The sequence below is a fragment of the Lathyrus oleraceus genome, chromosome 5 (assembly GCF_024323335.1).
Source record: "Lathyrus oleraceus cultivar Zhongwan6 chromosome 5, CAAS_Psat_ZW6_1.0, whole genome shotgun sequence".
NCBI lineage: Eukaryota > Viridiplantae > Streptophyta > Magnoliopsida > Fabales > Fabaceae > Lathyrus > Lathyrus oleraceus.
This window is the reverse complement of record NC_066583.1, coordinates 316,676,044-316,820,222: the sequence shown is the minus strand read 5'-3', so window position 1 is coordinate 316,820,222 and position 144,179 is coordinate 316,676,044. Positions and strand designations below refer to the sequence as shown.

The following is a 144,179-nucleotide window of genomic DNA, read 5'->3' as shown; positions in this document are numbered from 1 at the left end:
TACCAACATAAAAATGAGGGATCAAAACCTCGTAGTTCGTGATACAAATTTCAAAGTGGATGCATTGATTTTAACAAAATTAGGTTTGAAAGGCATAAAGGCCTAAAATGATTTGAATGAGTTAGTTCTTTTTGGCTTTTTGAAAGTTTAAGTTAAGTATAGTTAAGTCTATTTACAAGTTTGATTTAAGAAAATAAGTTTGAAAATGCAATGGCATAAGGCCAAAGTTTCTATCTTTTTGCAAAAGTGGTCAAAGTTTAGAACAAAAGTAGTTCACACAAAGAAGATTTTGAAAATGGAGGGAGAGATTTTGAAATTAAAGAAATGGGTAGAAGATGAAGAGACTATCCTATGTACAAAAAATTAAAAGTTTAGAGTTGAAAAGATCTGACGAAGTGGGTAGCAATCCAATAGACAAGAATGTCAAATAGAAACCCAGAATTCCCTTAGACTTTTAGAATCAAGCAACACACAAATGCACAATTATATTATCTTGAAGAGCAAGGCATCAAATAAAGATGGCCACATCCAAGCTTATCCATTCCATGATCTTCTCCAAAATAGCCCATGCAACAGATGAATTCCACAAGTCACAGGTTCAAAATAACAGCTTCATAATGATCATGTTGAAGATGAACTTAGAGATGTCTTCAAAGATGTATCAGATGAATTTCAAATTGCAAGCACTTGGTTCTCAACAAATTGGCATTGGCCAAGTCCTTTAGCTTATGAAGGTTGCCTAGATTCTAAGTCCATTTGTCCAAGGTCAAGCCAACAGTCCACTAAAAAGTTTTTTAGGGTTTTTGTTATTATTATGTACATTAATGGTCAAAGACCACACAAACAAGAAAAGTATACACAAACAAAATATATCACACAATATGGTCCAAATGGACAAAGTGAAATTGCATTAACATAAACAATTAGAATGATATGAACAACGGCAAATGAAATAGAGTGCTAAAAGTAAATTGCATTAAAGTAAAGGCTTGAAATTAAAAGTTAGTAGTTAGTAGGTTGGAAGTTTGTTTTGTTTTGCTTTTGATTTCAAGACATTCTTTGGAGAACACTCAACCCACTTATCACAGGCATGGATCCTTGAACCAAAACATCTTCCAAAGGAAGGAAATAAGGCCAAGTTTCCACACAATACCATGAAATAGGGGAGACTTAAAATCTCACTAACTAGAATGCTTATGCCTTTTATGTCACAAATTTAGCGTTATGTTAAGCAATCGTAATTGGACTTATATAAAAGTCACAACTATTTGAGGTCGAGCAATAGAATTTTGGTGTTAATGCATGTTAGAGACATAGTATAATGGACTATGCTTATGAAACATACCACACACAAAAAGAATATGCAAAAGGTGTGGCCTAATCTCATCCATACTCATGTCAATTTTTCAATCAACTAGCATTAGGACTTTGAGATGTCATAGGCCAAATGAAATGAATGAATTAAGAAGAGGAATGAGATGAAGTGGGAAGGGGATGAATGAGATCACAAATTGGTCAAAGGAGGACTTTTATTAAATTAATATCATTCATTCATTTTGGGAGATGGAATGTATATTCCATCAATCCCCTAAATCCAATGATATTAACTTGACAAAGTCAAATCAACCTTGACCAAGGCCCAACAACAATAAGTAAACTCATACAAGTCAATACAAATGGTCAACAAAATTTAATTGACATTTATTCAATTAAAAATAATAAAATAGTGCATTTAAATTAAGTATGGTTTGTCCAATTCCTAAAATCTCATCAAAACACCAAAGAAAATGGTCATGAGATTTATCATAGGTCAAACAAGGTCAAAGGACCTTGGAGAATTTTTTTTATAATTTTTGGACATTTAAAAATATTTTTAAACAATTAAAAACAAATGCAAAATCAATTAATTCATGAAAAATATTAATAATGATCCAAAAAATAATTTTAATTCAGAATATGAAAGAGAAAAATATTTGATTTTTTTTGGTGAAAGTCCCATATTTTTTGGATCAATATTAAATTTAATATGAATTATTGAAGAAAATACAAATAAAATAAAAATTCAAAAAATCAAAAATACGTGGACCATCAGATCTCCCTCATTAATTGAGGTGGCAGATCTAATGGTCCCTAGTGCGCATTACACCATGGTCCTTAGTCAGCGTGTGGCAAATGTGGTATTTAAAACCAATGCACGAGATTAAAACAAAACATATGGATCCTGTGGTTCTCAGCCTTGCTAAGTCATCGCCGGAGCCAGAGCTTCGGTCATCTTCTCTGGTGGACCTCACCGGACTGGTCAACATGAACCATCACCAAAAAGAAAAGCAATGACATGATCCTAAAGAAAAAATGGCACTGAGCTCGAATCTGACCTCCATTCATTCCAACTCCAAGTATATTGAGAGATATGTGGAGTTGAAATTTAAGGTACATGAACTGAGTTGCTTCGATTTGACCTCAAAGCAACTCAATCTTCTTGCCTACATTGGTAGCACTTTAGACAACCAAAGAATCGATAGAATTGAGCAAGAATTTAAGAGAATCGAAGAGTTTAAAATTTCTGAAAATTACCTTCAATGTAGGTCTGGATTTGATGGATCTTGATCTTTCTTATGCTTGGACTCACTCCACTTGCTTGCAGGAGAAGGATTGAGTGGTTTAGAAGCAATGGATTCCTGGAGAATTGAATTCCAAAATAGTGGAGATTCAAGCTCAAATTCAAGAGAATTTATCAGGCTTATCCTTTGAGAATTGAGGGTTTGCAATGGGGGATCAAAGTTGGCGCGATTGTGTGTGAATTTCTGAGCAATTGAAGCTCTATTTATAGCTGGAATGGTTGATAATTGCACACTCACTTTCACTTTCCAATTTTGGCAAATGGTGATGTAATGGTGCATGGGCGCGCATAGGCCCATGAAATGATAGCTAGAGGTCCAAAATTGAAGATCAGATGCTCTGAAGTAGGCTTGGATTGCAAGGCAACTGAACATTGATGCTTGAAGTTTGATCTTTGATAAATGATGTCACCCTGTTTAAGCCATGTGCAGCCTATGTATTTCTCATCCAAAATGAATGAATTTGAGCTATTTGGAAAGGTGAGATCAAGATGGACAACTTTCATGTTCAACACTTTTTCATTTGGAGCTTATAACTTGAATAAATATGAGGTGGAAGTTTGGAAATTTTTGACATATCAAAAGTTTTCTAAGTGTCAAGCCATATGTCTCAATATTCCACCTTGCTTAACTTTTTATAGGAGCTTCAAATGAGAAAAGTGTCTTCATCAAAGTTGTATCTCTCTCAAATACCTTCAAAATGGTAATCAATTTCATGTCATTTGGATTTGAAATGATAGAGTTATGCATTTTTGAAGTTATGAAAAATCACTTGATCAATGGTATAGGTCAAAAGTGACCTATAATGTAGCCTCATATCACATGCTCAAAAAAGTTGAATTAGCTCCCACTCCAAACATCAAAGTTGAAGTAGACACATTTAATTTGATTGTGCAACTTGGAAAGTTTTCATCTCATAAAAATCGAGCAAGTTATGGCCTTGGGAAGTTGACTTTCAAATTAGTGTTTAGACAAAATGACCTATAATGTTTCAATGTAGAAAATGATTTTCCAAGCAAAACTATCTCTAGGTCTCAACACGAAAGTTGTTTGGAATGTATTTAGAGTAAGTTTTCTTTTAGAATCATTTTCATATGGTGAAAATTGTAGGAGATAGGGTCTAGGGAGACCCAGTTTTGATCAAATGAATTCATCTGGCCAACCACCATCAACCAACTTGCTAATTTCCAATTCTCTTGACTTTCTTGGCTCATGGTAGATCATATATGCATAAGATGATGAATTTTGAAGTGTCCCTTGATAAATTTGATCAAATGGAAAGATAGTTTGTTGGGGAAGTTACTCAAGATACCTAGTCAAACTAGGGTTTCCAAGGCAAATCACCCTCAAACTCTTGAAGAAAACTTGATCAATATAACATGTAGAGAACAATGGAACTCATATATGATGATCATAACCATTCTTGAATCAATTCTTGGTTGGGCTCTTTGTTCATGAGGGTCTCAAACCCTAGATGTGAACTTGATGAATCAAATGAGATCAATGCCCTACCTACAACAGAGTTAGGCACATACAAAGACATATTTTTGGTATTTTAGTTAGTAAAATGATAATATACAAGTATGATATAATCACAAAATGCTTGGTGATCTCTCCCAAAACAAACCCAATGAAGGAGGGGTAAGGAGGATGCCAAGGCATGATCCCAATGCCAATGCTTATGATGAAATTGTATGAGGGATCTTAGGGTCAAAATTGGGGTTTTACACTGACCAGAGGTGCCTAGATCATCTGGAACCTGCTGGCTCCGCTCCCTCCGAACGGATGTGGGCTAAGTAACCCTGTCATGCCTCAGTCTGTCATGTATGTCAGCCATTATGCATATAAGTTAAAGTAAGAGATACCATTAGTTCACGCAAACAACACACACAAGCAAGGAATATATATATATATATATATATATATATATATATATATATATATATATATATATATATATATATATATATATATATATATATATATATATATATATATATATATATATATATATATATATATATATATATATATATATATATATATATATAAGTTCTAGAGATGCATCTCCGGAAGCACCAGGTACTAAAACGTTGAAATATTCCGGAGATGCATCTCCAGAAGCACCATGGAATTAATACATTTAAATATTCTGGAGATGCATCTCCGGAATTTCCTACAGTATATGAAACACTGAACAATTCCGGAGATGCATCTCCAAAATGTTCTGCAACTCAGCAGTTGCGTCAATGGCGAATGTACCACATGCAAGTTGAAAAAAATATGTTTTGAGCACCATTTTTAGTTAACAATCAACTTATACACTATGTCTAAACTATGTTACATGTGATTTCTACATATTTCTGACCCTAATAATTTATTTCTACTCATTTATACTAAAATCCAAACATTTGAGCCTTATTTGATGAAATTTGATTTGGTGTATAGTAGTGTATTGAGAGAGTTTGAAGTTGTGGTTGAAGAAATGTGAAATGAGAAAGATGAAGAGTCTGACGCGAGTCTTATGCTCCAAAATGTTATGGAGATGCATCTTCGGAATATTTTAGAGTTACCTTAGATTTGGATGCGTCCAGAGATATATCTTTGGAAATATAGGGCATTTGTGGAAATTTACGTGGTGCGGTAGAAATAGTTAGGGTGCCATAAGAAGCTTTCTAAAATATTGGGATATTACTTTATCCATTCAATGAGATGAGGGTAAACAAACTGAAAATCTAAATTTGTCTTTTCATATTTCAGATATGCATATTCGAACGCACCTAAAATGCACACAACACTTCACATGCGTGTCATCCACCCCATATTTGTCAAAAAATGGTTCTGAGATATATCTCCATAAAGTTTTAGGGATGATTCCGTAGATGCACATCTAGAATAACCCCTAAAAGAATTTGAGAGTTATTAACATTTGGCACCAAGTGTCCCAAATTGATATATTTTAGACCATTTACACTAAGAATGTATTAACATCATGCTAAGTATACTAATGTAATTCAAAAATGTCATATTAAATTCAAAATCCAAACATTAACCAAGTAGTTGAAAACCTTACCACGATACATGATTTATTCAGAAAATACATTTGTTACGAAAATACAAATAAAAGTAAATTACTATGTATTTCTTGTAAGAACAAAGTTGGTTCTACAATATATCTCTAAGATTTTGATGATAACAAAGGATGAAACCAAAAATGGCACTCTAACGAGATTCTTTTTAATGTGCAGGACTCTGAACATTTACGCAGGATTCTGACCATACATCAGATACAAAATCACACCAGATACAAAGTATTAGATTATCAGATGCCACTCAGAAAGGAATACGTCCAGAAGGCTCTGATTCTGATCAATGCAGATGCCAGCGCAACAGTAAGAAGTCAGAAGCTCCGATAAACGAATACTAGAATTAGACTCTGATACTTAAGAAGTCTATAGCACTGAGAAGCTCTGATGAAGTCAGACATAATCAGCCTCCGAAGACAAACTCTGGTATATCAAGACTCTGATGCAGACTCACCAGTCCAGAACGCATAACGGAAAGGAATCTCATTATGGAAAGGAAGTATTTAAAGAAAGAAATAATGAGGCAGACAAAATGGTTTTAGAAAGAAACAACAGAAGTAATGACATTAATTATTCTTCAATGTCCAAGATTCTGTCATCACTCCAACGTCCTTCACAACGACTATTTAAAGGAAGGATTGCTCCTCTAGAGAGATACACCTGAGACACACGGAAATATCATTCATTCTCTCTCTTTTTCACGAGCTGCTGCTCTTACGTGAAAAGCTTTTGCTCTCATATTTTCTGTAATACTTGCTTGTTGTTAGAAGCACTTTACATTACAATTTACTTTTGCTTAAACTATTTCCTCAAGTGACTCTGCGCAGTCTGAACACTTGAGAGGGCTAAGAGATTATTCTCTTAGACGATTGGTTGTGTAATCTTTTAAGATTAGTGGATTAAGTCCTTTTTGAAGGCGAAATCACCTTGGTCGGGTGGACTGGAGTAGCTTTGGTTTTCAAGCGAACAGTATAAATTTTTTTTGTGTTTTTGATTTCCTAAAAATTTTTTATTTCCAAAACAATTCAAACCCCCTTTCTTGTTTTTCTCAACCTTCAGTTGGTATCAAACTTCGGCTCTATTATTGATTTTCTAATCAAACACTTAACAGTGTAGAGAGATCCAGCGTGAGAAAAACTATGGCCAACACCAATGAAAGAGATAGTTACAATGCTAAACCTCCAATCAAGCGAGAAATTTGATTATTGGAAAGACAGAATTGAAAGTTTCTTTCTGGGCTACGACGATGATCTCTGGGATATTGTCACAATTGGCTACACACCACCTGTGACAGACGCTGGAGTTGCTATTCCCAGAAGCAAAATGTCAGATGATCAAAAGCGTGAATTCAAGAACCATCACAAAGCCAGAACGATACTACTCAATGCCATTTCCTATAATGAATATGAAAAGATCACCAACAGGGAAACAACTAAAGAAATACTTGACTCCCTGAGGATGACTCACGAAGGAAATTCTCAAGTCAAAGAAACAAAGGCTCTAGCTCTAATCCAGAACTATGAAGCCTTCAAAATGGAGGACGATGAAGCTGTAGAGGTAATGTTTTCTAGATTTCAAACTTTAATTGTAGGACTCAAAGTGCTAGATAAAGGATATACAACTGCGGATCATGTCAAAAAGATTGTTAGAAGCTTGCCAAAGAAATGGAGACCTATGGTCACAGCGTTAAAGCTATCAAAAGATCTGAACAGTATCAGTCTTGAGGAACTCACCAGTTCACTCAGAAGCCACGAGATAGAACTGGAGGAAGATGAACCTCAAAAGAAGATCAAATCTGTAGCACTAAAGTCCAGATCCGAAAGACGCAAACCAGATAGAAACAAAGCCTTCTAGGCTGAAGAAGAAGACATTGATGACTCTGAAAAGGAAGACTCTGACGACGAAGAAGAATTATCCCTTTTAACCAGAAGAGTAAAACAACTCTGGAGAAAAAGGAATAATAACTTCAGAAGACCAAGACCCAAGGGAGATCGATCAGAATCAACTTCCAGAGGTAAATCTAACAAAGATATAACATGTTATGAATGCAAGGAAATAGGTCATTACAGAAACGAATGTCCCAAGTTGAAGAAAGAAAGCTCTAAAAGAGAAAATTTCAAGAAAAGTTCCTTCAGAACCAAAAAGGGACTGATGACCACCTGGGATGACAGTGGATCTGATTCCTCGGAATCAGACTCTGATGAACAGGCAAATGTTGTACTCATGGCTACCACCTCCAGGAATACATCAGATGGAGAATCTGAATCCGAAGAGGTATTTTCTGATCTTTCTCGCTCTGACCTCGAATCATGCCTTTCTGAAACTCTAAACTCATATCAGAAACTTAAACAAAAATTTAAAGCTATAAAAGAGGTTCTTGAAGAAACCATCGAAGAATGTGGTAAACTTGAGATGGCAGTTTCAGATCTAAAAGATGAAAATCGAATTTTGACATTAGAAAGAGATTCCACAAATAAACAATGTTTAAAACTTGAAGAAGCATTATCTCAAGCTCCACAAACTTCAAACACAGTAATTTATGAATATGAAAAATCTTTTCAAAAGTTTCTGAAGAATGGGATAGAGAGAAGCAGAATGACATCCATGATTTATGGGGTTAGTCAGAATAATAGAAGAGGAATTGGGTATGACCCTAGTGAAGATAAATCTTCCACTGATGACAAACCTAAATCTCCGTTTTCTTCACACTACACACATACATAAGCACAACGTTTTGATAATGCCAGAAAACCCAAAGTTTTAAGAAACTATGGGAAAACTAATCACAAAGGACCCAAAAGATTCTGGGTACCAAAGGATAAGATTTTTTATGTTGCAGGTATCTTATGCGGCAGAGTTAAGACACCAGTCATGGTACCTGGACTTTGGATCCTCGCGACACATGACGGGAAGAAAGTATATGTTCTAAAGCCTGGAACTTAAAGATGCTGGCTTCGTAGGTTTCTGAGGAAATCAGAAAGGAAGGATCAGAGGCTCCGGAACTATTGGTAATGGTACTCTTCCCTCTATATCTGATGTTCTCTATGTAGAAGGATTAATGCATAACCTGTTATCAATAAGTCAATTAAGTGATACCAATCAAAAAACATGTAAAGCAATTAATCAGAACAATGGAACAGTCCTATTCACTAGCAAGAGGTCTACCTAAGTTGAAGTTTTCTTCAGATGCTCTGTGTGAAGCATGTCAGAAAGGAAAATTCTCCAAATCTTCTTTTAAAAAGAAAAATATTGTTTCCACCTTTAAGCCTCTAGAACTTCTTCACATTGATCTGTTTGGTCCTGTTAAAACAGCATCAGTCAATGGAAAGAAATATGGACTAGTTATTGTTGATGATTTTAGTCGTTGGACATCGGTAAAATTCCTAAAACACAAGAGTGAGTCTCACTCTGTATTCACTAGCTTCTGTTCCAAAGTGCAAAACGAATTTGACTCTAAAATCATCAGAGTCAGAAGTAGTCATGGTGGAGAATTTGAAAATAAATTTTTTGAGGAACTATTTGATTCTAATGGAATATCCCATGATTTCTCCTGTCCTAGAACTCCACAACAAAATGGAGTTGTAGAAAGGAAGAATAGGACACTCCAAGAGATGGCCAGAACCATGATTAATGAAACAAATATGGCTAAGCACTTTTGGGCTGAAGTAGTAAATACAGCGTGTTATATTCAGAATAGAATCTCTATAAGACCTATTCTAGAGAAGACTCCCTATGAACCGTGTAAGGGAAGAAAACCCAACATTTCTTAGTTTCATCCTTTTGGATGCTCTTGCTTTATTCTAAATACTAAAGAACATCTGCACAAGTTTGATTCAAAAGCACAAAAAGGTATTATGTTAGGATACTCAGAACGCTCTAAAGGCTACAGAGTATACAACACATAAACCAAAATTATGGAAGAATCAATTCATGTTAGATTTGATGATAAGCTTGACCCTGAAAAGTCAAAGCTAGTTGAGAAACTTGCAGATCTGGAGATTACTCTTGCAGGTTCTGACGAAAAGACCAAAGCACCAAAAGCATATGATAAACAAAGTCCAGAGGCTACTAAAGTCTCTGCTATCCAGAAGAAATCAAGAAGTCGCCCCAACATCTCTGAAGATTTGATTCTGGGAAACAAGGATGAACCTATCCGAACTAGGTCAACATTCAAGGTACCTGAAGAAATTCCTCTAGGACTAGTATCTCTGATTGAGCCTACTTCCTGTGATGAGGCACTTCAAGATGATGACTGGGTTCTAGCCATGCAAGAAGAGCTAGATCAATTCTCAAAGAATGACGTCTGGGATCTTGTTCCTAAGCCCAAAGGCACTCACATTATTGGAACCAGATGGGTGTTCATAAACAAGCTAAATGAAAAAGGAGAAGTTGTCAGAAATAAAGCTCGACTGGTGGCACAAGGTTACAATCAACAAGAAGGCATTGACTACAACGAAACCTTTGCCCCGGTCGCCAGGTTAGAATCTATTCGCTTACTTGTTTCATTTGCTGTAAATCATTCAATCAAACTATATCAAATGGATATCAAGAGTGCATTTCTTAATGACTATATATCAGAAGAAGTGTATGTCAATCAACCTCCAGGTTTTGAAAACTCAAATTGTCCATAACATGTTTTTAAACTTAAGAAATCATTATACGGCTTAAAACAAGCTCCTAGAGCTTGGTATGAAAGACTAAGCAATTTTCTTCTGGAACATGATTTTATTAGAGGAAAAGTTGACTCTACACTCTTCTGTAAAAACATTAATAATGACCTCATGATATGCCAGATATATGTTGATGACATTATTTTTGGTTCAGCTAATCCTTCTATATGTCAAGAATTTTCTGAGCTAATGCAGGCAGAATTTGAAATGAGCTTAATGCAAGAACTAAAGTTCTTTCTAGGAATTCAAATCAATCAAGCTTCAGAAGCCACCTATGTTCATCAAAGTAAATACATTAAAGACATTCTAAAGAAATTCGAAATGGCGGAATGTAAACCTGTTAAGACTCCTATGCATCCAACTTGCATTCTGGAAAAAGAAGAAGTTAGCCAGAAGGTTTATTAGAAGCTCTATCGTGGTATGATAGGCTCTCTTCTCTATCTGACTGCTACATGTCCTGGTATTCTATTTAGTGTATGTCTCTGTGCCAGATTCCTATCAGATCCTAGAGAATCTCATTTAACAGCTGTTAAAAGAATACTCAGGTATCTGAAAGGAACTCCTAACATGGGCCTGATGTATGAGAAAACATTAGAGTATAGACTTTCTGGTTACTCTGATGCAGATTACGCAGGGGACAGAATGGAACGTAAAAGTACATCTGGGAACTATCAGCTCTTAGAAAAGAATCTGATATCCTGGGCCAGCAAAAGACAATCAACCATAGCTCTGTCCACTGCAGAAGCAGAATATATTTTAGCATCACTATGCACGACTCAGATGCTCTGGATGAAGAATCAACTAGAAGATCTTCAAATCTTTGAGAGTAACATTCCTATCTTCTGTGACAATACTGCTGCCATCTGTTTAAGTAAGAATCCTATCTTGCATTCCAGAGCTAAGCACATAGAAATAAAACATCATTTCATTAGAGATTATGTTCAGAAAGGGGTAGTAACTTTAAAATTTATTGATACAGACCATCAATGGGCTGACATTTTTACCAAACCCCTTGCTGAAGATAGATTTTCTTTTATCTTAAAAAATCTAAACATTCAAAATTGTCCTGAATGAAATGTGCTTCTGAGATAGCAAAATAAGACTCTGAAGTAAACAACTGGATTTTGCATCTGACTCTGATGCTACTACCAGTTAGAAGTCATCTGAGTTAGAAATCTCCAGGAACCAACCTTTTGGTATTCTTGAAGATCAGATAAAGTAACACGTGGTACATCATGCGTCTAACCTTGGAACTTCTAGACAGCTGTGTAGTAGTAATCAAGAAACAGACTCTTGATATCTAGCGTGCGTACTTGGGTTATGTGCTATCTGTTAAACTCTCATTTATGTGTCATTTTGCATGCGCCCTAATTTGGGTATATATACTTTTCACATTTCACAATTGCACACTTTTACACTCACGAACTCACCTAACCCTCTCTTTCAGTTCTCTCCTCTCTCAAAGGCTTTTCTGCAGTTTTTACCAAAGTTCTTCAACTTCATCATCATTTCTTCAACCTTCTTCATGGATTCTCAACAAAAGTCAGTATACAACTTCTCTCAACAGATGAACTCAAATGAGTAAGCGCCAAGTTCAAGTCAACAAAACCCTGCAACCACCGGCGTCGTTTCCACTCCTATCTACAAAGAACCTCACATTCTTGATCGTGAGCCTCACATTCATCTTGCAACTCTGTTTGACAAACTGGAAGTTCTTTGTGAAACCTTGGTGGACTTTGACAACATGAAGAGAAATTGCGTCGACCTCACTGATGAACTGAAGAAGCAAGGGTGGGAAAATTATTTTCAACGCCTCTATGGTCCAGTATACACCAATCTGGTGAAGGAGTTCTGGCGATTCGCTGACTCTGATGATCACTACATTGTCTCCTACGTTCTGGGAGTCAAGATAGTTATCACAGAGAAATCGATTGCTCCTCTTCCAAACATGGAGAAGACTGGAGGAAGACGCATATATAACATCAACCATAGGGCAAAGTATCTATCCCAAGAGATAAACTCTACAATATTCCAACAGAATGTTGAAGGCAAGCATTCCAAGAACAAGGAACTGCATCAGAACCTCCGAGTATGGCTGAAGATTATCTTAGGCACCATCCATCACCGTCCAGATTCTAACTCCTCAGACTACATCAATACAGACCAGAAGTGCATCCTCCACTGCATTCACAAGGGTCTGAAGCTCTGCCTACCTGCTCTTCTATTCAAGTATCTCAGAGACTCCGTGAAAGATACCAGAAACAATATGAAGACAAGAAACTACATCCCTCTGGGGAGACTAATATCTGATGTGCTGATTGAGAGTGCCCTCGTGGACCATCTGATTCAGCTCAGACTTATGGAAGACGTCATGATTGACACTGGCAGACCCCTGAATGCTCGCAATCTGAAGAGCATGGGAATCATTGATCAAGTGAGATCCAAGCCAACACTTGATACCTTCTGGGAAGCACTTAAAAATCATAGGGAGATCCCCAACGGACTCTACTTATTCTCTAAGATCGATCCTCCATAGGTAATTGCTTACTATCTAGAGGATCTGTACAAGCAAGGGGTGGACATCACAGAATTCCAAGTGGACTGGCTGCCTGAGTTTCCACCAGACTTCCAGAAGAGGACGCGAGAGCCCTATGAGAAGACCAAGCAAGCGAAGCTGGGAGAAACATTTGGATCAAGACCCCTAGTTCCTCTGGTTGGCTCTCCAAGTAAGTCTGTATCTCTCCCTCCCTCTGTAAAAATAAAACCAATTGCTTCTTCTCTCCATCAAACAAACCCTATATACACAACAGCTAATACTCCTCCCTCAACCACCAGATCCTCTAACCTACCATCCCAAAAATTCAACCTTGCCACCACAACTTTACCTGTTTCAGAAGCAGAAATGCTAAATGAAACCACTTCACCATCTCCATAATCCCCACCTTAGTATGACCTCTCATCTGACACTGAACCTTCTGACCCTCACTCCCTCACTCTGGCTCAGCTCCAAGACCGTGCTCTGGCCTCTCAAAAGCCATCACATTCTAACCCTGAACCTGAAGTCACTTCCCCACCTCTGGAAAATCCAAACACAACCACTTCTGAACCTCCACCATCAGAACCAACTCACTCAGAACCACAACCCTCAGAACCAATCCACTCTGAATCACAACCATATGAACCACCACACTCTGAAATACCACAACCCATCACTTTCGCTGACCCAACAACTCCCACACTTAACCTAAGTGCCCCTACCTCACCCTCCCAAGCCTCTGCCAATGAACCAGAAACCACACTTCTAACCCTTGAAGAAGCAATTGCGGTTTTTGCAGAGTCTTCAATTGAAAAGGTCAAGTCTCTGACCATCAACTCTGGTCTCAATGATGATCCCTCTGCTGTAAGGACTCACTAGAACAGAGTGATAAGTTGGATGACCTATGAAGCCTTCAAGCTGAAAGGCCTCTCTGAACAAGTCTGCAACGACTTCATCAGAGACGTTGAGATCAGACTCCAAGAGCGTCTATCCAGAGAAGATGAGGAAAGGGCAAGACAGGAAGCTGAAGAGAAAGCGCGCCAAGAAGAACTTCAGAGAATCAGAGAAGCTGAAGAAAAGGCTCTTGCTGATGCTGCTGCAGCTGAAGCTGAGGCAAAAGCCAAAGTCGATGCTGAAGAAGCTGCGCGCCTTGCTGAAGAGTCTGCTGCCAAAGCCAGAGCTGCTGAACTGACTCAGGGGGAGTCCTCCAACTCTGGATTCGTCCCTCTGGTCCTGAAAACCCTCGAAGAGCTGCAGAAAGAACAACAGGTAGTTCGAGCCAGACTGGATCAACATGACTCTGTCAATGTAAACATTTAGAACATGTTGTCCCAGCTGCTCCAGAGGATGCCTCCACCTCCAAACCCTTAGGCACCTAGGATATTTATGCTTGTTGCTTTCTATGATTTGCTTGTTGCCTTCCCTGCTTTTCTTGTTGCTTTCTGTGTTTCGATGTCTGTTTCTTGCCTTCTTGCTTTATGCTTTCTAGCTTATGTAAATGCTTATCTATTAATATCAACTCTTTTGCTAAGTCTTTTTGATTCTGACAAAAAGGGGGAGAACTACAATAGCTCTGATGAAAACATATCTAATTCCTTTCAAAGCACTGCAAACATTTTCTCTAAAATCAATGACTTAAGATATGCAGGAAAGTAGATTAAGCACCAAACCATGGAAGGTCCGGTAAGAACTTCTGAACTATCCAAGAACTAACTCAGGGGGAGCCCACTTAATATTTGATCTAAGAGTTTCTTTAAACGTTTCATCTTTAATCTAAACTATTTTTTCATCATCAAAAAGGGGGAGATTGTAAGAACAAAGTTGGTTCTACAATATATCTCTAAGCTTTTGATGATAACAAAGGATGAAACCAAAAATGGCACTCTATCGAGATTCTTTTTAATGTGCAGGACTCTGAACATTTATGCAGGATTCTGACCATACATCGGATATAAAATCACATCAGATACAAAGTATTAGATTATCAGATGCCACTCAGAAAGGAAAATGTCCAGAAGGCTTTGATTCTGATCAACGCAGATACCAGCGCAACAGTAAGAAGTCAAAAGCTCTGACAAAAGAATATTGGAATCAGACTCTGATACTTAAGAAGTCTATAGCACTGAGAAGCTCTGATGAAGTCAGACATAATCAGCCTCCGAAGACAAACTATGGTATATCAAGACTCTGATGCAGACTCACCAGTTCAGAACGCGTAACGGAAAGGAATCTCATTATGGAAAGGAAGTATTTAAAGAAAGAAATAATGAGGCAGACAAAATGGTTTTAGAAAGAAACAACAAAAGTAATGACATTAATTGTTCTTCAATGTCCAAGATTCTGTCATCACTCCAACGTCCTTCACAACAACTATTTAAAGGACGGATTGCTCCTCTAGAGAGATACACCTGAGACACACGGAAATATAATTCATTCTCTCTCTTTTTCACGAGTTGCTGCTCTTACGTGAAAAGCTTTTGCTCTCATATTTTCTGTAATACTTGCTTGTTATTAGAAGCACTTTACATTACAATTTACTTTTGCTTAAACTATTTCCTCAAGTGACTCTACGCAATCTGAATACTTGAGAGGGCTAAGAGATTATTCTCTTAGACGATTGGTTGTGTAATCTTGTAAGATTAGTGGATTAAGTCCTTTTTGAAGGCGAAATCACCTTGGTCGGGTGGACTGGAGTAGCTTTGGTTTTCAAGCGAACCAGTATAAAAATTCTGTGTGTTTTTTATTTCCTAAAAAGTTTTTATTTCCAAAACAATTCAAACCCCCTTTCTTGTTTTTCTCAACCTTCATTTCTAACCCCCTGTTTATCCTTTTGTCTTCGCCTGTACCCCAATGCATTCCATGTCTCGAGTAAGATGGTTTATAATGCGACCATACCATGATTGCCTTCCACAATGCATCCTCTCTCTATGTCATCTCTCGCAATCATCGCAATACGTTGACGTACCAGTAACAGGTCCGTTGTGTGGCCATCCATAGCCCGCTCCACCTCCAATATCTTCTAATGAGTTGGTCTAGATGGTGTTCCCATGGCATCTGATTTCATGTAAGGATGTGACACTTGATAGAACTGATGGATGTAGCCTTATGCATAATACTATGGATTAGGAGTTGGCATACTGTGTGCCTCAACTGTTACCATATAATTATAGAAGTCACCGAGTACGACATTAAGATTTATGCAGTGGATTGTCGAAGGATAAAAATTGGAGGGATGTCTTGAAATAGTATGAATAAACCCAAACTAGTGCAAGACCTACTAAGGCAGTTGTGGATACATCAAGAGATACCCATAAGCCTACCATCCAGAGTAGAAGGTTATATCTTCCAAAGGAGTCGTATAGATAGAAACATATGTCACATGTTATAGTGTCATCAATAAACATATGGAATGACTCTATGGTCTGATTCTCTTTGTACGGGGCAAAAGCGCAAGCACATGGCCATCCTCAGTATAGTACATCTCAGGTTCCCACCCGGATATGTGAGGAAAGTGAGAGATGATGCACAACTAAAAATGGTTCAGATAAAATATTAGTAACAAGTGTAACACAAGCCTTGTGAAAATATTAGTAACAGTAAAGCTTGAAAATAAATTACCATAAATAGTATGCATTTTCCAGTCAAAATAAAGCTTCCAAGTAATTCAGTTTTGATGAATGAAGAACCCACACATAAGGTTCAATCAAGTATCTAGATGATTGAGTCTTGGTTCTTGATTGTTATCAAGAGCTTGATCAATTCTGAATATGTTGATCAACTCATTCTTAAATTCACACAAGAACAACAACTAAATTGCATAAAATAAGATGAAATAAAAAGTATAAATAATCGACATGGGTTCAATATCAAAAGGTTGGTGTTTGGAGAAGAAAGGAGAAGAATGACGTAAATATGAACACACTAAGAAGAGAAGACAAAAAACACAATTTTTGTCTTTATGGATCACCACAGGTTCTCAACAATTGTTACTTTCACCAAAAGAAACAATCATTTAAATAAGTGATGGAAAATTGAATTTTTTTTAAGTTTGATTTGAATCAAGAATGATTTGTGATTTGAATCAATCTGGACAGTGTCAAAAAATAGTGTCAAAAAGGGTGTTTTTGAAGCTAACGATTTGAATCATTATTTTCACTTAATTCGAATCAAATGATGTTGTGATTCAAATCATGTTCAATTTTTTATTTGAATCATTTGATCCATAATGATATTCCAATTTTCAACAGGTGAGTGATTCTAATCAAATATAACACATGATTCGAATCAAATATAATTTCATCAAAATTCAAATATTCTAACTTGTGATTTAAACTACTCATATGGAAATGATAAAATAGTAACATTCATAGGCTCAAAAAAGGAATTTCTAACAAGGATCAAATGAATATATCATGATATATATATAAAGGGTTCTTAGTGGTACAATTAAGTAGTTGAAGCGATTACAATCAAATGGAAAGAATATTACAATCACATAGATGAATTGAAATAACAGACAAATTACAAATAAGAAACAATAATCGAAGTGTAAAACATCAAAATACAATTGATAGTTAAAGCACGTAACCGATACCAAATGATATTATATGCTTTTAAATTCAACTTGAAAGATAGACATAACAACCCTAACCCGATGTTACACTATCAGAGCATTTATTCGTGGAACTAAATAAAAACAGAATTGAAGAAAACGCAGATAGCCATCTCAAACCATCCCGCAGTACGCACCATATTAACACTCTTTTGCCTGATTTTCTACATCATAGGCGCAACACCAACACAAAAAGCAAAAAAGGGTGAGCATACAATTCAAAATATTATAATGGTGCAAAGTACAACAAGGATAAATAGCACACATGTATTCTCAACAACATAAAACTCAATCACACAATAATAAATCACGCAATACGATTTATGTATGCAATGTACTACTCTACTCTACTCCAATGCATATGGTACCAAGTTTTGTAAGTTCAGAGTTATGTTATTAAGGTTATTCACTCATCAAGTCACATCTCTAAACCTAACTACACGTCCAGATCACAACACTAGATCGGACACGTCATGATCACAACACTAGATCACGACTCACATATCTCTAATATACATGATGCATGCAATGCAATAAGACACAGATACACGAAGGTATCACCATCACCCCCAACTTCACAACTCGTAACTAGTTACATCACTAAACCAGTTACTCGAAATTTCTTATGACATTAAACCAATAACATCACTTAAATTGGTTACAACACTAAACCAATAACATTAACATCATTGTTTAAAATATAATGCCATCAAAAATTATAGGTTCCCTCTCTGAACCAACATTATCAATTAAAAAACATCATAATAATGCCAATCATAAGGCTGCATCAGTTATAGTTTCAAATTGAATACACAGACATATCAATCATTAGAACACATTCATAACAATTGATCCCTTTATAAATCATCATTAATCATACACACATTATTAAAATCTTAGGGCATCACCAAAGAATAACAAAAGGTGTTAGCTTTCAAATATTTCAAACCACACCTCAAACGGAGTCATAAAACTCAAGTTATAGCAAAACAATAGGGGGACCAATAGATTATTGACCAATCGATTGGCCTGAGCTTGTTGTCAACTATTTGTTCAATCAGTTTGGTGAACTAATAGATTATTCTAGGGGAACCAATCGATTGTTGTCTAGAATTTTTTTAGAAATCCCACTGTTAACTCGTCTTCTTCATCCTTTATCCACTTCAAACGCTACACAATTATTTTCTAACATGGATTAACATTTTATACGATTAATTTTATCATCAAAACAAGATTGAATGATAGAATTTACACATCACCATTTTTTTCATTAAACTCCAACACTCCTCATTGTCTCACCACTTTTTCTATAATTGTTCATCACAAAACTCACCATTAACACAACACACCAACCATTAACATCAAGATTAGAGTCAATCAAACAAAACTCATCAATTCAACAAAATACATTCGGCAATAACAACATATAATTAAATCACAACAATCACACCATAGGTTAGAGAGGTTTTCTTAACCATCTTTAACCTCAAGCTCCATCAATGGAGAAAGGAAATGGGAAGAAGAAGGCAAGGGACCTTCTTTATCCTTTGCACAAATTAACACCTATACGTGAATTAATCCCCCCTTACCCAAAATTTTAAGCAGCAAATCCTAGCTTTGGCTATGGTTTCTCTCCTTCTCCAACCTTTGACTTTGTCTTTGTCTAATAAATTCTCTTTCTCCTAATTTCTAATTGAACATACTGATAAAAATAGCTTTGGTTATGGCTACTCTCCTTCTCCAACCCTTGACCTTGCTTTCAGAATCCTGCACTTTATGTTATTGGTTACTGTAAAAAGCGATAAATAATAGTTATTTAAAATGTAAATGACCTTAAGTCTTCATGGAGTCGTGTAAGGGTATTTTACTCGGACGTGAGTTGCATTGAGCCGCACGTAAAATGTCGATAGAATGCCGAGGTAATAACGCATGGTTGTGCTCATAATCAGCTTTCACAAAGGAATTGCTTTTGCAGTTTGGAGTTTTCGTATCTCAGACTGGAAATGGTGGAATGTGAGTTCAGCTCTAGGAATTTATGCTCCCAGTTGTACCTATAAGTATTTCATGTTGAAATAGCTAAAAACAGTTAGTCGTGGTGGTGTTTTGAATCATACTTATAGACGAAAGGTGTGAAGCCGGATAGATATGATCATGTTTTGAATTGAACTCTGCTTCACAGAGGATATTACCTGGCCAAAGGTAGATGATCCTCATCCTTTCCCAGAGGCTATGGCTCGGATTGAAGTAGATGTCTCCAAGCTTCACCATGATCTCCTTTGGATTGGCTAGAATCTGAAGGTGGGTGCGCAAACTACGTGTGAAAGCGTGAATTTCTTTGACACGAGGTATTTGAATGTTATAATTCATACGTGTAAATCATATACATAGCACCCCTGGGGGAATTAGTTATTATAGTCGGACATGAAAAGCGTATCTGATATCTCCCCTAGATTTTGAAGGTGCACGAGGTATTATGGGGAATTGATTACTATAGTTGGGCGCTCGAGGCGTATCTGATAGCACCTATGACTTCTGAGGGCGCACAAGGCACTATGGGGAATTGATTGTTGTATTCGTCCACTCGAAGGGTATGTGACAGCACCCCTGACTTCTTAAGACGCACGAGATGTTGTAGGGAATTGATTATTATAGTCGGGCGCTTGAAGCGTATCCGAAAGCACCCCTGACTCCGTGCATGGAAACTTTAGGCGGGTTTTGATTGTTGTGTACGGGCGCTCGAAGTGTATCCAACAGCACCTCCAGATTTCATGGACGAGCATAAATTATATCAGTTGTTCCCTAGTTCGCTGCAACATACATTTAGATTTCTGTACCATAAAAAAGAAGACAAGGCAGATAGCAGAACAATAATATATATAATATATATATCTAGATTGTTGTTCCCTCGTAATATATATATATATATATATATATATATATATATATATATATATATATATATATATATATATATAATTTTATTTCATTACTATATAATTAATTTACAAATACATTAATTAAATCTTGCGGTTATGCGCAAATATATAACATACATTTTTCTTGAAATATGATATCTGAGTGGCTAGGTGCTCAGTTGATCTGGAGGGCCGGGCCTTTTGGTATAGATGGATGTTTGAGCTCATTTATGCGTTTGCAAGTCTTCTTTCCGATGTTGCAATGGTCTGGTATACTTTGGCTCAGTCCTGCTCCTTCGATGCATCTGGGAGCTTGTATTGTCTGAGGCTGAAGGGATTCTGATTGCCAATTGTTAAGTTTGACACCTTTTCTAAAGAACTCATGGCCTTGTAGCATGAAAAATCCTTTGGGTAGTTATTCTCCGGCATGCTCCATCATACGCAGGCCACCTTTCTCCCTGGATCACACTCAGGCGACCTATCTAATTTTTCTTCGGGAACTGGGTAAGGGTGTTGAAGACTTCTCCAATCGATGCAAAGCCATGTGGCTCTTCCTTACTCCACCGGACATGTGTTTTCCCGGACGCATGGTCCCCTGAGTTACCCCATGTTCGGAACAACCCATCATATTACAACTCATGTATCATTCCACGGTCCCAGACTTCTTTTGGCCGTCTGGAACCAAGATCAGGTAGTTGCGATGATAAGACACCCATCGTGAGGCCTTTACCATGATGAGATACTCGACGCTGGATGTCTGAGATGGTGTTGTATTTGTTGTATCTCTTGGAGATGGTTCCTTCTGACCTTGCTCGTGTCCGAGCTGAAATTATCCCCGAATTTGATGAGACTAAAATTGCGATGTGCTTGGCGGGATCAGATTTGTGACATCACTTTGCTGAGAGCGACACCACGCCAGACCAACCATGGATTTGCAAATCCGAACCCGGATTTCAGAGCATGCCCAGTCGGATTCCTTGTAGCCTTCAATGTTAATAACCGCGATCGACCAGGACATCTCCGGGCGAAATCCTGATTTGAGGATTCCATTGACGTTGTTCTGAGGTGGCTTAAAAATCGACACAATTGTTTTCTTTGTGTTGGATCAACATTTGATGGATCCAACAACGTAAATATGAGATTTCGGCTTCGTGAAACTTCAATTTCTTCGCCGAAGATATCTTTGGGGAATTAAATATGGAATCGTGGAAATCGTATGAAACAGAAGTTGATCCCCACAGACGGCGTCGCTATTCCGTTTCGAAAACAGAAATGGTGATGATTGTGGAAACTATAACGAAATAGAGTTTCCGATGCGTTACCTTGTTGTGACGCCGTGGATCAGAGGTTACGATCATAGTGCTTCTTGAACCAGAGGTATCGAAGTTTGTGCGATGTTGTTAACGGTGTTGCCGTCTCCTGCATGGTTAGCACGCCAACCCCCAAGTTAGTTTAGGGTACCTGCATGGTTAACACTTCAACCTCCAAGTCAGTTTAGTGAAAGTCAATATTAGAGGTTATGTACCTGTGAACCTATTACAAAGGTATTTATACCTTTGGCCTGGAGGAGTAGGCTAGACAATGAGTCTCGAGTTATTGGGTTTTTGTATGGCGAGGAGTAATATATTGAGTCTTTGGTCGACGCGAACCAAAGGGTTCCAGATCTCGGCCGACACTGACTGGTGGATCCTAGGTCTTTGTCCGGCACAGAACAAGAACTATGTCATTCTTTGACAACCGTGAATGATAATGTGAATAACCATCACTTAAATGTAAGGAATAAAAAACCTAAATTAGGATACTGGTTTCCACACTCAATTGATTCACAAAACGAATTCTTTAGCTAACAAGAAAATTAAAGTGACAATTGATAAAAATAAATAATTCTAGTAAATATTCTAAAAATGGTAGCCACAAGCTCACTCCTAAACTAATAAAAAAAAGAATAAAGATCTAATATAAAGGATTCTCACCCACTACATTCGCAAACATCTACAAACACAAATCTAGGATCAAGGATCAATTTGAGGTCCTTCTTGAACTTTCATTCTAGGAAGGATACCTTTAAATTCCTCCGCCTCTAAGGTTGTTTCTGGTGAATTGACATTGCAATCATCATGTTGTTATGCAACTGGATCGTCATGTTCTTCAAGCATATATGCATCAATTGAAGGACTTACGGTAAATGTTTGTGTATTGTCCAAAGAAACTTTGAATTTCTCCCACGTCTAATGTTAAAGCCTCGAGCCTTTTATCTACTCTCAAAATTCTGATCCATACCCTTTTTTAAGCCAACAAACACTTCAACTCGTTGCGTAATTTTTACGTTTAACCGTGCAAGTCGATCCTCAATCTATTGGATGCCTTTTGTGTTTACAACTACTAATTTTCTTATTTTCACTACAACAAAAAACACATTTAACCTCGGCCTCAAAAAGGGTTTAACCTCGATTACAGAGGCGTGGCAATAAGGGCGTCATGAAAGCTTGCTACATTATCCCTCGGTTTTTAAATAATCGAGGGATAAAGTGTTCTTCACTGTGCAAAGATGACAACATTCCCACACAATAAATATTGATTATTGTCATATCATCTCACATCTCAAAGTTAATTGACGCTACAACTCATAAGACATTTGTGTACGCCTAAAACGAATAAAGTGTTAGCCTAGATCTTCGAGCATACAAATTTAGGGCTAGCCAATTTTTCTTCAGACAAAGACAAAGCAGAGTCAAAAGAATACAAACACATACGAGCAAAACCTAACATAATCTTTCTTAAGTCTACTAAGGTCTAGCTTAATCGTCAACACCATAAACTTGATCAAAATCACATTAAAAATGGGATAATTGTGTTTTTTTTTCTTCATGTTTCTTATTTGTAATGGCTTTAACCGGAAAAAAAGCGAAAATGATGGAGCAAGAGCTAAAGGAGCTCCACACTTGTGGATGATATCAATGAAACATGTTGGGATCAAGAAGCAACAACCAAGCGTGAGAATCCAAGTCACGCCAGAAAGCAATAATGACATAATACCCACCTAAATAGTAAAATGTCACAATATACATCGTAAACTTAAATGCCTTTATATTTACTTTTATTTTTAAGCATTTCTTAGATTAATGGTTTAAACTTCAAATTCTCACGTTCATAATTATCATTCTTTTGAATAGTTAAGGAAGTCACAATTCATAATCATAGTGCCTCTCTTAGCATAATTGCATGAAGAAAAAGAAAATCACTCTTGAGAATTATATGCACTCATTTTCAACTAACTTTTACAATTTGATAATATGTTGTATATCAAGTCTAACTAATGATTATATAAAATCATACTCTAATTTCCTCTTGAAATTTAGATAAATCTTAACTTAAGCTTAAAAAATGTTGTAAAGTGAAGATTTTCTTCAATTATAGAAACATGATCATGTTTTATCATATCTAATGTGATGGTAGTTCATCAAAAATCTTGTAAGATAAAAACTACTCTATTAATATATCCATTCAAGCAAAATCTCATTCAATATGACAGTCTTAACCTTTGAAACACACAATATATTTATTACATAAAACAATAGAGAGTTGAAATGGGAGCATAAACTCAAAAAGGAGAAAAGCACAAAAAGATGGATTGATGAAAGGGAAAGCATGACATGAGAATGGAGATAATGAGGGAAGAAGAACTTTGTGTTGCATAGGAAAAGGATGAGATAACTTACAAGTGATCCTACCATGCCACGTGGATGCTTTATTTATTTCACGTGGCAAAAGCTGGTCCCACATGGGTCCCTCATTATCAACTTCCATCACCCTTTTTTCATCAACTTACATCATTTTCAGTCATAAACTACACAAAAGAAAAAGTACTTAATTATAAGTAGAAGCTGAAAAAGCTCAAGAGATTGAATATATCAAGTTGGCAACATGCAAAAAGTAATGTGAAAGGGTCAATTAACAGCCGCCAAATTAACTTATATGTTGCCTAAGGAACTTATTTCCTCATGCACGTTAATGAAATATTCTTAATCCAAAAACTATGTGTGAAATGCATCCATGCATGCATGGCAATGTAGAACACACGAAAGAACAAACATGAAGCATAGCATCAATATTCCAATATCAAAGGAGAAGAGATCGAGTTCTATATTTTTAATATACTATATATATATATATACATATATATGTATATATTAATATAAAGTATACTATACTATATAGTAATAATAATCATTAATTCTAACTTGAAACCTAAGATATCAGGAATAATGTAATTGATCAAAAAAACAAATGAAAAGTAGAATTCAAAGTTGAAAAAGAAAAGAAACATAGAGGTGGACACAACATTCAAGTATGCTTTTTTGTTTTTCCAATCTTTCTCTCTTTTTGTTCTCTTTATCAAAACCCCAAGCAACCACAACATTCCACCCTCCCTCTCCTCATTGGCTCTCAACATTCTCTCTCAGTTTTTCTCTCCCAGTTTCTCCCTTAGGATCTTCTTCCACCTTTACTAAGGTCTTCATTTCTTTCCCTCTTTTAAACCATCATACTTAACTAGTTTGCAATGTTTATGTAATCAGGTTTTTTGATTTAGTTTTGGTTTGTTTTTGTGACAGGGTTTGATTGAGGAATTGTTGTCCAGTTTTTTGTGGAAGCTCTAGAGTTTCTTTTTGTAGATATCTTTATACTCTTTGTTATCAATTTATTCAATAAAGAGGGGGTGCATATAGTAATTTGGTGAGCTTTTAAATTATAATGGCACCTGTTTCATTGCCCCCTGGATTTAGGTTTCACCCCACAGATGAAGAACTTGTTTCTTATTACCTTAAAAGAAAGATTAATGGCCGTCGAATCGAATTGGAAATCATCCCTGAAGTTGATCTATACAAGTGTGAACCATGGGACTTACCAGGTATAATCTTACACTCACATATACATATACATATTGTATAATATATTGATGATTATCATACTATGTTTGGATGTATGTGATCTAAAAGAGTTGTTGATTAAAACAGCTTTTTTTTTGTCATTTTGTTTTGATTGGGAGAATCATTATTGGTTAATGTGGTTTGTAATCAGAAGTGCTTTTAACAGTGAAAACAAATTAAAAGAATCTAAAAAAAGTGGAGGCACATTTCTTTAGACACGATTTAGCTTCTTCTGATCTTTATTCAATGATATACGGAAAAAAAACACATGCTTGCTTTATTGGTCAAGTATATTTTTCCACTTTGGTATAGAATATTTAGGGGTGTACTTAACGTTGTAGGGTGAATGGTCCTTCAGTTATAGGGTTACTGTTGTGAACATCAAGGTACATAGGAACAAGGTTTAAAAAAATGTCTGTTATGGAGAAAAACAGTGTTAGAAGATGCCAATATACCTTTCCTGTTATTCATCGGTTTTATGATAAATAATAAATTATAGATAATTCACACAGCAACTACCACAATCAGTGTCGTAACATCTTTATCGGTTGAAATTGTGAAAGTCTTTACGTTACTGTAACGCGACCGTGACAGTTATTTAAAACCTTGCATGGTAATGAGAAAAATAGTTGGATTCCCAAGTCAAAAAACAGTCAACAAATTAAAGATACATATAGTTTTTTTGTCTCTATATATGTGCAATTTTGAGCTTTTCAGCATGCAAAAATATATAACTAGAGGTGTTTCTGAAAAGTATTGTGATTGTTATAGGGAAGTCATTGCTACCAGGAAAAGATTTGGAATGGTATTTTTTCAGTCCACGAGACAGGAAGTATCCAAATGGATCAAGAACAAATAGAGCTACAAAATCTGGATATTGGAAAGCAACCGGGAAAGATCGGAAGGTGAATTCGCAGACTCGTGCTGTTGGAATGAAGAAAACCCTAGTTTACTATAGAGGAAGAGCTCCCCATGGATCTCGCACCGGTTGGGTTATGCATGAGTATCGTCTTGATGAAAGAGAATGCGACAATCCTTCCTCGGGATTGCAGGTTCGAACTCAAAACCTCTGATTATATAACTAACTTTTACGTCGAATTATAGACGATAAAATGTGATTTGATTGTATAAAAATATTGTGATTTCAGGATGCATATGCGCTATGCCGAATATTCAAGAAAAATACAGTGATTGTTCCAAAAGTTGGGGAGCAATATGTTAATAATATAACCAGGCATGCAAATCATATGACAAGTGATCAATCATCAAGCATTGAGTTATATTCTGAAGGAAGAGATGAAGTTTTAGAGAGCTCAAATTATTTGATGCCATGGGATTCAAACTCAACCCTAACCCTAAATGGTGGGACTAACACTTTTAGTAACAATGGTGGAGATACCACAAGGGATAATAATGGGATTTGGACACAGTTTTTATCAGAAGACTTACTCAATCTTCCAACATCTTCTTCATCATTTCCCAATTATGGATCGACACCGAATTACCCTCCATCAAAGGTACTACTAGTTTCTTCTTCAGCATTTCTTTGTATTTTCTCATTACGCGCGAAAACCTTTAGATACTGTGAAACTTTTTACATGTCAATCGATCGAATGGTTACTATAGATTTACATGTCGATACGAATTAAAATAATTTATTTGATTATTTGTAGGTGGATATTGCACTAGAGTGTGCAAGGATGCAACATAGGTTTACCATGCCACCCTTGGAGGTGCAAGACTTCCCTCAAGTTGGCATTTCTGATCTCAAAATGACACAATTCGCCTCGGGTTCCATGTGTGAAACCCGAAATGAAACAGATATCTTGCAGGAAATTCTATCTGTGGCTCAAGCCTCTCAGGAACTGATTAATCAATCAAACTACTCACATGCATTTGGTGGCAATGAAAACTATGGCACTCATGAACATGATAATGATTTTACCTTTATGGTTGGCAACAATAACAGTTACAATCATATGAGTGATCAAATGATGAACTCCATGAGATATGATGACAAAGCATGGGAAGATCCAAACACAAGATCAATAGAGATTGGGAATCTTGATGATGAATTCAAGACAGAAAGGATGGTTGAGAATTTAAGATGGGTTGGAATGTCAAGCAATGATTTAGAAAAGGTATGCTATATTTCTAATATTTAATTTAATAGTCACATATATATTTATAAATTGTTAGGCTAGAACCCTAATGTATATATAATTAATAAATTAACACTTTACTTTATCATATGATTATTTAAATAATTTGACAGAGTTTTATGGAAGAGCATCAAAAGGTTGTTCCAATTGAAGATATTTCAAGCTTCCACACAAACAGAAAAGAGAATGAGGTGCAAGGTAATATGTACTCAATTTTTTTTTCATTTTCAAGACACATCACAATGAACACGACACCGACGCTGAATCATCGATATTATTAAAAAATAATAATAAATTTAATTTAAGTATAGGTGAAGATATCAGTGTGTCTGCACTGACATATCTTTTTTCAAAAGTGTCAGTGCTACTCAGTTTTTTCCAACTTTACATATTTGTTTTCAAGAACGAAAATTACTAACAAAAGCTTTTGTTTTAATTTGCAGTGGAATCTGAGCAACAAAATATGAACAAAGAAATCAATGATACTGACATTGATAATTTCTCAATGGAGTTTATCAATGATAATGATAACCCTAATGAGAATTTTATAGATGATGGTACTAACATTGATTATTCAAATTCTACAAGCTATGAAGTTGTTGAGGAAACAACAAAAGTTAGTCATGGAATGTTTGTTGCTACACGTCAAGTAGCAAACACATTCTTTCACAAGATAACACCTTCAGAAACAATCAAAGTTCAACTCAATCCAATCATGGAAAACAAAAAATTCATAGAGAAAGCAAAGACATTGATGATACCAAAGAAACAAGGTTACTCTCTCTTAAGAAAAATTAAGGCCAATTTGATGGAGTACATGAAGAAACCATCAAAGACAATAGCAAGTGGCATTGTGTTTATATTTGCACTTTTTTTGGTGCTATGTGTTTATTTGAAGGAGCAAGTTGAAGAAATGAAACCAAAATCAGAGTGTGTGAAAAAGAAGTATTGCTATGGAGCTAATAGCATGAAGAAAATCATTTGGAATGAGAAAGAAAAAGCTTGGTTCATTGGTATCAAAAGTGGAAAAGGTTTTGATGTGGTGTTGAAGAAGATAGGAATTTTTCTCACCATATCTTTGGCTATTTGTACTATGTGGGCTAACCATATGATATAGTTTGTTCTTGAATATTTTCTAATTTCATTTTGTTTTTAGTTTCTAACTTAAGGATTTCATATAGAAAAAACAGTTTAAGTTCTCAAATTGAGGTTCTTTAAATTATGTAGGGGATGATTGGTTATGTATCCAAATACTTGTAATTTTTTTTAACTTGGTCACACATATATGTTATTTGATTAAGAATTTATTGAATTTAATACTAGTTATATAAATCCTTTATTAATTATCTTTAATTGTTCTTTCATTTTGTTTGTATTGGGATGTGAATGATAGTCGGTAACATCAACCATAAATAAATTCAATATTCAATATATAAGAAAGACGTCTCATATTTTTCAATGTCCTATTAATATGTCCTAAAAACATGTTCTAGAATATCAACCCCCAACAACGCTGTTAGTCTCAACCTAGCTCTCAGTCTTTCTCAATATGGAATGTCAAAAGGTAGATAGAAGGAGGAAGTCTAGAGTGAATGAGAAACCCAAATGGGATGCTTATTTGGCTAGCAAGAAGCATTAATGGGAGTCTAGAAGCATATCATCCTTCTTTTCCACAGAGTTCCCCAATAACTTCGGTGCAAAAGAGATGTATCTAATTTTCAAGGACTATGGAAAGATTGGCGAATTGTCGATCCCCTCAAAGAGAGACGCCAAAGGGAGGAGATTTCGATTTATAAGGTTTGTTAACGTCCATGAAGAGAATGTTTTTGCTATAAAACTTGATAACATCTTTACAGGGAAAAGGAAGATTCATGCAAATCCTCCAAGCTTTCATAGAGGGGTCACACTGCGGGACTCATCCAGGGACATTTTGAGGAACGGGAATACGGCGGAAGGGATGAAGGCAACATTAGATCAAATCCTTAACTCCTCAAACTCTCAAGTAAAGGAGGTTGCTGGGAAAGATTTTAGGGGAGGTTAGTGATATGCTCAAGTGGTAGTGAAATACGTGAGTGTTTCAAAACATGGTGGGTAATCTGGAAAATGGTCTCAGTCATTTCTTGGGGAGTTCGAGGTGGAGGAAGATTCTTTCATAAGATTCAGAAAAACTCATGTAGGGTTTGTGGAAAATCTGAGAATGTCTTATAACATCTAAGAAGTTTTTGACACTGAAGGTTACTTCTCTATCAAGGTTACTCCATTAGGTGTAAATGTTTGCTTAATGGAAGAAAGAGAACTCACCGAGTTAGATATCTTAGTTGCAGAAGCGAGAAATTGGTTGAGCCAATGGTTCATGGAAATCAGAAAATGGAGTCTCGAGGTAGTGGATAGCGAAAGAGTCACTTGGTTAGGGTGTTATGGGATATCATGTCAAGCTTGGAACCTTAGGTTCTTCGAATTTATGTTAGCCCAATTCGGTGTTTATCTTTGTGCAGACGAGGAAACAATAAATCAGTCCAAGTTCAACGTGGCAAGAATCCTTATTTGTGTTTCATTCAACTAGGTACTCCAAAAGATTCTCAAAGTAAAGATTAATGGGGTTAGCTTCAGTGTGAAGATAATGGAGGATTCCTAGGGACCGTTGCGGATAGTAATGCCATCCTTCAAAAATTCAAACATTTTAAATTCTATTTGTGGGTCCTAAAATCGGGATGCTCTTTCGGGGGAGGATTATCTGGTGACTAGTTCGGTGAGGAAAAGAAGGAGTAAGGATTTCATGAAGGTCCTTTACGGAGTGTTCCCTGAGTGTAGCTCAAATATGAGAATTAGGATGTGATGTGATTGGCTCAAAGGCTAAGGATGTTTCATCTAGTTTCAGAAAGGCTAGACGTGTAGTGAGTTTTGTGAGAAGTCAAAGGATATATAAATTGGTAAAAACATTGTTCAGAGAGATGAAGGTGGCGAGAAACACAAGAAATGAGGGTTTGAATTGGGTTTTCAAGATTAAAAAATTTTCAGCTTAAAAAAATCAAACAGTAAACACGAACAAGAAAAATAACACAGTTATTTTTATATTGGTTCGTTGTTAACTAAGGTACCTCCAGTCCACCGTCAAGGTGATTTTGCCTTATCAACAAGGACTTAATCCACTATAACCGAAACTGATTACAGACATACAAAGACTACCCGTCTTTGTCTTCTCGAGTCTATCTGACTAAACCCTAGCCACTCAAGGAATACAACTCAAACAAATGAGATTACGAGAATGTGTTTACAAGATTGCTTCTATGAAAGAAGAATAACATAAGTTTAGTAAAATGAACTTCTCACACAATGAAGAATAAAAGCTCTATGTGTGTTTCTATTTTCTATACACAATAATATTTAGTTCAGCAAAAGCGTTGTCTAATAGTGTAATGAATAACAGCGTGAATTAGAAGCTTTTCCAATCTTCCAAGTCTTCTTTATATAGGCAATGAAAAGATCTGTTGGAGGGTAGAATTGGAATACCAAAATGCAGTTGTAGCCTAGGATAACTGCATGCATAATGGGAGACAAAATGTTACAATAGTACAATCCTTAGCCCACAAAATTAGCATAGTGGAAGAAATATTTGATCTTGTATTGTGTACTATTTTCCTTATGCAAAATCTTTTGATCTTATCTTCTAATCTTCAAAGGCTTCTGAATAAATGATGTTGACGCATGTTTAGAAGGACCAAAAGACTGGTTGAGAGGATCAAAATACATTATAATTACAATAGAATTCATGGCAAAAATAATAGCACAAAAAATATTATAAAACAATGCAGTATAGCAGTGTATTCTGGCGCATGGGCCCTATATGTAAAGGCCCAATCAAAATTGCAATGCAGTGGAGGCATGTGTTAGCCAAAACATGTGCAGTATAGCAGTTTTGGTCTAAGGCCCACTACAAGGGCCCATCTGAAAATCAGCCATGGAAAATGTACATGAAATAGCAAGTGGATAAGGATATTGATGTGGCCATGAGTCAGCATGGAGTCAGCATGGCAAATGGTCAATGTAGGCATGATAGTGGTCTTAATTGCATGTGGCCTATAATTAAATGGGAATTAACATTTCAGCATTAAAGCACGTGAAGGAAAAGAAACACATAACAAAATAAAGAGTCAACGTATCTCATCTCTCTCTTCTCTCATTCACCTTCTCTGCCGCTCCTGAGGCTCCCTCGGCGGCGGAGATTTTTCAGAAATAAAAAATTCAACCATGAATCCCTTGAAGGTGTGAAAAAACACAAGGAATGGGGGTTTGAATTGGGTTTTATAAGCAAAAGCTTTTTCCAAAACAAAAACACCACTAACAAGTTAAATAATAAAGAGATAACAACACAAAGATTTTTATCCTGGTTAGCTTGAAACTCAAAGCTAATCCAGCCCATCCTCCAAGGTGATTTGCCTTATACACAAGGACTTATTTCACTATAATCAACAAATTACAATAAACACAAAGAATACCCTTCTTTGTCTTCTCAAGGATCCAACTAAACCTTAGTCTCCTCAAGGACTCACAAAGAACAACCTTCTTTGTCTTCTCAAGGATAACCTCTTTAAGGAATCAAACAAATAGTTTGAATAAAATTTTATGTGTTACAAGATGCTTCTACAAAAGCATATTTACACAAATGAATAATAAATACTTAAAGAACACTGTATACAAAAGATGGTAGCTTTTCACAAAGAAAATTAGCTTGTCAAAATACTTGTGTAGATCAGCAATTTCTTCAAGTCTCCAATGCATGCTTATATAGTGTAAGCATGTGACCGTTGGAGGGAAAAATGGGGAAAGCTCCTTGAGCGGTTGTCTATTGTTGGATGAGAAAGGAATGATACCACGTAATTTCCTTTCACCCATATAATCAGTGATAGGTGTGATGAATAATACAGTCATTGCCCATGAAATAAGGTAGTGGAAAAGGTTGTTTGATTTGTACTATGTATTATTTGATCACGTTCACATTTGATCTTATCTTCAGATTCATTGGCTTCTGATTAAAGATGATTGAAGCATGACATGAAGAAGTAGAGAGCTGGATTCAGAAACTTCAAAACCTTGGGTCAGAACCTTGACAGCGTCAGTAGTCTGGCTTGAGTTCTTCAGTGTCTTCAGAATCTTCAGAGTATTCAGAATCCTCGGTCAGAACCTTGATAAATTCAATTGTCTGTCTTGAGATCTTCAAAGTCTTTAGCTACATAACACAACTTCATAAGCTTGCCATTCTTCAGAAGTTTGTTGATCAAAGTCACGTTCAGAAGCAAAAATTGAGAGAACATTGCAACAACAATATAGAGTCTCCTCAGAAGCTTCTTATGAAAGATAACGTAGAAGCAAAATGAACATCGCAGCAGCAATATTGACGCCTTTCAGAACTTCTAATTTCAACGCATAAGCGAATTTGGAACACAAAGTTCAGAAATTGATGATGTTGCACATCATATAATCAGAATCATAATTGTTTGTTAAAGCCACACAATAACAAACCATTAGGGTACCAAAATTTTTATCACACAAATACAACATTATTATCATCAAAACTCAAGGTATAGATGCAGAACCAAATCTTATTCTAATAATCTCCCCCTTTTTGATGATGACAAAACATGTATTTTGATGAACAGTTTTATACGGGGTAATCACATAAGAATACATCTTACAGAAGCACAAAGCTCCCCCTGAGATGTATAGTCCTATAAAGATAAACTCAGAATGAAATAACACTTTCCTGATTTACCTTTTGAAGTACTATAATGAATAAATAGTCAGAATCTGGTTTTAACTTCAATAGTTGATTGATGTTGTCGAGAACACTGGTTGATAACATCATCCTTTTGATAGACCTTCAGAAGAGCTTTCTTCAGAAACTTCTTTGAAGACTTTTCTTCATAAACTTCTTTGAGAATCATTCTTCAGAAGCTTCTTTGTGAATCATTCTGATTCTTGAGAAAGAAGATTAACAAACCATTCTAATTCTTGACATTTAACCCTGCAAAAAACACTTAATAAACTTTTCTTGAAGTATTTGTTAGCATAAACATTTAAACAATGTTTGGGTTTTTTACTTAGGAATTTAGATATCAAGATAAACTCTTGATTCTTCTCCTTTAGAATGTTATGTTTTCTCCCCCTTTGTCACGTATCAACACATTTTAAGTGGAAAATTCCCTTTTGAACATAGTCATGTAAAAAGTGATATTTTATTTCAATATGCTTAGCCCTGGAATGCAAGATATGATTCTTAGATAAACAGATAGCAGAAGTATTATCACATAGAATAGGAATGTTACTCTCAAATATCTGATAATCTTCCAGCTGACTCTTCATCCAGAGTATCTGAGTGCTATATCAAGAAGTTGTGATATGTTCAGCTTCAGCTATTGATAGCGCATTTGTTGATTGTCTCTTACTGGACCATGAGATTAAGTTGTATCCCAGAAATTGGCAACTTCCATAAGTACTTTTTATTTCAATTCTGTCTCCGGCATTGTCAGCGTCATAAAGCCTACTAATTTATATTTACTTGATTTTCTATAAAATAAACCAAGATTAGTAGTACCTTTCAGATACCTAAAGATTCTCTTAACAGTAGTTAAGTGAGTTTCCCTAGGATCTGATTGGAAGCTAGCACAAAAGCATACACTAAATAAGATATCAGGTCTAGGAGTTGTTAGATACATAAGAGAACCTATCATACCTCTGAAAAGCTTCTTATTTACCTTACTACTTACCTCTTCTTTCTCCAGAATACATGTAAGATGCATTGGAGTCTTTGCTAGCTTACATTCTGATAAGTTTAATTTATTTAGAAGTTCCTTTGTATATTTTCTTTGATGAATATACATGCCTTCTGGTCTTTGATCAATTTAAATTCCTAGAAAGAACTTCAGCTCTCCCATCAGACTCATTTTGAATTCTGCCTGCATAGACTTAGCAAAATCCTTGCACAACGACACATTAGCAGAACTAAAAATAATATCATCAACATATATTTGCACAACCAGAATGTCATTCTTGAAGGTTTTTCAAAAGAGAGTTGTGTCCACTTTTCCTCTGGTAAAATTATTTTCCAACAGAAAGTTGCTTAGTCTACCATACCAAGCTCTTGGAGCTTGCTTTAGACCATACAGATACATTTTCAATTTAAAAACAAAGTCAGGGTTTTGAGAACTTCTGAAGCCAGGAGATTGATGCACATAAACTTCTTCAGAGATATAACCATTCAGGAATGCACTTTTAACATCCATCTGATAAATTAATGATGTTATGATTTACTACAAAAGAAATTAAAAGATGAATAAACTCTAACCTGGAAACTGGAGTAAAGGTTTATGTATAGTCTATACCTTCTTGTGCTACCAATCGAGCTTTGTTTCTGACAACTTCGCCTTTCTCATTTAGCTTGTTTCTGAAAACCCATATGGTTCCAATGACATGGAAGCCTTTTGGTTTTTGAACAAGATCTCAAACATCACTTCTGGTGAATTGATTCAGTTCATCTTGCATGGCCAGAATCCATTCATTATCCAGAAGAGATTCACCAATAGAGGTGGGTTCTATCAGAGACACCAAATCTAGAAGAGTTTCTTTAGAGGGTTTGTATGAAGATCTAGTTTTGACTAGAGCATTCTTGTCTCCCAGAATCAGTTCTTCGGAATGAGAAGTTCTTGATCTACTCTTCTTCTGATGATTTGGATCAATGGTTGCTTTTGGTTGAGTCGTTTCTTCAGATTCTTTAATTTTGCTTTCTGAGTCTTTTTCTTCAGACACAATTTCTTTGGATTCTGAAGATCGATCTTCAGATCTCCAAATTTCTAAACTAGCTTTGACTTTTTAGGGTCAAACTTATCATTGAATCTAACATGAATTGATTCCTCAACAATTTGTGTTTATGTATTAAAGATTATGTAGCCTTTAGAGCGTTCAAAATATCCTAACAGTAAACACTTTTGTGTCTTAGAGTCAAACTTGCCAAGATTCTCTTTAGTGTTTAACATAAAGCATTCACATCCAAAAGGATAAAAGTAAGAAATGTTGGGTTTTCTATTTTTCCATAATTCATAAGGAGTCTTACCCAGAATAGGTCGAATAGAAATCATGTTCTGAATATAACACGCTGTGTTAATTGCTTCTGCCCAAAAATACTTAGCCATATTAGTTTCTTAGATCATGATACGGACCATTTCTTGTAAAGTCATATTCTTCCTTTCTACAATTCCATTTTTCTATGGAGTTCTAGGACAAGAGAAATCATGGGAAATACCATTTGAATCAAAAATATTTTCAAAATGTTTATTTTCAAATTCGCCACCATGATCACTTCTGACTTTGACTATTTTGCAATTCATTTCTGTTTACACTAGTGAGTAGAAGGTTGAGAATACAGAGTGAGACTCATCCTCGTGTTTCAAGAACTTTACCCATGTCCAACGACTGTAGTCATCAACAATGACTAATCCATACTTCTTTCCATTGATAGACGCATTTTTCACTAGTCCAAACAAATTGTTGATTCTAAGTGTTGGCAGCAATTTTGGTAAAACAAAGAGTGTTCACAAGATGTTATGTGTGATGTATTAACATGAGATATCCTATGTACCTGCTGAAGTTCAAGAACATGTGCATGCAGGATTGTTTCAGAATGCCACATACAATGTCATGGCTTCTGATATTAGATGTACCTGCTGGAGCTTAAAGAAAAGACATGTTCATGCAGGATTGTTTCAGATGACATACACAAGGTCATGACATCTGATATGGTTGTACCTGCTGGAAGTTATAAAAGGAATTATTGAATTATGCAGGATTTTTCCAGGACGTCAGACCCGATGTCATGACATCCTGTACACAGAACATTCAGTGTGAATGTCTGGTGTTTTGTGATTGCACAATTAATGGCAATCTTTGGATGATTGAAGATATGATTAGCTGGCGCATTCAATCATGGATTACAACCAAATTTACTTATTTTCCAAGGAGATCTAACCAGCTGTTATGAAAAGATTTGATTGGAAAATAGATTTAGGGTTTTCAAGATGTCCAAGCCCAGCTGAAAGCTTCTATATAAAGGGCCTTAGAAAACCTGTTTGAATACACAACCAAGACTGAGCGAAATATAGAGAGAGAGCTAGGGTTTGTGTCTGTTTAGTCGTAAGACTTGTAGGTCATTCAAGTCATCCATTGATGATTGAATTGGACTTATTTGTGGTTGTAATTTGTCACTCTAAAGCTGTTAAGCAAGAGTGTGTGTCTTCTTAATCAAAGCTGTGAAGAAAGATCAAGAGTGTGTCTTCTTGATTGAAAATGTGAAGTAAAATCAAGAGTGTGTAATTGAAAAGTATTTTCTTTTCACAAGGGATTGTTGTTTAAAATCACTGGTGTGTGATTGTAGGGAAGTGAGTGGATTCTCATATCTAAGAGTGCTTAGGTAGAAATTGCACGGGTAGAGATTAGGTGAGAAAGACTGTAACTTGTTGAAGTGTACGGAGAGTCTTTGAACTAATTCTATTTTAGTGAATTTCCTTCCTGGCTTGGTAGCCCCCAGACGTAGGTGAGTTACACCGAACTGGGTTAACAATTGCTTGTGTTATTCGCTTTACCATTCTGTTTTTGTTTATCCATTGTGTATTACAAGATATTAGTGTCGTGACATTACCTTCGACATCTTATATCTGATACCAGAATTTCACAAATCAATGTGCAGAAGTTCTAATGGTCTAGAGGTAGAAACAACAATTTTAGCTTTGAAAGATGTTTTAGAAAACTTGTCTTTCTAACATGCTTCACAAAGAGCATCTGAAGCGAACTTCAGTTTGGGTAGACCTCTGACTAATTCAAGCTTATTTAGATGAGAAATCATCCTCATTAACAGACATTAGACATTTTACATTTTGATCTTCAAGATAAGAAAGACTAATTTTATAAATGTTGTTTTTCCTCTTTCCATTAAAAAGGATTGTGTCGTGTTTCTGACTAACAGCCTTACAATACTTTTGATTAAAGATGATATCATAACCATTATCACTAAGTTGGCTAATGGACAATAGATTATGCATTAGACCATTAACTAAAAGAACATTAGTAATATAAGGAAGTTTACCGTTACCAATGGTTCCATAGCCAATGGTTTTTCCTTTCTAGTTTCCTCCGAAACTAACAAAACCTCCAGGCTTAAGTTCCAAATCTTGGAACATAGACCTTCTGTCTGTCATGTGTCCCGAGCATCCACTGTCCAAGTACCATGATTGGTGTCTCAGCTGAGCTGTTAAGGATGTCTACAACATAAATGATTTTATCCTTAGGTACCCACTTTCTGAGTCCTCTTTTGTTAGTTTTCCCAGAGTTTCTCACAACTTTGGGTATTTTAGCAGAAGGATCATCATGAGAGATTTGTGCATGATACTTAGGTTTCAGAACAAAGTTCCTATCCTTAGTATGCTTCTGTGTTTATGTAGAAATATCAAACTCATTGCCAACAAGCACTAAATGCACATAGAGAGGTTTTGGTTTGACCTTCTGATTTTTGTCAGGTTTTGTAGTTTTTATACAACCCAAACCTTTCCTGCCATTTCTGCTAACTCCATAGATAAAGGAAGCCATTTTGCTTCTATCTATGTTTTTAGCCAGAAAATACCGGAATGCTCTATCATATCTGATGACGCAATCAGTACCAGAAACTTCTGAAGTTATTTCCTCCTCTAGTTTTGAAATTTTGCTTTTCAAAGTAGAGTTATTACTTTCTAAAGAAAAGACTTTTTTGTTTATAGAGGAACTATCATTCTCAAGTTCTCTCTGAGTTTCAAAAGTAGTTACTTGGACTTGTTTAAGGTCATTGTATTTGCTTTAAAGACTCTGTTACTTTTCCAGAATTTCAGAAAGACAAATTTCAATATCAGAACGAGATAGATTAAAGAATATCTCTTCAGAGTCAGAGTCGGATTCTGATTCTAAAAAAAACTTATCTTCTGGTTCCTCAAAGCTTGTGGGATCCTCAGTAGTTGCCATCAGTGCAACATTAGCTTTTTCTTCGTCAGAATCTTCTTCTTTAGATTCTGAGTCATCCTAGGTAGCCTTCAGCCCCTTCTTGACTTTGGAGAAGTTCTTCTTGGGTCTTCTGTCCTTCTTCAGCTTGGAACATTCATTCTTGTAATGGCTTTGCTCCTTGCACTCGAAACATATAACTTCTTTTCCAGAAGTTTGCTTCTTTTGACAAGATGAGAATTCGAAGCGACCAGCAGTCCTTCTGACTCCTTTGAATTTTCCTTGACCATTTGCTTGTATTTCCAGAGTATGTTGACTCTCCTTAAGATTAGAGACATCTCATTATCATCTTCTGAGTCTTCATCAGATCCTTCTGATTCTTCCTCAGCTTGGTATGCTCTAGTCTTCTCAGGCTTGGATTTTAGAGCTACAGATTTACCTCTCTTCTGAAGTTCATCTTCTTCTAGCTCAATCTCATGACTTCTTACAGAACTAACAAGTTCTTTAAGACTGATGTTATTGAGATCCTTATCCAGCTTTAATGTAGTTACCATAGGTCTCCATTTTTTGGGAAGACTTCTGATAATTTTCTTGACATGATCAACTGTAGAATACCTTTTGTCCAGAACCTTAAGTCCTGCAACAAGCATCTGAAACCTTGAGAACATGGTTTCAACATTTTCATCATATTCCATTTTGAAAGACTCATATTTCTGGATAAAGGTCAAGGCCTTTGTTTCCTTTACTTTAGCATTTCCCTCAGGAGTCATTCTCAGAGAGTCAAAAAAGGATTTGGCAGAATCTATGTTTGTTATCTTCTCATACTCCGTATAAGAGATAACATTGAGCAAAATGGTTTTGTCCTTGTGATGATTTTTGAAGTCTTTCTTTTGTTGATCAGACATAACACTTCTTGCTAAAATATTTCCTTCAGCATTTATTGGGTGAACATAGCCATCAACTACGAGATCCCAGAGATCAACATCATAACCAAGAAAGAAACTTTATATTCTGTCTTTCCAGTAGTCACATTTTTCACCATGAAAAATAGGTGGTTTAGCACTGTAATGATCTCTATCGTTATTGTTAGCAGCGTTAGCAGCATCCATTGTTTTTCACACAACTGGATCGGTATTGAACACTGTGAGGTGTTGATAAAAACTTTTTATCACAATCAGAATCGGAGCTCTGATGCCAATTGAAGGTGTGAAGACCACAAGAAATGGGGGTTTGAATTGGGTTTTACAAGCAAAATCTTTTTCCAAAACAAAAACACCACTAACAAGTTAAATAATTAAGAGATAACAATACAAATAATTTTATCTTGGTTCGCTTGAAACTCAAAGCTAATCCAATCCACCCGCCAAGGTGGTTTACCATATTGTCGCATCCACGAAAAACAACCGGCGAGAAAAACAAAACAAACAGAGCCGCCATTGTGTGTTATTTATCCCAAAGGAGGGAAAGGAAACGCTCGAAGTAAACCTGGAAAGGAAATGGTCTTACGACCGGAGATTACAAGGATCGGGAGTCGGTTACGCAAGGGGAAGGTATTAGCACCCCTCACGTCCGTCGTACTCGAAGGGATCCACGCTCAAAAAGGAAAGAATAAGGTTGTTGAATAACTGCTCAAAGAATGCACACACACTAGAATAAACAGGCGGGAAAGGATGGAGGAAGGTGACTCGGCAGGATATCGCATCTTGGGCCTACGTAGTTTGTCAGAAACAAACATCAGAGTCGACGTAGTTCGGGGATAGGGGAAACGGGCTCGCTAGGATATCGCATCCCATGCCTACGTATCTCATCTGGAATGAGAATCAGAGCTACCGTAGTTCGGCTAACGCACGCCGAAATAAAACACAGCACAAAGACGCTGAGACATCAGAGCAAACACACAACTGGAATCGGAATGCCAATCGCTGGTCTTACATCCAACTCCGAACAAAATAAACGAACAAGGAAACCGAATGCCAATCGCTGGACTTACATCAGACTCCAAGCACACACACACAGGAAACCGACTGCCAATCGCTGGACTTACGTCAGACTCCACACAAACAAACAAACAAACAAACGCAGGAAACCGACTGCCAATCGCTGGACTTACGTCAGACTCCACACAAACAAGAGGGTAACAAACAGTCAAGCTAAAAGGGAGTCTGGAACTCGAGCCTAACAACTGTCAAGCAAACACACACAAAAAAGGAAAAGGGTGCCCGGAGAGATCTCGCACGAACTCCTGCCTACGTACCTCATTTGGTATGAGGATCAGGGCAACGTAGTTCCCCTTAACAGGGGAGAAACTTTCTCCTAACCAGAGACCTGGGAATAACAAACTAAAAGGGAGACTGACTCGAGCCTAATAGTTGTCATGCAATCCACAATAGTCCTAGGTTGAGGTATCTGAACGGAACCTAACTCGCACAGGTAGCAAGTCAAGCAAACAGCAAATAAGCAAATGGGTGAACAGGTATCACACACTATATGCAAACAAGAAGGCTCACACAATATGGTTGGGCTTTAGTCAAGGGGTCAAATCAACCTCGACAAACAAGCCAACTGGAAAGGGGTGTTTTGAGCTCTTAACCCTAACATTGAGAGTTAGGGTGAAGCAGATGAAATGGGAAGTGAGGGTAAGACCTCACAGCTCTTATCCCTGGCCTGGGAGAGCTTGAATCAATGAAAGTGTGGGAGTCCAGAATCAGGAACTCTACTCCACATGACTGACACAACAAGATTTTGGGTTCTCATTCAAAGTGCATCAACACATGGTGTGAGCAGGATGAATGACACAACTGAATAGTAGGGGATGGATTGCACATCCCTTCTATCTGCCAATGCCTCTTCACTTAGGAGGTCTTTATATGTACAAGGCACAAAATTAAACAAGCACAAACCTTGCCTCTTAAGGAGGGCTTCAGACAGGTGCCTGCCAAAGTAACATGACAGGTCTTCCAGACTACATGAAGTTAGGGGTCATTACCTAAGTGGTATGCCAACCACAAGCAAAGCAAAGCAAAGTTCAAATGAACTTAAAGCAACTTAGGTACCTGTGGAAACAACTAAACCAATTAGTACATAATTCAGACAAACAGACAACAGTCAATATCAAACAGGCAATCCCAATGCACAACAAATAAACCCTAAGGCAAACTCAAGTGAGTTATCATCAACCTACAAAACAGCAAATGTTAGCAATCAATAGCAAATATCAACATTTAAATGATGAAGCATCATCAACCATGGAGATTAAGTGCTTGATCCTGAAATTCAAAGCTCACATGTAAGTACATACCACTAGGCCAAAGCCTAGGGTCAAAGGTGAAGAAAAAATTCAAAACAGGAGCTGAAATTCAACACAATGCAACTTCAAACACATATTAACATGTCCTAAAAAGGACCAAGTCAAAATCATCTAGAAAGTCCATGTAATAAGCAAGAGAAGTCAAAGATAATTTCAAGGCTCACAAATGGACATTGAGAATGAAAATTCCAAATCAAAACAGAAATGATTCAAATAATTCTGGAAAAATTCATGAGCATCTAACACATCCAGCATGATCATCATACAAAAAATCAGAAGCATTAGAGGTCATTTGATATGGAAATGAAATTGCACAAGTTGATCAACCAAATGTGTGACACAAATTGTCACACCATGCAAACATGTGCATAAAACAGAAATGGTAAATGAGAAAAATACCAAACCAAGCCTAAAACATCTAGCAATGTGTCTAGAATCATCATGCAAAATTTCATGTCCATTGGATTAAAATCAAGCATTTCACAATAGAAAGAGTGGAGCAAGGTCACATATGCATACATGTTCACATGATTCAACACAATTCAAAATCCAGGAAGTGTAAAATCATGAAATCAACATCACACAATTCTATACATTCCAAGGATCATTTTGCAAAAAGAATGGGATTAATTGGATGATTTTCAATTAGTTATGGATTTTTAAAGTTGGAGAAAAAAATGAAATCAAATGATCATTCATGTATTAAATTGGAGGGAAAATGAAAAAATGAAGAAGAATTTGAAATTTATGCTACCACCAGGATTCGAAGCATGTAACTGAAAAAAAGAAAATAAAATTCAAAAACGCTGGAAGCAGGAATCGAATTGAGGAACAAGGATCAAATGTGTTATGGGCGTGTTCTTCATGCTAGAACCCTAGCGAACCAGAGATGAAGATCTTCATCTTCTTCATGAAGATGATGATGAACAAGATGAAGTTCATCAAAAAAATTCCAGAATTTCCAGAATTTCTCAGATTTTTACAAATTATATATCGTTGGAAAGCTCTTTCAATGTAGAATTCAAATATCATATTATCTAGGCCTAAATCTCCATGGATTTTCTGAATCGAAGCAAAGAAGTTTCTAGATCTAAACTTGAAATCATCATATCTCACTCAATTTTCATCCAAATTCCACAAAATTTATATCAGAATTCTCACCACAACAAGATCTACAAGATTATGTACATAAAACAGAGAATTAAGGTGATCGAAAATGTGACCTCTTGAAGATCAACTTCTGGAAATGCACGATCCAAGGCTTGGCAAGCTTCAAATATACTCCAGAACACTTGTAATGAAGTTTGATGATTGAATGGAGGCTTGAAACTGTGTAGATCTAGCTCAATTTGCATTTGCCATTCTTGAGTTCTTGAACTTGCACACTTGATTTCCACACGAATTCAATCAATCCAAAGCTTGATCTGCACTATATCAAAGCCATAGAACAAGAATGTGGAAGAATATTGCAATGTTATGTGAAAAAAATTTGAATTATGCTTGATAGAAAATTTTGGAGGCAAAAATTTCTTAGATCTAGAAATGGTGAAATGATCAAGTTAATCTCAAATTCTGTTAGGGTTTCTATTTATATGATGTCCTAATCTCAGTTTAATTAAAAGTTAATCATGTTTAGTTGAAATTAATGAAAATAAGGTGTTATGACCAAAACTTGAAAATTGCATGGTGCATGTAGTAAACCCACGTGAACAGTGCCATGTGCTTGATCAAAGTCACTCAAAATCATTTTTTAAACACATTGGCAATGGTAGAAAGTTCCCATGATGCACCATTTTTGAACTTTCAAATTTCCCTCCAAAATTGACTTGAAATAGCAAGTGATCATATGTTCAAATTTCATGCAATGTGATGGATGTTTTGGAAACTTCATGTCATGAGAAGAAAAATGCAAGAAGAGCCACTCAAATTGGAGTTGTGAATCAAAAGTTATGGCCATTTGAAGTTCCATGTACACTTGGCAATGATTTGACCATATCTCTTCAACCATTCATCATAAATTCATGATCTTGGACTTTTTGGAAATGGGAGAGAGAGATCTTCAACTTTCATGTTGGGCAAAAATTCATTTGAAGCTTTTTTGATGATGCGAGATCAAGTTGAATTTGAATCAAAAACTTTCCATTTTGGGAAACTTTCAATTATAGGCCACTTTCCATTTTTGGAAACTTTTGATCTGACCTCAAATTCTTCAAGATATGCATTTGTAATGATGAATAAGCCTCTTTTGAACATGAATGAGATGTTGAAACTCATTTCTCCACCTCCTAGCCCTCAGTTGACTTTCTGTTGACTTTCTAGTTGACAGATGACTTGAACATGCTCTGATCAGCCTGAGCCTTAACCACTTGATGAAATGGCTCCAAAATAAACCCCTAGCTCTTGTAAGCTCCACATAATAATCATATGATGATCTCCTTCTCAAGAAAGACCTCATCTCCTTGAAAAACCCTGACTGGTAGAATGCAACTGATTAGGGTTGACCAGAGGTCAAAAACCCTAATCCCAAAGAATCTGAGCATGAACAATGAGCCCCTTGAGGATGACATATCCATGATGATGATGATGTACATTTTCCAATAAGATAATGCTCAAACTCCTTGAAGGACCAAGAAACCCTAACTGAAGCACAAAACCCTCAGATGGTTGGTGATCAATCCAGTAAGACCCTCAGGCTTGAACCTCTTAACCTCTCTATCTTCTAACAAGACTTAGAAGGATGACATCATTATTTCCACATGATATGCAATATTCAAATGCCTAATGTCCTAAAACATGAAAAGCAACATGTTAAACTAGTCCCAAGAGAGGAGGGCAAATTTTGAGGTGTTACACATATACACAAGGACTTAATCTACTATAATCAACAAATTACAATAAACACAAAGAATACCCTTCATTGTCTTCTCAAGGATCCAACTAAACCTTAGTCTCCTCAAGGACTCACAAAGAATAGCCTTTTTTGTCTTCTCATGGATAACCTCCTTAAGGAATCAAAGAAATAGTTTGAATAAAAGTTTATGTGTTACAAGATGCTTCTACAAAAGCAGATTTACACAAATGAATAATAAATACTTAAAGAACATTTTATACAAAAGATGATAGCTTTTCACAAAGAAAATTAGCTTGTCAAAATACTTGTGTAAATCAGCAATTTCTTCAAGTCTCCAATGCATATTTATATAGTGTAAGCATGTGACTGTTGGAGGGCAAAATGGGGAAAGCTTCTTGAGCGGCTGTCCACTGTTGGATGAGAAAGGAATGATACCATGTATTGTCCTTTCGCCCACATAATCAGTGACAGGTGTGATGAATAGTATAATCCTTGCCCACGGAATCAGGTAGTGGAAAGGTCATTCGATTTGTATTATATACTATTTGATCACGCTCCCATTTGATCTTATTATTAGATTCATTGGCTTCTGACAAAAGATTATTGAAGCATGAAGTGAAGAAGTAGATAGCTGGATTCAAAAACTTCAGAACCTTGGGTCAGAACCCTAATAGCGTCAATAGTCTGGCTTGAGTTCTTTAGTGTCTTCAGAATCTTCAGAGTCTTCAGAATCCTTGGTCAGAACCTTGAATCGTTTGTCTTGAGATCTTCAGAGTCTTCATCTACATAACACAACCTTATAAGCTTTCCATTCTTCAGAAACTTGTTGATCACAGTCACGTTCAGAAGCAGAAACTGAGAGAACATTGCAATAGCAATATAGAGTCTCATCATAAGCTTCTTATGAAAGATAATGTAGAAGCAGAAAGAATATTGCAGCAACAATATTGACGTCTTTCAGAACTTCTAATTGCAACGTAGAAGCGAATTTGGAACGCAAACTTCGGAAATTGATGATGTTGCACATCGTATAATCAAAATCAAAACTATTTGTTAAAGCTACACAATAACAAACCATTAGGGTACCAAAATTGTTCTTACACAAATACAACATTGTTATCATCAAAACTCAAGGTATAGATGCAGAACCAAATCTTATTTTAACATCCCTCCCTTAAATGTCCTCTACAAGAATCTATAAACGAATTTCTCCAATTCGAACCCTAATGTCTAAACCAAAGCGTTTACCTCAAGAACCCTAAATCCTAAATCAAAAATTAAATGGCGCCCAAGGGGAATCGAAAGCCAATAGGTTAGGGTTTTGATTCCCCTAGCCTTATACTACATCTTAGTGAACAAATTAAGGAGAAAGAGGGAGAAAAATAAAGACATACCACTAGAGAACACGGAGGCGGAGATGGCAACGGAGGCGAAATTCCAGGTGCTGCTTCAATTATCTTACTTCCTCCTCTTTTTCACTCCACTTGTTTCTTCTTCTTATTATTATTTCTATTGTTATAATTCTGAATTGAGAGATTTGCGTTTCTTGGTGAGGATTTGTGGATTGGAGGAGTTGATTCAATGTGTGATTGCAAATAGGGACATGGTGAATTGTTGTTGAAGGATGAAGAAAATCGAAATTGTTAAGTTTGTTCTGAGTTTGTGAGAGGTGAGAAATCTGGAGAATCATTCGTGATCTCTGAGATGAAATGAATATGGATCGAATAAGAAGAAAATGTGAAGGTGATGATGGAACTTTATAGTTTTTTTAGGAACTTGGGGATTGGTGAGAATCATTTGGATTAGTTATTTCTGTTAGGTTCAGTTGGAGTTTGTTATGAGAATCAATTAGTTTGTTGTAATTGTAACTGCTTCTGGTTGGTTAGTTAAATGATGTTTTAACCTAGGTTCAGTCAGCTCAAAGTTATGATGATATGTAAATGTTATATTAGGTTTTGCTCACTCACTTGTTGAATGACCCAATTTCATGTTGTGCCTTGGTAAATTGTTGATGAACCATGTTATAGCTCATGTTGCAAACTAGTTTTTTTTTATTATGTAGGTTGCTTTGCTGCAGGTTAATGGTTCTGTTATAGGCTTGATGATTTCCATTATTTGAAATGCCATGATGACCTGAAATTGCATCCTTAATATATTTGTTAAATGAATGGTTGTTGTTGGTAAGGTTTCATGAACCTCATGTTGTGATGCAGGTCATGTTAGCTGCAGGCGTGCAAATGGTTGTCTACTGCAAATTGATCAAAGTGCAGGTGGTTTGTTGTTCATGTCCTAGTCTATCTTGGTGCAGGTTGGAGCAAGTTGTTCATGTTCTGTAGTGATGGTAATCCATAGTTTGTTGCAAGGTTTAGGCAAGATGCAATATTGGTTGCTTGTGATGTACAATGGATGTGTCAAACACGGAGCCGCCATGGATTATTTTGGAGCCTTGGACATATTCATCATCAAATTATTGTTGGATTTGAGCTTGGAGTCATGTTTGGAATTGTTATGGAACCATGTTGTAAATTTTGTATTTTGAAATGCATTGAAATATGTATGTATGTATGTAATTGAATTAGTAATTGTATGTAAGTATGGTTTAAATTGGAATTGAGTGCATATGAAGTGGTTTCTATATGAAAAATGGAACTTTGGAAATTGGCTTATGTTTGGAAAACTTGAATTGAATGTATGGTTATGATTTGGTTTATGGTTTGCTTATGTATTGGTTTAACATGGACATAAACATGAAATGGTCAAATTGACTTGTAAATGAAGAAATCAAAGTAAAAGCAAGTAAACATGACTTTGAATAGTGAATCAAGGCCAATGGGATGGGATTAGTGTTAGACTATGGCACGGATCTAGAAGGGGGGGTTGAATAGATCCCAATTAAAAAATAAGTCGGCGCTACCAATTTAAAATTGGTTTTGAAAATTTGTTTTAAGTGCGGAAGCGGCCGAGGAAAATATAGTCTATAACGAACTGTTATTGGAAAACCGGATATGCATCAAGCCTATGGATTAGTGATAATGTGGAATAAGAATCACTACACTAGTCACACAATCAATGATTTGTTTCACTTACTAGGATTCCTAGTTCCAATGATTCAAATAGCAAATCAAACTAGATACACACTTAAGATAATTTTGGTTTAGGCAAATTATCAAACACTTGGTGTGTGAAAACACTCCAAGTGATATTTGTGTTGAGTAAGTGATTCCAATTAATCTAGTACAATATCCTATTGTACTTTGGATTCAAAAACAGAGTTTTAACCTCTTACTCAATTAATATCAAGGTTTGATAAAAGTGCTTATACAAAAATCACTTAATTTTTAAGCTGAAAGCAATTATGCAGAAAATTAGAGAAGACAAAGATTTGATAAGGCAGTTCCCCCGCCGTCCTCGCTTCGGGGTACGTTTGCCCTCAATTCTAAAATTAGAATTGAGATGATTTAATAGATATCACCTGTTGAATTTAACCGTTTATACAAGGATTGCAAAGCAAATATACAACAGAACTCTCAAGACGTTGAATGTTGCTTCCACTCCTTGTTCCTTGATTCAAGATGAATCAAGTCCTTCGATTGTTGTTGATAGACCTCTGATTCCAGCCCCTTTGTTGAATAACCCTCAGTTCTTCAAACCCTCGGCCCGGCTGATCTCAACTACAACAAATCGAACCCGAATTCTTCCCTTCAATATCACTGAATCCGCTACTAGACTGATGAAGACTTCCTCTTCTCAATCACCTTCGCTCAGTTGAAAATTGATGAAGCAATTCGTCCAAAAACCCCCAAAATCAAACCTATCTTGGAGGATAAAACCCTAAAGGTTTTATTCAAGAAAAAACCTGTCACAAGCTTCAACCCGAACCGGATTCCCCAATCACGGCTTCGAACCTTATCACCTTTAACCAATCACAAAGCACCTCAAAAATGGTTGTGTGTAGTTGATGTGTTGTGAGATGTTGAAGATGAAGATGAAGAATCTTGGACACCTATTTCACTTTTTCTTATTCTTTGAACACTTGAATCAAAATATCAAAATGTTGGTTGATACAAGTAACTTGAAATTCTATTTATAGTAACCAACCAACCAACCCACTTAACAACTTTTCAAACAGAGTGGGAAACATCAGAAAACTGAATTTACGCACGAACGGTCGACCATAGCAGGACTACGCGACGACGCATGGCCTGCAGTTTTGGTCAGACTGAACAATGCTTCAGTATGCGTCGACCATAGGTCGGCGTGCGCTGACCCGTGGTTCATGCGCTGACCCCTGCGGTCGACGCAAGCATCTTGTGCGCTGACCCGTGGGAAAAGCGTTGTGTTCATGCGCTGACCCGTGGGGAATGTGCTATGTCATGCGCCGACCCTACGGTCGACTCACCCCCTGCAGATCTGCAAAAAATAACATTTTTGTGGTTTTCATGCCTTTTGTCATGACCACACATTGTCCACATATGTTGTACAAAATATAACAGTACAGATGAGCAATGAAAAGGATATGGTAGGTGATACGTTGCATTTGTTTTGTAGAGGTGGAATCGACATTGTCGATTCATCCATGGTGGTCATTTGTCATCATCGAAACCTATGATTGTATGTTGTATGACAGTTTGCCCTTACAATTAGGTCTTAGGGTGGTCAGTTATCTTTGGTCAACTGGCTGACCAAAAAGTCAAATGTTGTAAAAAAAATGGTCAAACTTGTAATTTTAAACATGCATGGAGTTTTCTTGTGATTTGTACAATGGAACTTGACATTTGAATGAATGAAATTGATTTGTAATAAATTGAATGGAATGGATTGAAGGATATTGAATGGAAACAAAGACTTGGGTGTATTGAAACATGGATTAATGGAAGTGAAATGACTTTTATGAAAATGAATTGTATGGAAATCCAATGAACCAAATCTAACCATTTGAGTGGGAAATGAAGTGAATTGAATGACATGAATGAGCCAAAGACTTGTGGACTATCCATCATGGCCCAAATGACCCAATGAATCAAAGACTAATGGAAATGAAACTTGAATGAAGGATTAATGAACATATGGACAAACAAACATAAACAAACCCAAGAACTAGCAATGACCAGATGAAATAATCATGAATGGGACAAGTGGAAGCTGGGGTGCCACGAGAGTGAGTTTGGGACCAAAGGATGCCCTCGGGAGATGGAACTTGTATGGAGCTTGACCAAGCAAGTGAGCATGCATAGATGAATAGTAGTGAACCAAATGAAATTAGGGTTAGGAGTATCCACAAGGAAAGGTAATTTAAATTAGGATTTTGCTTCACCAAGAAGCCATAGATGAATCCTCAATACCAAGCACAAACACAAGGACCAAGAGTGCCCCCCATCCCCCCAATTAGGGTTTAGAAGATCAAAACAAAGCTCAAGAGTTAATCACAAGATCCCAGAGGAACAAAGCCAAGAATTAGGGTTTTGATCCCCTGATGAATGCCTAGTTGTGATCTCATTGAATCCATGGCCCACAGATCAAGAAATTAGGGTTTCACTTTAAATAATTCCCCATGATGAGCCATACCTTATCTCTAGGGATTGGACAACAAGAAAACCCTAGCTTTTGCAATCCATAAGCTTTGAATCTATGTTGATCATTAGCAAGTGTTAGCATAAATAAATGATGCATGTGAATGAAGTATGAATGCATCCAGATGAATCTTAAGTCATAGGTTAGCTGAAAAAGTGAAAAGGAGAGGATACATTTTGGGGTATGACACCAACCAGAGGTTCCATCCCTTTGGTAATATGAGCTTCTGTTAAAGAGTCTATTAGCTTACTCTCCATCAGACTATATGAAATCAGCCTACCAAGAGGAATTCAGTTCCTCATCTTCTTGCTACCCTCTCTAGTTTCCTTCACTACATCCCTTAAGTGCTAAAAGATGAATGCGGGGAGATTCACCTTCTTTTTAGTAGCAATGTAGTAAAGAACATATTGCTGGTCACTTTTGATGTAGTTAGAGGAATTTGTTACCTTTCTGTGATGAACACATCCCAGGAGAATTATGGCCTAAATCCTCAGATGAGGGTGAATATCCTTGATCTTGCTAGAGTGAATTCCAAAAGTGAATATCACTTTTAAAATTTCAACCAAATTAGATTCCCTTTCCACCATTTGTTCACATCTTATTCCAGACTCATCATGTCCAATGAGTTTGGCAATAAGTTTCTCACTAATGACAATCTTTTTTCCCATACCGAAAGAAGTAACCTGGAAAAGTGAAGTCTTGGTATGAATCCATAATTATCTAACCAGATGATAGAAAATTGGACCTTGAAGACAGTCAAAGTATTATTCTCAGCCTTGAAATTTTACAACAGGTAAAAGATCAATTCCATTATCTTTCATGTTGTCAAACTCAACCAAGATTTCACAGAGAACTTCTAAATCTTTGACAGGAGTATAAAATGTGAGTTCATGAGTATCATAAGAATATTCATTGAACATATATCGAGGAGATCCTGAAGCCAATTTTGAAGAACTGACTTGAAGGAGATGATGGGTTTGTTGTGGTTGTTGTGTTGACGAAGAAGAACCACAAACAGTTCTTTGAGCAGTTGTGTCGCATCCGCGAAAAAAACAACCGGCGGGCTAAAACAAAACACAACACAGAGCCGCCACTGCGCGTTATTTATCCCAAAATAGGGAAAGGAAACGCTCAGAGAAACCTGGAAAAAGCATGGTCTCGCGACCAAAGAGAAAGGGTAAGGGAGTCGGTTACGCAATGGGAAGGTATTAGCACCCCTCATGTCCGTCGTACTCGACGGGATCCACGTTCTAAAAGAAAGAAAAGGTTGCTAAAACATCACACACACACACAAGGAACGCAGGTGGGGTTAAGAGGAAGAGGGCTCGCTAGGACATCGCATCCTATGCCTACATATCTCGTCTGGAACGAGAATCAGAGCTGCTGTAGTTCGGCTCACGCACGCCAAACAACACACGCACCCAAACAGGCAAACATGGAGCCTGAATGCCAATCACTGGGCTTACATCAACATCCGAACCAAAACACACGCACACTAGAACCCAGATGCCACTTGATGGACTTACACCGGCTTCCAAGCACACAACAAGCACAAACAAACACCACCAAACACAATCAGGATACGGACAGCCAATCGCTGGGCTTACATCCATATCCTGACACACAAGCTTTAACAAGAAAACACACACAAAAAGGAAAAAAAGTGCCCGGAGAGACCTCGCACGGTCTCCTGCCTACATACCTCGTCTGGAACAAGGACCAGGGCGATGTAGTTCCCCCTCAAGGGAAAGAAAATCTAGCCAGAAACCAAGGGAAGACACACTACCAGGGAGCTGTACTCGAGCCTAGTGTTATCATGCATCATTGCCCTATGTTCAGGTTTCTACCTACTTGCACAACTGCAAGCTAATCCTATCCAGGAAGAAAGCAAGCATACAAGCATACAAGCAAACAGAGCAAACAAATATTCACAAAGCACACACTATATTCAGTCAAGTGGGCTCAAACAATGGGTTTGACTGCCGAAGCAAGTCATCTGTACATGGGTAGTGTTCGCTCTTAACCTTGCCATTGCGGGGCTAAGGTGAAGCAGATGAAAGGTGAGTGAAGATTAGACTTCACAGCTCTTATCCCTGACCAGGGAGAGCTTCTGACAAAGGAGCGTGGGTCCAGAATGGAGGGACCCTTCTACGCTCAGGACTCTGACACAACTGTACAAAGTACAAGATCTTGGGTTTGTGCCCCAATGCATCAACACACAGCCGTGTGAGCAGAGGGACGACTCAACAGAATAGTGGGGGATAGATTGCATATCCCTTGGCTTCCACCAATTGCCTTAATCAAGGACTTTACCTGCTTGGGCACAATATTAAACAATCACAAACATCGCCTCTTAAGGAGGACTTCAGACAGTTGTCTGGCCAAGTAACAGGCCAGGTCTTCCAGACTACATGAAGAATAGAAGTCCTACCTCAAGTGGTTTAAAAACCAAGCAGCAGCAAGCAAGTTCTTAAAGAACTGTAAGCAACTAAATGTACCTGAAATCAATCAAGTATCATCAGTACTCAGACAAACCAACAGTAAACAGCAAACGTTAATCTATACAGACAACACAAGTTAATGCACACAAGTGCAAGCTATAAGCCTAAGCTCAAGCATCACAACCTACAAAACAAAGTCAAGTTAGTTTATAAACATCAACCAAACTCAATTCAAATTGCCTTGAAGCAATCTCCTTAAGCATTGTGCATTTCATCCTGAAAATCCACACCAAATGTGAGAAACTAGACCACTAGGCCAAGCCTAGGGTCCAAAAGGGAGAAAAAAATCTAAACAGCAAGCCAAACCAATCCAAAATCAAATTAAAACCATTCAAAAGCAAATGCAATTGGTCCCATGCTTATACCATTCTCCATTATCATTTCATGACCAATTTAACACAAACTAGGTCAAACACAACACCAAAAGTCCAAACAGAATGACTTCAATCAAAAACATACCAAATCAATTCCAAAAATCCTCAAATAATTCACACCTAAACAGGACACATTCAATGTGTGGCATGTCAATTTTCAGCTCAATTGGACAAAAGAAAGTAGGTCCATGAAAATCAAGAAATCCAGACACAATTATTCAAGCCAAACCAAGACATTCAAGCAAGCATCCACTTCAATAATTCATAAAACAGTGACAACATATTAGAAATGAATGGGACCAAAAGCATGATGTCCTACAATGTGCCTACAATTAACATACCAAATTTCATCTTCATCCAATACCATATGAGAATTTCACAAACATAATGCCAACATGTGTCACACAAGGTTACCAAATGAGCATACAGAGAATAAAATTATCAATCAATTAGAAAATGACATCAAAAATTCCAGAAAAATTCTCATGTCATCTTGACACATCAATGATCATTCACACAAGATTTCAGCTCAAATCAACAATCCTAGGTCATGCAAATAAAATCAGAAAGTTGACCTAGCTTGGTGTGACACAAATTGTCACACCTTACTTCAAAAAATCATATCTCCATCACCAAGTATCCAAAATTCACAAACCACACATGAAAATCACCATCAAGATGTCCAGAACAAGCACAAAAATTTTCATTCATTTCTTTGGAAGTATGAGTATTTCATGTTAAAAATGGCAAAGTGTACAAAAATGTGACACATCAAACAATCCCTAAGCATTTTATTTTTCCATACATGCAAAAAATCCACAAAAAATATCATTAAATTCTACACATTTCCATGAGCATGGCACAAAAAATCTCACAAAAATTGGATGTGTTTTGAGGTCTTTATGATTTTTTAAAGTTTTATTGAATTATTGAATAATTATTGAATGAATTAAAATGAATTATTAAGTCCAATGGCAATTTTGCAATTATCGCTCCCCAGGCCAAAACGGCGTCGTATCAGGCGCGGCAACGAAATGTTGTGATTGGCTGACAAAGGCGCCAAACACCTTATTCAAACAGCCAGGCGAAAACGAAGATCTAACGCGCCTTGTTCATCACTTTCATTCCAGAAAATTTCCAGAAAACGCGTGAACACATGAACATCAAATTCTCACCAAAATCAACATGCTTATAACCGTTAGAACCGTCCTTTCATGTACATGACAAATACGTGATTGATTTATCCTAACTCTAACCACAACTCACGGATCGAGCAAAAATGTAAACACATACCAAACCTAAAATCAATATATCTCATTCAATATCTAACCAAATCCAAAACTATCTACATCATGATCATCTACGATGAACGCACTACAAAAGCCCTAGCATGGTTGAGCAATGAGGAGGTTCGAAAATTTACCTTAGATTGATGGCAGTGATGAATTTGCGTGTTTCTTGATGCCAAAGTCCAAAACAGATCAAGGAGAAGGCTTAGGAAGTTGATTGGAACTCGTAGCTAAGCTCAAAGTTGATCCAAGTGAAAGAAATCTTCAAATGCCATTGATGCACATACTTTGGACAACTGCGATTTGGAAGCTTTTGGCAATGGAGAAGTCAAAACAGATGGAGATCTTGATCCAAGGAAGGTGAAGCAACAAGAATTTCGTGAAATGATGAAGAATTGATGAAGTTTCTTGATGAATTTGGTTGATGAAGGTTCTTGATGAATTTTCACCTTTGGAGGGAAAAACAGTTACAAGCTTTTGTGAATTGTGATTGTTATCCAAATTCAGTTATGATTAGTGATATATACCTCAGTTTAATCACCCTCTAATCATTACTTAACCAAATCTCATGTAATTAGCTTAATGTGTAATTTACAAAGCAAGGGCAAAAATGTCATTTCACATCAGGCTTTGTGACAGCTGTATGACAGCTCAGACACCTTCCAAATAGCATTTGTGATGTGTTGGCATTGGTCCCACATCAATTGGCATTGTATTTTTCATTTTCACTATGTTATGCCAAATTATGCATTTTCAAGTGAAGTTCCAAAATGACTTAGCCAAATATTGGACCTTGAGCACTTGTGACAATTCAAACCATCTCCAATTGGCATATGTGAGGTGTTGCAAAAACTCCCATGCCAAAATTCCAATTATTCCTCAACTTGGACCATTTTGCCCTTGGATCTTTAATTGTACACTTGAAAATTGACCTTTTGCATTGACCATTTTTGATGAATTACAATTATGCACCATGAAAGTACATGTTAAATGGAGTTTGCTCATAAAAAGATCACTCACTTTGGACACTCCATGTGAAAGTTATGCCCCTCTGATTATGGGTCATTTTCGAAATTGAATGGACCATAACTTACCAACCATACATGGGAATTTCAAGTTCTTGGACTTTTTGGAAAGGTGAGAACAAGATCTACAACTTTTATGTTGAACAAATTTTCATTTGAAGCTTCCTTGGACATGTAAATTTGAGGTAAAAAAACTTTCCATTTTTGGAAACTTCCATTACAAGTCACTTTCTATTTTTGGCAATTTTTGTTCTGACTTTATTTTCTCCATTCTTGAGCTTTGACATGTCAAATAACACTTGTTTCAACATGAATGAAGTGTATCTAACTCTCTCCCACCTCCAAATCCATACAATCAAGCACAGTTGACCACAGTTGACTTTTTCAATTGATAGATGAATTTGGCAATGCACTGATCAATCTGAGCCCCAATCTTCTGATGAAATGTCTCAATGGTGAAACCCTAGCCTCCATAATATCAATACAATCATAAAATGATCCCCATATCCACTGTAGACCCCATCTCCTAGCTATGCCCTGATCGGCCCAATGCAACTGATTAGGGTTGACCAGTGGTCAAAACCCTAATCTCAAGGAATATGCTTCAATCTCCTGATGCTGACAAACCATGATGATGATGATGTATCACTTCAAACAAGATGAAGACCAATATCCTTGAGAATCACAAAACCCTAATCTGGACCTCCACATCCTCAGATGATTAATGACCAGTCCAATGAAACCCTAGCTTGCACATGACCTCTTCATCTTCTTGATCAAGACTTGTGAGAATGGCTTGCACAATGTAACCACATGATATGCAATATGCAATGCCTAATGACCTAAAAAATGCTATGCAATATGTTAAGCTAGTCCCAAGAGAGGAGGGCAAATTTTGAGGTGTTACAAGTTGCAACACGTTATTTTTGAGTTTGTTCTTGTTGAGCAGATTGTTGTTGAGAAGCCATCATTGAAGAAGAACAAGGGTTTGGGGTTGCAGAGAGTTTTGGTCTCAAAGAGAGAAAGTGTAGGGAGTGGATGTAGCAAAAGTGTGTGAAGTGGGTTTATATAAGAGTTTTTGCAATCATGAGAAAAATCTTGAATAGTGCAAAAATATGATAAGGGGGTAAAGCGTGAAGGTTTTACCTAACCCCAAGAGGCTTATTCACCCAATGTGTCACATCAGCAGTTTAGTTTTCTAAGACAATTGTCTTTAAAACTGTTCCACTAGACTGATTGACAGCTATTAAATGCAAAAATTGTTCAGTGTCTAGAAGACAGATTGTTTAACCAAACAAGTTATAACTGGATACTTCTGAACTGATGAAACTTTCTCACTTCAGAAGACTCAAATGTTCAAAGCCAAAAAAAAATCTCAGAGTCTCATTAAAACTTTCTAAGATATTAAACATTCTAAGATAATCATCTTTTTCATTATGGACATGAGATTATGGGTTTGTTGTGGTTGTTGTGTTGACGAAGAAGAACCACAAACAGTTCTTTAAGCAGTTGCAACATGTTGTTTTTTAGTTTGTTCTTGTTGAGCGGATTGTTATTGAGAAGCCATCATTGAAGAAGAACAAGGGTTTTTGGTTGCAGAGAGATTTGGGCTCAAAGAGAGAAAGTGTAGGGAGTGGATGTAGCAAAAGTGTGTGAAGTGGGTTTACATAAGAGTTTTTGCAATCATGAGAAAAAATTTGAATAGTGAAAAAATCTGACAAGGGGGTAAAGTGTGAAGGTTTTACCTAATCCCAAGAGGTTTATTCACCCAATGTGTCACATCAGCAATTCAGTTTTCTAAGACAACTGTTCCACTAGACGGATTGACAACTATTAAATGCAAAAATTGTTCAGTATCCAGAAGACAGATTGTTTAACCAAATAAGTTATGAAGGTTTGGACTAAAATTCTTCTGGGATGTGTTCATCACATAACGACAACCAACTCTTCTGACTACATCAACGGTGGTAAATAATATATCCTCTATTATATTGAAACTGAAAAGAAGGTGAATCTTCCTACACTTTTGTTTCAACATCTAAGGGATACTATGAGGGACACCCGAGATGGTAGCAGAAAGACAAAGAGCTACATTCCTCTAGGTAGGCTGATCTCATACATTCTGATGGAGAGCCAAATGATTGACTCTCTAACAAACGATCAGTTCTCTAAAGGTATGCAACCTCTGGATGGCAGGATGCGGAATGCCAAAAGTCTGAAGAATATGGGGCTTATTACTTAAGTGATAAGTCCTTCTGCTGAATTTCCCAAGGAAATCATCCTCAGCAGAAGGATTCCTTTAAAAGATTTTCTTATCCTCTCAAAGCAATATCCTCTAAAAGAGGTGGTAGAGTTTCTGGAGAAGTGTCATGCTGATGTTATTTTGACAGCTTCTGAATCTATTTCTTAGATGAATAAGAGGATGACTGTTAAGAAGCATTTTAAAAGGATGGCCAAGAATTTTAAGGCTTCTAGGGAGCATCGAGGTACTTTTATTGAAGAACACGTAGCCTTTGAAGCTACTTCTACTAGAACTGCTTCTAGAACGACTGCTCCTTCTGAAGCTCGTCGTCTTACTATTGTTTACAGTTTATCCATTTCAATAACCACACCCCTTTCATCTATCTCCTTTCCACATACCTCTTTAAAAGTTATCTCTCTCCCTTCAAGCACTCTTCCTTATAATATTCCTTATGTTCTGGAACCAATTACTTCTGGAGCCATTCATACTTCTGCTTCCCCAACCCTTTAATCCAAATATTACCATTCCACCACCCTTACCATCAATTTCTAAAATTCTAACCTCCACTATCTCACCAACAACTCAACCACTATTATCACATTTTCTCTTATACCACCTCATTCAACCAGAAAACCCTCAACCATGAATGCTTACTCACTCTGACATCCCTATTGCAGAATCAAACATTGATTCTGATACTGAGTCAGAAGTTGAGCTCCTAGCCCTCCAAGATAGAACCCTTCAGTCATACTCTGACCAAACAACCTCTTAATCCAACATTCACCCTACACCATTGGATTAATTGTTTACTCATCTTAAAGGCGAGGCTACTGGCAGACTTCGCGCCCTCTATGAGGCTTGTTCTTCTAACATAAACCTTTCTAAAGTGTGCGTTTTGACCAATCACTTCAGAAGTTGGATAGAAGTCAACTCTGAAGAGTTGGAGTTTGCTTACCTGAAGAAAGCTAAAAGGAACTTCCATGTCAGACTCTCTAGTATTGTTGAACCTCTGCTTCAGAAGGTTCCTCTAACGCTTCTACTTACTACTCCATAAGTGAATTCACCTCTTTCTCCAATCCAGTCTGCTATGGTTGCCTCTAAGCCTACTCTTGAAGTTGGAAGTGGCTCTGGCGTCAAGAAGACTTTGGTTTCTAAGGAATATATTTTGAAGACTTTGGAGCATTTAATGGCTGAGAATTCTGAAGTGAAAGAAAAGACATCAAAGATAGAAGGGTTGCTTGGAGAGATCTTATCAAGATTGTCACCCCCTCATAAACCCTAGTTTTTAAAACTTTGTGGTGTTTGTCTTTGTTTGTTTTCCATTTATGTATCTGAATTCTCTTCTTTAATGGAATGGAAGTTTGTTTTGGTTTACTTTATATTTATTTTCTTTTTGAATGATGACAAAAGGGGAGAAATAATTATTGATTTTGATATATCTAATTCCAATTCGGAAACCCAAACATGTTTATATGTTTCTGACATTGGTAACTTTCTGAGAACTTTGAAAAGTCCATCTTGTTAACCAAGTGTTTCAGGTACTAAGGCATTAACCAATCTAAATTGAGTTTAGAGTAACCAGACTTATGTTTTAAGAACTAGGCATTTTCTCATTCTGAACAAGGTGCTTATTGAACCAAGTTGAAACATGTGCATACAAGCTCTGAACCAGATGTATACATTTATACTACAACCAGACATGAGTAATACAACCAGGTTGTGAAACCAAACTATGAAAGCTCTGACAAATCATGCTCTGTGATGAGACTGATAACCAGACCTTCTGACACTCAAGCAAGGACTCTGAATGAAATACTTATGTACCTAAGTTGTTGCATTCTGGGAAGTTACTTCAACCATTACAATCAGGTTTCTTCCTTAATGGGAAGATAGTAACCATGTTTCTTCCTTATGGGAAGATAGTAACAACCAGGCTTCTGCCTTATGGGAAGTTATTTCTTTCATGCTGATTGAGATTTTTATATGTATTAAGATTATTTTCAGTCTTAAATTTGGGGGCAACTTGCAAACCTAACTCTGATATTCTAAGCTGAAAAATATTTTTTTATTGAATAAAATTCATGGGGAGCTTACAGACCTTGCTCTGATATTTTTATGTGATTAAACCAAGTAAAACTTATTCATCAAAATACATGGTTTTGTCATCATCAAAAAGGGGGAGATTGTTAGAACAAGATTTGGTTCTGCATCTGGCATTTAGTTTTGATGATAACAATGCATTATTTTTTAGAGAACAATTTTATACACTAATGGTTTTTATCTAGTGTGTAGATTTTGCTAATATGTTCTGACTCTGAAGTATTAATGTGTGACGTCATCAAACTCTGGAATCAACACACTCTGACTCTAAAGAGATACAAGTGATTTACAAGATGCTATCAAGTAGGCATGGCAACGGGGCGGGTCGGGGACGGTTTTACCTCCCCAAACCCAAACCCGAATCCCCAAACAATCCCCGTTCCCCGCCCCAAACCCAAACGGGGATGAATAATTAAAACTCAAACCCGTCCCAAACGGGTTCGGATTGGGTTCGGGTATCCCCGCCCCGCCACCATCCATTTAGTGAAATCAATTTTTTTAATAGAAATATTTAATTTTTTAAAAATCAAATTGCATTACAAATAATAAAATAAAAAAATCTAAAAAAAATATCATACATACATTTCAAATATTTTAAATAATTAATACAAATCAAAATATTAAAATATTGGCCACTTATTTAATATTCTAAATCATCAAAAATAAATAATAATGTATATAATAAAATAAACGGGACGGGTTTGGGGGCGGGTTCGGGGTGGGTACTAGTGTCCCCATTACCCAACTCGTTCCCATATTTTATAATCGGGGAAAACCCAAACTCAAACCTAAACCCAGTCAAAGCGGGTTTTCCCCATAGCGGGTTCGGGTGGGTACCCGCGGATACAAGTTATGTTGCCATGCCTACTATCAAGTTCTAGAAAGATCTTAGACAATGGTTCTGATGAACGTTTATGCTAAATCTTTTGATTATGACTCTTATTGAAGAGTCTCTAAAGGATTGTCTACCTTCAAGATCTTGCGCTCAAGTTTCGAAGATTCTGAAGAACAATATTTGAATACTCTGAAGACCAGGTTCTGAGGAACTGTGTCAAAACTCTAAAGATCGAGGTTCTGAAGATTCTGTCAACTTGTCTCTTGATCCTTTTAAACATGCTACAACATCCTTTCATCAGATGCCTCTAAAGATTAGAGGATAAGATCAACTGGGTTTTATGTCAGGAAAATAATATACAATACAAGGTCACATTTTCCTTCACTACCCTGATTTTGTGGGTTAAGGGCAATACTATTGTACCATTTTGTCTCGTATATGTAAATTGTTACACAAAGAGACAACTACAATTTTCTATTCCAATTCCACCCTCCAACGGATCTTTTAACTACCTGTATAAAGGAGTCTTGGAAGAATGGAAGATGTTGTTAATTCATTGTGCTAAAAACTACGCTTATACACACGTTATTTGCTAAAATATATATTTTCTTTGTATAGTCTTTGTAAACACACTAGAGTTGTTGTTGGTTATTGTGTGAAGATATTCATTGTATTTAACTTGTGCTAATTTGCTTTCTTAGAAGCAATACTTGTAAATGCACACTTGTAAATCTCAAAGTTGTTTGAGTGATTAGGTTTTATCAGATAGACTCGAGAAGACAAAGACGGTTTGTCTTTGTGGTGTCTATAATCAGTTTCAGTTATAGTGGATTAAATCCTTGTTGAGAAGGCAAAATCACTTTGGTAGGGTGGACTGAAGGTAGCTTCGTTAACAGTAAACCAGTGTAAAAATAACTTTTTTATTTTTCTTGTTCGTGTTTTTGTTTGGTTGAGTTGGTTTTGAAAAAGCTTTTATTTTTAGAAACCCAATTCAACCCCCGCTTTCTTGTGTTTCTTGCCATCTTCAATTGGCATTAGAGCTCCAGTTCTGATCTTGATAAGACATCAAATACTTAACAATGTCACATAAAGATCCAGTGTGAAACACAATGACAGCCCTCCCACCACCAGTTGCTCAAATAAATGATAAAGATCATTACAATGCTAAAGCTCCTATTTTTTTATGGAGACGGATTTGACTATTAGAATGATAGAATAGAGAGCTTTTTCTAGATCGCGATGTTGATCTAGGACATTATAGTTGATGGTTGCGTACACCTAGTAGATGCCCGTGACAATAAAGTTGAAAGAAGAGTGATGGCAAATCAACATAAAACTCTCTAGTTCACTAGCAATCAATAGTCTCAACCAGACATTACAAATTAGCTACACAAACTAACTCTTCATACATATGTGTGACTAAGTCTCTTCTCTTTTAAATACATGAATCACTCAATTTTAAAATCCCTTCTCTTTTAAATACATGAATCACTCAATTTTAACGCATTTGAAAGTGTTTTTCAATGTTTAAATAACCTATAAAGATATTTCAATTCTTAAAGATGATAAATCCACAGTGATTATTCTCTTTTATTGCTCTAAATTTTTCTAATTAGAAAACTCCTATCCTTACAACAACAAAAAAAAAACTTCAAATTTTACAACAAAAGATATTTTAAGGCTAAACAAAAATATACACAAATTTTTTAACAGAAATCTATGTAAACGTTTTGTACAAGTATTTAAGAAATCTGTAAAATAAAATGTATATAAATTGAATTTAAGCATCCATCTTGATATTGATGTTGTCAAGATTCACATGATAGCATTTTTTTCCCTTTGGCAATCAATTTTCCTGAACATGTCATATGACAATTTCTTCACTACATGAATTTGAATTGTGTAGTAGTGGTTGAACTAAGGTGAGTGCACAGCACATGTAGAATGATGAGTAGTGGATCACTCACATTCATCAGAGTATCAAATCACACAAACTGACAAAACAATAAGATGTAACAAGTTATGAATTAACAGAAAAAAAATGAGATGAAAAAGTAAAAATAATCCAAACATAGCTTCACGGGTCACTCACTGTTTCATCTTCTTTTCTTAAATTTGAATTAAATAATACAAAAAACTATATACTATACTCACCCCACTAGCTACACCTAGCTACATGCCAACAATTCATTGATTCATACTCTTGTGATTCATTTATCAGCAAAAAGCTGCACACAGATATAACTAATTGCTGCAGTTAAGCTGCAGATAATTGCTTAAAAAGCTATTTAGCTTTTTAATCATGTCTCTTAAAATAATAAGAATGAGCTAAATTTATATCACTTTTTTTTTATAACTTATTCTTCACCTTATGGTTATGGATTCAGCTGCTTGTTTTTGGTTTCAAGCTTTATTTTTGTTAGCATTGGTTTGGTTTTTTAGCTATGGAAGTGTTGATGGAGCTTCCAGTACAGTGAAAGTTGGAAATATTTCAAAGGTGGAAGATGCTGTGAATTTTCATATTTACTATGGCCAAACCTTCAAGGTTATTAAGAATGCTGTTGATGGCCAGAGTTATCTTCTTCTTCAGGTACTTTTTTCGCTAGTTTTTTTTTGTTTTTGTAAAAGATTGCTGAAATTTCATCCATGAATTCCTTTGATTGGTAGAATAACTCAAGGATTGCATCAAGGACGAAGTACTGCACTTCAAGAATCAAATCATTTGTGATACCGTTGTCGAATTTTTCTGTTGATACAGATTCTTTTCCTGGTATATGATGCTAAAACTAGTGATTTTGCATTTTAGTTTTTGGGATTTGTTTGATCTTAGCCTTAAGAATGTGTTATTAGAGTCCTCTGCAACCCTTGTACTTATTTGTTACAGTAATTATTTCTTTCACCTTTGTTGTGACTAACATTTTCCTTTTTTCATGTTTCGATCTGTGAATTGGAACTCAAGTTTCCTTCTTAGAGGTGAGAACTGCTACTAGTGAAAGTTTAGATGTTACTATAAATTGTTGTTATGTTTGTATTTTTTTTCGTTTCGCTTCGATTCAATTCGACCCTTAGCTCAAACCTGAAACTGTTTGTTAGTTCTTATGTTTCTTCAAAATTGTTGTTTTGAGCAGCATTTAGGCTTACTAGAGAGCTTGAAAGGCGTAACGTCGGACACTGTGGCTTCACCGTGTGTGTTGAAATTGTATAAAGAAGGACAGATTGAAATGTTGAACAAAAGTGATTATCAAATGATTTCGCAGTTTTCTGCACACTTCTTTAGTGACGCTGATCAACATTCAGCTTGCAATTTCGCAACTACGGTTCCTTTTTCCGAGGATACCCCTTTGCAGGTAAGCAACTTAATTTTAGTCTCTATATAAATAAGTCGATCCAAACAGGTCCTAAGAACATGCTTAGATAACTTATGTAAGATGCATTCACTTTGACAGAGAGCAGAATGGATTAAGTTCATGGGAGCTTTTGCAAATGTTGAAGCTAGAGCCAATCAAGTCTATACTGCAGTAAGAACACCGATCACTCAACGGCGTAACTATTAACTATATAACCGCTATATCGAGATTTTGTAGTTTATGTTACTAAGAAATGGCTTGTTATTGTTTAGGTTAAGGAGAACTATTTGTGCTTGGCTGAAATCGCAAAATCTCGAACTTCATTCAAGCCAACTGTAGCATGGATGAAATATAACAATGTATGTATCCTCTTCAGTTTTTCGGCTTTTGCTTATCGAAACAAAATGAGTTATAACTTAGTATCATGTAACTTTGCAGGGTGTTTGGTCTTTTACAAAGGAAGCATATTATTTGAAGGTATGAAACCATAACTATCTGTTAGAGAAATATGTTATTCTGGTCTTTATCTATGTTTTGATTCAAAAAATCGCGAACAGTATGTCGAAGATTCCGGAGGAGAGATTTTGGATGCCAACAAGAATACTTACAATGTTTCTGATTCTGATGACTTAGAAGAATTGCATGCAATCCTATGTGTGAGTTCATTCGTAAAAATAATACTCGTTTCGACTAAATCGCGTAGATCAAGAAAGTTAATAGTAGTATCAGATTTGTTAACAATTAGTTTTTCTGATGTAGACTGTGGAAGTAGTGATTGATGAAACATTAACTTCTGATCCACTCAACTACACGTTATCGACGTTTATCCAAAATCTAAACATTGAAGACCGTTCTTGTTTTTCATTTCTATCAAACACAAGCCTATGGAGATATGACAAACGAATTCAAACTTCGTCTCTCGGTACGTCTCAACGTCGAAACACACTATCTTTTCATGATTTTCTAGTGAAAATGCTCAATTTTTGTGTGATTTTCTGCATGTTAAGACTGGTACAACGGAGCAGTCTCGCAACCTCAACTGGTATTAGCAGATCTTATTGAAGTTTTATTTCCAACCGGAAATTACAACATTACTTATTTTAGGAACATTGTTAAGGTATGTTTTCCATTGCAAAATTTTAAAGAAATCGATGTTTTTTTATTCGTATTTCCTACCGACTAAGTTGTTCATGTCAATCTTGCAGGGTGAAACACCTATAAATATTGGTCCTGAAATGTGTGACAGAGAAACATCCTCAACATTGGATCCTACAATAGTACCATGTGGATGATTTATCCTTAAACAACAAGTATCTATAGTTTTTTACACTAATCTTTAAGTTCTGATTTTCCTCCATTATAAATCACTTCAAAGCATTTTATTGATAACATAGAAACATTAGTCATTTTGCAAGAAATACACAATTTATTTGTAATGACGACTTCACGGCGTGAGCAAGATTTTCCCGATTAGTTGTTGCGCATCCGAAAATAAGTTACATTAACTCTTATAGTTAGATCTTAACTCTGCAATTTGGACTTCGAACGCCTGCAGCAGCAAAACAAGCGGCATAAAAAATTGTATTCGTAAATGCAAATACTTCTCTTAGAGAAAAATTTCTAGTGAAACAAAATCGATATTTTAGTAACTTTCGATTTTATTTTGTTGAAATTTCTTTATTGATTGGATGCTGTACCTGCTTGTTCCTTGTTTTTTGAGACTTTGCTGCTTGGAATTGGACACTGGTTGTTGAGGTTCATCTCTTAGAACAGATATAGTACTTACCAAATTCTTAAACATAAGGTTATAGAACATCCAAATGTATCTTTGCTTGGCTTTTTTCGGATCATTATTCACTGTCCTCCAAAATGTATAAATGCTTCCCATATTCAACAACTTGTTTGCATAGATCTTCCATGTATAGCTACAAAACAAACCATGCAATCTTGACTCATTGTTGCAAATGTTATATAATCGAGAGCTAGGAAATTAGTGTTTTTTTTGCGTACCGTTCATTAATGCGCTGCAATCCCGCCGCAGAAATAATGTTCCAGTGTGTCGAATCCACTTTACATTTTTCGAAGAAGTCGGCTATTTTGTTGCTCGATTCGTCTCCGTTGAGAGGATCAATATGGAAACCGGAAACGCTGTCGGCGATAATTTCTGCTGGACCTCCATGGTTAGTAGCGAAAGTAGGCAAACCGCAGTTCATTGCTTCAATGACAGTTAGACCGAATGCTTCATACAATGCAGGCTGCACAAAAGCTCCCTTTGTGTCTGCAATGAAGCGATAAAGCTCTCCGTTGCGATGTCTATCGGTCTGCGCAACAATCCATCTAAATTGACCCTTCAGTTGGTACTTTTCGATTAAATCGTGCATTTTTCTTATTTCTTCCATTTCTTCTCGATCTTTTGATTTCAACGGATCAAAGAATCCTCCAACTATGACAAGGTTCACTAGGCTTCTCAATCTCTTGTTCTTTCCATACCATTCGACTAAACCAGTTATGTTCTTTACAACATCGAGCCTCGCCATCGAGAAGATAATAGGTTGTCTTTTGTTTTCTAGATATCCACTGTTTCCATAACAATAATTTTATCGAAAATTAATCATTTTGTAAAATATTGTAGACAAATGAACCGCAACATTTTCACTTACATATGATCTTTGTTATCCACTTTACTATATAGTAAGTCTTCAATGGCAGGATGAAATTCAGTGAGTCTTTTGTCTTTCTCCGTGTAAGGAAAATAGACGGTTTGGTCGGCTCCAGGTGCAGCTATGTTGAACTTCGGATCGAATATATTTATCCCCGAAACAACTCTGCATAGCCCCGGGAGTGTAAATGTTGCATGACTTTCATATTGTCCTGGTTTATCTTTGCTGCAAAGAAACACTAAGAATTCAGTATGTTACGTTACACGCCTTTCATAGTTTCTTCCATTTTTCAAATTATCATCAGTGTCGACGTGTCTGTGTCGTGTCTGGTGTTCATCTTTGAGAGCTAACCTTCCGGCGATTTCCTGATATGTGCTAGTTATGATGAAATCCGATGCATTCATTGCGATTGTATCGGCCATGAATTGACACGAGAAGTGATACTTAGGGTCTAATTCTTTCCACTTGACATCTGAATCTTCATACTTAGTTTTCTCTAAAGCATGTGCTATAGTTCCCTGGTTTTCAAGCAACCTCATTTATTATTTCATGAAGGAAAAAAAACATCCTTAAAAGTCACAAAAAAATGTAATTGAATCATAGGAAATAAAATTCCAATAGTGACCTGAGTTATCTTAAGTTTGCTAGCCATAAGAGAAGCTGCCAAATTCCCATCTGTGTAATTTCCTATAACAAGATCCGGTTTTCCTTCCAAGATGTTGAGAATCTTAGTCGTCGCATCCTATAACATGAACCAAACAACTAGTCAAACGGAAAACTCGTAACAGAAAAATGTTTTGGGTTCTGAAAAACTTTTATAGAAAATATGCATACCTGAGTAAACCTCTCAAGATAAGGATAAATGTCGAAGCGAGAAACCCATTGACGCAGAACTCCTTTATCTGTCTGAAAAGGCACGCGTAGAATTTTCGAGTGTTGAGTATCGATGATTGTTTCCAATTCCTGATTGCATTTGGTTCCTTGTGCATCAGGTATGAGCCTTGTGACCTATCATTGTTAATAACAAACACTTTTATATATAAGTTATTATAATATGTAGAGAATCATGATTCTTTTGCATGAAACATACCACAAGAATTTGAGGCTTCACTTTTAAGCCTTGGTGCTTAATTCTAAGTAGCATTTCTGCTTCCAAAGCTCTCACTTGATCCAATATGTAAACTACCTATTCAAGATTGTAGAAGAAGTTTTGAAATCAGTTTTGCCTCGTCTAAAAGCAACGCGACTACTCTCGAGTTTAGGAATGCTACCTGTCCGCCGGTATCTGGCAAGCCAAGAACATCAGCTTGACCAAAATAGCCATGAATAGAGAAGATCACGACATTGAATATCGTAGGAACTCGACTGAAAAACTTTTCCATGTTTATCGGGTCTGGAGCCTGGAGTATTTCTGACAAAGCTCTCATTGTATCCTTCACTCTTCCTGCAGAATCTCCCCATCCTCTTTCAAAACCCCACTGCTTAAACCTATGAATGAAAATCGTATTAAATTAGCGAATCACAAAGATATATAGCGCTCAATTTAACAGAATAAAGAGCTTTGTTTACCTTGGTTCAAAATCATGATAGGGAGTATCGAATGGAAGTGCTGACAGGAATGCATCAGCCACTGTTAGTGCCATCTGGAGCTTTGCAACTGAGCTCAACGTATCGTTTATCATTAGACTCTGTCAGTTTAGACGACAGAAAGAACGATGAATAACCAAAATCACATTACAAAGTTGAACAACTGAACCATGAATGGACTAGTTGAATCTGATCGAACCAGAGTTGAACGGATTTGAACCACAGTTGGTTCAAGTGGTTCAAATCCGTTCAACTCTGGTTCGATCACTTGTTTCTAAAACTGGTGTGTGTGAATTATTAAAATGAAGTTATCGTATGTATTTACTTCTCCTTGATGATTTAACGATAACAAGTAGTCGTATATAGGTTGTGTTTTCGCCAATTTGCCACTAAATCGCGAAGTTAAGAACTTCGAAACAAAATGCAGTCCATTTCCAATTGAAGTAGGCAAGGTTAAGTTAGGAATAGGAAAATCAAATGCTCCAAAATCTGCTTCCAACACGTTTTCATTGTTCGCCCTGCAACATAGAACCAAATTAACCATTAAAATTTGTTACATGTTGAAAGCTTTAGAATATAAAAATATAAGTGAAATGAAATGTAGCGTACCATTTTTCGTCGTATATTCTTTCCTTAAATCTGAGGTAATCGGTGGACGTTATAGGTTCAACCGAAAGATTCTCAGAGCTCACTTTAACATATTCCCAAACACCAGGATCTTGCCTTACAGCAAAAGCAACATATGGTGGATCAACAATAGCTTCCTGCAATGTGTCACATTATAACATTATTATTACACCTTCTGTCATATTAAATATCATATTATGTAAACTAATTAGGAAAAACTTAACCTGTGTACAGCTTAATAGGAAGCCGAGATTTCCTTCCAGAATTTGATTCTTATCTTTCTGGTCATTTATAACTTGCTCCATTTCTTCCATCAAGTCATGAACTTTTATGATCCTTCTACCCTTTTCAAGGTACTTGGCAAAGCACCTCTTCATATGGTACCTACTTTGCTTCGATTCGTCGGATGACATGTTATCTTTTATCGATTCCGTGCGGTCCAAGCCTGATGCAGAAGCCATGGGATTAAAAATATGGTTGTTTCTCTAAGTTGATGTCTAATGCATGGCTATTTATATGTTGTGGATTCTGAATTGGGTCCCATGCATAGGTGCAAGAGTGGGAGAAAGAACATTTTCAAAGAACAATGAGCATGTCAAAGGGAGAACGATTGGTATCATTCTTTTCTTCTTTGATGTTTATGTGGCCATATATGTGACAGAATATGTGAAGTTGCCATCTTCAAGGCATTATTAAAAAGGAGACAAATAGCTCTAAAAAATGTTACAACAAATAACATGGGATAATACCATCAATTAGAATAATACCATCGACTATTTTTCTAAAAATTGACCAAATATGGGTTCTTTTAAAGGACTAAGTTTGTTTATTTGAATTTTTTTTTAAATAACTACCATTTTCAAAATTAATTCCAAAATAATATTTTTTTCATTTTCTTTTTTAAAATAACCACCTTTAAAAAAAGATGCGTCAGATGAACTGGCGCATGCATCTTGAACCAAGAGGAGGCGCTTTAGGCCTTGGCGTCTGCATTGGAAGTCTCATGAGGAGGCGCCAATGCCCATGGCGCCTGCATTGTGCCTCATGAGGAGGCGTCAATGCCCATGACGCCTACTTAATTCATGTGGTATATGCGTCAATTCATCTGGCGCATACACCCTTATATTATTTATTATTTATTTATTTTTATTTATAAAATAATAATAAATAATATAAAAAAAAAACATTTATTCATGATATAATAAATATTACATGGGATTGACAAAAAATTAATGACCGGTTCGATCGAAACGTCCCCTTGTTCCACATCCAGGTGCGTTAGTTTGTCTTCGAGGTCTCCCACGATTTTTCTGAGGTGTTTGGGGTCTTTGTGTGTTGACCTGATCGAATGATGGTTGGTGTGAAGGTCCGGCGAAAGTTCCAGCGGTATTTGACAGATGTGTCATCATTTGTCCTCAATATCCAGAGGGGCTCTGGCCAACGGCGCTTCCGTAATGGAGTTCAGTGTCCATGTCATCGTAGTTAGGTCGATGGGATTAGGTGGATTGTGGACGGTATAGTTGCCCAAATTGGGACATTTAATGTTTTGGAAACGAAGCAATGGTTCCTGGGGCGTACTATAGTTAAACAATGGTTGTGTGTTTTGGTGATGGGATGTTTGAGTGGTCATTAGTGGGGGGCTACGATGAAGTGACTCATATGAATCATTTGGGCTATAGACAGTTGTGGTTGAAGCGTATGATTGTTGGTGGGTAGGGTTTGATTCTTGGTGTTGTGGTTGGGTGGGTGGCATGAATGGATTGCGACGTTTGGTTTTGGTTGTCAGGTGGATGGCATGAATGGATTGCGAAGTTGGGTGTTTGGTTGTTGGGTGTATGTGGTAGGTTGATGGTGTGAGGTTGGTTGTTGGGTTTGGGTGGTTTGACATTGGTGTTGGACGGGGACTTGTTGTTGGGCGTACGATGACGAAGGTAGTTGGCGTGGATCTATCAAATACTGCGGCTCAGACACAAATTGTTGTGTTGTTACCGACCTAAACCATGTCATATATTGTTGAGTTGGTCTTGCACCATGGATTACTGATTCGTTTAAGATGTATTATCGTTGATTCCTCAATTGACAACACATCTCTTTTACAAAGTCTCTCCAGTCGGAATAATCTCATTGGGCATCAACTCTTTTTTGATACCAATTCCCCAAACACGTCGGAGGTTCTGGAATCTGTTGTTACATGCCGAACTGCAGTTTTACCCGGTCACTCTGGTGTATTTCCACAGTAGTGAACCAGATAATCGGTGTCTTTGATGTCCAAACTGCAGCATCATCATGGTTTACATGATGATCAAGACCCAGATATGACCTCTAGATAAATTGTAAAACAATACGAAACGATTAGATGATAAATAATTTGATAAGTATTTTTAAATTAAAATATAGTTGTGTAGGAGTATTACATCGTCTGATCCGATGTGGTCCAATAGATTGCGATAGACTACTATAGAGTGTTTCGGACACCTATTGTAGTTCATTCCCCTTACTGACCACCTTAGATAAAAAAAATTGAAAAATATTATTTACAGTTAATTGTGATATAAAATATAATTAATTAAATGGTAAAGTGTACCAATAATTCGTTGCAGATAGAATTTTCCTGGTTTACTTTACCATTCACGACATTACCATCTATACGGAGACCCAACAATATGTATACGTCCTCAAGTGTGACGGTACACTCACCGAAATAAAGGTGAAATGTGTGGGTCTCGGGTTTCCATCTCTCCAACAAAGCAAGAATGAACTTGTAGTCCACCGAGTACGAGACAATGTTGAGGAGATTTCCAAATCCACATCCTCTATGGTTCTATCATAGGATCGTGGGGTACAAATTCATGTACACGACATCGAAAACGCTTTGGATCCTAATAACACATACGTAAGAAATACAATAAGAAGAAGTAATATATAATACAAACATAGATAACAAAGGTATACGAATTAAATATGGAATAAGTAAAAAGAGAGTGATAACATAGAAATGTTGAGATATTCTCAAGTGTTTCTCTGTGTTCATCATCCATAGTCAACAGAGACATAATTTGAGTGTTGTAGAGAAAGAGTCTGGTAAAGAAAGAGTGTTGCAGAGAAAGAGTATGGTCAAGTTGGAAACGTTGCCCGCGTATAGATAAGACGGGACGTGTGCTATTGGAAATGGAATATTCCATCATCTCTTCTGGGCGTATCAACCATGCATCATAGGTTTTTCTTTCTGTAAACTTATTATACAAATTTATGGTACATGGTTGTACGGGAAATACAAAGGAACGTTACTAATGGCAGTGGCACAAGATGGAAACAACAACATTTTTCCAATCTCCTTTGCCCTTGTTGAATGGGAGACTGTTGAGGGATGGAGTTTTTTCCTAAGAAATCTCCGATTGCACGTTGCACCGCAGCCTAACTTATGTTTGATCTCCGACAGACACCCTTCAATCATCAATGCATATAATAACATTGATAATGGCTGGCAAGATCCTCCTTCGACGCATGTCTTCTGTATTAGACATATTGCTCAGAATTTCATGCGGGAAATCAAAGACAAGACGTTGCGGAAGAAGGTTGTCAATGCAGGTTACGCATTATCAGAACCTTCTTTCAAACACTACCGCGAAGAAATAAGATTGTCAAACACTGATGCAATATGGTGGATCAACAGTATTCCATTGGAGAAGTGGACTAGGGCATACGACAACAGTCAAGGTTGGGGTCACATGACAACAAATCTTGTGGAATCAATGAACTTTGTCTTCAAAGGCATTTGTAATCTACCTATAACCTCTTTGGTGCAGGCAACATATTTCATGCTTGGGGCGATATTTGAGACCAGACGTTCCAAATGGAGTTCGGTGTTGCAATCTGGGCCCTGCTCCCATGTCATTGCAGCATGTTCAAAGGTTCGAAGGGATCCATCCTACTTGTTATCTGAAGTTTACAAAGTCACCAGCCTATCAAATGTTTATAAAATTAGTTTTTCCGTAGTAGAAAAAGAGGATTACTGGCCAGAATATCAAGGGGGCATCGTCTAGCACAACGAAGTTATGCGAAGAAAGAAAAAGGGTCGCCCAAACAGCACCCGAATTCGAACCGAAATGGATACGGCGAACAAAATGGTTAGATTATGTAGTTCTTGCCTTCATCCAAGTCAGAATCGTACTAATTGTCCTAGTGTTGGAAGGAGCACAACCAGATAAATTCACATGTACCTCTGTTGCAATATATGAAAAACTAAATTTATTTCATATTATAAGTTTATGAGGAAAATACCATTACATAAACAATAACACAAACAATTAAAACAACTACAATACAAGAACTATGCGATTACAACCATCAAAACAATTTTGAACATGTAATGCATCATCCTATGAACGTCTCGGTCAGTCTTGATATCCACTCATTCACGCACTTCTCCATTTTAGTTGAATGTGGATACAAGCCATTGGATTCTTCTAATCCTTTCACCATCTCCAATTTCTCCATCTAACCAACCAACTTGGTGTTCAGTGTTCACCTTCTCAGCAAGCCAAGACCCTGTTATGTATCCCCTCGTACCTCCACCGTGAGCCCAAACTAGAGTTTTAGCAATACTATCTTTAGGTCTAAGATTTATGCTTAGTCCTTCTCTCCCAGCAGTTTGTCAACTATCATTTTATCTCCCACACTTCTTAAACCTGAACCCTCGTGTTCGACATATCCCCCGTAGATCTTAAACTGGTACTCAAAACCGTCCATCCGCTTTAGACTGAGTCCTGTGGCTATAACCCATTTTCCGCTTCTTTCCTGTTCCAATAAGGTTAACTTTGGAACCTTATCCCCGACAGTGTTTCTCCATTCCTTCTTTTCTCAATAAGGTTAACTTCAGGGGGCCTTCCAGCGTGAGTCTTAAACACCGGTTATGTTTAGCCATTTCTTTTCCTGTTCCAATAAGGTTAACTTTGGAATGTTATCCCCAACGGTGTCACCATTTCTTCTTTTCTCGATAAGGTTAATTTCTCCATCTAACCAACTGTTCAACGTCCGATTAAGACGTCCAAACGAATCTATATTCCAGAGTCGAATCTTTATCGGAGACGTAACGGTGGAAAATATTAAATCGGCATTTCGCTTGTGAATGTATTCAGACATGGTTAAAACTCAAAAACTTGAAGGAGAATGGAGTTGAATGAAAGAAAATATGGTAGTAGGGGAAGATTTTCTGTGAAAAATATTGCATACAGGGCGAGGTATTTATAGTGAGGAGATATAAAATGTATGCGCCAAGAGGGTAGGCGCCATAGGCATTGTCGCCTCCTCATGAGGCACAATGCAAACGCTATAGGCATTGGCGCCTCCTCATGAGGCTTCCAATGCAGACGCCTCCTCTTGATGCAAGACGGATGTGCCAGTTCATCTGACGCGTCTTTTTTTAAAGGTGGTTATTTTGGGGAAAAATTTGAAAAAATTGTTATTTTGGAATTAATTTTGAAAATGGTGTTTATTTTTTAAAAAATGGTTTATTTTGTTGATATATATTGTGAAATTAAAATATCAAAGGTCAAACACAACAAGAATAATGATACGTGAGACAAAAACAATGACAATTATTTAAAAGACTTCGAACATAATTAATTTGTCACAAGGTGTAAGCAAATCCATAAGAATAAGAAGAAGAAAAAAACATATACACACACAAAATTAGTTTATCCAGTTTGATCAAACTGATCTATTATGGGAGAGAACAACTTTCTAATCTACTATAACTCAAGAGTTATTACACAAGATTACAAGATAAGCTACAAGAAAATAATCTTTCATAATTATAAAAACATCAGATATTTTCTACTTAAGTGTTTTTTAATATATATCTTATTTATTTAACATATGAATCAAACAAATTTAAGGTGTTTAGAAGTGTTTCCCGATTCTCTTAGATATTCCAAAGATCTTATCATTCTTAGAACAGGGAATCTTAATAATCCCTTCATTTGTCTCTCTAAGTTTCAATCTCTAGAGAATACTCATTTTCACTCTCGTATCTAAAAAAAGGGTTGAAATGTGTTTTATAAGTGTCAGGTGAAACACATTGCATTCTGTGCAAAAGAAGGAGGCATTGCGTCTTTTCCAAATACAATGTGTTTTTGCAAATACGTTACGTTATCACAAACTCATTCATAAGGATTTTTTGTTCAATCTCCACAGTTCTCCACCTTGACTTTGAAATCGATGGTGATGTCAATTTATCCATCATCCACCTTATTGCTCTCTCAAAATATTTTCAAATTATCTTCTGAAGCCATCTTCTGAACCACAATCTCCTTCGAATCAATCATCTCTATTATGAAGTGAAAACGATTGTCAATGTGCTTTGTATTCTCATTATACACTTAATGATTTTCCAAGTGAATGGAACTTTGACTATCACAATGTATCTTCACACATTCTTGATTGATCCATAACTTCTCAATTATGCCTTTCAACCATTCATAAAAGGCAATATTTTCCGCTTGAGTAGTAGATAATGCGACTAACAATGATTGATTTTTCTTCCAACTTATAGTTATACCAAACAACGTAAATACAAAACCCGATAAGGATTTTCTAGTGTCCATATTTCCCGCATAGTTTGCATCGATAAAACCATCTGAAGTTTCTTCCTCTTAAGTTGTCTTTTTGTATTTCAAACAATCCTTTGATGAACCACTCAAGTACCTCATAACCCACTTCAAACTATTTGCATATGCTAAGTCTGATATGCTACAAACTATATCATACATGATGTTTCCAACCTCAGTGCACGGGAGTATTCTCCCTTGTCTTATATTCTTCTTTGGTTTAAGAATATTGCATAACCAAATGCTTCGTGTGATAATTCAACTGAACATTGACGGTTTTAGCATTTTACATTCTAAATCAATCCATCATTTTCTTCAAGTAATCATATTAAGATAAGAATAATCACGCCTTTTTATGATTTCTCGTGATATTCATCCTTAACTTCGCCAAGATCTTTCATCTTAAATTATCCATTCAAAATCTTCATGGGCTTACTGATCTCTTCCTTTCTAGAGTTTTTCATTAAGATATCATCAACATATATAAGTAGGGGAAGGATGACTGCCTCATTCCTCTTCAATATGTATACAAAATTATCATAACCACTTCTCATAAAAATCATATTTAAGAATAAATTTATCAAAGTGATGATAACATTACCTTGAGATTTCTTTCAAACCATACATGGATTTCTTCATTAAACAGACCTTAAACTTTTCCACTATAAAACCTTGAGGTTTCTTCATGAAATTGCTTCTTCAAGGTCTACATGTAAGAAAACTATTTTGATATCCATATGTTCCAACTTAATATCATATTGGCTCACAATCGCCATGAGTACCACTGTAGAAAATTATGTTACCACGGTTGAAAAAGTTTCACTATAATCAATTTCCTACACTTAAGTAAATATCTTTGCTACATGTATTACCTTAAATCTTGGTTCTTCAATCCCTTGAATATTTTATTTCTTCTTGAAGTTCACGTGCATACAACAACCATTTGTTTTTTAGGTACTCTCTTAAGCTCCCAAATATGGTTCTTTATCTCGGTGAATGGATCTCATCATTCACCATCTTCAACCATTTTTTGTTATCTTTACTTTAGATGTCTCCCTGAAGATTCTTAGTTATATGTCTTGCAACCCTTCATTTACTTTCTAAGTATAACAAATAAGATCAACATAAATGTATCGTTGAGGTGGTACAATCTCCTTATATCACGAACTAGCTGATAATTAAGAGTCATTGTAGGTTTCCCCTCATTAGAACTATAAGTGGAAGCATCGACTTCCTCCTCATCTCTAGTCTCACTAGTAGAAACATTTATCTCAAACTAAGTCCTATCCATCATAGTTTATGTCTCTTTCACTTCAATTCTTTTCATTTTATCCTCATATGGGTCTCATAAAATCACCACTCCTACTTACGAAATTTTCTTATCCTCCAAGCTTCATCTTCCATTGTTTGTAACTCTTCACACTTTCAGAATAACCATTGAAGACATATTTCACAACACTAACATTAGCCTTGTCTTGCTTGATATGTGCAAATGTAAAAGCTTTAATTACCTTCAAAGTAGAGTAGTCTATCGATTTCTCATTCCAAACCTCCATGGTTATCATGAAGTCAATTCATGTGGATATACATTTGTTGATCCGGTAAGGTGTTGTAGGAACATCTTTACCCCATAAACTATTCGGTAACTCAAATCCTTGAAATATACCACATCTTCACCCAACAATCCTTGAGAACTCAAAAGCCAAAGACCATATTGATCCTCCTAGTGCTGAAGTTAATTGTTCTCCTTTGACAAAATACTCATAATATTGAGTGTCTCGCATAGAAATATTCAAGAATGTTTGTGTTTGTCTTATTCAAGAGAGAGTTGAGCTAGGACTAATATATAGTTTGTTTTGCAATAGTTTTTATTATCTGCAATTATATATTTAATAGTTTTTTTTGCAATAATAATAATTTAATAAAAAGTTGGTTTGTTTTATCATAGTATTGGTTTATTGGTTTACTCCCAAGTGGATTTTAAAAAATAAAACAAATAATTAAAAAAAAATTATCTACACAGATCACGTCAGCAAGAATGAAGATTCATTATTAAATTATCATCTAAGCTATCAAAGCAACAAAATCTTTATATTATAAAGAGTAATCACAAAAAAATTCAGGAGATAAATCAAAAATCATTCATATTACAAGGATATCATATATAATTAATCATTTATTTTATAATTCAACCGCTCAAGGACTTCATCCTTAATCTTAAACTTACTTAATCTTACAAATATGTTTTTCTTGACTAATATTTGTACAAAGATTTTCTTAGTGCTACTAATAAAATAATATAGACTAACCCCTACTAAGTATCACCTACTAGAAAATATATCCTCAAAGGTTGGCACCATCTACTTCAAAATAACTAGTGACAAACGTGGTGCAATACTCCTACATGGACAGACATGTTCAAGTAACTATAGACTTGTTCAAACCATCTAAAGATCTCTTTGTGACATATCAAAGTAATGAATGATTGCATGGTAGTTTCCAACAATCAAGGCGATCCATCAAATCACTTATAAATTTTTTCTTTGTACATGTGTAATCTAACAGGCAGATCATCATCGACCATGCCCAATATAATTGTGTTCCCTCGATCATTGGGCTCGCCATACCCTTTTGTACAATGATAACGCATAAAAATGAATTTAAGATCGTAACCATTACCTTAGAGTACTCTCATTGATGAGAATAAAAACTTAGTATAGTTATCACAAGCTAACATATCAAATCATGTAATTCAAAATAGTAATTGCATATAAAGGTCATTAACATAGTAATTATCAATTTAATTAATTAATAACTCACAACATAGAACTTTCACATAGTACTCAACTGGAATTTATTGCATATCATCATTAATTTATTACACATGCCAATCACATATATCGGCTCACACAACACCTTATAATAGTTTTATTTCTTATAATTGGTCAGTTGTTGAAAAAATGGTAAATGAGTTATTCTTTCATATCCTACATATAGAATACTTTTTTTACTAGGCCTCCTCACCTATTAGATTAGTTTCGATAATGGTACCCCTCAGTCCACATATTAGAAAGAGAGAACATGTTGCCAAAAAAAGACTTATGGATTGTAAGAATAATGAAGGAGTTTTGTGTATCCCACTAGGACAAAAATATTGATATGTGGTTTCTCAAGATAACATATGTACAGGGTTGGCCATGTGTCTGTCAAGCAGACCCACATCAAAAAATCTCATAAAATTTGAGGTCTCAAACTATTTTTTTTTAATTACTAATAGATTAAATAATTTGTATATATTTTACTTGTTCCGAACAATTCCTGATATTTGCACTTTTGTATTTAATTATTTGAATTTAGATAAATAACTTAAAAATATTAACCATTTCGTTCAAAATATAAAATATAAGTGTTTATCTACTACATCAATTCGCCTTTAACTATTTTAAGAATAAAATTGTTTTATATATTATATTTATATTTTTTATTTTTTATTTTGTATTGTCAAAAATGATTATGAAAGTAAATTCAGGTCTACCAATCATCTCAAATTTTTACTGAGTAAAAATTATAGGTATTTTTTTCAATTTTTATAGTAAGAATTGTGAATAATATTTTTTAAATGTTATAATTAAATATCTTTAAATTCCATAATATTTCTTGCACCAGTTTCTATTAAGTCATTAAAATTAAATAATTAATAAACAAGTTACTAGGTCTAAATTTTTTTTACAATTTAGGTAACTTTGCCTAATTTATTATTTGTAAAGTTTTATAATGTTACTAACTAATTCTGCTTTCTTCCTATTACTATATTAATTCTTTATAAACCCTATAAATATTTTTTTATGAGAAATATTAATATTTAATAAAAAATTATATATTATTACAATTGAATAAGAAAGCCGTACAAGTGCAATCATGTTTTAACATAATTTCTTAAAATTGTGAGAGCTCATAATTATGAGAATATTTTTAAAATATAAAATTGTAAATATTTGTATTTTTTATCATGGTAAATTGACACATTTACAATTGATTCAATAGCTCAGAAAATGACAAAACTCTATAAATAAATGAATTTTACGAGAAAAAAATTCAAAAATAATAATTGTACAATTAAATTTCAGCCAATATATTATTTTTCTTTAGTTTTAAATATTATTTATAATTTAAATATAAATGGATCTTTTTTAAATTTTTGAGTATTTTTTTATGGGAGACTATTTTTAAGATTACAAGAGTGTTTTGGGATTGTTTGAGATAATCCTCCATATGCATCTAAAAAAATATTATTTTATAAGTTTAATATTTTATAAAATGCAATTGATATGTTGATAAATCTCTTAATAGTGACATGATCATTAATTATTTTAACTTGTTACATGTTTTTCATTGTTGAAAATATTTGTAAACCCACTTTCTCTCTCATCCATTAGGATGTGAGTTATATACCATAAACTTTTATAGGATTTCATATTTTCTAAGCTGAATATTGTTGGATGTGGTTCATAGATATTTATAATTAGTTAAAGACAAACAAGTGAGACAGGATGAGACAATTTAAGGACGTTGCAATTTAAGTCTTAATATTTATATATGATTTATAACAATGTAACCCCTAGTTATTTTCAATAAAACATAACTATAATTGCTTTGTTGTCGGATACATGGACATATTTAGTTGAAGTTCTTTGTCAAACACATTGGCATTTTACTATTTTGTTTATCTATGGTAATGAGTTATTATTCTAACATCAACAACTTAAATACTTGTCAATTATCATTTAATATTATTATAGATTGATTCAAAACTTGATTGAGTTAATGAACAAGATGATACATTTTAAAAACCTAGCAGACTTTAGTGAAAGCATACTTCATTCAAAATTTCTCTTAGATTTTCCTCGGTCCCTTAGTTCTTAACTCATTTTCATAAAGATTGATTATATAATATTCAACATTAATACACAAAAAAATTAAGATATCTTTGATTCATTTTTACTAAGACATTTATTCAAGATAATCTTAATTTGAGGACAAAACATGAATAATAAATCCTTCAAAAAAATTATTATAGCTTCAAATTTAAACTATTATGTCAACAAAAATAATTGAAGATAATAGTTCACCATTAAAGAGATGAAAATTGAATAAAGTAAATATTCGACCCATTGACCATTTCCTTCTTTACTTGAATTTTTCTTTCAGTCTCTCGCTTGTAATTTTATTTAAAGGGTAATGCTAACTTGTGCCCTCGGGGCACAAGTTAAGAAACCTAATTATAGTAAATTTATATTAGGAAAAACAATTAAAAAAATAAATTTATATTTTTATTAAAATCAAAGCACAATTTCCAACACAATATTTCTTTTTTTAGTTCTTAACTTGTGCCCTAGGGGCACAAGTTAACATTACCCTTATTTAAACTATTTGATATAAGTTAATCAAAAACCTTGAATAAGTTCTCACTCTTACACCACAAGACAAGTCTATTAACCCGAAATCCAATAACAAACTCTCCATTAATGTAAACATGAGAATTGTTAATCATTTGAAATAATAAGCTTATCTCTTCCATCCTCGAGAAAAATAGACTTTGATAGTCTAAAATTGAATCGAGAGGTAGTAAAATAAAGATTAAACTTGGATACTCGTAATCATGATTAAACCTTAAGCCTTGTGAATATTAATTTTGAACCCTCGTAATCATGATTAAACCTTAAGCCGTAATCATGATTAAGCCATTAACCTCGTAATCAATAATTTAACTTTGAACTTAATCTAAAATAGAGACTTTTAATTTTATTTTAGAAACTTAAGCCTTGTGAATATTAATAAAGAAAAGATAAAAACACAATTAATCTATCATTAATTTTAAATAAAATAAATAAATTTTAAATATTAAATAAATCTCCATATTTTTCCTCTTTAACATGAATTCAATATGACTATTGGAGTCATGCATTTCATTCACAAGTAATTAAATGATGTATTTCTTTCCTTTTTCATATATTAAATAGAACTCTTAGAGTCATATATGTCATGTAAAAATGAATATTATATATTTATTTAAAATACATAGAAATTCTAAATTTCAACCTCTATTACATCTATGCATTATACATATATTATCTATCAATTAATTAAAAAATTTGAATAATCTCATACAATTTTATAACCTGTTATTATTTTACTAACAAATTAAATGTCAGATTTTTAAAAAAAATATAGTAATAAGCATGTTCGTGTGAATTATTTGTGGATACTTGGTATATAAGTAGTTACTTAAATTTCATCTTCATCTTTATATCTTTTTATCTACTCATTTTTTTCTTTTCAAAAACAAGTGAGAGAAAAGGTTGTTTTTAAAAGAGTTTTCTTCTCTACGGCTAATTTTGTAACTTAAAGAGCTTAATCTTGTAACCTCAAATTAATGAATTTAAAAATTTTAGAACGACAATTATAAAATAATCTTTATATATATATATATATATATATATATATATATATATATATATATATATATATATATATATATATATATATATATATATATATATTCTTTTTGTTAATAGAAACAAGGCAGAGAATAACTAGGCAACACAAAATTTCAATCAATCACCTATATATTATATATAATCTATTGTTTATAATTTATAATATATATTATCTAATAAAAACAAAAAGAATATTTTAGTTTTTAAAGGTCAAATATCACAATATCATGTATATTTTAAGAGAAATAAAAAAATAGGGACGGTGGTGGGGGAATGTGATTTTTAAATGTCAAATATCATAACATCATATCATATCATATCATATATATATATATATATATATATATATATATATATATATATATATATATATATATATATATATATATATATATATTTCAATTATAAAATAGTTATATTTTTTTACTATTGATCAATACTATTAATTAATTATAATAAATTGTCACGGGAGAAGGGTAAGAGTCCATGATTGCTACCCTCTCCATATGTTCTTGGATAAAGGGTAGAACTAAGATATTTTCAATATAACATGTATAATTTGCACATTTCAATCACTCTCGGGTATGATGATGCATAAAATGTGTTTTATTTTATTATTAATTTGAACACTTCTAAGTGTATGTTGATGCATAAAATATCAAGGTTTATGATCTAAAAATTATGGAAACACATCTACAAAAACAAATATACATAAATATCGATGAAAATTCCATAAAAGTTATAAACTATTGGGTATTAGTACAATAGACTCTCTTAGGTTTGGCCACAAAATCAACTGGTTCCGGACCAATTTAAGAAGTAAACAATTTTATATACTTTTTATTATTCATATTGTTATCATAAGAAATGAAAACTTATATATTAAATCATTAAAATGATTATTTTGACATATGGCATCATAAAATGTATAAGGAACAAGAGAATAAAATCTAAATTTAAACCCTAAAATACTTTGATCATTTAATATATAGATAGAAAAGTTTATAACAAAGAAAACTAAAATAAAAAATAAATTAAAGCAATTTAATTTCATAGTATTCATATTATTAGTTATAAAGATTATATGAACATTAAAAAGAAGGATGTAACATCATTTCTCTGTAAACCAAATAACTAAATCATAGAATTAGTTATTCAGTAATTGCAAGCTTTGAGTAGCTTGAAGTTACACCCTGTTATGACATATCTTTTATTAAGAACTATAAGTGAACTTATGTAATCATTTAGAAAGTAATGGAAAATATTAACAAAAATGTAAATCAAATTCTATGATATCATTCTCTCTAATTTAATATGGTATCAACAAACTAGTTCGATCTATGACAGAGCTCACTTGATGTCCATCACCATCTTGTTATTCATAAAGTGGTGGTTCCCTGTAGAAACAATTAACTTCTCAGCTTGAAGCCTTACCTGGCTTCTAGTTACTACGAGCTAATCTTGGACTGCAAGTCGCTAACAAACTGTTGAACATGTATATCAACGTTCGATGGGAAAACTCACAAGCTATAGAAGAAAGGTCATTTTGCCTTGAAGAAAGCCTTCACCAAGCGCCTCAGCGAGTCAAGATTGTTCAAGAAGTTGTATCCCAAAGAGCTCACATTGTCAGTCCAGAGTCGACTGTGACGAGAAGAGATTAAGCTCATCAGTATAAGAATCACCAAATAAGCAAAAAGTATCATAGTCATTCCAAAAGTCCCAAGGGAGACCGAGGCAGTCACGCTCCTCCCTCATATCAAATAGTAAACCGGTTGTTGAAGGTTCAATAGAAGTATATGTTGTGTACCAAGATTTTGGATAGCAAAATACTAAAATTCATGGATAAGCCTCTTAAACTATGCGAATATGATGGAAAAGGCGGTCATGATGAGCACGTACAACTCGTCGATGACCGATTGAACTATTTCAGCACTGACGAAGCATCTAAGTGTAAGTTGTTTACATTAACCCTGGTCGGCTTGGCTAGGATGTGGTTCAATGGTCTACCAGATGAGAGCATTTAATAATGGATGGATTTCTATGAACGGTTCTCCGTGCACTTCAATGTCAGGAAGAGACAGTTGATGATCATAACTACCTTGAGAGGGGTCATTCAAAGGAAGAAAGAGAACTTATAGTTTTATATTAATCATTTCAAGCAATCTGGTATTGAGGTGGAAGGAGCAGAAGAATGCCTGAAGTGTTAGATCTTTAAGAATGGCATTTTACGTGATCACCCCTTCTGATTGACGAATGAAAGGAAGAAGGTGAAGATCACCCAGGAGATGTTAAGCATATCTTAGTCCTACATAATCTTAGAGAATAAGCTAAAAACGCATTCGATAACCCCGTCAATGGAGAGATGACTCTGACCAGGGTATGCATGGTCGGTACAACAAGTACATGCCTTTGAACGTCTCTACAAGACCCCAATTTGGACCCTAAGATCCCTCATGTTATTTCATCATACGCATTAGCTTTGGGATCACACCTTGGTAGTCTCCTTACCCCTCATTCATTGGGTTTGCATTGGGAGAGATTACCAAGCACTTTTGATTGTATCATACTTTGTTTTTTATTATTTACTAACCAAAATACCAAAAATATGTCAATGTGTAGTTTAACTCTTTTGTAGGTAGTGTGTATGCTCACATATGCTCCATCAAGCTCATATCTAGGGTTTGAGACCCTCAATGTAAGGAAATCAATTAAATAAATGGTTCAAATTGGCTCTAGGCATCATATATGGATCCCTATGATCTTCACATGTCATTTTGATCAAGAATTCATCAAGAGTTTGAAGCTTGTTTATCTTGGAAGCCCTAATTCATCTAGGTATCTTGTGTGACTTCTTTAACAAGTTTCTTCAACATTTGATCAAATATTTCAAGGGATACTTCTTATTACATCTTATTATGCCTATATTATCCTCCATGAGTCCCCAAAGTCAAGAGAATTTCAAGCTAGAAAGATGGTTCATGGTGGTTGGCCAGAGAAAGTCAACTCATCAAAACTGGGGTTCCCTAGACCCTATCTCCTACATTTTTTGTCATATGAAAATGATTCCAAGATAAACATTACTCAAAATTATATTACAAGCAACTTTCATGTTTAAGTCTAGAGCTAGTTTTGCTTGGAAAGTCATTTTTTAATGTGAAAGATTATAGGTCATTTTGTCTGAACCCTAGTTTGGATGTTAACTTCCCAAGACCATAACTTGCTCAATTCTTATGAGATGAAAGCCATTAAAATTCCATGATCAAATTCACAATGTATATTTAAACTTTTATGTTTGGATTGAGTTCAAATTCAACTTACAAATGCATGTGCCAAGAGGAAACATTATAGGTCATTTTTGGCCAATATCATTGAACAAGTGATTTTTCTCAACTTCTAAAATTTATAACTCCTTCATGACAAATCCAAATGAGGTCAAATTTATAACCAAGTTGAAGAGGTTTGAAAGAGATACAACTTTGATGAAGAAACAATTTTCATTTGAAGTCCATAGGAAAAGTTATTCAAGGTGGAAGAAGTGAACATTTAACTTGGGACTTAGAAAATTTTCAAATATGTTTGATTTCCCAAACTTCCACCTCAAAATTCATCATGATCCAAACTTCAAATGAAAAGTGTTCAACATGAAAGTTGTTCCCCTTGATCTCAGATTTCCAAAAAGTCTAATATCATCTCATTTGGATCAAAATTGAGGGACTTGCGCATGGCTCCATTGTGGGATTTGTTTTGGCAAGTTTTGGATTCAAGAGATCATTCTTATTTACATGCTTCATTGTAATGACTTCAACATCAATTACACACGAATTGAAGATGGATTGCATCATTCCTTAGGCCCAAATCATTGCCCATGCATCCATGAAAGTTTGTTTCCAAATTTGGAAAATTTCAAGTGGTGCAAAAATCAATTCCAATGCCTATTTAAACAAGCTCATGGCTTCAGAAACTTCATAAACACCCTGCCCAAGCTTTTCTAGATTGATCTAAACCCTCATTTCCATAGAATTTCTGAATATTTCTCTTGAAATCAAGCTTGAACTTCACCTTCTGTTTGGAAGTTCAAACTCCAGAAATTCACTTCCTTTTTCATCTCAATTGGTTTCTGCAAGCAAGAGGAAGAGAAAGCAAGCAAATCCAGATCAAGATCAAGTGAAATTAGATCAACTCGAAGGTGATTTTTCAGAAACTTCATCTCTTCATTTCTCTCTCAATTCTTCACCATTCTTTATGATTTTTGGTTGACTGAAGTCCTACCAATGTAGGCAACAAGATTGAGTTGCTTTGAGGTAAAATCGAAGAAACTCAGTTCATGATCCTCAAAATTCAAATCCATGTATCTTTTTATATACTTAGAATTGGAGAAAATTGAGGTCAGATTCGTGCTCCTGGACATTTTTCCTTCAAATTAGTGTATTTACTTTTCATTTTCCATAAAGTTGAGCTTGAACCAGACCGGTGGTGATCATCGGAAAAGATGACCGGAGCTAAGGCTCCGGAGGTACGTTGGCAAAGTCCAAGCAATCTGATCTGATTCAAATGTTTTAATCTCAAGCGTTCATTGTGATTACCACGCGTACAAAAAGACGTACGATAGAACGCACGCGTGTAGCCATTAGATCTGCCACCTCAATTAATGAGGGAGATTTGGTGGCCCTTGTTTTTTTGTATTTTCTGATTTTTTTTATTTAATCCACTTATTTTGATTGATTCATATTAATTTCATTTTTAATCCAAAAAATATGGGACTTTCACCAAAAATCTTTAAATATTGTCCTCTTTCATTTTTTCTAAATTAAAATTATTTTTTGGATTAATTTTGATATTTTTCATGAATTAATTGTTTTTGTGCATATTTTTAATTGTTTAAAAATACTTCTGACTTTTCAAAAATTATGAAATTCTTTGTCTAAGGTCCTTTGACTTTGTTTAACCTAGGATAAATCTCTTGACCATTTATTTGGTGTTTTGAAGAGGTTTTAGGTTTTGACCAAACTAAATTTAATTAAAATGCATTTTTAATTTGATTTTTAATTGATTAATTGTATAGAAATTATGTTGAGCCATTTTTATTGACTTGTGATGTTTGGCTATGTGTTTGGGCCTTGGTCAAGGTTGATTTGAATTTTGTTAAGTTAAAATCATTGTATTTAGGGGATTGATGAAATGTACATTTCATCTCCCAAAATGAATGAATGATTTTAATTTGATAAAATTCCTCCCATGACCAATTTGAGTTTCTCTCATCTCCCTTCTCTCTTCATCTTCAATCCTTTTCTATCCAATCTCTTTCATTGACCAATGAAATCTCAATATCCTAAGACTAATTGGTTCATCAATAACCTTGTGTTAGATGAACCAATACAAGTATGGATGAGGTAGGTTCACCCTTTGATTTGTTTTCTTTTAGTGTGTGGTGTGTTTTAGGAGTTTGGTTCATTATATCAAATCTCTAACATGCATTAGCACCTAAATTTTTATTGCCCGACCTCAGATAGTTGTGACTTCTACATAAGTCCAATTATGATTGTTTAACATAGAGCTAAATTTTGACCCTAAAGGCATATCATTCTAGTAAGTGAGATTGTAAGTCTCCCGTCTTTCATGATATTGTGTGGTAACTTTGTCTTTTTTCCTTCCTTTGGAAGATGTCTTGGTTCAAGGATCCATGCTTGTGAATAGATGGTTGAGTGTTCTCCAAAGAATAACTTAATCAATTGAACAAAAAAAAACATCACTAACATCTAATAAACTAACATTTGACTAACTTGTATTAATATTGCTTTTACTTTCAAGTCATTTACTTTATGCAATTTAAATTCAAGTCATTTACCATTCATTTGTCATTTACATAGCATTTAAATTGTTTGTGTTTATGTCATTTTCACTTTACTCATTTGAGCCATATATTGTGTTTGTCAAACACAATGACATTTTACTATTTTGTTTATCTATTGTAATGAGTTATTATTCTAACATCAACAACTTAAATACTTGTCAATTAACCTTTAATATTATTATAGATTGATTCAAAACTTGATTGAATTAATGAACAAGGTGATACATTTTAAAAATCTAGCAGACTTTAGTGAATGCATCCTTCATTCAAAATTTCTCCTAGATTTTCCTCGGTCCCTTAGTTCTTAACTCATTTTCATAAAGATTAATTTTATAATATTCAACATTTAAATTAGTAATACACAAACAAATTAAAATATCTTTGATTATTTTTACTTGGACATTTATTCAAGATAACCTTAATTTGAGGACTAAACGTGAATAGTAAATCCTTCAAAAATTTATTATAGCTTCAAATTTAAACTATTATGTCAACAAAAATAAATTGAAGATAATCGGTCACCATTAAAGAGATGAAAATTGGATAAAGCAAATATTCAACCCATTGATCATTACTTGAATTTTCCTTTCACTCTGTCTCGCTTGCAATTTTATTTAAACTATTTGATAGTATAAATTAATCAAAAAACTTGAATAAATTCTCACTCTTACACCACAAGACAAGTCTATTAACCCGAAATCCTAACAAACTCTCCATTAATGTAAACATGAGAATTGTTAATAATTTGAAATAATAAGCTTATCCCTCCCATTCTTGAGAAAAAGAGACTTTGATAGTCTAAAATTGAATCGAAAGGTAGTAAAATAAATATTAAACTTGGATACTCGTAATCATGATTAAGCTTAAGTCTTGGGAATACTAATTTTGAACCCTCGTAATCATGATTAAGCCTTAAACCGTAATCAAGATTAAGCCATTAGCCTCCTAATCAATAATTTAAATTTGAACTTAATCTAAAATGTAGAATTTTAATTTTATTTTAGAAACTTAAGCCTTATGAATATTAATAAAGAAAAAATAAAACACAATTAATCTATCATTAATTTTAAATAAAATAAATAAATTTTAAATATTAGATAGATTTCCACATAATTGATTTTTCTTCCTTAATATGATTTCAATATGACTATTGAAGTCATGCATTTCATTCACAACGAATTCAACCAACTACATGCTAGACACCGCCAAGTATTTTTTTTTATTTTTCATATATTAAATATGACTCTTAAAATCATGCATGTCATGTAAGAATGAATAATATATATTTATTTGAAATATAGAGAAATTCTAAATTTTAACCTCTATTACATTTATGTGTTATGCATATATTATCTAACAAATAATTAAAAAATTTAAATAATCTCTTATTATTTTACAGATAAATTAAGGGTCAGATTTTTTTAAAATATAATAATAAACATGCCCGTGTGAATTATCTTTAAGTACTTATATAAATAGTTACTTAAATTTTATCTTCATCATTATGATAATCTTTTCAACCACTCATTAATTTCTTTTCAAAAACAAGCGAGAGAAAAGTTTTTTTTGGAGTCTTTTATTCTCTACCTCTAATTTTTCAATTTTTTAAATTATGAAAAAAAACATGTTAAGAGCTTAATCAAGTTCAAATTTTTGGGGGAACAATTGTAAAATGATCTTTAATATATATATATATATATATATATATATATATATATATATATATATATATATATATATATATATATATATATATATATATATATATATATATATATATATATTCATTTTTCTATCTCTTAAAAAAATTTAAAAACAATTTATAATTAGTTTTACTAGTTTCAATTGTTATTTTTAATAGAAACGAGCTAGAGAATAACTAGGCAACAAGAACATTTCAATCACGTATATAATATATAAAATCTATTGCCTATAATTTATAATATATATGATCTAATAAAAATAACATTTTAGTTTTTAAGGGCAAATATCACAATACCATGTATATTTTAAGAGAAATACAACAACAAAATTTAGTTTTTAAAGGCAAATATCACAATATCATGTATATTTTAATTTTAAGAGAAATGCAACAACAAAAAATAGGGATGGTGGAAGACGAATATGATCTTTAAAGTCAAATATCATAATATCGTATATATTTTAATTATAAAATAATATTATTATTATACTATTAATTAATTATAATAAATTATGATGGAAAAATAGGTAAGAGCTCATTACTACCCTCTCCATGCGTCCCTAGCGGGAGGGTAGAAACTAAGATATTTTCAATATAATTACATATTTATCACAAGTATGAGTTTTGTGTATGATGATGATGCATACATATAAATGTGTTTTGTCTTACTATTCAAGAAAATGATAACCAATTAAATAGTATACAAAACAAACCTGCATAAATATCGATGAAAATTGCATGAAAGCTATAAATTATTGGGTATTAATATAATAGATTCTCTTAGGTTCAGCCGCAAAATCAACCGGTTCTGGATCAATTTAAGATGAAACAACTTTATATTATTTTCATTATTAATAATGTTATCATAAGAAATGAAAACTTAAATATTCAATCAATTAAATGAGCCTTTTGATATATGGTATCGTAAAATGTTATCTTAAGAAATGAAAACTTAAATATTCAATCAATAAAATGAGCATTTTAATATATAGTATCATAAAATGTATAAGAAACAAGAGAATAAAATCTAAATTTAAACCCTAAAATAAAAAGAACTAGAAAATAACATTTTGTACAAGGAATGAGAGACTAAAATCTAAATTTAAACTCTAAAATAAAAAGAATCAATTATTAAAAGTGAAATAATACATTTTTTCTAGTAATTCCTCATGACAAGAACTCTTAATTCCTCATTACAAGAGTCAATTATGTATCATTTGATTTGATTATAGGGTTTATAGGTGTAAAAAATTTCATTAACCCTCAGCCCAAATTATGTTTTTGTGGTCTATAATTATTGCATCATTATCTAAATTCTTTATATATTCCAACTGAGTTGTGTATGGAGAGTTCATAAATTTGGTCTTGCTGCAATGCTTCAATTTTAACACCTGATTAAGTTGACATATTACAAATTATTTTCCAAAATAGCAACAATGTTTCAATTAGTATGTTAGAACATTTCTTCAGTAGGATGGGTTAAATATTGGTTATTTATTAAGGGACTAAATTTGTATGTTAGTATGTTAGCTCATGAGTTGTGAAACTAAATTTGATTGATTGATTTTAAGTAACACTACAACTTCTATCATGTGTATTGTATGGAGTTTTTCTAAAAATATAAGATAATTTGTACACATCATAAATCATAGTTACATGCTGAAGTCAAAGAACACAGGTTGGTTACTTTTGTAAAATTAAAGATTATCCATTAAGTTGATAAAGTAATTTCAGTAAATATTAAAGAATAGAGATGAATTACCTTGGCTAAGAATATTCAATTTTTTCTTCGAGATCTACAAGTTTTCAATTGGAGCAGTATGTGGGCTTTCTTGGCCAACTGACAGACTCATAGTTCAAGTTCTTGATGACTCAACAAACCAAGTCTTAAGGGTATCTAATTAATCCAGTAAAGCTTAATCATGGAAGATCCCATAAGTTTATGTGTCTGAGTGTAAAAAGTTATAGTAAACATGTGTTTTTTCATAACATGCCGAAATTGGTTGAATTTGAGTGTCAAAAATGGATACATAAAGGTGTGAATGTCAAGTATGTAATAAGGGCAAATCACAATGGTTATAAAGCAGGTACCCTAAAAGAGGGTTTAGAGAAGGAATATGTTGAGGACTGTGAGTTTGTGGCAATATTTGATGCAAATTTCCATCCAGATCCAAATTTTCTTTGGAAGATAATTCCTTACCTTCTTGAGAACCCTAAGTTGGGTTTAGTTCAGGTAAGATGGAAATTTGGCAAGTTAAGTTGTTGCAGCCATATTAGTGAAGATGTGAAAACACAAGAAAGGGAGGTTTGAATTGGGTTTTACAAAACAAAAGTTTTTTACCAACTCAAAAACACCACTTAAATGTTAATAATAAAGAGATAAAAACACAAGTATTTTTATCCTGATTCGCTTGAAAGTCAAAGTTACTCTAGTCGACCCGCCAAGGTAATTTCGCCTTATACATAAGGACTTAATCCACTATAATTAACTGATTACAATAATCACAAAGAATAACCTTCTTTGTCTTCTCAAAGATCCGAATATACCCTATATTCCTTAAGGATTCATAAAGAACAACTTTCTTTGTCTTCTTAAGAATCTAGTTACACTCTAGTCTTCTTAAGGAATCAAACAAACATTTTGAACAATATTTTGTATGTTACAAGTTGCTTCTATACAAACACATTTTACACAAATGATAATCAAATACTTAAAGAAAAACCATGTACAAAAATCGATAGTTTTTCACAAAGAAACAAACTTGTCAAATTGTTGAAGCATACTTTTTTTCTTCAAGTCTCCAAGTCCCACTTATATAGCATAAGAAAAGAGATCGTTAGAGGGGAAAATGGGGAAACCAAATAGAACGGTTGTTCACTATTGAATGGTGAAAGGAGTGATACTGCATATTGTCCTTCGTCCATAAAATCAGTGACATGTGTGATGAATAGTACTGTCATTGTCCACGAAATTAGGTAGTGGAAAGAATATTTGATTTCTACGATGTACTATTTGATCACGTACCCATTTGGCCTTATTTTCAAGTTCATTGGTTTCTGATGAAAGTTGATGAAGTATGAAATGAAGAAACATAAAGCTGGATTCAAAAACTTCAGAATCTTTGGTCAGAACCTTGACAACGACAGTAGTCTGGCTTGAGATCTTCAGTATCTTCAGAATCTACTGCTAAAACCTTGATAACCTCAACATCTGACTTGAGATCTTCAAAATCTTCAGCTAATTAACACAACTTCAGAAGCTTAACATTCTTCAGAAGCTTAATGATTAGAATCACGTCCAGAAGCACGAACTGAGAGAACTTTGCAGCAACAACATAATATCTCTTCATAAGCTTCTCAAGAGTGAATCAATATAGAAGCAAAAAGATTATTGCAGCAATAACTTTGAACATCTTTCATACCTTCTTATGACTAGCACAAAAGTGGAATTGGAACTCATTGTTCAGAAACTGATGATGTTGCACGTCATATACTCAAAATCAGAACTAGCTATTAAAGCTACACAATAACAAACCATTAGGATAGCAAAATTGTTATCACACAAATACAACCGTGTTATCATCAAAACTCAATATATAGATGCAAAACCAAATATTGTTCTAACAATATCCCCCTTTTTGTGTGATGACAAAAACATATATTTTGATGAACAATTTTGTACAGGGTAATCACAAAATGACACATCTTACATAAGCACAAATCTCCCCCTGAGATGTATAACCCTAAAAAGATAAAATCAGAATGAAAGAGCACTTTCCTAATTAACCTTTTTGAAGTACCAGAATGATCTTCCATCAAAATCTGGTTTGTCTTCAGAAGTTTCTTGATGTTGTCTAGAACACTGGTTTGTTAACATCAACATTCTGATGAACTTTACTTCAGAAGCTTAGTTGAATTCTTTTTGAAGAAGTTTCAGAATCTAGTTCCTTTCAGAAGCTTGAATTATGGTTTTCTTTGAAATTCTTTTTCAGAGCTTGATTACCTTTGAAAGACAAATCTCTTTGACAAGAGCTATCAGAACCTAATTAAGAATTACTCTCAAAAGCTTGATTCCTAAGTCTTAGCTTGATGTAGAATTGAAAACTTGATGCCAAGTTCCCCAAGTTCCAAGTTCAGAGCCTGATTTTTAATTCCTTGAAGACTCAATGCTTGGATCTGATTCTTGGTTGAGAGTATTTCTTAATCATCATCATGAAAGTTTTTCAGAAAGAGATAATAGACCATTTATTCTGAAATTAGTAACTTACATTCTGATCTTTGAAGAGCTTCTTATGTTTGAAGTTAACCCTACAAAATATAAGGAGAAAGCCCAAAGGCCATGTATGCTTCACTATGCTAAAATGGGTTAAACTCACCTACCACCAAGGTTAAGTCAAGCTATCACATTATTTTTACAAATCATTCAAAGAAGATATATTGTTTGACATATCAATGACAAGGTCATTATTATTGTATTAACTATAAATACAATCTCATTTTGCATTTATAAATTAACTTAGCAGCTAATTTTAACAAACACTATAAAGTAAATAAGTTTCTTCACTATTTAACCATCAAATAAGCTTATACACTATAAACTCATTTACTCTAAAAAAAACTTATCAACTATCTGTTATTTATTGTCAAATATATGTTAACTATATTGAGACAAATCTTATAAATAACATGCTAACTTCAATACAAGCATGTTATTTAACAAATGCAAAATTATCAAAGTCGTCGCCTTTCTTGTTCCCGCTCACAACTGAAGGTTTGAATGGATTAATGCAAAATGAAATTGTGTCGAGTATGTTTCAACCTTTAAAGGTCTCAAATGAAGTTAAGTTCAATTTATTACAATCTGCGAATGATACGATAATTGTAGGAGAAGGAACATGGCATAACCTTTGGGATATAAAAGCAGTTTTTAGAGGATTCGAATTGGTATCGAGGTTGCATGTTAACTTCATCAAAAGCAAAGTTATTGGTCTTAACATCAAGCAAAGTGTTTTAGAAGTGACTTCATCCTTCCTGGCGTGTGGTGTCCGTATTTTTCCTTTTTTTGTTTCTAGGCATACCAGTAGGAGCAAATCCGGGGAGGCTTTCTACCCGTCAACCGTTGTTGGATAATCTTAAGATTCATTTGTCAAAGTGGAAGGGGACATTTCTCTCTTTAGGAGGGTGTGTGACACTTTTAAATTATGTTCTAAATTAGATCCCAATTTACATCTTCTCTTTCTACAAGGCTCCCAATTTTGTTATACAAGAAATTATGTGGGGGTGTTGTAGAGAAAAGAAAAATGACATGGATTTGTTGGATGATTTTATGTAAACCAAAGTCTCAAGAAGGGTTAGGAATTAAACATTATGAGATGGTTAATATCTCCGTGTTATGTAAGTCGAAATGGTGCATTGTCATCAAGCCCAATGTTATTTGGTCGGGCCTGTTGTCTATGAGATATGGGGATATCAAGGCAAAGATTCTCGATGAAGATAGGCCATCAGTCAACGAATTTGATTCGTTATGATGGAGAGATTTGAATCTAGTAGGTCCAATTGAGAAGGAAAATTCAAACTGGTTTTCTTCTAACATATCGTGTAAATTGACTAATGGACTTTCTCTTGATTTTTGGAAAAACAAATGGCTGGGACCAGCAGCAATTGGAAACATGTTTCCTCTCATTTTTGCTCGAGGTGTGCAACCGAACCATAAAGTAGCAGACATGAGGGAAGTGGAGGATAATAGATGGATTTGGGAAGTGAAGATTAATGACAATTCTATGTTATATGGGGAAGAAGGAGTGGACTTGGACTCTTTGTTTACTATGTTGCAGGAGGTGTAACACCCCGAATTCAATTAATTAATTAATTTGAATTATTTAGCTTTTTATTTAATTAATTGATGTTTTAAATTAATTATTGTGTGATTGTGGGGGTAAGTATCCTTGAAATAGAGGTATAGAGAGAGTAAGAGTTTTTCATACTTTTTAGAAATTAATGGAGTTTTAACTAATTATTAGAATATATAGTATTTTTATTTGAGTAAGAAAAAAATAGAATTATGAGGTGAATAATTAAAAATAACACGGGTGATAGAAAAATAAGGAATATTAGATTTATAAATAAAATAATAAGAAAATAAAACATGTAGAGAAATTGAGGGCAAGGTTGGAATTAAGGAAAATATGTAGGATAAGAAGGGAAAAACCTAATTAGAAGGAAATAGGTTTTTGGAATAAAATAGGATTTGGAAGAACCTAAAAGAGTCCGTACGTATTTTTGGAGAGGGGAGCAAAAGAGGCAAAGAGGGAGAGTTAGGATTTGAGAGAAGAATTTCTTAGAAGCGGTTGTCGTTTTTGCTGGAAAATCAAGGTAAGGGGGAGGAACTATTCATATATGGATACTAAATCATGGAATGATAAGAGAGGTTCCCTTAACCTCCAATAAGGATGGTGATGTTGATAAATTCTATGTTTTTAGGAGAGATTGATGTTTTACTGATTTTATTTGTGTTAATTTTGTGCGAATTGATGTCTATAATTTGATATTGAAATCGTACTGTAGCTTTATTATATATGTTTATATACATCGCTTATATACATTGTATTGTCACTTTTATCAATATATGGTGTCGTATCGTTACTATATAATATGTGTCAATTATATATACAATGACCTGGTTCGATTAATATATATTATGTTTCAGAAGATTTGTTCAATTACTATGGCGATAACTTGTTTCATTATATATTGTAGCTCTCGTAAACATCGCGGTGGCTGTTTGCGGCATATACAAGTTGTTGCTTGTTTTCATGTTACTTGCATACATACCTTTTCATCAGTATAATGTATTTTATTAATATAATATGTTCATTAGCATAACATATTTTATTAATATAATATTAATAACAATAATAATAATAATAATAGTAACAATATTGAATTAATATTATTAGTATAATATGCTTTTGGAGTTCTGAGTTCGAGAAAAATAATTGGATTATTTAGCCAACTTAAATTATTTTCAATTTTGTTGGAGTTCCCGTAGAGTTGTTAGAGTTGTCGATTGAGTCTATAAGAGTTATCTTTATGTGCAACAGTTGTCGGTAGAATATTTTTGAGATTTTAGAGTTGTTTTAGAGTTCCTTGGGAACTCTATCGAGTTATAATTTTGGATGATAATTTGGTGATAATTTTGGATGATGATTTGGTGATAATTTTGGGTGATAATTTTGGTGATAATTTGTGACATTGTATGCTATTGAAATTCATACGTCATAGTGTACGGACTTCGGTCCAGTTTTGGTGAGCCTTGATCCTATGGTGGGGATCGAGTGCGAGTAGCTAATTCTATTGAGGAATTAGTGAAGCGTTGCCTATGATGATGGTAGCGATTTTTGTGTGCTCCGATTCCAAGAGGGGATCGATCATATGGTGGGGATCATGGAGTGAAATGAACCTGAGTGTTCATAATTTGGTAACACATGCATGTTGAGTCAGTTGTCAAGTACATATGCATTGTGTTGCATTTGGTGATTATTATTTTTGTGTTATGATGTGCGGATGAGAATACTTGATATGTTGATGATTGTGGTAATTAGTGTGTGATATTGTTAGTTAATCTTTGTTTTTCCACTGCTAATTATTGAAGTGTATTCTAACCCCCTTTCTGTTTGAATGTTGTCCTTACATGGACATCATGCAGATATTCATAAGTAACTTTGACTGAAGTAAGTGGAAGGATAACTCTTGAAGTGACCTACATAGTTTGTCTATTTTATTTAGTGGTTCCTTACTCTGATCATGTAACATCGGGTTGGGATAAACGTTTGATTTGAATTTTGTATCATTGTTGTCGATGTTACAAACTTTTTGTGTTTTGGAGATTATAAGTTATTTTGATTTTATTTACAGACTCTTTTGATTCTGCTATTAAGTTGAAATTCATGAGACTTAATGTCTTGAGTTACAATATTATTGTTGTATGTTTATTAGTGATTTCGCTGCGATGATACCGTAAATTCTTGGGTGAGCATGCGAGGACAGGTACTGAATGTCTTATTATACAAGTACTTGACCCAAATCAGATGTGTTGGATGTCGTGTAACATCCCAAGTACAAATCAGATGTGTTGGATGTCGTGTAACATCCCAGGTATAAATATGTGCATTTGAATTTATTTATGTGGTAACCCATGTTCCAGAGCAGGTCATGTGTTTTATGTGTGTGACACCCTTATGGTTATGTTTTCTAATTAAAATATCATATTATGGTTTGGGGTATAGAAGGGTGTTACATTAGTGGTATCAGAGCAGGTCGGTCCGTCCGGCCAAGTTTTTATAGGATATCAGTTCCCTGTTAGTTGATGAGTGTGTGTACACTATCGATACATTGTTTCTTCTAATGTTGTTTGATGGTTTGTAGAATGGCTGGGAGAAATGATCGTACTATTGTTGAAGCATTGGAATCCCTTGCTCAGGTGATGGCTCAAACTGCACAGAACAATCAGAATGGGAGAGCAGGAGGAGCTCCTGATGAGTTTCGCGCTTTGGGAAAATTTCAGAGGAACAATCCACCAACTTTCAAGGGTAGCCATGACCCAGAGGGTGCACAGGAATGGCTCAAAGTAACTGAGAAGATCTTCCGAGTGATGGCTTGCACATAGGCTCAAAAGGTACAATTTGGTACTCATATGTTGTCAGAAGAAGCTGAGGATTGGTGGGATAACACGCGTCAGATATTGGAAGCTAGTGGTACAGAGATAACTTGGGTTGTGTTCAGAAAAGAATTCTTGGAGAAGTATTTCCTCGAGGACGTTCGTGGAAAAAAGGAAATAGAGTTCCTTGAGCTAAAGCAAGGGAACATGATTGTGGCAGAGTATGCTGCGAAGTTTGAGGCGCTAGTGAAGTTTTGTCCCCATTACAACCGTGTTGATGTTGAGACTTCAAATTGTCTCAAGTTTGAGAATGGGCTGAGACCAGAGATCAAACAAGGTATTGGATACCAACAGATTCGTAGGTATGCTGAATTGGTGAATAAGAGTAGAATATATGATGAGGATAGTAGAGCCCGGTCTGCTTACTATAAGAGTATTAGTGAGAAGAAAGGGAAGGGACAATTTAGAGGGAAACCTTATGTAACTCCAGTTGACAAAGGGAAGCAGAAGGCTTCAGATGGGAAGAAGACAAGTGGGGGAGGGGCTCCCGCTTCTGTCAAGTGCTTCAAGTGTGGCGGGTTGGGACACCGTGCTAATGAATGTAATAATAAGGTTCTGAGATGTTACAATTGTGGAAAAACGGGTCACCGTGTTGCATAGTGCAAGAATGATGGTCCGACTTGTTATAATTGTGGTGAACAGGGTCATATCAGTACACAATGTCAGAAGCCAAAGAAGACGGCCGCTACTGCTGCCCAGATTAACGGTGAAGTGTTTACCTTGAGTGGTTCAGAGGTTCCCAAGACAGATAACTTGATCAAAGGTACTTGTTTCATTAACAACATTGAGTTAATTGCTATTATTGATACTGGTGCTACTCATTCGTCTATTTCTCTTGAGTGTGCTACGGGGTTGGGTTTAAAATTATCTCCTTTGGTTGGGAGTATGGTTATCCATACCCTGACTAATGGTTCGGTGACTACTGCGTTAGTCTGTTTGAGTTGTCATTTCACCATTTATGGTAAGAATTTTGCGATGGACTTGGTTTGTCTACCTTTGCATCAAATCAATATTATTCTTAGAATGAACTGGTTAGAGTTCAACTATGTTCATATCAACTGCTACAGCAAAACCGTGAGGTTCCCAGAGTTTGGCGATTGTGAAGAGCTGATGTTTTTATCCGCTAAGCAAGTAGAAGAACTCTTAGAAGATGAGGCTCAGATGTTTGCAATGTTTTCATCATTGCAAGTCGACAATAAGGCTGCAAGTGTTGATCTGCCTATTGTGTGCAATTTCCCAGATGTATTTCCAGATGATATTAGTGACTTGCCACCAGAGCGTGAGATTGAGTTTTCCATTGATGTGGTACCAGGTACTAATCTTATGTCGATGGCTCCGTATAGGATGTCAGCTTCAGAATTGGGTTAATTGAAGAAACAGTTAGAAGAGTTGCTTGAGAAGAATTTTGTTCGACCAAGTGTTTCTCCATGGGGTGCGCCAGTGTTGTTAGTTAAGAAAAAGGACGGCAGTATGAGGTTATGTGTTGACTACAGACAATTGAATAAAGTTACTATCAAAAATAAGTATCCTCTTATGAGAATTGATGATCTGATAGATCAATTGGTGGGTGCTTGTATGTTCGGCAAGATAGATTTGAGATCAGGTTATCATCAGATTCGTGTGAAACCAGACGACATTCCGAAGACTGCATTTAGGACAAGGTATGGTCATTATGAGTATACAGTAATGTCGTTTGGAGTGTCTAATGCGCCAGATGTGTTCATGTAGTATATGAATAGGATTTTCCATCCTTATCTGGATCAATTTGTGCTCGTATTCATCGACGACATCTTGATATATTCTTAGTCAGAGGAAGAACATGCGGATCATCTAAACATTGTATTGCAGGTGTTGAGGGACAAGAAGCTTTATGCCAAGTTGTCCAGGTGTGAATTCTGGTTAAAAGAAGTGAGTTTCCTTGGCCATGTGATTTCTAGTGGAGGAATTGTTGTTGATCCGTCGAAAGTTGATGTTGTGTTGCAGTGGGAGACTCCGAAGTCTGCTACTGAGATTCGAAGTTTCCTTGGCTTGGCTGGTTATTACCATAGGTTTATAAAAGGCTTTTCAAAGATAGCAATGCCTTTGACTCAATTGACTCGAAAAGGTCAAGCTTATGTGTGGGATGTTGCATGTGAAAAGAGTTTTGTAGAACTCAAGAAGAAATTGACGAGTGCTCCAGTTTTGATCTTTCCTAATCCGAAGGAGTCTTTTGTAGTATATTGTGATGCGTCAAAGATGGGTCTTGGTGGTGTACTGATGCAAAATGGCCAGGTCGTTACTTATGCTTCCAAACAACTGAAGGTTCATGAAAGAATTATCCTACACATGACTTAGAGTTGGCAACTGTAGTTTTTGTTTTAAAGATTTGGAGGCATTATCTTTTTGGATCTAGGTTCGAAGTGTTTAGTGATCACAAGAGCCTAAAGTATCTGTTTGATCAAAAAGAGTTGAATATGAGGCAGAGGAGATGACTTGAACTTCTGAAGGATTATGATTTTGAATTGAGTTACCATTCGGGTAAGGCTAATGTTGTAGTTGATGCATTGAGTAGGAAGTCCTTACATATGTCAATGCTTATGGCTCGAGAGTTAGAACTGATTGAACAATTCAGAGATATGAGTCTAGTGTGTGAAGAGACTCCTAACAGTGTGAAATTGGGTATGCAGAAGCTGACTAGTGGTGTCTCACGTTAATCAACCAAGGTAACGGGGGTGATTTTCGGGTTGATGAGAATGATGTGATGAGGTTTAGAGATAGGGTGTGTGTTCCAGATGTGCCAAAAATTAAGAAGAGCATTCTTGAGGAGGGTCACAGAAGTGGGTTAAGTATTCATCCCGGTGCCACAAAAATGTATCAAGACTTTAAGAAATTGTTTTGGTGGCCAGGAATGAAGAAGGAAGTAATTGAGTTTGTGTATGCTTGTTTGATTTGTCAGAAGTCGAAGATTGAACATCAGAAACCATTGGGCCTGATGCAACCGTTGAATATTCCAGAGTGGAAATGGGATAGCATTTCCATGGATTTTGTGATAGGTCTGCCGAAGACTTCGAAGGGATGCGAATCAATTTGGATGATTATTGATAGATTGACAAAATCCGCTCATTTGATACCAATGGGGATCAATTATTCTTTGCAGAAGCTGGCCGAGTTGTATATTGATGAGATTGTGAAACTGCATGGTATTCCTTCAAGTATTGCGTCTGATAGAGATCCAAGATTCACATCGAGGTTCTGGGAGAGTTTGCAGACAACTTTGGGTACTAAGTTGAGGTTGAGTTCTGCTTATCATCCACAAACAGACGGTCAAACAGAGAGAACTATCCAGTCGTTGGAAGATTTGTTGAGGGCTTGTGTGCTAGAACAAGGAGGTTCTTGGGATAACTACTTGTCATTGATTGAGTTTACCTACAACAATAGTTATCATTCTAGTATTGGAATGGCACCATATGAGGCATTGTATGGTAGGAGGTGTAGGACTCCTTTATGTTGGTATGAGTCAGGCGATAGTGTTGTGCTCGGACCTGAGATTGTTCACCAAACGACCGAAAAGATTAAGATGATCCAAGAAAAGATGAAAGCATCGCAGAGTCGTCAGAAAAGTTACCATGACAAGAGAAGGAAAGCACTTGAGTTTCAGGAGGGAGATCACGTTTTTTTGAGAGTCACGCCGGTAACGGGTGTTGGTCGAGCTTTGAAGTCTCAAAAGCTCACACTGCATTTTGTTGGTCCGTACCAGATTTTGCCGAGGATAGGAGAGGTGGCCTATCAGATTGCTTTATCGCCGTTGCTTGCTAATCTTCATGATGTGTTTCATGTGTCTCAGTTGAGGAGATACATTTCGGATCCGTCTCATGTGATCCAAGTGGATGATGTACAAGTGAGAGATAACCTGATTGTGGAGGCATCACCCATGCGGATAGGGGATCGGAAAGTGAAGAAATTGCGGGGTAAAGAGATTGCCCTGGTAAAGGTAGTTTGGGGAGGACCGGCTGGTGGGAGCATGACTTGGGAGCGTGAAGAGCAAATGAGAGAGTCGTATCCCACTCTATTTTCGGGAAATTTCTTAAGTGGAGGAGAGTTGTAACACCCCGAATTCAATTAATTAATTAATTTGAATTATTTAGATTTTTATTTGATTAATTTATGTTTTAAATTAATTATTGTGTGATTGTGGGGGTAAGTATCCTTGAAGTAGAGGTATAAAGAGAGTAAGAGTTTTTCATACTTTTTAGAAATTAATGGAGTTTTAACTAATTATTAGAATATATAGTATTTTTATTTGAGTAAGAAAAAAAAATAGAATTATGAGGTGAATAATTAAAAATAACATGGGTGATAGAAAAATAAGGAATATTAGATTTATTAATAAAATAATAAGAAAATAAAACATGTAGAAAAATTGAGGGCAAGGTTGGAATTAAGGAAAATATGTAGGATAAGAAGGGAAAAACCTAATTAGAAGGAAATAGGTTTTTGGAATAAAATAGGATTTGGAAGAACCTAAAAGAGTCCGTACGTATTTTTGGAGAGGGGAGCAAAAGAGGCAAAGAGGGAGAGTTAGGATTTGAGAGAAGAATTTCTTAGAAGCGGTTGTCGTTTTTGCTGGAAAATCAAGGTAAGGGGGAGGAACTATTCATATATGGATACTAAATCATGGAATGATAAGAGAGGTTCCCTTAACCTCCAATAAGGATGGTGATGTTGATAAATTCTATGTTTTTAGGAGAGATTGATGTTTTACTGATTTTATTTGTGTTAATTTTGTGTGAATTGATGTCTATAATTTGATATTGAAATCGTACTGTAGCTTTATTATATATGTTTATATACATCGCTTATATACATTGTATTGTCACTTTTATCAATATATGGTGTCGTATCGTTACTATATAATATGTGTCAATTATATATACAATGACCCGGTTCGATTAATATATATTATGTTTCAGAAGATTTGTTCAATTACTATGGCGATAACTTGTTTCATTATATACTGTAGCTCTCGTAAACATCGCGGTGGCTGTTTGCGGCATATACAAGTTGTTGCTTGTTTTCATGTTACTGGCATACATACCTTTTCATCAGTATAATGTGTTTTATTAATATAATATATTCATTAGCATAACATATTTTATTAATATAATATTAATAACAATAATAATAATAATAGTAACAATATTGAATTAATATTATTAGTATAATATGCTTTTGGAGTTCTGAGTTCGAGAAAAATAATTGGATTATTTAGCCAACTTAAATTATTTTCAATTTTGTTGGAGTTCCTGTAGAGTTGTTAGAGTTGTCGATTGAGTCTATAAGAGTTATCTTTATGTGCAACAGTTGTCGGTAGAATATTTTTGAGATTTTAGAGTTGTTTTAGAGTTCCTTGGGAACTCTATCGAGTTATAATTTTGGATGATAATTTGGTGATAATTTTGGATGATGATTTGGTGATAATTTTGGGTGATTATTTTGGTGATAATTTGTGACATTGTATGTTGTTGAAATTCATACGTCATGGTGTACGGACTTCGGTCCAGTTTTGGTGAGCCTTGATCATATGGTGGGGATCGAGTGCGAGTAGCTAATTTTATTGAGGAATTAGTGAATCGTTGCCTATGATGATGGTAGCGATTTTTGTGTGCTCCGATTCCAAGAGGGGATCGATCCTATGGTGGGGATCATGGAGTGAAATGAACCTGAGTGTTCATAATTTGGTAGCACATGCATGTTGAGTTAGTTGTCAAGTACATATGCATTGTGTTGCATTTGGTGATTATTATTTTTGTGTTATGATGTGTGGATGAGAATACTTGATATGTTGATGATTGTGGTAATTAGTGTGTGATATTGTTAGTTAATCTTTGTTTTTCCACTGCTAATTATTGAAGTGTATTTTAACCCCCTTTTCTGTTTGAATGTTGTCCGTACATGGACATCATGCAGATATTCATAAGTAACTTTGACTGAAGTAAGTGGAAGGATAACTCTTGAAGTGACATACATAGTTTGTCTATTTTATTTAGTGGTTCCTTGCTCTGATCATGTAACATCGGGTTGGGATAAACGCTTGATTTGAATTTTGTATCATTGTTGTCGATGTTACAAACTTTTTGTGTTTTGGAGATTATAAGTTATTTTGATTTTATTTAGAGACTTTTTGGATTATGCTATTAAGTTGAAATTCATGAGACTTAATGTCTTGAGTTACAATATTATTGTTGTATGTTTATTAGTGATTTCGCTGCGATGATACCGTAAATTCTTGGGTGAGCATGCGAGGACAGGTACTGAATGTCTTATTATACAAGTACTTGACCCAAATCAGATGTGTTGGATGTCGTGTAACATCTCAAGTATAAATCAGATGTGTTGGATGTCGTGTAACATCCCAGGTATAAATATGTGCATTTGAATTTATTTTTGTGGTAACCCATGTTCCAGAGCAGGTTATGTGTTTTATGTGTGTGACACCCTTATGGTTATGTTTTCTAATTAAAATATCATATTATGGTTTGGGGTATATAAGGGTGTTACATGAGGTACAGGTGAAACCGTTTTGAGGAGGATAAATTTGTGTGGTGGAGGAACAAGTTGGGTTTCTTAGTTAAAAGTTGTTATCAAGTTCTTGAATCAATCTTTGATTATGATATGCAGGTTGATGAAAATATAATTCAGTTGTTGGATAAGCTTTGGTTCACGAACACGCCAAGTAATATTCTTATATTTGGTTGGAGGAATCATTTGTGGAAACAACAATTTGCTTTGCCCGCTTTGTTTTGTTGATGATGACTTTATTTCTCATATATTTGTTGAGTACAAGTCAGTGTCTAGAGTCTAAGAGAAGATTTGTCTTTGGCTAGAAATTCATTTTCACTCCCAATTGGATTTTTCGGGCACATACTTTTCTAGATTCTTCTTTTCTCTTAAAGGTAGAGTGAATAAAAAGCCCCGACTTCTGGTTTGGGTAGTAGTTTATTGGTCGATTTGGACATACAGGAACAAAATGGTGTTCAAATGTGCTTTCATTCGGGTATATGGTTTGGTGGATAGGGCCAAAGTATTGGCTTATGACTGGCTCATAGCTAGGAACAAAGGTGCAAAAGCTCGGTGTTGGGTCAATTGGTGCGCCAATCAGTTGGTTTGTCTTGTAAATCCAACTAGGTTACTTGCTTAGTTTTTTAATACAACATTTTCATTTATATAGTCATCCTCTTGTAAGGGTTGAGTACCCCTAGTAATCTTTCTTTTTACAAATTTGTTATTCTTACACTTGATTCATACACTACACCGTATGAACAATGTAAGAATACTACTTAAAATAATCAAACATTTGTCCTACACTTTTGGTTATCTATGTGGTATTATGTGTGGGCCATCTTCACATTCTCTCTCCTAACAACAACCACATACATCAGCCACACTGTTTCCATTTCTTCTTCTTCTTTCTCTTTCCGCACCATTTCTCATCTATTCTTCAACTATTCTTTTCTTTACATGTACAACCATACCCAATCAAATACATGGTTTATGAAGAAAAATAGAAAGTTATTTAGAATCATTATGTGATTAAGATGAAGATTTAACTCAGTAAGTTTCTAGATATCATTTTTGTAGATTCATCCAATAATATCAATGTTCTTCTTTTGGATCATATGTTTGTTCATAATTGTTCATATGTTTCTAGATTTAACACAATATTAACCAACTTTGTTTACTGTAGTAGATTTCATATGTTTATTCATGTTTGTTCATTAACCATGTTCTAAACAATATTCATCTACTTTGCTCACACCGTTAACCATATTTATTTACTGTGAAATGATTTGATTTCATATATTTACTCATGTTGGTTCATTAACCACTTTGGGAACTGTATTAACCAACTTATGTCACACCAATAACCAACTTTGTAATAAACAATGTTATAAACCTGCCCACATGTCTGGGCGTTTATTAACCAAATTATAGACAACATTAACCATACTTTCGAATGTTATTAACCAACGTTGTTATAAATTTATATTATACATAACATTTACATTTTTTGTGCAGTTTGTGTCATAATGGACAATTCAAGCATTTTTATAGAATATGGTAGTAGTCAAGGGGAAGATGTAGAAGTTGATCACGGTGATTGTGGTGGTGATGATGATGACTCACTTTGGGTTCCTACAATTGGGATGTGTTTTTCTTGTTTAGAGAAAGTTAAAACATATTATCAAGAGTACGCTTTAAAAAAGGGGTTTGGATGGAGGATTAGATCATCGAAAAAAGGAGATGACGGGGAGGTCAACTACCTAATACTTTCATGTTCAAGAGAGGGGTCTAACATTTCAAAAAATTTATGCACGTTAAAGACACTACCATCTAGAGCGAAAAATTGTTCTGCCAAGATTTGTATTAAATTGAAACAAGATAGTTTGTGGTACATTACACAATTTGAATCTAACCATTCTCATGAAACTAGTCCTATAAAAGCAATATTGTTCAAGGCTAACAAGAAAATGAACTTACATGTGAGGAGAACAATCCAAATCAATGATGATGTGAGAGTAAGGATGAACAAGACTTTTCAATCGCTTGTTAAAGATGCAGGAGGACATGAAAATATTCCCTTTTGTGAAAAAGATGTGAGGAATTATATTAACAAAGAGTGTCGTGCAATTGGAAAAGAAGGTGATGGTAAGACTTTGATTAGTTATTTTTGTAAAATGAGGGAACAAAATACATATTTCTTCTATGACATAGATTTGGGTGATGATTTTCATGTGAGGAATGTATTTTGGGCTGATGCAAGAAATAGAGCCGCTTACGAATATTTTGGAGATGTTGTAACTTTTGACACAACATACTTGACTAACAAGTATGACATGCTTTTTGCTGCATTCGTGGGTGTGAATCACCATGGTCAATCAACATTACTTGGTTATGGATTACTATTAGATGAAGACACAAATTCTTTTGTGTGGCTATTTAAGTCATGGCTTCGTTGTATGTTAGAAAAAGCACTTTTGAATATTGTGACCGATCAATGTAAGGCTATGAAAAATGCTATTGAGTTATACAACTCGTCATAGGTGGTGTTTATGGCATATAATGAATTTTTTTCCAGAAAAGCTTAGTGGATATGGTGAATACAAAAGGATCAAGTATGCAATGAAAGAAGCAGTCTATGATACATTTACAACAACTAGTTTTGAACAAAAATGGTGTTCGTTCATACAAAAATGGTGTTCGTTCATTTTCTTGGAGATCAAACAACAGCTAATACCATTTTCTTGGAAATAAAACTTTTCTATGAACGAAACATAGTTGATGAAAAATGCCATTGAGTCAGTCTTCCATACAACTCGTCATAGCTGATGTATGTTGTTGTTAGGAGAGAAAATGTGAAGATAACCCACATATAATACCACATAGATAACCAAAAGTGTAGGAGAAATGTTTGATTATTTTAATTAGTATTCTTACGCTGTTCATACAGTGTAACGTATCAATCAAGTGTAAGAATATCAAATATGTGTAAGCATATCATTTTGTTCTTTTTAATACATCTTTTGCTTAAAAAAATAAAAATAAAAAACATTTTATTATATATATATTTTTTTAATTTTCTTTTGTGAAAAATCTCATAGGTTACATTCACTAAATTATTTTTTTCAACTAACTCAACCACATATTTTAAAAATAAATTAATAGTTAATTATTTTATTATTTACATGGATATTGAATATATTAATCATATTTATTTTTTAATACTAATAACTATTTCAATATAGTCACATGCTTTTAACCTAATTGACTCTTCTAACATTATTTTGTATTTAAAAAAATCAGGTTATTTCTTTCAACTTTTATGCTGGGCCATTAGAATATATGGGCTAATCCAATCTTGAAGGCCAACCCGGGTTTCTTTCGCACAAACTAAATTAGGGTTTTGTAGCCGCAGACTCTTTCTTTCGTTTTCTCCTTTATAAACACCTTCGCCTCTCTTCTCTAATATTATCAATTACACTCTCTCATATCTTGTGTCTTTTGCAGTGTTTGTTTCAATTCTCGATTTAGGGTTTGCCTATTTTTTTTAGCGTCAAAATACTGATTACCAATGCTCTGAATCATGTGAGCTTTGAGTATGAGCTGACGCCAAATCGATTTCTCTCTGCAATTTTTTATGCTCTGTTTTCTCTTTTTTGATTCAGTTCTATTGCAGATAGGAATATTCTCCCTTTTGTTGAATTTTTTTACTGAATCATTAGTTTTTGTTCGTTTATCGGGATTGTGTTTATTGCTAATGAGTTGAATGTGGAAGATCTGTTTTATTGATAAATTGGATGTGATGATAATTTCCCCAGGTGATCGAAACTGATGATACTGTGCGAATTTTGTTTCTCTTTTGAGAAATCAAGCCAAATTATCTGATCCATTTTGTTGTACTGAAATTTGATTCAAAATCAATGGCTGTGAATTTTGTGTCATTATGTTCAATTTTTACATTATAAGAGTCGTTTGGTAATTGGATGTGATGATTATTTCCCCAGATGATCGAAACTGAACATACTGTGCGAATTTGTTTCTCTTTTGAGAAATCAAGCCAAATAATCTGATCCATTATTATAATTCTAATATCTTTTTTTTAAATAATTGTTTTGAAGTGCATTAGTGAATAACATGATACGTTAATGCTTAGGTTGCATTGTAATTTTACTTTTTGGGCGTGATGATAATTTCCCCAGATGATCGAAGCTGAAAAAACTGTGCGAATTTGTTTCTCTTTGGAGAAATCAAGCCAAATAATCTGACCCATTGTAGTTATTAGTTATCAATACTTAGTTGTGTTATTATTTGTTTCTATTTGTATTATTTATTGCTTGGTAATTGGATTTGATGATTATTTCCCCAGATGATCGAAGCTGAACATTCTGTGCGAATTTGTTTCTCTTTTGAGAAATCAAGCCAAATAATCTGATCCATTTGAATTTCATTATACCCAAGTGATTTACCTTCTAGTTTTTGTGATGTGATGGTTAGTTATATTTTAAACTTTGGAGGATTAAGCAAAGTGTATATGAAACTAGAATGTAAATTTTGGTAGTGATTATATGCATTTGCTTTTGAGAATCTCCTGATATCAAATGACAGATGTTTAATGCTTGCGCTACTTTCTTTGTGGATAGCGAGTTTGGCTTGTCTTTTACATGTTTTAATGGTTGTTTTATACTTAATTTTTTTTGTATTTAGAATTAGGAAATTAGTTTTTTAAAGTTAAATTAAACCTGTAGTATTATGGTATCAAACAAGTTTTTAGATATTTTGATTTTATTGACTCCCTTATTATTTACCTTTGAATTGTTGGGGTTATTTCCATGATTTAATGCCATTACTAACAACTTAATGAATGTAAGGTTTATTTGCATGATTTAATTCATTACTAACAACTTAATGTGTGTAACCATGATGTGTTGATGGAGGTTACCGTGGGAATCAGGTCCGACATTCTCCTTGATTTTGATTCAGTACTCCAAGAAATCAAAGAAACCCTAAAGTTGAGTAAGTTTCCACCCAAGATGTGGCATAAAAATGGGCGACTTTGCTTGAGAAGGAGGCATGCTCTTTAAGGTCATTTGGCAATTTTTCTGTATCACAATTGAGAGCAATCTCGTTATTGGTCATTTGGCAATTTTTCAGCATCCGAATTGAGAGCGATGGAGAGCAATCTTCTTATTGGTTATTTAAGGATCTTATGGAATCAATCCTTTAACGGTAACGATTGAGGGAAATCTCCTTATAGATCATTTGGCAAGTTTTCAGCATCATATGCAATCTCCTTTCTGCATGCTTCTTATAAGATTTCGTCTACGTTGTCTTGCACAGAATTTGTTTTACAATTGTATTCTATTTTTTTAAATTAGTTTTATTTTTATTAAATATGACCTTGTAGAGAATAAATTAGTAATTTAATTTATTTTGTCTTTTTCATAATTGTGTTCTCATATTCTCTCCGACAACTCCCCAATCTTACTTCACGAGAGCGATTTCCTTGCCCCTCAAGTGTTTCAGTTCATGATCAGCAATCCTCTTATATGTATCAGTTCATGATCAGCAATCCCCTTATTTGTTTCAGTTCATTATTAGCAATCCCCTTATTCTCTTGGATTTTTTTAATGATATCGTGTTTTAAACAATTAGTTTTGATTATGAACATTTAAAAAAATAAATTTGATAATAAATATTTTTTAAGAAAATCATTGACGTTGTATATAGTTTAAAAAGTTTTATACTTTCAAAGATAATGTAGGAGTTATTTTTTAAATTTATAAAGTGAGAGAAGTCTAGTGCAGGGAGGGATGATATTTTGACTTTGGATGCTATACTCATATGGCAAGGAGGAATAAATAGTTTGTTAAAATCAATTGTGTCATATGACAAGGTGGAAGAATTAGTTTGTTAAAATCAATCGTGTCATGAAGAATAATAAGTGAAGTTTGCGGATGATAGAACTCAAATGATTGATGATTTGGTGATCTGAGAAGGTGGATATTCCTTGATCAAATATGTATTATACATTCAAGAATAAAATGCAACCTTTTAAGTATTGGGCAATTGCTTGAGAACGGTTACAAGATTCATATGGAAAACAAGGGGTGGTGTGTTAAGGATACAAACTATGTTTTGGTTCTGAAAGCTCCTATGGATGCCAATAGAACCTTTAAGGTTGATCTGAAGGTATTGGATCACAAATGTCTTGCTACAGTGACAAATCTAGAAGAGTGTGTATGACAATGTTGTCTTGTACATCTCGATTTCCAAAATCTCAAAGACTTACAAAAGAACGGAATGGTAACAGGGTTGCCATTGATCAACATAATGGATGAAATTTGTGAAGAAAGTTTGCAAGCGAAGCAACGTAAAGGTAAATTCAACAAGGAGGCAGGTTATAGAACCAAGAATCACCCTTAGGTTGTGTTTTCAAATGTGTATGGACCGATGCAAGTAGATTCCATTGATGACAATAAATATTGTCACATTCATCGTCAATCATAGTAGAAAGCTATGGACATACCTAATCAAGAGAAAGGATAAGGTATTTGAGGTGTTTAAGAAGCTAAAGTCTATGGTTGAAAGGCAAAACTATCACAAACTCAAAGTACTCAAAAGAAATACTGGAAGAGAATATGTCTTTAAAGACTTTGAGAGGTTTTATGATGAAGAAGGGATTGTACATGAGGTTGTACCACTGATAACTTCTAAATTGGGCTATAATTGATATATAAAAAGTTGGCATTTTATAGGCTAATTTGCGGTTTCGTTGTTGAATTCCCCATGTTTGCCACCGAATATTATATAAATTACAGTTGGCTTAGGTATCCTTGATTTGTGTGTTAGTATGCAGGAAATGATGCAAGAAATTAGAGGAAAAAACACAACAAAGAACAAGGAAAAGAGAGCATTGGCGAAGGAAAAGAGAGCTCACTGGGCGAGACCTGGCGAAGAAGAAGCAAACTCGCCGGCCGAGCGTTGGCGAGGCCAGGGAAATGAAATACATGGGAAAAACTACGTCATGGTTGCCCGATGAGGGTCTAAGATTTCAAGTTTGTCGGGAGAAAGAAGATATTTTGTCGAAGGTGGTTTGCTGCATTTGAGCCAGGTGGAAGGCACTTAAAGTGATGTCTGTCGGGCGAGACCCTACTCGCTGGGCGAGACTGGAAATTCTAATTTTGTATAAATAAGTCCAAATCATATTTTTAGGTTATGGTTTTGGGAACTTTTAACCCCAATTCCATAAGAAGCATTCCTTTAGTTAGGAAGAGATAAATTCTTAGAAAATAACAAGTTAGGGTGCTTCGTTAAGATCCAAAGTTAGATTTGTCTCTATCATTGGGAAATTGCGGTTGATGTTTGTTCATCTTCATTCTTCTCCTTGTAATATCTTTCTTGTTGGGATTATATGTAAGTTCACTTTTATAGTATGTATTTTTAGTAATAATGACATTATGTATAATCTATTTACAAATCCATATCGATGTTATCCTTGTTTACTTGTTTATCTATTGATTTGAATCATTATTGAGAAATACTCTTCGAATCTAGATCTAGGATAATCATCTGTTAGACGCTAAACTCTAGACATAGATTTAGATTTAACATTCGCCTGAGTATCAAATCTTAAAGCTCTGTATTGTTTGATAGGTTGAGAGATCGTCGATTAAACAATACAGTTGAACTCTCGATGGAAGTTTAGACATGAACCCTGTTGAGAGCGATACATGATGATATTGATGAATGTTTAGTTTATGCATAACTGATTGGTAAGTTACATGTTCGTATGGTGGATGAAATTCAATCCGGTAAAGCTCCCATATCTCTCCGAAGCTTTATTTATTTATTCATTCGCTTTACATAGCTTAGCTTTAAATTAAAATTTTATAAACCTGAACTTAAAATCGTAGAGACCGTTGAATGACAATGATATCACACTAATCCATATGGAGACGATAAAAATCAAAATACTTACTTTTGCTTGCTGCTTTACCGCAATCACCAAAATGGCATTGCTGTCGAGGATCAGTGTTTATATATTGAAAGCATCGCAATAGTTTCTATTTTTTTCCATTGTGTATAATGTATAGATACTTGTATATAAACTTGTCTATCTTGTATATATACTTTCTTTGTACTTGTTTTCTATACTTGTTTATATTGTATATATTATTGTTTTTTATAACATTTGCTCAAGTAGATAGTATAGAAATTTTTGTGTTTATTCTCAAAGTTTGTTTTTGAATTGCTTGAAAAAGTATTGAGTGATTATTTCAAGTTTGAATGTTTCAACTTGCATTTGTATGGTAATGATATGAGCTGAAAATTTGATACATAGTTAAAGTGCACGTTTAATACTTTCTAGAACATAACATGAATATGAAACTTGTAATTTATACAAATATCATGCCATCTTTTCTTTTTCAATACATTCCTATTTGAATCACTTTAGACGGTAACCAAAGGTGAGAAAATTTCCATTGTTTACTATATGCACCAGATACCAATAATCCTTGTTTTAACTTAGTTTTTTTATGTTTAATCTTTCATTTGTATTGAATTGTGTGAAAGCATGAAAATGATCAAAGCATTTTGTTTGATTTTGAGCATAACCACTTGAGCAAATAGTAGCCTACCTTGTGAGTGAGTGAGAATTTACTTACCCCCTTTGAGCCTTGTGTCAAGCTCCATTTTGATGTTAACTTTTGGAACTTGTACATAACTAATTCGTTCATTGTTGATTTTAGATTCAATTTTGAAATTTTTTCTTGAACCCTCAACCATAAATTATGGTTTGAATTTTTACCCTTGACTTAGAAAGTTTTGGAGCATTCACAATAAAATGATTGATTGCATTCAAGTTGGGGAGAAAAGGTTGGCTGCTAAGAGGTCGTGAAAGAAAAAGAAAAATTTGGAAAAAGAAAGAGAAAAGTGAAAAAGAAAAGAAAAAGAAAAAGTCTTGAAAAAGAAAAAAAAGCAAATAAGTTATGCTAATAAGTTGTGTTCAATGGTGAAACAATTGGGAAAAGAGAAAAAGGTGAATGAGTGAATGCTTGAGATTGTGAGAAATGATCACTCTCATTTAATTAAGCAAGTTTTTGTTTCAATTACCTTTGGATATGACCTTTCTTTGTTACCCAAGCCACATTACAACCCTTAAAAGTCCTTGTGATTTGTGTTTTATGCTTTCAATATGATTTTTTTTGGATAAATGCATAATTTGATCTAGATGTTAGCAAGATTGTTGGGTGTGAGTCAAGTCCCTCATGTTTGTTCTTCATCCATATATGAAGTTGTGTGTTAGGTGTGATCCATTTTTGCAATTGTGTTGCATTAAAATTTTGATATGTGTTTTGTGCTTAGAATTTGTTTCATGATTGTGGTAAGTATCACTTTGCTTGTACTTTTGAAATTTGAATCATGCATTTGTTTTCATTTGTAAAAACTTATTGATCATGATTGCTTGGTAGTTTATGTTGTTTATTTAGGTTTGATTGCCCATTGCTTGAGGACAAACAAAGTTTTAAGTTGGGGAGAGTTTGATAAGTGTCAAATTGGGCTAAAATTGATATATAAAAACTTGGCATTTTTCGGACTAATTTGCGGTTTCGTTGTTGAATTCCCATATTTTCCATCGAATGTCATATAAATTGAAATTGACTTTGGTATCCTTGATTTGTGTGTTAGTGTGCAGGAAATGGTGCAAGAAACCTAAGGAAAAGACACAAAACAAAGAACAAGGAACAAAGCAAAGATGGAAAGTTTCAACATGGCCGCCGAGAGAGGATTGGCAAAGAAAAAGTAATCTCGCCGAACGAGACCTTGCGAAGAAGAAGCGAGCTCGTCAGGCGATCTCGGTGCAAGGCCATAAAAATGAAATCGAGGGGCAAAACTACATCATGGTCACCCGACGAGGGTCTGGAATTTTGATTTCGCCGGGCGAAAGAGGATATTTTGCTGAAGGTGGTTTGTTGCGTTTGAGCCAGGTAGAAGGCACTTAAAGTGATGTTTGTTGGGAGAGATCCGCTCGTCAAGCGAGACAGGAAAATTCTGATTTTGTATAAATAGATCCAAATCAGATTTTTAGGTTATGGTTTTGGAAACTTTTAACCCAAATTCCACCAGAACCATTCTTTTAGTTAGAAAGAGATAAATACTTAGAAACAACAAATTAGGGTGCTTCGTGAAGATCAAAAGTTGAATTTGCCTCTATCATTGGGAAATCGCGGTGGATGTTTGTTCATCTTCATTCTTCTCCTTGTAATCTCTTTCTTGTTGGGATTGTATGCAAGTTCACTTTTATAGTATGTACATTTAGTAATCATGGAGTTATGTATAACCTATTCACGAATCTATATCGATTTTATCCCTGTTTACTTATTTATCTATTGATTTAAACCATTATTGGGAAATACTCTTCGAATCTAGATCTAGGATAATCATCTGTTAGACACTAAACTCTAGACATAGATTTAGATTTAACATTCATGTGAGTATCAAATCTTAATTCTTTGTATTGTTTGATAGGCTGAGAGATCTTCGATTAAACAATACGGTAGAACTCTCAACGGAAGTTTAGACATGAACCCTGTTGTGAGCGATATATGATGATATTGATGAATGTTTAGATTTATGCATAACTGGTAGGTAAATTACATGTTCGTATGATGGATGAAATTTAATACTGTAAATCTCTCAGATCTCTCCGAAGCTTTATTTATTTATTCATTCGTTTTATATAGCTTAACTTTAAATTCAAATTTTATAAACCCGAGTTTAAAATCGTAGAGACTGTTGAACAACAATAATATTGCACTAATCCCTGTGGAGACGATAAAAATCAAAATACTTACTTTTGCTTGCTGCTTTACCACAATCAAAAAACACCTTATACATTGCAACAAAATGGTCTTGCCGAAAGGAAGAATCGATCAATCATGAACATGGTAAGAAGAATGTTAAAAGGGAAGAACTTGTCGAAAGAGTTATGGGGAGAAACGGTATCCACATCTGCCTATTTGTTGAATAAGTGTCCAAAAAAGAAGCTTGAGAAGGTACCTCCAGAGGAAGCATGGTTTTACAATGTATCGACATGTTCTCGGGCAGCTTAGAAAGAAGCTGGATGATAAGGGAGAGTTAATGATACTTGTAGGGTATCACTCTAGCGGTGGTTACAAGTTTTTTGATGCAACAAATAGGAGGGTTGTGATCAGCCGAGTCGTCATTGTCGCAGAAATCAAGGAGCAACAACAACCTATAACCGATTATGTAAAAGCTGTAACCGATTACAACTTTGAAAATTCAGATTCTACAAAAATGGGAAGTGAATAAATGCTCGTTGCCGAAGCCCGAATTGAAGAAAATATGAGAAGATCAACAAGGAAAAGAGGTTTGCCTCAAAGAATCCAAGATTGTGAGCTATTACGAGACAACGAAGTCAACGATTATGGTGATTTCGTCCATTTTGTACCTAAGGCTAAATTCGAACCCGTTAAAACGGAAGAGGCTTAAAGTGATCCAAAGTGGATTTATGCTATGAAGAAGGAGCTGAAATATATTGAGAAGAAGAATACTTGGGAGTTGGTTGATCTACCAGACGGAAAGAAGCCAATTTATAGGAGATGGATGTTTAAAGTGAAGGTAAATCCCAAAGGTGAAATAATCAAGCATAAGGCTAAACTAGTTGTAAATGGATTCTTGCAAAGAGAAGGCATAGACTTTGAAGAGGTATTCACACCGGTTGTGAGGGTTAAAATCATTAGGCTAGTTATTGGTATTGCGAATAACAAAAATTGGCCCATCTACCAAATGAAAGTCAAATATGTATTTTTGAATAGACCGCTTGAAGAAGAGGTGTATGTAGAACAACCCCTGGTTTTGTTGCGAGAAACCAAGAGCTAAATTTCTACAAGTTGACGAAAGCGTTATATGGTTTGAAGTAATCTCCAAAAGCTTGAAACAAAAGAATAGATGATTTCCTAAAGGAGGTTGTCTTCAAAAAATGTGTATCCAAGCATGGAGTATATGTGAAGACGGATACAAGTGAAGGAGTGATTATCCTTTGTCTATATGTAAACGACTTGTTGATGACGAGCAACAACAAAAAGTGCACTTCTAAGTTCAAGAGTGAACTTATGAAAGAATTTGAGATGACTGACCATGGCCTCATGACATACTTCATTGACATTGGGTTCCACAAGTCCAAAAGGGAACTGCTCATGCAACAAAGAAGGTATGCACTTGAGATATTAAAGAAGTTTGAAATGGAGCAATGTAATCTTGCCATTACTCCGACTGAATCGGGGCTACAATTATCGAAGACTGAATATGAGCAAGATGTTAATCCAACTCAGTATAGGAGGCTGATTGAATCCTTGAATTATTTGTGCAATACGCAACTAGACTTGGCGTTTAATATCGGTATTGTGAGTAAATTCATGGGGAGACCGAAGGTGTCTTACTTGGCAGTATTTAAAAGGATCCTAAGATATGTCAAAGGTTTTGTTGTCTGCGGAAGTCTCTTTCCCACAACGAATACGAACAGGAAATGCATTTTGGTTGATTTTACCGATTCCAATTGGTGCAGAGATAAAGCTGATCGAAAGTCTACAACTAGATACATCTTTATCTTCCGTGGAACACCAATCTCTTGGTGTTCGAAGAAAGAACCGGTAGCTGCACTATCGTCTTGTGAGGTTGAGTAAATTACTACTTCTTTATGTACATGCTAAGCCGTGCGACTAATGAATCTATTGAAGGAGGTGAGCAACAATGAGGGTGAGGCTGCTATACTCCTGGTTGACCATGTTTCCACGATTAATCTTGCTAAAAACCCAATTGCACATGGGAGAGCAAGCTTATTGAGACGAGGTTTCACTAGTTGAGAGAACTTGTTAGTGAAGGAAAGTTAAGATTGAGATATTGTAGAAGTGAAGACCAATTGACTGATTTGTTGACTAAGGGAGTCACAAATGATGTGCTTAAGATGTTGAAGACGAACATTAACATAGAAGACTTGGAACACTTGAATTAAAGTGGTGTATTAAAATAAGTTTTGGTAACTCAAGGGCTATTGTAACACCCTTCTACCCAAACGACATATTTAAATAAATTATCAGAGTATAACATGTAGAAGAGTTTACATTTCTTACAACATAACACTTATCGCATCACAACATAAAACATATTATTTATTTTATTTAAAACTTCGCAGCGGACAATAACACAAATATTATCATTCATCATATAACAATTCATAATAATGTTTCAACATTATCTCAACAAAGCATCTCAACATGTTAGTCATCATAAACAACGTAAATAATAACCAATTATCTATCGAATCCCATAACCCCGGTGTCACATGACCAGAGCATTTGACTCGACTCTGTAGAATAACTCTACACTTATTCTTCAAACCTCAACAATAGCTACTCCTCTTTATCTGCACATTGCTCATCATAGATGAACATAAACACATGCAGAAGGGGTGAGAATTACATTATTAAATAATAATATAACGACAGAAATATAAACATAAATATATTTCACATATGCCAACACAGCTCATCATAATCATCATAATCAACATACTCATGAACATCAACAAAACAACATATCAAATGCAATGCACACACCCATGCATGACTCAACACGACTCGGTATACCCATTTTGTGACCAACTACAGGATCACCACTCCCAGATTCATCACCATAGAATCCGAGTTCCCCGCAAGGAACCAAGCCTCTCCACAAGCCCGGAGTCAACAACATCATTGGAACTCAGTCCGTTCATCACTAGGCATCGGCCTTTCATGAATGCATGCACACCAAACATGCATCATAATCAACATAGCAACAACAACATCATATAGTCATGTTATCATCATCATTAATAGCATGACATACAACTCAACAAAACAACAACAACATTACAACGATATCACATCTGGGAGTTTAAAACGCGAAAGCTGTCCGTCAAACTGATATGGCGAACGCCATTAGGCTAATGGCGAACGCCATTAGCGTTAAACGCTCTTATTCTGGAAAACTGTCCGTCAAACTGATATGGCGAACGCCATTAGGCTAATGGCGAACGCCATTAGCGTTAAACGCTCCTATTCTGGAAAAACTGTCTGTCAAACTGATATGGCGAACGCCGTTAGGCTAATGGTGAACGCCATTAGCGTTAAACGCTCTTATTCTGAAAAAAGGCCCAAATGGCGAGCGCCAAAGGCATAATGGCGAACGTCATTTGGCTGTTATGTGCATAAACAAGATTTTAAGCGCAGAAACAGTGGACGCGCGGCTTCTAAGCCTACAACCCAATATCAACATTTACAATCATACATACACAACATACTTCGATTACGATGTATATAACGCCACCATACTCACAGATCGGACAATTTCTCTCAAAAACCACAACTTTCCCAATCTCCCTAAATTCCCCAAATTTATCAACAACCCAATCCTATATCATGTAATTGCTCGCATATTATCGCTTAATAAGGTTCAGACCCCTTACCTCTTTGGATTGAAGGAAGCTCTGAGCAATCTTTGGTCTTTTCCTCTTCCTTCTCTTTCTCTTCAGCGCTTCTCCCTTTTCTGACTCTGAGGCAAAATACGTGAAAATGAAAACCTTCAGTTATCTCCTTTGGCCTCTTTTACCCAATTCCACTTTTACCCTTCCACTCTTCATATTCCAATTATATTATTTATTTAATTATTATTAAAATAAATAACATCTATAATAATAATAATAATTCCCAATATTATTTAATAATTCATTTTACCTTCAAATAATCATATTAAAATAATATTTAAATTAATCTAACAATATTCTGGGTGTTACAACTCTCCCCCACTTTAGAAGTTTTCGTCCTCGAAAACATACCTCAAGCAAATAGAGCCAGATACGACTCCTTCATCTGATCTTCACGCTCCCAAGTCAAGCTCTCACCAGCTGGACCTCCCCAAACAACTTTCACTAGAGCAATCTTCTTACCTCTCAGGGTCTTCTCTTCTCGGTCATCTATCCGAATTGGCAACACCTCAACGGTCAAATTATCCCTCACCTGGATATCATCCAACACAATGGAGTTCTACACCTCCTACCATACAATGCTTCATATGGAGCCATACCGATACTAGCATGAAAACTATTATTATAAGTAAACTCCACCAACGGCAAATAACTATCCCAAGAACCACTCTGCTCCAACACACAAGCTCTCAACAAATCCTCCAAGGATTGGATAGTTCTTTCAGTCTGACCATCAGTCTGAGGATGATAAGCTGAACTCAACCTCAACTTAGTCCCCAACGCTTTCTGCAAACTTTCCCAAAATCTAGAAGTAAATCTGGGATCTCTATCAGACACAATACTGGATGGAATACCATGCAGCCTCACTATCTCCTCAATATACAACTCTGCCAACTTCTCTAAAGAGTGATTAATCTTCATCGGCAAGAAATGCGCCGACTTAGTCAATCGATCCACAATCACCCAAATAGAATCATTACCTTTCACCGTCCTCGGCAATCCCGTCACAAAATCCATGGAAATGCTATCCCACTTCCATTCAGGAATCTTCAAAGGTTGCATCATACCTGTCGGTTTCTGATGTTCAATCTTTGACTTCTGACAAGTCAAACAGGCATACACAAACTTAGCAACATCTCTTTTCATACCAGCCCACCAAAACAACTTCTTCAAATCTTGATACATTTTAGTTGCACCTGGATGGATACTCAATCCACTCCTATGGCCCTCTTCAAGAATACTCTTTTTCAATTCAGACACCTCAGGAACACAAACTCTACCTTTAAATCGCAGGATGCCATTCTCATCAATCTCAAAATTACCACCATTACCCTGGTTAACCATAGTAATATGATCAACTAGAGCGACATCAACTTGCTGACCATTCCGAATATCTTCCAGAATTTCACTAGTCAACTTCAGCATACCCAACTTTACACTATCAGCGGAAACTTCACAACCCAAACTCATATCACGGAACTGTTCAATTAACTCAAGCTCCCGAACCATCATCATAGACATATGTAGAGACTTTCTACTCAGCGCATCTGCAACTACATTAGCCTTACCGGGATGATAACTCAATTCAAAGTCAAAATCCTTCAGTAATTCTAACCACCTTCTCTGCCTCATATTTAACTCTTTCTGATCAAACAGATACTTCAGACTCTTGTGATCACTGAACACTTCGAATCTGGAACCATACAGATAATGCCTCCACATTTTCAACACAAATACAACAGCTGCAAGTTCTAGATCATGCGTAGGATAATTCCTCTCATGAACTTTCAACTGTCTAGAAGCATAAGCTACAACTTTACCATTCTGCATCAAAACACCACCAAGACCCATCAAAGAAGCATCACAATAAACAACGAAGGACTCACCAGGATTAGGCAAGATCAACACTAGAGCACTGGTCAACCGCCTCTTCAACTCAACAAAACTCGCTTCACAAGCTGCATCCCACACATACACTTGACCCTTCTTAGTCAACTGCGTCAACGACAATGCCAACTTAGAGAAGCCCTCAATAAATCTGCGATAATAACCAGCTAACCCCAGAAAACTGCGTATCTCAGTAGCAGACTTCGGAGTCTCCCACTGTAATACAGCATCAACTTTAGCAGGATCAACAGAAATCCCACCACTCGAAATCACATGGCCAAGGAAACTCACTTCCTTCAACCAGAACTCACATTTAGATAACTTTGCATATAATTTCTTTTCTCTTAACACCTGCAAAACAATTCTCAGATGTCCTGTATGCTCTTCTTCCGTCTTAGAATATATCAATATATCATCTATGAACACCACAACAAAATTATCAAGGTACGGATGAAATATACGATTCATATATTCCATAAACACACCTAGAGCATTAGACACACCGAACGGCATCACAGTGTATTCATAATGACCATACCTCGTACGGAAAGCAGTCTTCGCAATATCATCTGACTTCACTCGGATCTGATGATAACCCGATCGCAAATCAATCTTACTGAAAACATGAGCTCCAACCAACTGGTCCATCAAATCATCAATCCTCGGCAATGGATACCGATTCTTGATAGTCACCTTATTCAACTGCCGATAATCGACACACAACCTCATCGTACCTTCTTTCTTCTTCACTAACAATACTGGTGCACCCCAAGGAGAAACACTTGGACGCACAAACTTCTTCTCAAGCAATTCTTCAAGTTGCTTCTTCAGTTCAACTAATTCAGTTGCCGACATTCTATAAGGAGACATCGACACTGGACTCGTACCTGGTACTAAGTCAATGGCAAATTCGACTTCACGTTCTGGAGGTAAATCACTTACATCCTCCGGAAACACATCCTGAAATTCACAGACAATAGGCAAATCTACACTCACCACTTTCTTATCCGCTTGCAGAGACGCGAATAAAGCGAATATCTGAGCTTCATCTTTCACAAAATCCCCCACCTGCCTAGCAGATAGAAATCTTGCCTCATCATTCTCACCAACTTTAGAAAACCGCACCGTCTTCCTATAGCAGTTGATAAACACGCCATAGAATTCTAGCCAATTCATTCCCAGAATAATATCAATTTGGTGCAAGGGTAAGCACACCAAATCAATCACGAACTCTCTCTCAAAGATCGTCAAATGACAACCTCGACAGACAACAGAAGTCTTCACAGAACCATTAGTAGGAGTATCTATCACCATACTTCCGCCTAGGGACGACATAATCACACCAATCCTGGTCGCACACTCATACGAAATAAACGAATGAGTAGCACCAGTGTCAACAATAGCAAGCAATTCAACATTATTAATCAAGCAAGTACCTTTAATCAGATTATCTTCTTTAGGAGCTTCAGCCCCTAAATATCGACAGTGTCATTTACACTAATCGACCAACAGGGAAAACATCACATTATGACTCGACTGGACTGACTATGCTCTGATACCACTAATGTAACACCCTTCTACCCAAACGACATATTTAAATAAATTATCAGAGTACAACATGTAGAAGAGTTTACATTTCTTACAACATAACACTTATCGCATCACAACATAAAACATATTATTTATTTTATTTAAAACTTCGCAGCGGACAATAACACAAATATTATCATTCATCATATAACAATTCATAATAATGTTTCAACATTATCTCAACAAAGCATCTCAACATGTTAGTCATCATAAACAACGTAAATAATAACCAATTATCTATCGAATCCCATAACCCCGGTGTCACATGACCAGAGCATTTGACTCGACTCTGTAGAATAACTCTACACTTATTCTTCAAACCTCAACAATAGCTACTCCTCTTTATCTGCACATTGCTCATCATAGATGAACATAAACACATGCAGAAGGGGTGAGAATTACATTATTAAATAATAATATAACGACAGAAATATAAACATAAATATATTTCACATATGCCAACACAGCTCATCATAATCATCATAATCAACATACTCATGAACATCAACAAAACAACATATCAAATGCAATGCACACACCCATGCATGACTCAACACGACTCGGTATACCCATTTTGTGACCAACTACAGGATCACCACTCCCAGATTCATCACCATAGAATCCGAGTTCCCCGCAAGGAACCAAGCCTCTCCACAAGCCCGGAGTCAACAACATCATTGGAACTCAGTCCGTTCATCACTAGGCATCGGCCTTTCATGAATGCATGCACACCAAACATGCATCATAATCAACATAGCAACAACAACATCATATAGTCATGTTATCATCATCATTAATAGCATGACATACAACTCAACAAAACAACAACAACATTACAACGATATCACATCTGGGAGTTTAAAACGCGAAAGCTGTCCGTCAAACTGATATGGCGAACGCCATTAGGCTAATGGCGAACGCCATTAGCGTTAAACGCTCTTATTCTGGAAAACTGTCCGTCAAACTGATATGGCGAACGCCATTAGGCTAATGGCGAACGCCATTAGCGTTAAACGCTCCTATTCTGGAAAAACTGTCTGTCAAACTGATATGGCGAACGCCGTTAGGCTAATGGTGAACGCCATTAGCGTTAAACGCTCTTATTCTGAAAAAAGGCCCAAATGGCGAGCGCCAAAGGCATAATGGCGAACGTCATTTGGCTGTTATGTGCATAAACAAGATTTTAAGCGCAGAAACAGTGGACGCGCGGCTTCTAAGCCTACAACCCAATATCAACATTTACAATCATACATACACAACATACTTCGATTACGATGTATATAACGCCACCATACTCACAGATCGGACAATTTCTCTCAAAAACCACAACTTTCCCAATCTCCCTAAATTCCCCAAATTTATCAACAACCCAATCCTATATCATGTAATTGCTCGCATATTATCGCTTAATAAGGTTCAGACCCCTTACCTCTTTGGATTGAAGGAAGCTCTGAGCAATCTTTGGTCTTTTCCTCTTCCTTCTCTTTCTCTTCAGCGCTTCTCCCTTTTCTGACTCTGAGGCAAAATACGTGAAAATGAAAACCTTCAGTTATCTCCTTTGGCCTCTTTTACCCAATTCCACTTTTACCCTTCCACTCTTCATATTCCAATTATATTATTTATTTAATTATTATTAAAATAAATAACATCTATAATAATAATAATAATTCCCAATATTATTTAATAATTCATTTTACCTTCAAATAATCATATTAAAATAATATTTAAATTAATCTAACAATATTCTGGGTGTTACAATAACCAGTTAACACGAGGGTGTAACTAGTTACAATAAGGCCAAAGTCACTTATGAGCTAAAGAATCAGGGAAAACCTTGTGGGTGTAACCGATTAACGTCTGCACATAACCGGTTACCACTGAAAGTGGTTTAATTTTTGTAGCAGCTGTAACTTGTTACAGGTTTAGTATAACCAGTTACAGGCACATGTTTTTCAGTTTTTTATTATTTGACTTATGTTATTTGAGTCCCAATTACTAAGTTGTAAAAATTATTTGTAGGCATCCTTATCAAAACTAATGAAAATATTGTCACTCACTCTCTCCCTCCCTCTACACACTCTAATTTTCTCCATCATTCACCAATCTCGTGGTTCCAAATTCCAATAATTTGACTCATCTTCAGTGGGTATTCATAAAAATATCCATAATGGGTAGGATAAAAACCTAAAAAAATGGGTACGACACGATCTCAGATAATTACCCATTTAAATAAGCGGGTATGAGTGCATATATGACCACCTTAGTACCCATCCCGTCCCGTATTGGCACAATACACACACACACACACACATATATATATATATATATATATATATATATATATATATATATTGATTTATATTATTATATAAAAGTAAATGTCTATCCATTTTTAAAAATACATCCATCCATGTTAAACCATTACATATTTAACATAAATGTTCGTTAATTTCATAATTCGATATTAAATATTTTGAAAACATATTAATGTTTTTAAAAACTTAAAATTATATGATATTTTATTTTTAATATATTTCTTTTTATTAGAAATACGGATAACGAGTATAAGTATGAGTACTTACATATTCATAGGATAAAAGTATAGGTGCTAGCATTCGTATTCAAACGGATATGGACTTGAGTGCGATTATTTTTAAGCGCGAATATGAGGATGAATACTATAGTACTCTACTCATTATCATTCTTAAGGATACCGATACACATTTAAATTGGAGTGTTCAACGTAATTTCTTTAGTACCCATGAATTTAATTTGTGAATTAGTATCTTTAGTGTAAATTGTATTAAATTTTTAATTTATTTTAAATAAAAAAATGACATTTAATCATAGTGTTTGATTGATTAAGGCTATTGGTACCAACTAAATTCAAGGATACAACTACAATTTTTTTTATAAATTTTAGTGGTCAATTAAATAAATTTGGAAACATGAGGAAACATTAGTGGTCAATAACAAACCTAAATCTTAATATTCTGACATACACTATATAATTTATTTGTGCATATATCTTCATGTTTTTCATCTTCTCTTTATTAATTATTTGCAATATTCTCTAATACGAAATCTCACACTTCATATATGGAAATTTTATTCTTCAATAATCATTAAGTGCTAAACATACATATGCATAGATAATTCTTCAACCAACCAAATGAAAAGAAAATCTAAACTTTAACTTTATTATTATATGAATAAGACAAAGATCTGCTTCTTACTTAACCAACCAAATTCTTCAATTTCTTCCAAGCTGGCCTACTTGAAATCTTCTTCCACCAAGCATTCACATTCTTCCTCTCACTAACCAAATGTCCCATTTTTGCTTCCTCTATAAGATGTCCAATTCCAGGAAGATGACTAAGATCAGCCAAACTGAAATTATCACCACCAAGATAAGTGCTTTTAGAGAGCCTACTTTCATACACATCAAACACTTTCTCTAACTTCTCTTCACAACTATGAACTAAACCTATGTCTCCAGGCTTTCCCATCCTTGGTAAGATTACAAGATTAAACATGATGTTGAAGCACAAATCATTGAAGTTGTGTGCTTCTACTTCAAGCCATTGGTCCACCACAGCTTTCTCTTCTAATGTTTTGCCAAGTAGGTCAGGTCCACGGTCCGCATATTTTTCTGCGTAGTACCTTACAATAGCCCTTGATTCTGCAAGAATAACAAGTCCATTAAAACAATGAAATAATGACAGTAATCAAGAAAGCAATCAAGTTCTTTTTGCTGTTTTCTCACCAAAGAGTCTCAAATCACCGTCCTCTATTACTGGAACTTGACCAAAAGGCTGCAAAAAATATAATAGCATTTATGAGTGTATATATATATATATACACACTTACGTTAATTTATTAACTATATATAGTACCTGGAGGAGAAGAAATTCAGGTTGCTTTTGTTCTCCTTTATCAAGATCAACATGGACAATTTCAAATTCTATCTCTTTTTCTATGAGGCAAGCCAGCACTCTCTGAGGACATGCTGCCCTTATTGAACCATAAACTTTAACCACCATGTTTACTTTGCTTTTGTTAATTGAAAAATGCTTTGAAATTTCTTATGTTTACATGCATGATATAATTGGGTGTTATATATAGATGAAACTAGCAACAAGTGCATGTTCTCTCACATGATGTTTATCGGTAGTATTACTTAACTGTCCAACCAAGAACTCTCTGTGGAACTAGCAAATTCGGGGGTTGACACGTGAATTTGTGTCTTCTTTGACTTTATTATAACTAGTGCCTTTTTGGAAAGTCATGCATATTGTTTGTGCCTATAATATTTTTAATGCTGAGATGTAATAGTTATTACATTTGTACTTTCACACTCATTATAGTTTTTATTATAGTCTTTAATATAAATTTAATTGAATAAAAATATTAATTATAATAAAATAAAGATATGTTAATTATTAGATTAAATTAAATTTAAATTTTTTGATTCATAGTAAATTTTTTTTTTAAAAAATACTCTTAGAGTAAATTGAATATCACTCATTATAGGATGAATTGCAAGAGAAGAAAAATATTGGTTTAAGGTTGACGTTCCTTATATAATTTTTTTTTTTATAATATTTTTGTTATTTTTATACAAGAAACAAATACATGCAAATTCATTAACAATATATTGCATTCATATGACTATACATACAACAAGATTTATTATGTGATCTTCACAAAGATTCAAAATGATACTCCCTCCGTCCCATATTATAAGCAAATTTCACCTTTTTAGATTCATTAAATAACTAATGTATCTAATCTATATATAGACTAGATACATTAATTATTTAATAAATTTAAAAAGGTGAAATTTGCTTATAATATGAGACAAAGGGAGTAGTGATGAAGAAATTTTATAATTAAATAATTTAAAATTAAGAACTAAAGAAAATGTTGTGTTGAAAATTGTGCATTGATTTTAACAAAAGTATAAAATTAATTTTTTAATTATTTTTTCCAATACAAACTTTTTTAAGGTGGATATCTTATCTTGTACCCCTAAAACACAAGTTATCATTATTCATATATATATATATATATATATATATATATATATATATATATATATATATATATATATATATATATATATATATATATATATATATATATATATATATATATATATCGACTATAATCATTTAAAATGTTGAATAAATAAAAGATGTGATCAATATAACGTCTTATTTTTTTTATGTGGTATGACTAAACCCGACTTTGCTATGATTTGACACGTTGTTGTTTGATTTATTTGGAGAGTTTGTAATGATGTCATTTTAACGGTATTTCAACAAATATAAAAGAGGTGGAAGAAAAATATATTTTTTGTTTTTTTAAATGATTTTTAGTTAATTATAAGTGATCTCATGCTCTTTCTCCGAGTAACTTTAAAATCCTATCATCTTTATTAATCAATAGTTGATAAAGTGTTTTGACTTGATTTTGAGGTTGAATGTGGCTTTTATGGTTTTCTTGTTATATTTGTGGTTTTGATTTATTGATAGTGGTTCCAGCGTACTGAACATTAACTCGATTCCTATGAGGTTGATTTTTAGTTGCTTGAACTTTTATTTGTGGAGTTTTTCTGACATGCTTTTTTTTTGTTTTGTTGGCGAGGGATTTTATTCCATTTTGTAGTTTTTTCTACTGTCTCTTTTCACACTTATTATATCATTTGCTACATTTCCTTTAAAGTTTGATGTACTCACCTTTTTATCTATATATTATTTTCCCATTACAAAATTGTCTTAAAATAGATATTAGGCTAAAGGATTACTCGAGTCCCTCAACTTAAAAATAATCATTTGAGTCCTTCAATTTTTCCAAAATATATTCTTTCGGTTCACTATATTAGTCAAAGTTAATGAACTAATCTATGTAGTTCTGATGGATAATCTAAAATAATTATAGAATTTTATATATAAAAAATAAAGCTTAAACACTAAGTTCAAAATTCATAAAATAAAAAAAATTCAAACCTAAACTTTTTAAAATCATAAACATAAACTCATAGTTCATAAAAATCCATAATTTGGATAGATGGTTTAAACAAATGAAGATGATATTTGCATTTCATGTGGTGTATGAATAAGTAATCAATGGAGTAGAATCAACACCTACAAAATTTTCATAGGCACATATGATACCTCACACAAATGTAAAGACAAAAGATAACAAAGATTTGTTCCCCATTCACCAATATGTTGATGTTAAGGTGTTTGAGAAGAATGTTGAATATGAAAATTCCAAGAGTGCATAAAATATCCTTGAGAAGAGCTATGAAGGTTGGACAAATGTAAAGAAAACGAAGTTTCAAGATTTGAGGAGACAATATGAGTTGATGAAAATGAAGAATGATGAGAAGGTAGATGACTACTTTCAAAGGTTGATAACTCTCACTAACTAAGTGAATAATTATGGTAATGTTATGACAAACTAGGTGTTGATAGAGAAAATATTGACAACATCGACCACAAAGTTTGATCATATTTTGGTAACAATTTAAGAAATAAAGGAACATAAAGATAGAAGACTTGAAGATAACTATTAAATCTTTTGAAAATCAAAGGTTATTAAAAGAAACAACAAAAAAGAAGAAGAACATACTCTTCTTGTTAGATTTAAGAAGAGTGAGGCTAACAAGAAGAAGTGGAAAAAATAAGAAGGGACAAACCAAGTAAAAGAGAAAATAAAAACTCGAAGACAAACTTGAAATCTCTCACAAGAGAAGATGAAAGAATGAGAAGAATCTAAGAAAGAAGAATCCTTCTTGCAAGAAGAATGTCAAGTGTTACAATTATGAGAAATTTGGACTTTATGATGATGAACGTTGGTCTGGAAAATTCAAGAAACATCAATTTGATTCAAAGAGAAATTGAAGCAAAATGCTAATGTATTTAGATGATCTAATGGGAATAGGCAGCTGCAACATTGAAATTGAAGCATTCAAAGATAATATGTAAGATAATTTTGATATAATATACCTAGGAAAACTCACCAATTTTCTAAAAATGGATTTTCTTGAGATATCATGAGAGTTAAACCTTCATCAAGTTTCCTATAGAGATGCTAAAAAAGTTTTAGATAGTTGACTACAGTTCTACAATGACTCTAGTAGAGGCAAGGACAAAGCTTATAGATGATATAGATGATGAAGTTTTGGATCCAACTATGTTCAAGAAACTAATTGGCTTATTAATATTCCTATGTCAAAGAAGACCATATATATGTTTCTTTGTTGGAATAGTAAGTAGATTCATGAGAAATCCATTGAAATCTCACCTCCTAGCTTCTAAAAGAGTATTGAAATAGATAAATGGAACTATCCATTATGGTATAATATTTTCTAAGTTCTCAATATCAACAAGCTAAAATTGGAAGGCTTTTGCTATGTTGGTGGGCATGGTAATAAAGTAGATAAAAGGAGCATAAGTGGATATGTGTTAACGTTTCAAGGATCACCAATCTCTTGGTGCTCTAATAAACAATTTGATATAGTCTATTAAAGATGGGAAACAAAGTATGGGGTATGATCTATAGCTGCTTGTGAGGAAAATTGATTGCAATCTCTCCCGAATGAGTTAAATATCAACACCAACATTGCAGTCAAGATAAAGACAAATAACAAGTCAACCATCAATCTTGCAAGAAATCCCACATGTCATGAGAAAACCAAACACAATGATACAATGTTTCATTATCTTAGAGATAACCTAAGTAAAAATAAGGTTATAGTGCATTATTGTCGTAATCAAGGTCGGTAGATTTGTTCTCCAAAGCTAAAAGAGACTAATTTCTAAAGTTTAGGAGAGAAAACAAATTTTTTACTTTGATTAATATATGTTTGAGAAGGAGTGTTGATAATTGTAATCATAATAATCAAAATTATTTGAGAAGCTTAACTAACTAGTTTAACACAATTGTTATTTTCTAAGTAACTTTATTAGTTTACTTGCTCATCAAGTAAACTAATTTGGTTGTGATAATCTTGATATAAAAATACATTACATATTGTATTAGTGATCATAAAACACAACACATTTATCTTACTAAGATGAATAACACTTTTACTATCAACAAATAACACATATTTGTCTTGAACAAATTTAAGCTTCTGCAAAAATTTCTTCAACCATAGTAACTCTTTACATGCTTCAGTAATTTCAATGAACTCAACCTCTGTAGTAAACAATGCTATAAACTTTTGCAATCTAGACTGGCAAGCCACAACTCCCCCTATAAATTTAATCATATAGTTCAAAATGGATTTTCTGGAATCAATGTCTCCAGCCATATCAAAGTCAGAGTACCCCACTAGAGTAGGCTTATCTCCTCCAAAGCAAAGCCTCATATAAGTAGTACCGCGAAGATACCTTAAAACCTATTTTATAGCATTCCAATGCTCTCTACCTGGATTTGACAAAATCGACTGACTGTACCAAAAACATGTCAAACGTCTCATATTCACTTGAAGGACTTTGATTAGTACTCAACTTGAAATGAGTAGCAAGAGGAATTCTTACCGCCTTAAAACTTTCCATTTTGAATATTTGCAGCAATCTTTCAATATAATGTTCTTGTGACATCCAAAGTTTCTTCTCCTTTTTGTTGCACATGATTCTAATGCCAAGAATCTATTTAGCTGCTCTCATGGCAAATGACTTGCCCAACTGCTTCTTTAACTTGTCAATGTTAGAAATATTTTTTTCCTACAATAAGTATATCACCAACATATAACAACAGGATAATGAATTCATCGTTAGAAAATTTTCTAACAAAGACACAATGATCTGAAGTAGTCTTCTAGTATCCTTGATTACACATAATAGACCTAAACTTCTTATACCATTGTCTTGGAGCTTCCTTCAACCCATATATAATCTTTCTCAATCTACACACATGATCTTCTATTGTCTTTAACTTTAAAACCATTAGGTTGTTTCCTGTATATCTCTTCCTCCAAATCACCATGAAGGAAAGCCTTCACATTTATTTTTTTAACCTCTAAATCAAAAGTTCCGGCTAAACTCAAGATATGTCTGATTGATGACATCTTTACAACAGGTGCGAAAATCTCATTAAAATCAACACTTTTTCTTTAACGAAAACCTTTCACCACTAATCTGGCTTTATACCTTGGAGAGTTAGAGTTACTTTCATGTTTACCTCTATAAATCCTCCCGTTTTCCAAATCCCTTTTGCCTTTAGGCAACTTCACTAAATCGTAAGTGTGATTATCATGCAATGATTTCATCTCATCATACACCGCGTTCAACCACTTTTGATTTTCATCACTTTCCATGACCTTTTGAAAACACTCGGGTTCACCCTCATCAGTCAATGTCACATACTCATTAGAATTATACCTTATAGAAGGTCGTCTCTTCCTGTTAGACCTCTTAAGTTGAACTTGAGATGATTATGGAGTTTCACCAAGATTTTCATCCTGTGATATACCATTCTCCTATTCATCATCATTAGTTGAAATATGATCTCTATTTGAGTTTTGGATCAAACCAATATATTTTAGTAATATAAAAATATATTGTACTAATATATTTTTTTAATCATTATATATTATATTATTTATTTTAGCTAGTATTTAAGTTTTTTTTAAAGTATAAGCTCCTTAAATTTAAAAAATATTAACCTAATTAAATCAAACAACTATGTTTTTCATTAACTTAGTTTAATTTATATTTTTTTAAGAACATGTCTCCGAAAGACTCAAGAGCGAAAGACAAATGATTCCTCCCTTCAAATATGTTGATCACCGTCAAATTAAATTCAACGATCACCCGCTAAATGTACTTTTCTTTATTCAATATATTTGAATCGGTCATATTTTATAAAAGCGAAAATATATTATTAAAATATTTAAATTTATTCTCACTCACTTTACTTTTCATTCTCTCTCTAAATTAAACGCTGAACTTATAATCTTGCAAGACACGCCTATCTCTATCACATCAAATCCACCAACCTAAAATTTCATCTCATTGTCTCACTAATTATTTCTAGTTCTCAAATAAAACAAGCTGAAGATAAATATAATATATTATAAAAGACTCACTTAAAATAAATCAATTGTTTTTCATTGATTCAAATTTATTATCCTAAAAATTAAATACCAAACCTTAATAATAAAAATGTACACCACAAAATTTAAAAAATAACTTTTGTTTCAAATGTAGCGGTGGTTGAAAATATTTCCACTAAATTGTTTCAAAAGTTTGAAAATTGAAACATCGCATAAATGTTGTGGTGGTTGTAACTCCCAATGCTGAGACACCCTCATGTTAGCTGCACTGCATCAAATAGTGTACTATGATACAACCTTATTTTCATGTCGTTTTAAGAATTGTGATTATATTCTTCAATATGAAAGATATATGAACCAGTTTTACATCTAAACATTAATTGTACTTCTCAATGTATATATATTATCACCCACCATTCGTTATTCAATTTCATCACGTAATTATCAACAATTGCAACTACTTAATGTGTTTTTGATTAGAGGTGGGAAAGCTATATTCTGTTCTTTCTCCTTCTATTTTTAAATTCGGTGCTATATATAGGTTTTGACTTATGACTGGATGATTTAAAATTTATTGCATAATTAACGTCAGTGTGATTTTTCATTTTTCAAAATTATTTTTTACATTAAAAATTTGGTTATTTTAATTACTGAACTGGTTTATAACATATGATACAATTAAATTATTGTGAACTTTTGTTTTTTATTTTTAATTAATTTTTATTTAAAAATTAAAATGGTTTAATTTTCAATTCATAAAACGGAGGTACTTGACCCTTAATTCATTCAATAGTGGATTATAGGTTATTATGAACCATATTTCCATTCAAAAGCTATGCAACCTCGACACTTTTCCATTTAAATATAATTAAAAATAATATTTTAACATTAAAATTCATAAATCCGCAAAAATCGTCCACAATAGTGTATGCTAAAAACCCGCAAATTAGGTATGTTCATGGGCACAAACAATTACCTACTAAAATAAGCGGGTATGAATGTGAGTACATGTACTTTAATATCCACCCCATCCCAGCACAATATATATTTATATATTTTTGTTTTTATTATCACACACACACGTATGCTTATAAGTCTTATTAAATACATCACTATTCAATTTGTATACATTTTAATATAAATGTGTGCTTAACATCCTTAAGTTTTTGAAATGTTGTTAAAAACTTAAAATGACATGATAAGTTAAAATCAATTGTTATTTTTTTATTATAAATGCGGGTAAACGAATGTGAGAATGGATACTTAGGTACCCATAGGGCACATATACGAGTACAAACGTTTCTGTCCATGCGGGTATGAGTTCGGGTGCGGAGAATTTTTTAAACCACGGATATGAGGATGAGTACTATAATACCTTATCCAAACACTGCCCATTGTCATCCGTAGACTTGACTATGAATTTTAATAAAATAACAATTTATTATGGTTGTATTAGTTAGTTATAGGAAGCTGAAATATGTTCCAGTTATTTACGATTTATCGCTAATGTTGATTTGTTCATTTAATGTGAGAGGCTTGAGTGTAAGGATAAAGAAAAATAAGGTGAGTGAGTTTATATTTACTAATGGTTTAAATTTTGTAGTTGTTCAAGAGAGCAATTTGTCAGAGGTTTATGAATTTCTCGTGTTCTCATTGTGGGGAAGTCCTCATTGTGATTGGAGTTTCATTTTGTTTGTGGGAAGTAGTAGAGGGTTTCCATCTATTTGGTGTAGTTCTAAGCATAAGTCATTTTTCTCTTTCCCAGGCCCTGGTTTTTTAGGAGTTTGTTTGGAATTGGGTGTTCATAAGGCTGTATGTTATGTTGTTAACGTATATTTTAAGTGTCTCGTGAATGACATAGAGGATATGTGGTTTGACCTTTGCTCCTGTAAAACCGAATGTGGTGGTGTCATTTGGTGTGTTATGGGTGATTTCAAGTTTGCCAACTATCCTAGCAAGCGGTTGAGGGGTCATAACTCATCTACTTCTCTTGGGAATATTGATTGTTCGGCCTCTAACTTTATCTCTCAGATGGAGTTAGTTGATCTACCCCTCTTAGGTAGAAAGTTCACATGGTTCCATCCAAGAGGTGACACATGTAATAGGTTGGATAAGATTTCAGTTTCTAATGGTTTGTGATATTTTTAGGGATCGATGTCTTAGTTGGCTCTTCCTAGTGATGTTTTTTTTTTATCATTGTATGATCATTCTCAAATATACTAATCAAATGTGAGGTCCTAAACCCTTTTAGTTTATCAAATCATTGGTTAGCTCACGATAAATTTTCAGAGGTTGTTTTCTAGTTGGTCTAGTTCTTTACTTTAAGATTCGAAGGCTTTTGTGTTGATGGAGAAGTTTAAAGTTTTGAAAGTGTTGTTAAAAAGCTAGAATAAGCAGGTGCTTGGTAATTTGGATTTTGAGATTGAGTCTTTAATAAAAGAAGTTGGGAGTGTGGATTTTTTATTTATCTAAGATCTTTATATGAGGAGGAGATTAAGCCTGATGTGGTAAGATTGCAGAACTTTAGTCTTTGTTAAAGATGAAAGATTCTCAAATATTCCAAAAATCCAAATCTTAATGGCTTAAGGCAAGTGATTCAAACTCTGATTTCTTTCATGCTTCAGTTAAGAGTAGGAGTAGGATGATTTTATTATTGCCTTGAAGGTTGGAGATGTTTGAGTGAAAGGAGTCTTTGAGATAAGGAAAGAAGTTTTCAACTATTTCTCAGAGATGTCTAAGAAGTCAAATTTTGACAGACCTCGTCTAGATGGTGTATTTATAGGAAAATTGGTTATGGGTTTCAAATGTCCTTTTGGACTGATCCTTGGGTTTGAAATTCTCTTCTCAAGGATCGATTTCCTAGGTTGTTCTCAATCACTGGCTTTTCTAGAGGAAGTTTCAGAAAGGTTGGTCATTGAGTTGATGGGAACCTTACTTGTGACTTTAGGTGGAGTAAGTATTTCTTTGTTCATGAGGAACACGTGATCAGTGATTTCCTTTTGATCATTCAAGGTCATGATTTTTATTTAGATAAAGATAAGTGGGTTTGGAAGTTTTCTAGAGACGGTAACTTCTCAATGTCATATGCTTACCACCGTCTTTTGGATTCTTCAAATGCACCAAATATTTCCTCATCCTATATGGCTTATTATCTCATTCTTATTTGGTGTAGATGGGTTCCTTCCAAGGTGTTACTTTTCTCTTGGAAGCTTCACCTAGATAGGTTTCCTTCTAGAGTTAACATGTTCAAAATAAAAGTGATAGCTGAAGCTATCCTTACTATATGTAGTCCTTTATGTGGTGATTCTCCTGAGTCGACTTCCCATCTATTTTTTACTTGTGATTCTGAGAGTAGTCTTTAGGATAGGAGTTTTAGCTATTTGGGGTTGCTAATAGTCTTTCCTAGGGATCATAGTCTTCTCTTTGAGTGTTTATTTTATTTAGGAGGTAGGGTGAATGCTAGAGAGAGGTTTACAATAATCTACCATGATGGGAGTTGAACCATCTGAAGGGCCAAAAATGAAAACGTGTTTTCGGCTATTATGAAAAACATGAAAGAAATGGAGGACAAAAGTATTTTTGGCTTGGAAATGGTTCTTGGGAAGATCAATTAAGAACTCTTGCATTTTGTCAGATTGACTTCAAAATCCTATCCTTTGGATTAATCAATAGCGGATCAAGATTTTGGTATGGTTTAGAGAGGTCATGATTATTTCTTCTCCTTTGGTGGTTTCTGATCCGAAGGTGGTGGTTTTGTTGGCTTGAGGTCTAGGCTGATCCTCCCCTTTGGGTTGAGCCTTTAATGATGGTGCTTGTTTTAGAGATTTTCCTTTTCATGGCTCGTTAGTCTTTGGTAGTGTAGTTGTTCTTTTTGCTTGCTGTCTCATTTATTTTGTATTTGCTAGTACTCCTTATGCCTTTTTTGTCTCGGTTGTACTTTGATCAAATTCTTTTTCTTATATTAATATTATTTTTTTTTTAAATAAATGACTCAAGGTGTATAGTATAAAACCCATAACTTTAAGGTAACTATAAGTATCAGATTTAGGATTAATAAAGAAGTCCGAGATTTTTCGATTCTTAATCCAAATAATTGTATATAAATAACACAGAGTTATTGAGACCATGTCGGAGTGCTACCAAAACTATAGTAAAATTGACACAATGTTTTTATAGTTTTTAACTATCTATGAAAAATTATTCTTATTTTGTCAAAATTTCGTAATAAGTTTCTTCTAACTCTTAAGAAAACGAGCAAGAATCTAACCGTTATTTGAACTTTTACGGACTCCGATTGTGGTCAAAATTTAAATAGGAGTTTTATATATAGTCTAGAATTAGAATTTGATCTCATTATATTTTTCTAGGCTAAGGAACATAGATGTATTCGAAACAAAAAATTATTCGAAATAAAAAATTTATTTAAAAATTATTTTTGCTTTAATTAAAAGATTAAGATATAAAATTTTCTATTTTCAAAAAAGTTATTCTTAATTGAATTAAGACTCGTCTGAAATCAAACGCGGGGCTGAATAACTTATGTGATATAAATTAGGAAAATATCATGATATATTTTTGTAAGTCATGATGACTTATGCTTGTGAGAGAGAGATCTAAGGGTTGGGGAGCAACCTTATCACCAACACTATTCCATCCAAAGGGGTGATAGCCCACCAATTTTTTTTTCTTTTACAGAGCTGAAGGTAATAATAGGTAAGTAACGTAATTAAATGCTATGAATTATGTAACATGCAAAACTTTTTTCTATACTTTCATTTGCTTACATACTGTTGCGATATAAATGTTGTAGCCGAATCACAAGTTGTTGGAATAAGTTTGATTGGTCATTGGCCATTGGCTGTGGTCCTTTTTTTATTCATTAATATGGTTTGTTCTAGTGTCGAATAGTGTCTTTATTCAACTTAGTACTTAACTCAGAAGTATCTTTATGCAAGTATTTAACTACAACCTTGACTATTACATATTTTAAGTCATAAAGATATTTTTAGTTAAATTTTAAATTCAAGATATTTGAAGTCATAAAGATATTTTTAGTTAAATTTTAAATTCAAGATATTTGAAGTCATAAAGAAATTTTTAGTTAAATTTTAAATTCAAGATATTTTTAATCATAAAGAAATTATAAGATGGTATGCTTAAAAATGGTTTTATTTAAATGATTGTAATCTAAGTTTTTTTTTTCAAGATTGATTGGAGTTAGTTATTTAGTTACTTTTTAGTTAGTGCCAGCTGTGATAAGTTAATCTTTTTTTTCTGTTTTGTCCTTGTAATCTTTTAGTATATATGGCTGTACAACATTGGTTCAGATAAGGAATAATGAGAAAATTCTATAATTACTTTTAATCCTTTTCTTCAATGAACCGTTTATCTCTCATTTACATGGTATCAGAGCAATAGGCTCTGGTGACCATTTTTCTTTCTTTTCTTCTTCGTCTTCTCCGATTGGCATCTTGCGCAAAGTTTGCACCTTCATCGGTTTTCTTCACCGATTTTCTTCACTGTTTCTCTGATTTCGCAACCTCTACGTTCTTCCTTCAATCGGATTCACCATGGATCACCAGAGCTTCTCTGATTTCGCAACCTCTACGTTCTTCCTTCAATCGGATTCACCATGGATCACCAGAGCTTCTCTGATTTCACGACGAACTCCGCGAACCCTTACTACCTTCATCCGAACGAAAGTCCGACGCTCATCCTTGTTGCTCCACCGTTGGACAACAAGAACTATCACATTTGGTCAAGATCGATGCACATCGCACTGATTTCCAAGAACAAAGAAAAATTCGTTGACGATACCTTTCCGAAACCACCAGTCTCCAATCCTCTCTATGCGCAATGGATTCGCTGCAATACAATGGTACTTTCTTGGATTCAGCGTTCAATTTCTGAACGATTGCAAAATCTGTCTTGTGGATTGATACAGCAGCTGGAGTTTGGAAGAATTTACGAATTAGGTTTTCACAGAGTGATATCTTTCGAATTTCGGATATCCAAGAAGATTTGTATCGATTCCGCCAAGGTACTCTCGATATCTCTGAATATTTCACGCAATTGAAAGTGTTTTGGGATGAATTGGAGAACTATCGTCCTCTCCCTTGCTGCACATGTGCTATCGCTTGCTCTTGTGGTGCAATTTCATCTGCACAAACATACCGGGAGCAGGATTACGTGATTAGGTTTTTGAAAGGCTTGAATGATCGGTTTTCTCACTCAAAGTCTCAAATCATGATGATGACACCTCTTTCTGACATTGACAAAGCTTTTTCTTTGGTCATTCAACAAGAACGTGAATTAAATTCTGCTACTCCTTTGGACTCTTCTGAAGCCATTGTCACTGCTTTTCATGCTAACACTCAAAATAAGGGTTCGGCAACAAACAAATGGAAAGGTTCTTCTTCCTCAACCAAAGGAGGCAACAGAGTCTGCACTCACTGTGGTCGAACAAACCACACTGTGGATACTTGTTTTGTGAAACATGGATATCCACTAGGATATCGAAATCGAACCAAGCCTGCATCTAATACTCAAGGTTCTTCATAATCTCATGCCAACACCATATCACACACTGCTGCTCAGTCTAAGGGAAATTCCACACCTATGTTTGGGTTTACTCAAGAGGAATTTCAGAGTCTCCGTGCTATACTTTAACAATCTCAACAATCTCAACCTATAACTACTGCTAATGCCATCACCACCTTACCCTTTGCTTCCACTTCCCAAGCTCTCCCTAACACTGGTAAGCATCCCAATCTTTGGATTTTAGATACTGGAGCAACATACCATATTTCTTTTCATCTAGATAATTTTACATCTTATCAATCCACCGTGCCAATATTTGTATCTTTGCCTAATGGTTCTCATCTTACAGCTTCTGTTTCTGGAACCATAGTCATATCACCATCTCTAACTCTTTACAATGTTCTATATATTCCCAACTTCCATGTCAATTTAATCTCAGTCACTAAATTGACAACTAATAATGAATGCTCTCTAAATTTTTCCTCAACTCTGTGTAATATTTTGTAGAACCATTCAAATCAAATGATTGGTACAACTAAATTGCATAGTGGCCTCTATGTCATGGATTCCAATGCTTTTCATAATTCTTGTAATTTTGTAGTTTCTAATTCTTTTGAGATGCGGCACCTAAGACTAGGTCACCTCTCTAATTCTGGTATGAAATATATGTCAAAACAGTTTCCTGTTATTCCTTGTAAAAATAATATGGATCCTTGTGATTCTTGTCATCTTGCAAAATTAAAGAAATTGCCCTTTTCTAACAACTTTACTAATACTCATGCCCCATTTGAATTACTACATGCTGACCTATGGGGTCCCTTGGCCACTGACTCAATTTTAGGCCATAGGTATTTTTTAACTCTTGTAGATGATTTTTCCAGATTTACATGGGTTATTTTTCTTAAAGCCAAGTCTGAAACCAAACAAAGTGTTATAAACTTTGTTGCCTTACTTGAAAACCAATTCAACACATCTCTAAAGTGTTTTAGGTCTGATAACGATTCAGAATTCTCCACTCTCAATTCCTTTTTCCTTTCCAAGGGAATTATCCACCAAAAATCCTGCGTTGAAACTCCCCAACAAAACGGGGTAGTTGAACGCAAACACCAACATATTCTGAATGTTGCACGAGCCATTACGTTTCACTCCAACATTCCCTTAAATCTATGGACTTTTAGCATACAACATGCAGTCCACCTCATCAATCGTATTCCCAGCCCTCTCCTCAATTACAAATCTCCCTATGAAATTCTATTCAAAACATTCCCTGTTCTGATTCATTTAAAGGTTTTCGGCTGTTCGTGTTATGCAACTACCTTGCAGGCCCATCGAACTAAGTTTGATGCTAGGGCTCGTAAATCCATATTTCTTGGGCACAAAGATGGTACCAAAGGGTACATCTTGTATGATCTGCAATCTCATGATTTATTTATTTCTAGACATGTGATTTTCTTTGAGAATTACTTTCCCTTCAAAAACAATATTTCCCAACCCAAACCTCCTGAACCTGACCCACAAGCTATGCCATATGACATAGACCATACTATACCTGTCACTTCTGCATCTTCTGTCCCAGTCCCCAATGACAACTCTACACCCAATGACAACTATACACCTCTCTTGGACTTGTCCAATCCACACCCTTCTGCTACATCAGCTGTCCCTAACCCTTCGTACCCTCATATCATTGACCATGAACCTCAAACTAGTTTATCTCCACAACATTTTTCATCTCCTTCAAATAATGCTTCCCCTGAACCTGTGCCCCCTACCAGAAAATCTACTAGAACAAAAAATCCCCCGCAATACCTTAAAGACTTCCATTGTAATATTCTTACTACATCTGGTACACATGAGGCACCAGCTAGTCACCATACCACACCCTATCCTATTTCCAAAAATCTATCTTATGATAGATGTTCTCCCTCTTACAAATCTTTATGTTGCTCTATCTCTTCTAATGTTGAACCAAAAACATACCTTCAAGCTTCCAAACATGATTGTTGGAGACAAGCAATGGATTCTGAAATTAAAGCTCTTCAGGATACCCAAACATGGACTATTGTGGATCTTCCTTTAGGAAAAACTCCAGTTGGTTGTAAATGGGTATACAAAGTAAAATACCATGCCAATGGATCTATTGAGCGCTACAAAGCTCGCTTGGTTGCCAAGGGTTATACTCAATTAGAAGGTGTAGATTATTTTGACACTTTTTCTCCTGTTGCTAAAATAACTACGGTTCGAGTTCTCTTGTCTCTTGCAGCTATAAAACATTGGCATCTGGAGAAATTGGACGTTAACAACGCCTTTCTCCATGGTGATTTACAAGAGGAAGTTTATATGTCTCCTCCTCCTGGCTATGATAATTTTGGATCTAATAAAGTTTGCAGGCTCAACAAATCTTTGTATGGACTAAAGTAGGCTAGTAGACAGTGGCATGCCAAATTATCTTCAGCCCTTCTTTCTTTGGGTTTCTCTCAGTCCGAGGCAGATCATTCGTTGTATACCAAGCAAACAAATCACAGTTTTACTGCTCTTTTGGTTTATGTTGACGATATTGTTTTGACAGGTGATTCTCCTTCAGAAATTGAATTTGTCAAGTCTTGTTTGCATCAGAAATTTCGCATCAAGAATCTTGGCAATCTGCGATATTTCCTTGGCCTGGAAATAACACGATCAACATCTGGTATATTCCTTAATCAAAGGAAATATGTGCTTGAACTGCTTGAAGATACATGCCTACTTGGTGCCAAACCTGTCTCGACGCCCATTGATCCACACTTGAATCTATCCTCCACTGACGGTGAACCATTGGAAGATCCCTCCACATACCGCAAGCTTGTTGGACGATTATTATATTTGACAAATACATGGCCTGATGTTTCTTTTGCAGTGCAGCACCTCAGCCAATATGTGGCTAACCCGCTGATCCCTCATTACCAAGCTGCTCTTCATGTTTTGCGGTACTTGAAAGGGTGTCCAACTCATGGAATATTTTTCTCCAGCACTAGCCCCTTAAAACTTCATGGTTTTGCTGACTCTGTTTGGGCACGCTGTCCATATACTAGGAAATCTGTGACAGGGTTTTGCATTTTGTTAGGTAATTCTCCCATTTCATGGCGCTCTAAGAAGCAGAATACTGTTTCCCGTTCTTCAACTGAAGCGGAGTACCGTGCTCTTGCATCTTTGACATGTGAGGTTCAATGGCTTTCTTACCTCTTTGCTGATTTTCAAATTATATTTCCTACTCCTGCATCCTTATACTGTGATAGCAAATCTGCCATCTATTTGGCACATAATCCTACATTTCACGAGCGCAGCAAGCACATTGAGATGGATTGCCACGTTATTCGCGAGAAGCTGAATTCCAAACTTATTCATCTTCTTCCAGTTCCTTCAGAGTCCCAGCTAGCAGACGTATTTACCAAGCCACTTCATGCACCACTTTTTAATTCCTTCATGTCCAAGTTGGGTTTATGCAGCATACAAACTCCAACTTGTGGGGAGGTATCAACATAAAAATAGTGGAGTTAGTTATTTAGTTACTTTTTAGTTAGTGCCAGCTGGGATAAGTTAATCTTTTTTTCCTGTTTTGCCCTTGTAATCTTTTAGTATATATGGCTGTACAACATTGGTTCAGATAAGGAATAATGAGAAAATTCTACAATTACTTTTAATCCTTTTCTTCAATGAACCGTTTCTCTCTCATCTACAATATATATATATATATATATATATATATATATATATATATATATATATATATATATATATATATATATATATATATATATATATAATTTTATTTTGAGGTAAATTAGTTCTAGGATCTTTTTATGTATTCAGTTTTGTGTTAAGTAGCTTATTAAATGGTCATTGTATTATTAATTTAAATTATAATATTACTTTTATAATGAAAACTTATATTGCAATTTAAAAGATCCACTCAAATTTGAAATCATTAGTTGGTGGGTTTTATCTTTGAATAATTGATTGACTTTAATAGGGCGGGTTTAGTTAGAATTGATTGGTGCGTTGTTCATATTCTAGTTTTATTTGAAACGAACGAAGAATGTGAGAGTGTTCAGGGTAGAGTTATTCAATTAGTAAAGGAGAACTTATCAACTAAAAATATAAAGTATAGAAATAAGAATCACTAATTTATCTTTTGAAGGGAAAAATTCTATATTTAATGGTAAATAGTTGTCTGATTTTAGGGTTCGATACTACCCGGTTTGTGAAAAGAAGCAATAATAAAAAAACTCATTTTGGTAAGGGTACTTTCTAACGATATTATATGTGATTGAATGCATATGTGTTGGTATGAATGATTGTGTGCCCCAATTAGAGGTTTTGTGATGATTTTGTGCCCGATTGAGAATGTTTAATGTTTGTGTGCCCAATTATGGACATCTGTTTATGCTATGATGTTAAACGTGTGAATATGTTTTCATATGATTTTGAATAAATATATGAATTGACTATTGAGAAATGATTATGATGCATTTGCATATATGTGGTATGTGTACGCTAGGTGGGATACATAAGATGTGTCGGTTGGACCATCAAATACTTATGTTGTGATACATATATATGCTCATGCATTTCAATGTACGTGTTGGCCAGATGAGTCTTCATGAGGTGTGATTATCGGGAATGGATCCACCTTGATTCTGCGGGATTTATTGAGTCGATGCTAGTCAGGGACTAGTCATCACGGGGAGATGCCCCATTGTGGGGATGGACCATAGAAACTAGTAGGAGGTGCGTACGAC

At 34.7% G+C, this 144,179-nt stretch overlaps 8 protein-coding genes and 4 non-coding genes across 12 annotated transcripts; 10 read left to right on the top strand and 2 right to left on the bottom strand.

Annotated features, from left to right (window-relative positions):
- The first annotated feature begins 24,814 nt into the window (after positions 1 to 24,814).
- Positions 24,815 to 28,839, top strand: LOC127084282 (NAC domain-containing protein 86). The gene is made up of 7 exons (XM_051024703.1): positions 24,815 to 24,949; positions 25,051 to 25,346; positions 26,137 to 26,417; positions 26,514 to 26,882; positions 27,039 to 27,506; positions 27,641 to 27,725; positions 27,971 to 28,839. Exons 2-7 carry the CDS (start codon positions 25,190 to 25,192, stop codon positions 28,642 to 28,644), a joined length of 2,034 nt encoding a protein of 677 aa, XP_050880660.1. The 5' UTR covers positions 24,815 to 24,949; positions 25,051 to 25,189; the 3' UTR covers positions 28,645 to 28,839.
- A 33,918-nt stretch (positions 28,840 to 62,757) lies between these two features.
- Positions 62,758 to 65,455, top strand: LOC127084280 (uncharacterized). Its single transcript, XM_051024702.1, has 11 exons — positions 62,758 to 63,225; positions 63,303 to 63,405; positions 63,595 to 63,608; positions 63,764 to 63,982; positions 64,082 to 64,153; positions 64,255 to 64,341; positions 64,421 to 64,459; positions 64,540 to 64,638; positions 64,742 to 64,904; positions 64,990 to 65,099; positions 65,188 to 65,455. Exons 1-11 carry the CDS (start codon positions 63,007 to 63,009, stop codon positions 65,272 to 65,274), a joined length of 1,212 nt encoding a protein of 403 aa, XP_050880659.1. The 5' UTR covers positions 62,758 to 63,006; the 3' UTR covers positions 65,275 to 65,455.
- LOC127084279 (sucrose synthase 5) lies at positions 65,313 to 69,348 on the bottom strand. Its single transcript, XM_051024701.1, has 13 exons — positions 69,081 to 69,348; positions 68,839 to 68,993; positions 68,555 to 68,747; positions 68,212 to 68,330; positions 67,914 to 68,130; positions 67,733 to 67,828; positions 67,477 to 67,650; positions 67,268 to 67,384; positions 66,994 to 67,160; positions 66,643 to 66,867; positions 65,993 to 66,559; positions 65,680 to 65,907; positions 65,313 to 65,531 (listed from the first exon to the last, which is right to left on the bottom strand). The coding sequence occupies exons 1-13, from the start codon at positions 69,315 to 69,317 to the stop codon at positions 65,504 to 65,506; spliced, it is 2,523 nt and encodes an 840-aa protein (XP_050880658.1). The 5' UTR covers positions 69,318 to 69,348; the 3' UTR covers positions 65,313 to 65,503.
- Positions 69,349 to 98,206: 28,858 nt separating this feature from the next.
- LOC127080403 (uncharacterized) lies at positions 98,207 to 99,598 on the top strand. The gene is made up of 2 exons (XM_051020723.1): positions 98,207 to 98,782; positions 98,873 to 99,598. Exons 1-2 carry the CDS (start codon positions 98,207 to 98,209, stop codon positions 99,596 to 99,598), a joined length of 1,302 nt encoding a protein of 433 aa, XP_050876680.1.
- Positions 99,599 to 99,700: 102 nt separating this feature from the next.
- Positions 99,701 to 100,564, top strand: LOC127080402 (uncharacterized mitochondrial protein AtMg00860-like). The gene is made up of 2 exons (XM_051020722.1): positions 99,701 to 99,913; positions 100,037 to 100,564. Exons 1-2 carry the CDS (start codon positions 99,701 to 99,703, stop codon positions 100,562 to 100,564), a joined length of 741 nt encoding a protein of 246 aa, XP_050876679.1.
- Positions 100,565 to 101,342: 778 nt separating this feature from the next.
- On the top strand, positions 101,343 to 107,310 carry LOC127080401 (protein FAR-RED IMPAIRED RESPONSE 1-like). The gene is made up of 2 exons (XM_051020721.1): positions 101,343 to 101,598; positions 106,286 to 107,310. Exons 1-2 carry the CDS (start codon positions 101,343 to 101,345, stop codon positions 107,308 to 107,310), a joined length of 1,281 nt encoding a protein of 426 aa, XP_050876678.1.
- A 1,250-nt stretch (positions 107,311 to 108,560) lies between these two features.
- On the top strand, positions 108,561 to 108,657 carry LOC127089768 (small nucleolar RNA Z103). Its single transcript, XR_007791322.1, has one exon. It is a non-coding gene; the product is annotated as a small nucleolar RNA Z103 (small nucleolar RNA).
- Positions 108,658 to 108,746: 89 nt separating this feature from the next.
- LOC127089766 (small nucleolar RNA Z103) lies at positions 108,747 to 108,842 on the top strand. Its single transcript, XR_007791320.1, has one exon. It is a non-coding gene; the product is annotated as a small nucleolar RNA Z103 (small nucleolar RNA).
- A 99-nt stretch (positions 108,843 to 108,941) lies between these two features.
- LOC127089769 (small nucleolar RNA Z103) lies at positions 108,942 to 109,037 on the top strand. The gene has a single exon (XR_007791323.1). It is a non-coding gene; the product is annotated as a small nucleolar RNA Z103 (small nucleolar RNA).
- A 71-nt stretch (positions 109,038 to 109,108) lies between these two features.
- LOC127089767 (small nucleolar RNA Z103) lies at positions 109,109 to 109,204 on the top strand. Its single transcript, XR_007791321.1, has one exon. It is a non-coding gene; the product is annotated as a small nucleolar RNA Z103 (small nucleolar RNA).
- A 16,790-nt stretch (positions 109,205 to 125,994) lies between these two features.
- LOC127088291 (glutathione S-transferase F11) lies at positions 125,995 to 126,887 on the bottom strand. Its single transcript, XM_051029219.1, has 3 exons — positions 126,689 to 126,887; positions 126,559 to 126,607; positions 125,995 to 126,474 (listed from the first exon to the last, which is right to left on the bottom strand). The coding sequence occupies exons 1-3, from the start codon at positions 126,833 to 126,835 to the stop codon at positions 126,029 to 126,031; spliced, it is 642 nt and encodes a 213-aa protein (XP_050885176.1). The 5' UTR covers positions 126,836 to 126,887; the 3' UTR covers positions 125,995 to 126,028.
- A 7,420-nt stretch (positions 126,888 to 134,307) lies between these two features.
- LOC127080400 (uncharacterized) lies at positions 134,308 to 135,003 on the top strand. The gene has a single exon (XM_051020720.1). It carries the CDS (start codon positions 134,308 to 134,310, stop codon positions 135,001 to 135,003), a length of 696 nt encoding a protein of 231 aa, XP_050876677.1.
- Positions 135,004 to 144,179: the final 9,176 nt, after the last annotated feature.

Bases quoted from the DNA above. Each gene is read 5' to 3' on its own strand.
- LOC127084282 (XM_051024703.1), top strand. From the start codon at position 25,190: ATGGCACCTGTTTCATTGCCCCCTGGATTTAGGTTTCACCCCACAGAT. The intron at 26,883-27,038 runs GTACTACTAGTT...GATTATTTGTAG, and splicing joins CGAATTACCCTCCATCAAAG to GTGGATATTGCACTAGAGTG. The intron at 27,507-27,640 runs GTATGCTATATT...ATAATTTGACAG, and splicing joins CAAGCAATGATTTAGAAAAG to AGTTTTATGGAAGAGCATCA.
- LOC127084280 (XM_051024702.1), top strand. From the start codon at position 63,007: ATGGTTATGGATTCAGCTGCTTGTTTTTGGTTTCAAGCTTTATTTTTG. The intron at 64,460-64,539 runs GTATGAAACCAT...AATCGCGAACAG, and splicing joins AGGAAGCATATTATTTGAAG to TATGTCGAAGATTCCGGAGG. The intron at 64,905-64,989 runs GTACGTCTCAAC...CTGCATGTTAAG, and splicing joins AATTCAAACTTCGTCTCTCG to ACTGGTACAACGGAGCAGTC.
- LOC127084279 (XM_051024701.1), bottom strand. From the start codon at position 69,317: ATGGCTTCTGCATCAGGCTTGGACCGCACGGAATCGATAAAAGATAAC. The intron at 67,829-67,913 runs GTAGCATTCCTA...AATCTTGAATAG, and splicing joins TGCCAGATACCGGCGGACAG to GTAGTTTACATATTGGATCA. The intron at 65,532-65,679 runs GTACAGCATCCA...TTGCTGCTGCAG, and splicing joins AAAAAACAAGGAACAAGCAG to GCGTTCGAAGTCCAAATTGC.
- LOC127080403 (XM_051020723.1), top strand. From the start codon at position 98,207: ATGTTGTCAGAAGAAGCTGAGGATTGGTGGGATAACACGCGTCAGATA. The intron at 98,783-98,872 runs GTTCTGAGATGT...TGTGGTGAACAG, and splicing joins CTAATGAATGTAATAATAAG to GGTCATATCAGTACACAATG.
- LOC127080402 (XM_051020722.1), top strand. From the start codon at position 99,701: ATGAGGTTATGTGTTGACTACAGACAATTGAATAAAGTTACTATCAAA. The intron at 99,914-100,036 runs GTAATGTCGTTT...ATATATTCTTAG, and splicing joins ATGGTCATTATGAGTATACA to TCAGAGGAAGAACATGCGGA.
- LOC127080401 (XM_051020721.1), top strand. From the start codon at position 101,343: ATGGGGATCAATTATTCTTTGCAGAAGCTGGCCGAGTTGTATATTGAT. The intron at 101,599-106,285 runs GTTCTTGGGATA...TTTTTTGTGCAG, and splicing joins TTGTGTGCTAGAACAAGGAG to TTTGTGTCATAATGGACAAT.
- LOC127088291 (XM_051029219.1), bottom strand. From the start codon at position 126,835: ATGGTGGTTAAAGTTTATGGTTCAATAAGGGCAGCATGTCCTCAGAGA. The intron at 126,608-126,688 runs GTACTATATATA...TATTTTTTGCAG, and splicing joins CTGAATTTCTTCTCCTCCAG to CCTTTTGGTCAAGTTCCAGT. The intron at 126,475-126,558 runs GTGAGAAAACAG...TTATTCTTGCAG, and splicing joins CGGTGATTTGAGACTCTTTG to AATCAAGGGCTATTGTAAGG.
- LOC127080400 (XM_051020720.1), top strand. From the start codon at position 134,308: ATGGTTGTATTAGTTAGTTATAGGAAGCTGAAATATGTTCCAGTTATT.